This window comes from Homalodisca vitripennis, chromosome 1 (assembly GCF_021130785.1).
Source record: "Homalodisca vitripennis isolate AUS2020 chromosome 1, UT_GWSS_2.1, whole genome shotgun sequence".
NCBI lineage: Eukaryota > Metazoa > Arthropoda > Insecta > Hemiptera > Cicadellidae > Homalodisca > Homalodisca vitripennis.
This window is the reverse complement of record NC_060207.1, coordinates 103,220,348-103,349,865: the sequence shown is the minus strand read 5'-3', so window position 1 is coordinate 103,349,865 and position 129,518 is coordinate 103,220,348. Positions and strand designations below refer to the sequence as shown.

Genomic DNA, 129,518 nt, shown 5'->3' with positions numbered 1-129,518 from the left:
ATTGTAAATATGTATATAAACTGTATTGTGTTTTTTTTTTCTAACAAGACATTATTTTATTACAAATAGTTACATATGGAAAAATTATTTACAAAGTTATGAAGAAATTTCACTGAACTTCTTTATTCATTTATCTTGGCAACAGCTTGTAAGTAACAATTGAACTTATATAAATATTGTATAGTATATAAAACAATTATAACATGGGCAATAAATTGATTTGATTTGCTTTGATATAAACCTGTTTCAGATACTTTGTTGCTACCAAACATATTGTCAAACGCATGACTAATAAGGTCATGAGCGGAAATAGACATCATTGGCCTATTTACAAAAAATCATTGATATTCCAAAAGATTTGTTTAATTATCTGTAAATATTTTGGATTGAAATTTGGTGTGCTTACTAACAACTTATTACTACACACAAAACAAAAATTTTCCCTCACAAAAAATGAAATAAAAGTTAAGTTTTTAAATTTCAAACTAAAAAAATGTGAAAATTTTTTAAAACATTTTTGTTAAATAATTATTTTTATGTAAAACAAATGTGTTATTATTTGATATCATATTATTACCCATAATGTTACCTAAAAAACAAACAAAAAAGTGTTAGTCTATGATGTGCCATAAGAGAGTTATGCATGTTTTCTCTAATGTATGTCGAAAAGCTGTTTTATGGCTTGGCACTACTGAGTAGCACATAGCGAAATGGCTCTGGCACTTTACAGATGATATTGCGAAAAACGGCCTGGCATAAAAAGGGTTAAGTCAGTACAAATCATCGGATGGTTACATTTCTGATAACTAATTAGATAATTTATTGGCGAACAGTTAAGTCAAGAAACACTAAAAGAAATATACATTCTTCAACATATCATGGACTTAAGCTCCATTGCTTAAGTAAAGCTACTGGACAAAGAAATGATGACATTATTTGACTCAGTAATAGGTATGAATTGCTATCCTCTAACAAAGAAAATTCGATGGATGAAGATATCGTCACTAACAACCTAATAAAAGATCCTAAGCCACCTCCCATATTTTTGCCAGGAGTGAAAAATGTTTCACCAATGATCAAAGCCCTAGAGTCAATGGTAAGTAAAACTCAATACTCCTATAAATGTCTGAATCAAGACAGAATTAAACTCTTTCCGTCTTCTCCTGACGCTTACCGGAAAATAGTCAAAGCACTAACAGACTTGAACAAGTTTCCATACTTACCAGTTAAAGCAAGAAGGAGAGTTATGCTGAAGAATATGCATTACTCTGTTTCTATTGAAGACCTAAAAATAGTGATTGAAGAAAACTGCCACAAAGTAAGAAATCTGATCAATGTTAGAAATAGAATCAAAAAGAAACAATGTCTGTGTTTTTTATTGATTTGGAGCCTTGTTAGGGTTCCCTCCACTTAGAAAGAAGACTTTTGAAATCAACCAGGATCATTCTAGACGAAACAACCCAACTAATGTTAAAGAAAACCAGTCCTCCTAAAATATTTTGGTTACTGAAGGGGTAACTTTCGCTTAAGCTGTACAGAATAATCACATAAATGACAGTTTTCCTTCTAGGGAACAAGAATCTAACGGACACATAGATCAATCTGAAAGTTTGTCTAACATAATTCAAAAATCTTTTGAACGATTTGAAAATATTTAATTAACAGAACAGATTACTACGTTACTTAATCTCCTGACTACATTGTTTCTCGTCTAAAATGAATATTCTTCTCAAAATCACTTAATATGGAATGCCAACAGTTTGATTCAGCATACTCAACAAGTTCAGTTATTCATCACCCAACATAAGTTAGACGTCTTACTTATTTCAGAAACTCATTTCACAGACAGAAGTTATTTTGAAATTCCTAACTACACATTGTACTATACCTACCATCCTGACAATACGGTCCATGAGGGTAGTGCCATTTTAGTAAAAGACACAATAAAACATTATGAACTACCTAGCTTTAGAGAGAATCACCTTCAAACTTCCAATATTGTTCTTGAAGATTAGTTGGGCCTTATTAAATTTTCAGTAATTTATTCCCCCCCCCCCAGACATGTTATAACCAAATAACAATTTGAACAGTTTTATGAAAAAAAACTCCAGATTTTTTTGTTACAAAAGGTATTAATCAAACTACACAGATATCAAATCCTGCCTTGATCTATCTTCTGATCATTCACCAATTATATTTAATTTAAGCACAGAAGTATTTAAAAAAAGTCAAGTTAAATGTTACATAACAAATTTACTAACTGGGTTCAATTTCGTGATTCATTAAATGAAAATTTGAATTTGAACTTTTCGTTGAACAGTTTTGAGGATTTAGAAAATGCAACAGACCACTTTATTGATTGTTCGCAATGATCTGCCAAAGTGGCTACACCCTTACAACGTTCTTCAAAAGTTTACAAGACAGGGTTATATTACCCTAAGTACATCTAGAAAAAAATCGCTGAGAAAAGAAGATTAAGAAGAATATGACAAAACAGTAGCAATCCAAATGATAAGGCAAACTTCAACAGGGCAGCTCAACATCTGAAAATATTATTGTTTAATATTAAAAACCAGTGGTTTGCAGATTATACCCAGTCTCTCAGCAGCCGAAGCTACAGACTATTCGTTATGGAAAGTAACTAAAAGAATTAAGCAGCCTAAGATATCAATTTCCCCTATTTTAAAACCTGATGGAAATTGGACGAAAAGTAATATTGAAAAATCTGAGGCATTTGAAGAATATTTTCACCAATGTTTTCAAACCAAATAACGCTTTTGTAAACAACGAAGAGGAAATACACAAGTATTTAAATTCTCCACTTCAACTCGATTTCCTGTTATGAAAATTCAAACCATCTGAAGTTTGCTCAGTTATAACTCACAATCTCAATGCTTATAAGTCTCCTGGCTACAACTTTATTACTGGAAATTACTGAAAGAACTTCCAAGAAAAGCTATTATATTCTTAACATTCTTATTTAACGCCATACTGAGACTAGAACACATACCCATTCAATTTAAAAGAGCCCAGCTAATTGTCATCCCAAAGCCAGGGAAGCCCCTCATACAGACCAAAAAGCCTCTTACCTATTATTTCAAAACTGTTTGAAAAGCTTCTTCTTAGAAGACTACAATCATTAATCGATGATGATTCTATAGTACCTGCTCATCAATTTGGGTTTAGGCGAAAACATGGCACAATACAAGTCCATAGAATAGTTCGAATAATACGGGAGTGCTTAGAAAATAAAAGTTATTGTTCGGCTACCTTTTTAGATGTCAGTCAAGCGTTTGATAATGATTAGTTCAAGGATAATTTCAAAGTTCGATTTATATAAATTAATGTTTCAAAATAGATCCATGCCCTGTGGTGCATTAGCCTTACCACCTGCACATCAGAGAAACACGTTTTTAGAGTTCAACTATCTTTGTAGTGAAATAAAGTCTGGTGACGTGACGTCAAGTTAAATAATAATAAAACTATATTAATCCTAGTTAAGAACAAAAATAATATGAAAACAGTAGTTCCGGCTCAGTTGGAAGAAATACATAAATCTTGTGAAGAGTGAAATTATTGTTCTAATTTATTCTTATGAGATTTTACATGTCAATAATCAGCATCTCAAACACTGTTCGAGGTACAAACATTAGTTTATAGCAAAAAGTTAAAAAAAATGTTAGCATTTCAGAACACTTATTTTTCTCTATGTTTATAAATAACAGCGTTATGATTTTTGTTTCAATTTTCAACAGCTGCCATAATGAAAGATAATAGCATATCAAGGGAGCGATGGGACTTAGTCCACATATTAATAAGAACAAATTTTGTTGTAAGTTAGAACTTGTTTCAGCATTCCAATCGCCAATCATTGGTAATTTGAAACATTCTTAAGGATACATTTAAATTCGGTTAGATCAAAAACTGTTAGATTTCAAATTTGCATATTACAAAATTTTTTGGAAATGTTATATACATTTAAAATTCATAAATAACGTAGTTGGGATCTAAAAAAATTCTAACTACCGCTATCTTGGAACGAAATGGCGCACCAAGTACATCAACAAACTTAGCTGAGATATTTACAGGATCAATTTATGTACCTGGTTTTAACTCGATAGGAATTTATTGGGCAATTATCTTTTTCAAATCCAAGTTATGGCATATAAAAAGGAAGGCAACACTATCTTCTAGTTGTGGTGGTTCACTTCTCCATTTCTCCATCACACCATAAAACCTTAAGAAAAATATTCATCTTCATGTATCTTATCACCCAAAAAAATTAATTCTTAGAAGGTGTCATTTTAATGCAGTTCTTGATGTAGTAAAATCTGGTACGAGTGCATTTTATTGTTCTTAAGGATCCTGAGTACTGATTATTGTCTAATTTCTGCATCGGCAGCCACTCTTCTACATAAGACACATTTATTGAGCCAAAAGTCTTGTGCCTTATCATTCTTTACAGGCCTAATGCACTATTTCCCTTTGTTGTGATCTGGTTGAAGATTTCCAATTTGCCTGGACACATCTGACAAGTCTTTGTAAAACCTTTTGCGAATGATGATGTTCACGGTCTGGGTAATGTTGAGAATACAGAGTAGCATCAGCTGTGTAGTTTTGTTAAAATTCACCTAACACCATCAACATCGAGAAAACTTCCTCATTGATAAATGGCATATTTGACAGACAACAATACAAGTCTTCATAGACATGGCACAAAATTGACTAACTAAAAAAATAAAATTTCATAAGATATGGTTATCGTGTCTCATCATTCTCCCAAACTTGTTCAAACTTATCTTTAAGTTCTTGTTGTTAAAAAGGCTTGCCCATACCGGTCGAAAGTAATTGAACCTACAAACACGTTTAGATTCATTAAAAACATAGCTGGCAATGCTATTTGATTTATTATCAAACAAATCCCTCACAGGCCACTAATAAATTGTAATCAACGTTCAAATTTTATAGGTATTCGCACTTTTGGTAAACAGTACCTCTAATTATACAGAAAGTGTTTTAAAGACAAGTGGTAAACACTTTTGAATACCCTAAGGCAAAGGTAGGAGAACACAACAGTGACTACAACAAAAGCCCCTTCTATTTCTTCATCTATATTGTTTGTATTTTTTAAAATGAAAACATGTTTAATGTGTTGCAAATTTTGTTCACTTGTTGAAAACAGCACTAATAATGGTCATGATGTAATCCCTTGGAATGAAAGAGCTGATACCCTGATAAACAGGGCTCAGCTCTAATATGATGGGTTCTCAACCGTCCTGTGGCATTTCTAGGTATGAATCCTTTGGGGCTGTCTCGAAATGGGTCTACACTGAACATGAGGTGGAGGCTGCATCCGGTTATGAGAATGAGCAGAATGGTACTACATCTGCCTTCCTCCAGGGTGGCATCTGACCTTCACTCACTAAGTAGATCAATGTCTTCTCGGGTTATAGGTTTGATTATGGGACATGGTCACCTGAAGAAGCATCTTCACAGAGTCGACATCCTTCGGGAGGATCCGCTCTGTAGAATGTGTGATGAACAGGAGAAAACTGCTGAACACATGTTCTTTGATTAGACAATAGACAAATATTTATTGTACAATACGTTTTCTGTTATTGCAATGTAATAAAAAACTGGTAAACAAGTCAATAATTAAAACTACATAACTAAGCTTATTCTAAAACTATCCTGTGCACATCGTGACTGGGAGACCTGAGTCGACTCTATTCATGACTCCCACAACAACCTCGGCTGAGGAGACTGACTCCGAGACACACATACCTACCACGGCTGAGACACCTGTGATTACCGCAGCAGAAAAGACTATGAACATTAAAACTAATAGTTCTGAAAAAACCTCAGTAAAGACTGCTTGGAATACCCTGACTGAGACAAACATGGCTACTGCGGCTGAGAAAATTACGACTGCAGGATCCAAGACATTGCCTACTACCGCAGCTGAAAAGCGCATGGCTAAAATGAACCTAAACTCTAGCTCTCTATTTCAATCCTCTCAAGTTTCTCCCTCAGGAGAAAAAAAACCACCCCATACATCCACAAAACTAAAGGATGGTGAAACATACCAAGATTTCTCCAAAAGAAATATTGACAAGGCCAGGAAACTGCGGAATGAAATACTTACTGCCTCAACACAAACCATAACTCTGGTAACAAAACCTGTTCATCAAACTCCAAATAGAACTACTACAAAAATAACTAAGAAACTTTTTTTAGCCCTTCGCCAGTGGAAAAATACAGATACAAAACAAGAAAATTTCACAATTCAGACCACCACAGAAAATACAAGAGAGAAATAGTAAAAGGGATATAGAAGTACTGAGAGTATTCCATTAAAATGTAGATAGAATATCTAACAAGGCAGATATACTAAACAACACTCTACAACAAATTATGAATCCCGATGTGCTGGTACTTACTAAACATGGCCTAAACAAAAATAAATTGAAGGAAACAAGACTAGACGGTTATGTCCTTATGGAGAGCTTCAGTAGAGAGAATCACCTCAAAGGAGGGACAGCCATCTATGTTAGGGAAGATCTAGCCGGTAGCACATCCAACTTGAATATAGCAGACTGGAGCACTGAGCTTATATGTGAAGTGGCAGGAATTAAAATCACCATAGACAAGACAGACTACCACATCATTGGGGTGTACGGACCTGAAGGAGACTTTACCACAAGAGTCAAGAAGCTTTATTGTCATTAAATACAAAATTGTATAATATACATAGTCATAAACATAGTAAGCATGTACTATAATCTATATATATAAAAATGAATGTTTGTATGTTTGTCCTTTATGGAATCGTGAACTATTGGACCGATCATGATGAAAATTTGTACGTATATGTATTTTTTCCACGGAGAAGGTTTATAAGCTATGCCCATCCCTTTCCCGATTCAGGATTCCGCCCCACTGGTTACAGAAATACCCATAAGAAATGCATTGCAGCAAACATATGTTAACGTCTTTTCAAATTTTTAATCAGCTGTTCTTTGTAAACATATATTACACTTATAGTTTTAAAGCATAGAGTAAGCTTAAGAGAAACGACAAATTTTGTTTAAACTGTTTTTGCAATCACTGTTAAACATAGACTTTACTATCCAGATAATACAATTCAAATTTGACGTAAAAATTCACCTTTAACTGCAATATTTATTTAATATAAACCATGCTCATGCTTGATCAGAAGAGTAATGCAGATATCATAATTACTATCTTACGTTGGCTACAAATATAAAGAATGTTATAAAATCAACCTTAGTTGTTTTTTTTTGACAGAAGTATGGTTCTCAAAACTCCGTGTGTACATATTCTCTCGATCGAGACAACAAAGCAAGCTCAATCGTGGCATCGGAGATATAACTAATTTAATCTAAAATTTATTATAGTAAAAAAAATTTACTAAGTAATATAAGGACTTCGGTTCTTAAGATTTGCGTGCGAAGCCGTGGGTAACAGCTAGATAGAGGCAGGAATATGGTACATACCTTCATAATACGCCCAAGAGGCTCACGATGGAACGACTATCAATTATCTCAGCAATGTTTAGAATGTGATAGAAAAAGAATAAGTGAATATAGTGTACTGTTTTCAACGGGAAATTGCGTGCGAAGCCGCGGGCAACTTTTGCAAAAAATTATTGAAATGCGCAGCAAAGCACGCCGGGCCCGCTAGTACTAATATAAACTAGATTACACTAAAATGTTTTCCTTTAAATTATTAACAGATTTGTGGTCTGAAGAAAAACATTAATCTAGTGGTAGAAATTAAAATTTTATCAAATAAAATACATAATTTATTAAATAAAAATGCACAAAAGAGGAAGATAAAACAATTTAGTACTATCAGTATGACTAGAAAGCTTCAACGTTAACACTTAAAATGATCACTTAAACAATACTAATAAATAACAAAACAAAGTTACAGACAGATAATAAAAGAAATTTAAAAACAACAAAGTTTATAGTTGAAATATTAAGGTACTTGTATCACAGGCAAAGAATTCATCAACAGTGTATAAGGGAGTTATCTTAAACCAAATCTTAAGAACAATTTTAAATTTATTGATAGTTGTTGTCCATGCACTATCAGGTAACTTATTGAAAAGCTGAACCTCCATAAAGCAGTGACTTTTTTAAAATTGCTCAAGTCTTATAGGAATTAAATTCAATATATGTTTGGCCCTTGTGTTGTAGTTATGAATGTCATGGCGCATATCATACTCATTCAGATTTTCTTTCACTTTAACTAAACAATAATATATATACATAGATGGTACAGTCATTATTAAAAACTATTTAAAAATTGGTCTACAAGATTCTCTACCCTTCACATTCTTGATCAACCGTAAAGCTTGCTTCTGCCACAGGAAAACTCTTTGGGGCTTCACTACTGTTGCCCCACAGAATTATTCCATATGACAGAAGTGAGTGAAAAAAGGCAAAATATGATGTTGATAACATATGTCTATTTATACATAAACTTAGCCTACGCAATAAATAAGTAACACTAGATAACTTTGTACATAAACTACTTGTGTGAGTATCCCAACTAAGCCTGTCATCCAAATGAATCCCCAACAACTTAACTGAGCTATTTATATTTGCTACAGCAGAGCTTAAACTAAAATAAATATTTTCAGTTTTATTAGTGTTTATATTTAGATAATTTGCCCTAAACCACTCAAAAGCAACCCTCATAGCATTACTCTGTACAATGTCTAGGTTAGTTAAATCTTTTCCAAAATTGAGTAACGTTGTATCATCTGCATATAAGACAGACATACAGGGTACATTAAATGCAAAATCATTTACGGCTACAATAAACAAAAAAGCCCAAGGACAGAGCCTTGAGGGACACCTATTTTAACAGTTTTAAACTCAAATACATGAGATTCTTGAGCTACCATTTGCCTTATATTATTTAGATAGGACGTCATTAATTGTAACTCTCTACCTTGTATACCATAACATTGGAGTTTTCTTAAAAGCAAATCATGAGATATACTGTCAAATGCTTTAGACTGGTCAATTAAAGTAGCAGATAATGTTTCCTTATTTTCGAAGCTTCTTAAGATTTTTTCAACAACCAATTCAACCGCTTTTATAGTGTTTTTACCAGGCAAAAAAACCAAACTGCTCTTTACAAAGAAGTTTGCTCTCCAAAAAGTAATTATACAATTGCTCTTTCATACAATATTCAAGAATCTTACTAAATATAGGTATTAGTGAAATCGGGCGATAACTAGAGGGACATGATTTATCTCCTTTTTTGTAGATCGGTATAACTTTGACCACTTTAAGAATATCTGGAAAAATACTCTTCTCAAGTATCAAATTAAAAAGAAAAGTTAAGGGCTCAAGTATAATATTTATTATTTCTTTAACTATTTTGTTGGAGAAACCATAAACATCTTCACTTTGTGATGAGCTCAATCTAGAGACACACTCAAGCACATCATTTGAATATATCTGTCTCCAGTGGAAAACATTATTTCTAATATTTAAATTAGAAGTGTATGTACTCAAAAATTGTATAGCAGAGTTATTACAATTACTCACATTAGTTACTCCTTGAGTAATTGCAGAATTAATAACATATTCATTAAAAATATCAGAAAATGTGGTTCTTATTTCTTTATTTACTGAATTTAAATTACCTTCTACCTTAATTACATTCCAAGCAGCTTTACACTTGTTTTTTGAACTAAGAATGTAATTTTCATGAGATTTTATCTTTGCCTGTTTTATTTTTGCCCTATAATGTCTTTTAGCTTTTAAATATACGTCCTTGTGTACTTTTTCTTCTACAAGACCTTTATTGTTCTTGAAACGGACATATGAGTACATAGTAAAATCTCTATATGACCTCAACTCTGATGTAAACCACTTATTCTTAAACCTATTTTTTCCTAAATATATTTTTATTCTCTTTAAAACACAGCATTCTTCAAAAGAAGTTGTCAAGAAATTGATAAACTCATTAAAAATAAAATCAACACTATTATATGTTTTTAAGTATGTCCAGTCAACCTCACTTAACACATCTCTGAAACGTTTAATTGCTTTGGGAGTTAAGCCCCTGACTATCAATATTGAAATCCCCTGAAATAATAAAATGGCTGGAAGGATACTTTTTATGCAAGAAATTAACAAAAGTGTCTAGTGATAATAGAAAACAATCAATGTTTGAAGAAAAAAAAACAACTTGTTGACATCAATTCCATATTTTACAAAAATACTACATCCTCCTCTGGTTAAAGGTCGTTTTCTACAGTAAATATTTGCTAGACTATATCCTTGAGGAACGTAGAGCTGACCTTCCTCAAAAACTAACCAATGTTCATTTATTGTTAAAATACTACAACTAATTGAATCTAAAAAAAGCTCTAACACTTCAATTTTTTCCCTAATTGATTGAAAATTCGGTACTTTGGGATTATACCGACCACACCAGTATGAAGAACACAAAAATATAAATTTATAGAAATAGACATGATAGAACGAAAAAACAACTCTTTAATTGCAAAATTACAAACTTACAAGCATTTCCAGGTATTGTGATCGGTATTTTTGTTGCTGTTATCTTATCTTTCTCGAGAATCCCGATTACGGCAGGCCGCGCGGCATCACATGATTTGCACTGTACATAATTGCCTTTCCATTACAATTCAATTTATATTTCTGATCAGCCCCTCTAGAATTTGATATTTTACTGATAGGTACTATCTCGAGGGATGTTTTTCTTTCGTTGACATCAGCGCTGATGGCCGGTGGCACTCGCATTTTGGGTGGCGGAATGTGATCAAGAATAAAAACAAGTTTTGAGTGTTTTTTCAATAAAGAGTTTAGTTTTAGTTTGGTAAAGTTTGTTTTTGTTGAATTTTTGTGTTTGGACAAATGTAGAGGTAAAACACGGAAGTACAACAAAGCGACGAACCAGCTGAACGGACGGCGAGACTCTGCAATCACGTTATCTACTAGACCGCTCGACTTTGACCTCTGTCTGAGGATGGGGAGGGGTTTGCGATAAGACAATTCGTGTTTTATATTGACGAAATATTGTTCTACGCTAATCTAGTAATCAGTAGAAGCAAAATGTCAAATAACGATTCATGTCTGGGTTTGGTCGGTATAATCCCAAAGTACCGAAAATTCAAATGAAAAACATTGAAAGACTTAAATTGATCATCATTATATGCTACTTTAGCGGATCTAGAAGTATTAGTGACGAGTTTCCCGACGCCGTGGCTACTTCTCCTTTACTTGATGCTGTCTCCTCTTCCTGTTGCTCATTCCCCGGGTTCTGTGTACCATCCAGGTTTAGCATGTAATCTGGTGTTGGACTCTGATTTTGGGAATAGTCAATGGTGTTGGAGAAGGTGTTCACTGCCTCACTAATTTTATCCGCAAGCCACAGTTTTCCCTTGTAATTGAGATGCAGGCCATGCCGGGTATGGAGCTTTCTTTCAGCATCATATACATTCACTAACTTGACATTAGCATATTGCTCACTAAAGTCATTCAAAACACCATTAGTCTTTTTGATTTCCTCATTGACACATGACCACTGTGCTAGATCATATCGATGTGGAATATTTACAAAAATTATATTTTGGTTTGAATGTTCTTCAAGCGTACTTCTGATCATACTTATTGCTTCTTCTGATTCATTTCTTGAGACATCATTAGTACCACAGATCAACAGCAAAATGTCATTACCCTCCAGTTTCTCACCATGTATATTTACTGGGTTTAGAATTTGTTTAGCTCTACCTCCAGGGGTCACAAAATCTACTGTCTGATGAGTCCTAATCAAATTATTTAGATTCCAAGTCAAACCATGTCCATGACTATCAGCACACAACAAAATCTTATTATGAGTTTTATCAGGCTTATTTACTGTTGCATTGGAGGACTGTTTAAGAATTGAGCACTCAGAAAATTTTGATTCAGTCTCTGAAGTTTTTCTTGCGTTCTTAGGTCTATTTTTATTACTATTTTCATTGAGGCTAGATTTAGTAGTATTTTCATCAGCAGTAGATACCCTGTCAAATATATTGGAGGAAATCCCAACATGGAAGAGCCCAGTAATAGTAATGGGAGACATTAACGTTGACTGTCTATGCACTGGCCCAAAACAATCAATCTTAATTGATACACTTACCAGTTACAACATCATCAGGCTAATCCTACCACCAACCAGGATTACAGACCACAGCTCCACTCCAAAATAAGAGCTACAGTAATACAAGCTTATGTCTCAGATCACACAGGCCAGCTATGCAGCATCTATGATAAAGATAAGTCTTAACCACCCACAACAGTAATAGAGGGAAGACAATTCAGTAACAGGAATGTACTACTGCTGAAACACCTCCTACAAAAGGAAACCTGGGAAGATGTAAACGGACAAGAGTCGGTTGAATCCTCATACGACTGTTTCATAGAAACCCTCACATATAACTTAAATATAGAATGCCCCAATATCAGAAAACAAATCTCACAAAAACGAAAGCCTCAGATACATGACTATGAACTAAAGCTGAAGAGAGACAGCTTCCTCAAAGCCAAAGAAACCTATATTCTTACGTGGAGCGAGCAAAATAAGAACGACGCTAATATAAGGAAAAAAGAATACGATCTGCACCTAAAAAATCTAAGAAAACAAAGAGCAGCAGATTTTATTAAAGACAGACAACAAATCTAAAGCTATGTGGAAATTAATCAATAAAGAAAGGTCAAATAACAGCTTTGGAAATGAACTGTACAAACTACATGTCAATGGGAGAACAATAGAAAACCCAGCTAAGATCACTGACCATTTGAACTCATTCTTTGTGAATATAGCCAACGATACCTTAGCAAATATTAAAAGACCTGATGTGGAAGTACCACACACACTAGATGACTCGATACTTGGTAGCCTCTTCTTCTGGCCAACTGACAACAAGGAAGTGAGCAAGATAATTAAGACAATGAAAACAAAACACTCCGCTGGTCCAGACGAGTTATCTCCAGCAATAGTGAAAACATGTGAGGAAGAATTGGTACAGCCACTAGTTAACATAGTGAACAAATCGCTAGAGCAAGGAATTTTCCCCGCAAAACTCAAGGTAGCCAGGGTGTACCCGAAACTCAAAAATGGAGATCCTACTGATCAGGGGAACTACAGACCGATATCTTTACTATCTACTTTTTCTAAGATCTTAGAAAAAATTGTATTGACCAGACTTTACATCACTTCACCATAAACAACATTCACATGAAGGGACAACATGGTTTTACAGCGGGGCACTCCACAACCTCTGCGATTGCCAGCCTCGTCGAATTCATTATCCAAGCTACAGAAGAAGGAAACTCAACATCAGCAATTTTCCTAGACTACAGTAAGGCTTTCGATTGTATCAACCATGAGATGTTACTAAGTAAACTGGATAAACTGGGAGTCAGAGGCCTAACTGCCAAATGGTTCAAAAGCTACCTACAAGGAAGGAACCAAACAGTTGAAATAACTAGAACTGCAGATGGTGTAAAGAAGAAAATCAAATCAAAACCATTGCCCATACAGAGAGGAGTCCCACAGGGATCAGTCCTGGGACCTGTTCTCTACATCATCTTTGTCAATGACCTCCCAGACTACCTAATCTCTGCTCAACACTAATGTATGCGGATGGTACAGTGCTTTTAATGAAAAACAGAACACCTGCACACATTGAGGTTGGGTCATACATTGCTGTCAATATGGCACAATACTGCGAGAGAAATGACCTAATATTAAATGAAAAAATAGCCAGCAGCTAATCATTGGAAGAGCAAAAGAAGAGGTATGCGTGCCACCAGACCTAAAACAAATTGGAAAAGTTAAGTACCTTGGGGTCACAATTGACAACAAATTAACATGGACTGACCATATAAAAAACCTATGCAGCAAACTTAGCTCTGCCCTATATGTACTGAGGAGACTCACTCACATCTGCAATCAAGACATGGCGAAGACTGCTTATTATGCCATTTTCGAATTGCACCTCAGGTATGGGCTTGTGGTTTGGGGAGGAACCTCCAAGGCAAACCTCCAGAGTCCTAGTGCTCCAGAAAAGAGCTGTTCGCATCCTCACTGGACTGGGACCCAGAGATTCCTACCGAGAGGCCTTCAAGGAACAGAAAATCCTCACCGTAATACACCTAAATATACTGGAAACAATACTCTTTGCTGTGCGGCAAAACCAACAAGAGGTAATGAAACTCACAATCACAACACAAAAACAGCAAATAAGTTTACCTTGCCAATACATCGACTGGCAATGTTTGAAAAGCAACCTACATATGTAGGCTCTAATTTCTGGAACATTCTACCTGAAGAAGTGAAGAAAGGAAAGATGCTAAAAATGATCTCATGCTAGCTCCTTGACCGTCCCTACTACACAGTGGAAGAATTCAAAAACTGGAGGAGGGACCCTCAACTGTGGACTGACTAAAAATCATGCCAGAAACTAAGTATCACAAACACAACACTTACACCATTATAACACAAACACTACTTTTTTACTTTTAATCTGTTCTCTAGGAATATGACTAATAAATGATTTCTGATTCTGAAAACTGTTGATACAAATTTTGTTGATATAAAAACATTATAAAACATTTTTTTTTAAATTGATTAGATCAAAGGCTTAAACCCATTTAAAAATTTAATTAAAAATATATATTTTTATTATTCGTTTTCATCATGAACTGTCTTCAAAGAATTCATTTAAGTTATGTTTTTTGACAAAGTACTTCTTTGATTTTTTTTTTGTAAATTTAGATAAGGGAAGTTTTTTACATGACTGGAATATTACTATACAATTTCAAAACTAGATAAAAAGAACTAGTTTCAAATTTTTTTTGTTTATGTGCTGCATATTGAAACAAATTAAAATTTCACAGATGATATCTATGATTAAATTTGTATTTTCAAATTGATCAGTATTCTTATGTACTAATTTAAGCATTTCAAAAATACATATACATATACATGGCAAAGTAAGGATGTTAATTTTTTCAAATAATGGTTTAAATGTTGTTCTTGAATTGCAATGGCCTATTTGTTCTAATTGACTTTGACTAGGCCTAATAGAGTTTTTGCACATCTGAGAAATTACGCCACAAAGTAATTCCATAACAACATCGAGTATACATGGGCATAATACACAGCTATAACAACTTCCAAAGATGTTATTCTAACTCAAACCATACCTAGTTGAATTGTTTCTTATTGATATGGTCAGAAAAATTTAATTTAGTGTTGAAATATATGCCTAAAAATTTTACTATTTGTATATTATTACTAAACCCTTTACATAAATGATCGTTTCTTAATTTAAAGCGTAATTTATTAGTTTTGTCTCTATTTAACAACAGACCATGAGTAAGGAAAATTTTGTCAATAACATCTTTGGTGTCAAGTTCTAAGTCACTTAACATTTCCCTGCAATAGCAAGGGAGTAGTATGCCATCTTTGGTAGTTTGGACAAGGGTGGTGAATTTCCTCAGGAGGACCTGATGTTGTTTTCGGCGGTTTGTGGAACTGCTGAAACCGTAGACTTGTAGGCCTCATGATGTGCTTCCAGAGTGCGCAAAAGGTCCTTGAGGCTTAAATGCTTGGAAATAGGCCGCCCCATAGAAGAAGAAGGATGGTATACTGTTCTATGAATTCTGTGATGATAGGATTAATGACAAGGAATAATAATTAATAATGATGAGGGCTTACCCCAATCTTAATTGTCTTAAGTAGAATTTGCTGAGTGTATTGCTTTTTGGGAAACACATTTTTCCTATCCCTTGTAACAAAATCTGTAAGTACTTCTAAAGCAGTCATGTCTTTGGCACTTTCTTAAAATATATAGACCTACATCTCTTATGAGTTGTTTCCTCATTTAAATCTCGGATGTTACCTTTTTTTATTTCAAGTATAATATCCTGAGATTTCAGAATTAAATTTTAAAAATTAACTTCACCTGCAAATCTGATCAAATAAATGTTATCAAAATGAAAGCCAAAATAAAGTTGTCAAATGTAGAAAAATTATATGCGAGGCCTTCTGTATCAGCATTTGCATCCTTTGTTAAAATACTGTTTCTTTTAACTGTTTGTAAAGCTGAAATAATTTGGGCCAAGTTTTGTGCAATGGGAGCTACTGTGACAACCCTAAACACGTTTTTACTTTCAATCTCCATCTGGTGCCAGAAGCTATGTGAAGTGATCCTTTTGTTTTAATTAAAAGTATACTCCATCTCTGGGCTGCTAAAACAAATTTTAAAGGTTGTTGGTTGACACAGCTGATCAAAGCCGCAACTTATAAACAAGAAATGCCAACTGCCTAAGTAATGCCCAAGTACAAGCACCAAGTGTAAGCATCATACCATATGGTATATACTGCCCTCAATAGCAAAAACGCAGTAACTGACAAAATGTAGCATATTGAGTTATATACATCACTGGAATCGTCTGCTTGAGATCTATTTAGTTTGCTTAGCTAAAATGCAGTATAAATTACCCAAATAATAATTTTATGTCATAATATAAAATGCAGTATCTGCATTAGTCTAACCTACAAAACTAAGCAAAAACGCAGTATCTGGTCTTCACTAAGCAGAAATGCAGTATCTACTTGTAGTTACTGCACTTTTCTTAAGCAGAGGCTAGATACTGCATTTCTCCTAAGTATCACTTACCAAACAGCTGTTTTTCTCTTGCAGTATCTGCAAAACTGTTTTGAGTCAGTAGGTTGATCGTGTTTAGTTGACAAACAGATAGTTTGCAGTGAAATTAATTATTTAATTTTAATTGTTTTAAAAAGTGAAGTCATGTTTCGAAAAAGAACTAAAGAAATGGTTGAAAAAGGTTTAAATGCTTAAGTGATTACGTGTAATGACAGATTAAGTGTAAGTTCTAGCAATGTTGTTTTGAATATAGAAAAAGAGGTTAAGTTAAGTGATGTTTGTAAAAACACTGATGTAAGTAATGAAATCTGTGTACCATTTAGTGATGTTAAGTACAATGATGTAGATAACTCTACAACTAGTGAATTATTTAATGTAGGCCTAGATGAAATACCGATTTGGACTGAAGACAACAATATTATAATTGAAAACCTTACTAATGATGACGCTATGGAGATCAACTTTGACCTACGGCCTACTATAATGACTGTGGTATTAGATTCAACAGATAAGGTTCTACAGACAACAAACCTAGACATAGGCCAAACAGTTGAAACAGTCACAAGTTGCAATCCAGGCTTAAGTGCTCAAGAGTGTGACAACTTAGAAAATGACAGCACTAGGCCTACTGCAACAAGCAACAGTACCATTGTAGGTTTAGACCTAGAACATCCCTCTGCATATAAAACACAGGTTAATGATGAGGTTGTTTTAAACCAAAGGAAACCAGATTTATTGCAAATCAATGATAAATCAATCAGAAACAATGATGATGCTTTACCTATAACTACCAATACTACAAGTGCAGAACCTGGGCTTCAGCTGACAAAGAAAGGTCAAATAAGGAAAAGAGTTGAAGAAAATAAAGAAGACAAATCTAACAAAAGAAAAGAATGTTTAAAGAAAAAGCATTGTGTCCTGCCTCCTTGCAATGAAACTTGTTTTTTAAGATGTTGTAAAAAGATATGTGAAGAACAAAGAACTAACATAAATCAACAATTTTGGGAGAAGTCATGGATAGATAGAAGGACTTATGTATTATCAACTTGTGAGAGACTTGAAACAAAAAAGCATACAACAGGGGCAGAGATAGCTAGCATAAAAAAAGACATTCAAGTACATCTTTTTTGGTGAAGATTGGCAGAAAGTCCAAGTTTGCAAAACATTTTTCTTAACCACTCTGGGCTATAACAGTAAAAACGACAGGTTCATTTTTGAAGTGCTATCTAAACCTCCAAAACAACAGATATCTCCTAATCCTGACAAAAGAGGTAAGAAAAAACCTGCAAATTGTATTGCTAAGGAAGATATTATAAATCATATTTTATCTTTTATCCACAGATAGCCCATTACAGGCGGGAACATGCACCGCAAACGCTTTATCTTCCGAGTGATATTAATATTACTTTAATGCACAAGGACTTTTTAGAGACACACCCTCATATGTCATCTGTGTCGTATGATGTGTACAGATGCCAAGTTAAAAATTGAAAATCTCTTTTGCTAAACTTGGACAAGAAGAGTGCGAAACATGTGAGCAGTTCAAGTTACATGGTCACACACAAGCTACTATTGAGCCAAACTGTACGGAGTGCCAATCTTGGGAGAATCATACAAGTAAAGCTAAAGAATCCAGGGCTCTTTATCAAGATCAGAAACAAAATGTAGACCCAGACACACTTGTTGTGTCTGCAGATATGCAGAAAATAATTATGCTGCCCCGAGTGGAATCTTTCAAAAAGGTTTTGTTTACCAAAAGGCTAATTGCATATCATGAGAGTTTTGTACATATTGGTAATCAATCGTCAGAAAAAGCATTTGCATTGGAAATAAAGAAGATCTAGTTAGCAGTTTCTACGCTTTTCTCAAGCACTACCGTGCTTTTAAAAATATTGTCATCTGGTTGGATAATTGCTCTAGCCAAAATAAAAACTGGTGTTTTTATACTTTTTTAGTTCAAATTATAAACTCTAATGAAATTTCATGTGAGTCCATAGTCATAAACTATTCTGAGGCTGGCCACACAACATGAGTGCTGATAGCTTTCATCATAACGTGGAGCAAGCATTGAAAAAAATGGGGAAAGTTTATGATTTTGTCTCAGCCATAAAATCAGCAAGAAAAAATGTTGAAGTCAAGGTAATGGGAGCAATGGATTTTTACAAATGGAAAGATTTTACATCCAAACACAAGCTGAACAATGATCCAGAACGCACATACATGTGTGATATTGTACAGGTGGGCTCTACTATTGCTTATAATTTAGCTTAAACTATAATTTTGTAACTCAATTTAGGTTTATTTAAGCATTAAAAAATTCACTCCTTAGTTATGTTTAAAACTCCTCAGTTGTTCCTCGAGAATTTTATTAGAAAAATAAACTTGTTTTAAAAAGAACATATTTTTTTATATTTATCTCTCTCCGAAGTAAATTGAAAACAAATTTTAAATAGCAAATTTGCCTAAGCAGAACAAACTGTAATGAATAATTATAGCCTAACATAATATTTTTCATATATACAGGGTGTCTAGCGTGCAGGCGATTTAAAATTCCCGACTTTTCCCGGTAGAAATTCTGATTTTTCCCGACGGCATTTTTTTTTTTTTCAGGTGCCCTGCGCCTCTAGCGTGACTCAGGAACGCCGTCCTCCCCATCGAGTCGATCCGGAACGGCTTCTTACGGCAAATCTTACATGTTGCCGAAGATCGGTCGTTGGGCACCGGCATCGCCCACGGGAATTCGACCTCGTAGGACGGGTTGTAGTAAACCGGCATGATGGAAAAATCAGAAAAATGAGAGGCGGAGAAATCTGAATGTAGCCCTGTCTGAATCCGTGCAGTCAGTGCACGAAACAGACAACAAGTACAAGTCGCTGTGACTGTGGGGGATGGACCCCAACTTCTATCAAGGCCTCTGCCGGTTAGGCTTTTGCCTTGTGTCTCAAGGGTCAAAGCCCGAGTAGCTTTCGCTACCTGTCAGTGTTGTAGTGTAATGTGGAGTGTAGTCTTGCAGTCTAGTCGTCCATTGGAAGACGGAGTTGGGGGACCTCCTGGTCACGTAGATGACGGATGTGTTCCCACGGCGAGGATTCTGCTGCTTCTTCAAGAGTCGAAGTAAGTCCTTCCACGAAGCTTCTGATCGTAGGGACGTTGGCCGATGCTCTGATCACGGTGTTTCTTACAAACCAGGGCGACCCAGTGGCCCGCCGGAGGCACTTACTCTGGACTGCGAGTAGTTTTCTCCGGGCGGACTTGCAGGTGAGGTGATACCATGCTGGAGCCACGTAGGTTATCACTGGTCGGGTCAGAGCCGTGTAGAGCAGGACCTTCGTCCTGGCTGGCAGCTTCGTGGAGCGGAGGAGTGGGCCAATGCTAGCAAAGCCCTTCCTTGCCAGTCCACAGATCCTCGTGACGTGGGGAGTGAAGGTCAGTCTGCTGTCCAGATGTACCCCCAGGTACTTGACCGTCGTCTTCCAAGGAATGTTGTTCCCGTTGAGAGTCAGTTGTCGGCCGTCCGCTTGCCTCCTTGACCTTGTGAAGTTGATCGCTTCACACTTGTCTACGTTGACCTTGATCCGCCATTTTTCACACCAGGGCTCCAGTAGATCCAGCTGCCGCTGCATGTAGACTCTGGCCATCCACAGGTTTGCAGATGTGGCCGTGAAGAGTGCATCATCGGCGTACAGCGACAGCAGCACTCTTGGAGCAACAGGGATGTCGTTTGTGTACCACAGGTACAGGATCGGGCCGAGCACTGACCCCTGTGGTACACCGGAGGAGACTGGTCGAGTCATGGAGGTGGATCGGGCAACGCAGACGGAGAAGGTCCGATGGTGAAGGTAGCTGCGGATTAGCCGGAACATCCTGCCAGGCAGCGGGGACTCTGTGAGTTTGTACAGTAGGCCGTCGTGCCACACCTTGTCGAAGGCCTTGCTCACGTCTATCAGGACCGAAGTTGAATGGTGTTTCCTCTCCACCGCTCCAGAGATGTAGTTTAGAACTCTGCGGAGTTGGAGGGTGGTCGAGTGTCCACTTCGGAAACCGAACTGTTCAGTCCTGATAGACGTGAAAAACTCCTCAGGGAACCTAGCCAGCATGATCCTCTCGAAGATCTTGGAGAGTAAAGGCAGCAGGGAGATGGGCCTGTGGTTCTCCGGGAAAAGAGGGTCCTTGCCGGGCTTGGGAATCATAATTACCTTGGCATCCTTCCAGGTGGTCGGGAAATGGGCCAGGCGTATGCAGGAGTTCATGATGCATGTGTTAGTGACGATCACCCAAGCCGGCAAGTTCTTCAAAGCTGGCGTTCCCAGGGAGTCTGGGCCAGGAGCCTTCTTTGGGCGGAGGCGACGGATGTGGTCGTGTATTTCTTGTGTAGTCACCAAGGGCAGCGGGTCATCCTCTTCAGGTTCGTAGTCCTCCAGGAAGTCTTCGATTCTTTCGCAAGTGACCTCGTCGTAGATGTCAGCGTGTGGGGAGAATTGATCTTCCATGGTGTCGGCGAAGGCCTCAGCTCTGTCTCTGGGGGAGTAAACGATACCACGTTGGCCGTGGAGAGGGCGGTTTACCTTCTTGTCCCCTCGGAGAGCTTTGGAGACCTTCCAGATGCCGCCGACACCATCGTCAGCTTGGTGCTCCACGAAGTTGTCCCACGCAGCTGATCTGTGTTCCGCCAAGAGACGTGAGTATCTCCTGGCTTGACGGTTGAAGGCGTGCTTAGCGTGGGGACATCGTGTCAGCTGGTACTCCCTTCGCAGTCTACGACGTAGGCGTATCTCCTCTCTCAGGTTCTCAGGAAGAGGTGGAGTGAGATTCTTCTGTGAGAGAGGGGACGAGGAAATTTCTACAGCCTCCTGGAGGGTGATGGTCAGGTCCAGAACCTGTTGGTCTAGCTGGTCTGGCGATTCGGCGGGGGTTGGTGGGGGCCGAGGTCTGTCGGCGAGGTGGTTTGCGTATTTGTGCCAGTTGACCTTGGTGGGGCGCGTCGGAGGGTAGGCTGGCGCTCCATCGTCCGGTAGGTCAAAGACAACTGGCACGTGGTCTGACGAGAGGTCAGACACAGCAAACACCTCGACATTTCCATCCAGTGACCCGGCTAGACCAATGTCAAGGATGTCCGGTGGGTGTCCTTGGTGGTGATAGTGTGTAGGCTCCTCAGGGGCCAGTACATGGACGTGGTGGCGGGTTTCCAGGAGACGCTTGAGATCCCTGCCGGTGGAGTTTGTCTTCCGGCATCCCCAATCCAGGTGTTTCGCATTGAGGTCCCCAGCGATGAGTGCAGGAAAGCCGAGTCGCAGCAGGCTGTCGAGGCAGTGCGGTTGGAGCAACCTCTTTGGCGGGTTGTAGACGGTAGCTATCTCTAGTTCCGTCCCTTTGTAGCTGACGGCAACCCGGGTGATTTCAGTCCCCGGGGTAGTAACTGCAGCCAGTAGGCGATGAGTCACCCTCCGGTGGACTAAGACCGCCGTGCCTCCGCTGGGTCGGATGTCCTGCAGCTGTCTATCAGTGCGATACACCTGGAAATTTAGGATGGTGAAGGAGTCCGTCTGCCTGAAGTGGGTCTCCTGGAGGAGAGCGATGTCCACGTCCATGTCCTGGAGGAGCTGGCTGAGTTCCAGCCTCTTGTCAGCAAGCCCGTTGGCATTCCAGCTGATGAGTCGCAGCTTACCCATGGTTGGAGGAGCACAACAAGTCCATGAGCCGCGACATCATAGACACCATGTTGGTAAGCTGGGCTAGAATTTCTGACATCCCTGCCTTGAGGTCTTGAGGCAGGAGGGCAGCTGGGTGATTTCTCGTGGTTTGTTCACGGGAGGGCGGCGGGGTAGAGTCCTCTGTGTTGGGAGTCGGCTTTGGCGCTTCAGGGCGCGTGGTCCTGGGTTTAGCGGCAGCGGCTGGGACGGCTTCATTCTTGGGCCTCTCATGGTGCTGTCTGGTGGATGGAAGGCGAGGCTCTGAGCTGGGGGCTTTCTCCAGGGGACGGTCTCTGCGATTTGCCGGGTTTCGTGTAGGGCGGTGGCGGCGCCTTTTCACCATCTGGAATTCCTCTTCCTGATTTGGTGTGGAGGACTCGCTGGCATCTTCCTGAGCGACTGCTTGGGCAGGGTTTTCCCGCTGTCTCGGCAGCTCAATCTTGGCAGGTGCGGATCTCTGCGAAGTCTTGGCTACGTTCGCATAGGAGAGCTGGCGCTCACTCTTGTAGCTCGCGCAGCCCCTATAGTTGGCCGAGTGGGCCTCGCCGCAATTGCAGCATCTTGCCGAGGTAGTTGACTCCTTCGAGCAAAGGCTGGCAGAGTGGCCCTCACCGCATCGGACGCAGTGCATGTCCCGTGGCAGTGGCTGGAACCGTGTCCGTAGCCTTGGCATCGGTGGCACTGGATCGGTCCTCCTGGTCGGGTGTACTTCCTAATCTCCAGCTTGCAGTAAAATACACTCTGGAGATTGTAGATATCCGTGGGGAGTTTTAGACCATCGCCACCCCGCAGTGTGATCAGCCACAGGCTGGTCGGCTGGCCACTCCTGGTCTTAAGTAGTTTAGCCTCTACTATACCATAGCCGATGTCCCGGAACTCGGCCACGACCTCCTCAGGAGCCAGAGTGGAGGGCAATCCTCTGACCACCACCTTCAGAAGGCGCTCGGTTGCCATAGCGAAGGTGTAGAATTTGATTTTTTGGTCCTGCAGATATCTCTGTAAGGACCTGAAGTGGGCTACTGTGGTGGTTTTGAGCCGCAATGTCCTGGCCGTGCACACAGCTTCGAGATCGCCTCCCAGGAGCTGCTTCAGGGTAACTGCGTGGCTGCTCCAACCTTTTGGAACGTCTAGTATGACGGGAGGAATGCGAGGGCCACGCTCCACCTCCATTTCCGAGTCGACCGTGTCATCCTTTCTTCGGCTCTTCTGGGGAATTGCCGACGCAGAGGCCAGCTGTCGCTTCCGCAGGGACGCGGTGGGTCGCAGGGACGGCTCGGCGGGAGTCCCGGGCGAGGCTGAGTCCGTAGGCTGGGCCACTGGGTGGAAGAGCCCCGGTGAGTTGGGGTGGCCTTTAGAAAGGCCTTTTTGGGCCTCAGCTAGAAAGGGCTCGTTCACTCTTTTGATGTTTGGCAGATACCGACGCGCCAGGGAGTGGAGGGGTCGATGGCCGCGTGACGTCAACTGGTTGCCACCCTCCCACGCTTTCACCACATGTTTCTTTGCAATCGTTGCGCTAAGCAGTTCAGTTCGAGAGTTAGCTGTGGTGACAAGTGTTTTAAGTCAAGTAACATGTGCCGGATTATACAGTGCGTTTATGATTTTCACGTTTTTCCTGCGGAAACTATCGCTCGTATAATGAAATGTGATTTAGGACTATATGTTAGTATTATTATTTATTATCTATATTAAACATGAGTTGTGCTGTTGCTGGGTGTAATAACAGACACCGAAATACGAAGGACTGTGAGGTAGGTGTTCTCTACCATCGTTTTCCAAATGACAGTGACATTTTAAAACAATGGATCGCCAAATGTTACAGAAAAGACGAAATTAACTCAAAAAATGCTCGTATTTGTAGTGAGCATTTCTTGGCCCCATGATTATGAGGATGACATGAAAAATAGGCTTTTGGGTCTTCCGTTAAAAAAAATACTAAGAAAAATCTGCGGTTCCTTCCCAAAAGCTGCCAAATAATGCACATGTAGTTTCTCAAAGACTCTGAATTTAGAGCAGACAGGAACAAAGCCAGATCAGTTAGAGCATCAGCGTTAGAAAGGTTTTGAAACAATTAAGTCCAAGGAAAAGCAAGCTAGGCCTGGGACAAGATCCGGGAGAATGTGGCACTGGTACAGAGATGAATCGCGATGGAACACCCGACATGATCAATTGCAAAAACTGTGAAAGTAAAACGAAAATAACTGGAAAAACTACAAACTGAAGTAGTAATCTTAAAATCGCACCTGAAAACAACAAGGCGTAAAAGTAAAATTTTAGCTAGGAGAAATTTAAGACTATCTTGTAGCAATAAAAAGCTAAAGAGCACAATAAAATCTTTACAAAGTGAACTATGTGTTTTGAAGAAAAAATTGTAAAAAACAAGAAGCTCTAACTAAGTGGGCTGAGAAAAATATGACTCCTATGCAAATAAAAAGTATACAGGGTGAAAAGCAAGTGCGATGGACAAGCGATGATATATCTCGTTGTGTAATAATAAGGGCTCTTCTGTCTCCAAAATCCTACGATTTTTGGAGGGAAAAATTGACATTCCCTCTCCCCATCAGCTTCAACCCTTAAAAGATGGTGCGCTAAGTTTACTTGCTTCCCAGGTATTCTGCGGAATGTACTTTGCCTACTTAAAAAAAGGTTTGAGGAGCTATCAGATTTTGACAGATTATGTGTTATTAATTTTGACGAAATGCACATTGATAGTAGCGTGGTTTATGACTCAGGGATGGACAGAATACTCGGTCCTTCGTCTAAAGTACAGGTATTAATCGTGAGAGGGCTAATATCTAACTGGAAACAACCTGTCTACTTCGAGTTTGACACTATAATGGGACAAATCGTTGCTGATGACAATAATAGAAGCTGTAGAGTCATCTGGATTGTTGGTGACCTCCATTGTGTCGGATATGGGAGGGAGCAATTTTCTTTCTTTGTGGACTTCCTTGAATATTTCTGTTGAAAAAACTTCTTTTGCCAATCCAAACGACTCGCAGAGGCAGGTTTTTGTTTTTGCTGACATGCCACATTATTTCAAACTGCTCCGAAACCATTTTATAGACAGCGGCATAGTTTTGGGAAATGCACTGAATTAGATTTCCTCCATTTTAAGGGAAGTGCTAGAGAAGGACAGTGGCGAGATTAAGTTGTGCCATAGATTGAATCCAGCTTATCTTTCTTTGAAAGGCAATGATAGACAGAAAGTTGGACCTGCAAAAGCAGTGTTTTCAAGAACGACAGCTAAAGCAATCGCCTTATTGACAAAAAAAACCACCAAGCTGCAAATTTTTTTGAGCTAATGGATGATTTTTATGACATAATGAATTCAAGCAGCCCACAGTTAGATTCAGCGCACCCGCTTAAGATTGCTTTTGGTGTGACTGAACACGCAGAGGGAGCAGAATCTTATACTTTAATCAAGTTGAGTATGTAGTGAAAAGTATGGAGAGTTAAAGGCAAACCTAACTTGCTTCCCTTTCAGAAAGGGCATTTTAGTGTCGATTACATCTTTGAGGGACATGTTTTACGCAGCTCCAAGCGCAGTATGGAATTAAATACATACTTACTACCCGTCTCACTCAAGACGCTCTGAAAGTTTGTTTGGTCAGCTTCGTGGGTTGGGGCGTTTCCACGATCATCCTAGCCTTCAGATGTAATATCACGCCTTAAGAACACTGATGATTTCAAAACAAAAATGCCTATTCCATCAAGGAAGACTAAACATAGTATCGTCTGAGGAGAAATGTCCTGAAATTCCAGCTTACCTAACATCGGACTTGTTGCAAATGGCATTTACAACAGAAGAAATAGGATCCATGGAGTCAAGTTCAGACGTTGACATGTTTCAGGAGAACAATTACATTGTCAGGTAATCTTCATAAAATATACTTCTAACATAGTATACATAAATAAAATAGTATAACTAGTAAATAAATAACAAACTAAATTTTTTGTCGACAATTACATGAGTGGAAATGTACTTGTGTGAGTAACTCAAAGGGAAATATTATAATCATGAAATGAGACAGGTATAGAAGGGCTGTGTTTTCATTTTAATTTAAAAAACCAGATAAGTCTAAAGACAAGTTAGGCTTAAAAAATATAAATTTCAAGAATTGTTGTGTTTTAAAAGTGTAGAAAGTTTTCTTCCTTTTTTAAATTACTGTTCCTTAAAATTGTAACTTTTATTTGTATTACAATGATTTTTTGTCATTGACGATTATGTAGAAACAAGATGACTAGTATATTTTTATCTTAAAAAAAACAGCTCGAAAACATACGGGTATTTTTCAAAACTCGACTCGATTCGACTTCAAAAACCAATACTCGCACACCCCTAATAACTTTGAAAAACTAATATACTATAGCCAAGGTGTTTAATGATAAAAGAATAATACAGGTAATTTTTATCAGGTTTGAATGGTTTAACGTTATATCGTATGCATTTTTTCATTGATTTAGCATTGAAAAAAAAATGAACTTCAATCTTTTTCCAAAGGCGTATTTTTTTAGGGTCAACTACATAAATGGTGTTTTAAAAATTAATAGACTACAAATTATCAAAAGTAGATTATAAATACGTTTTTTATAGATCTTACATCCCCAACAAGTCAGTCAATACTCTTTTTCAATATTTTGTTTTTATTTCAGACGACCTCAACGATGAAAAGTGAAACTACGTGGGCTGAGGAAGAGGCAGTAAAGTACATAGCTGGCTACGTCGCTTTCCGAGTGCGCAATATAGACCCTAGTCTTGGAAAAATTGTGGAAAACGTTTCTGTTCCTGAGGAGGGGCAGCCCTCATGGATTAGAACTCTATCTCACGGCTCCCTTACAGAACCTAGTGAACAGTGGCTTTCTTTGTTAAAGAATTTGAAAAGGTATTTATAGAGTTGCATGGTCCCCCTGTTTAAGTTTAGTACTGAATTCGGAGTGGTTTAAAGTTTTAAAAGAGAGACTGAGTGCACAATTCCCTAATGTGTGTAAGGAAGCTGTTCACGTTTATTCAAGAATCAGGACATTTATTAGAGTTAGAGAGGTAAACAGGCAGCACAGCAACAGTAAGAGGAAACAAACGAAAAAAAAGCTACAAAATGGACAAAGTCCAACAAGTAAGAAAATACGCTGTCCATTATATTAATAGCATTATGACAATGTATTTATGTTTTACATACTGATAATACACATTTTATATAAACTAATGTATTTTGCGTAGTTTTTTTTATCCTTGTCCACAACATTGGAGTTAATATATAGCATAGGGTTTTGTGGAATAATATGTAAGGGCCGTAAAAGGGTCGATGCGCGCTGCCGAGGATTGCTTTGTCATACTACGGAACAGGCGCGGCTGGCAACCACGTGACGTCACAGGGCCAAGCGGCGGGTGAAGTTACACCGGCTGAGTGGTCTAGCCCTTACTAGCTAGCTCTCCCCGGCCCTGCTCAGACCGGCGCAGGTTCCCCTGGCACTTGGTCGCTGCATCCTGGCAGCTTTCCGGGGTAGTCCGGACTTCACCCGGGCCCTGACAAGTCTCGGGTGGAATATTTGTGCTGGCCTGAGCAGCAGTGCGGTGCTGGGATCCCGCGGCCCGGTCGGCTGACCGGTGCGGGCTCACCTGGCACATCGCATGACAGGACTTCGGTATATTCCGGACTTCACCCGGGCCCTGATCTCCCGTCCGGGTGGAAAGGTGTTGCTGGGTAGACCAGCGGTAGGTTGGCCTTTTAAGAGGCCTTTTGGGCAGACAGCGCTGGGGCCCGCTTGGCAAGCCGCGCGGGACCCCAGTAGTGTCGCCAGCGGCTCCGGTAAACCGGTTCCGCCAACTGGGACCGCCGAGGCAGATCCCTCTTCCATCATCTTTATCCGTGGTCGATGTCGCTCTGGTAGAGATGTTCACTCGTCCACGTCTCGGAGCAGAATGACGAAACAGACGCGTTCAGGCCAAAGACAACTGGGTTGAGATTGTCGAACTGGCGCTCGAAGAGAAAATACGAAAGCTCACCTTGCAAGTATCACGGAGAACGCGTGAGATTGAGGGAGGAGCTGGTAGCGCAGAGACGACCGCAGCGCAGCAGCGTGGCACTCACCAACAATGCCTCGCCGAGCCAGAGGCGAGCCACTTCCCCCCACCCTGCCTGCCCGCACCCGAGTGCCCGAGCCCGTGCCTCGTGTGCGCATTGCCCCCCCTCTCGACCCGCTCCTGGCTGGCGGCGGGCGGCAGAGACAGAGCGGGGGGTATCGCCGGGGGAGCGCGGAGTATTGTCAGAATCTTCAGGCACCGCCAGTCGCGACAGAAGCCCGATTTCCCGACTCCATCAGCAATTTCCCGGGTATTTCCCGATTTTTTAAGACGGAATTTTTTTCCCGGATAATTCCCGACTTTCCCGAAATTCCTAATCGCTAGACACCCTGATATATCTTTTGTTCTCAAATCTTAGATAGGCTTGCCCAAATTAATTAAAAAGATTTATTTCAGGTCAAAGCAAGACGTGGGAAGTTCACATTGGAATTTAAAACCAAATACAATGGCCAAGAGAAGGAACTAGATTCTTTGATGACTAATTTTTTTAAAAAGAAGACAGTACAGATCCCAGAAGCCTTGGAAAAACCTCAAGGTTTTCCAAAAGCCAAGCGAGACAACATAGAACTAGGTTGTGTTCTACCCTACCAAACAACAGAAAACAGTTCTGGAAAAATTTGCCAGTGTGTGATTAAATACTAGTTTTATTGAACCTTTAATTAACTGAAAATTAATTTTATTTGTCAAACTGATTGTTTTATAATAATATTCTTACGTCATTAAAACATGTTGTTTTTTTCATCCTGATTAGAGTGATTTTATTTACACATACTGGACTTTTGCTAAGCAAAGCATATTTTGTACTGCAAGTAATTACTTAGCCAAAACACAGTATCTGACTTATTTAATACAAATAAAACATATTACTATCCTCATTAAAAATTAGAAAAAAAATTATTTAAAAAGTCACTAAAATAAATTATACTGAAACACCTATTTTTAAAGTGGCAAGCTCTTAACTTTGAAGCAGTTTTTCTCAGTTGTGGATATGGAGCAGATACTGCGTTTTTGCTTCTGAGGGCAGTATACATGTGTGTAGCTGGATTGATTTCTTTAATTCTTGCTTGCATACGTCTACATTCACCAGAAATATTTAAGTAGTTGTTAAATCTCTGTTTACAACAATCCTTGATGGATATTTAACTCTTAAACTATGGCTTGTCATTTTATTTAATTTTAACTCAAAGGAATACAAAAATTTTATTATCCCATAGATGTTTTTTTATCAATAGTACACATACCACAATTATAATACCTTAACTCAAGGCATTATATTTTTTAATATTAACTTATCCCCAGGCACTTTCGAATGCCAGACCCAATGACAAGTGTCGGCAATTCGTTTCTTTGGGCAGCCTTGGATATACCTATGAAAACAGTGCAAATGTCTCTTGGGGCCCCATAGCCCATCACATGCTAACCACGACCCTGCTTTGTGTAACTCCGGGCTCCATCTCCTTATATTACTTAGCTAATTAATTAAACAACCGTTGATCATTTAAATTTATTCACTGACACAAAACCTGATTATGCAAATTGTCACAAATTATTCAGTAGATAAATTCAAACATTATATTTACAATAGCTTTAGTTTTACTTAAAAGAACTATCAAATTTGATAGTATGTACTTAACCAATCTTTTAGGTTTAGTTAAAAACAGCAAAAACGAAAAGTCCCAGGAATGTGGGCCTAGCCAGTAAAGGTTATACCAATGATGACTTAATCAAATAATGTAAAACACAGGAGAATTTAAGTGAACGTGCAGTATAAATATTTCATGAAATGAGTTTATAGAATGTACAAGATAGAGCAAATTCCATTTATTAAAATCTGATTTTTTATGTCCCATAAGAAATGTAGTATAAATATCACACCAAAATCAAGAAACATTATACAGTAACTACTGATATTGTAGGGTTATGTCTCTTTAGCTCGGATTGGTTGGATTTAAGATTTAAGTTTTGGATTTGCAATAGTTTTGTCAAATTTTATGAAAATCAAACAGAATATGCGAATTTATGTGAATTTAAATACGCTGTTACAAAAGAATAAAAAATGAAGACAAAAAAATGTACTTATTATATATTAAAACAGTGATTCATCAAAGTATTACCTACAAAATGTAAGTTCAATAAAATAACAGCAGGTCATACTAATCTAGTGTATTTTGTGCAATGTAGTTTTAATGATTTTTACTGATTTAGTTGGAGGTTGAAATGGCAAGGAGTACGTAAAAGTTATAGATGGTATGCCGAGCATGACTTATTTTGCTAATATAGGTATTTCTCGTGACTCAGACATGCCTGGTTGTTTCCCTTGTTCACATCAATTTCAGCTGCTGCTACATTACTACATCAGCAACCTCCATGATACAGGGTAGATCTTAATATTTGTCATTTTCTGAAACGTTATTCAATAATTCGATATTGGGCAGTTCACAGAATATTAAAGATGGTTCAACCTTTAATAGATATTTTTAAATTTGGTGGAATAAAATGTGATGGTTTTAAATTACTAAAAGTTTCTAAAACAGATTGTATATTTTGTTTATATTGTATAATTTCTGAGATAACAATTCTGCACAAATGCAAATGCCGATATTTGAAACGGTTTATTATTAAATGATACTGGTGATATCTCTCCTGTTGCAGCTGCAGTTGTCCTATTTTCTGTTATATTGTACTTTTATATCAAATTAAACACCAGAGCAAACTATAGGTGATGCATTGGTTTCCTTATGAGGTGTATAACAAGTAAAGTAAATAATTTTTATATTATAGCAGGAATAATATTTTTTTTAACGTTTAACAATCTTTGTGAATATAAATAGGATAACTATCTATACATTTAAACATAACCTTAATTTACTAATCCACATTAAATTAGGAGACATGTTACTATAATATGACTATTTTACTATCAAATATATTAAATAACTGTACAACTAGAAGTTTACATTAAGTTATAAGAAAATAGAAATTTATCACTTGATGCATCAATACTTACTTGTAAAGCAAGAGTACTCGAGAACACTCCACCGAAATTTTAAGTCAATATTCTTCTTCATTATTTGTGATGCTGCTACACTTTGTTCTAAATTCATAATCGGTATGAATAATTAGTTATATTTGAAATAGTGTAGAACCACCACATAATTATGGCAGGTGCAGCACATTTTTAACAATATATTATCGTACAATAGGTATATTTTATATATAGTATTGAATTAAAAATTTAAAACAAATAGTATAAATGTTTATTCACAAAATTTACAACAAATTACAAAATGTCAGTTTAAAAGTAATGAGACTAATATGTTAACAAATTAATCACAATAAATGTTCCATAGTTTTAAATAATAACATATAAGCTGTTTAAAAAAATATATAAAAAGAATAAAAAATATAAATTAAAACATTATTAAAATTGTCTTGTTAAGTTAATAATCTACAAAAATGAAAATATGATGGTGAGTCAAATATTAACCACCCAATACATTTGGGATTTTGGACAACTCTCTTACAAGTTATTAAGCAGGCTTGAGTTAATAAATTGTCATCACTGAGAAGTTAAGTATCAAAGCCATCAGGTAAAAAATTATAAGAGCGGATTATCAAATTCCAAAATTAGAATAAAACAAAGAACACACCCTTTACACACTAAATGACAAGATATAGGTAATCTAGGAATTTTACTACAGCCACATTGTCACTTTTAAAGAAAATTAATTGTTTAAAAGAAATATATATCAGATATCAGCAACAGGCCTGGAAATTTATTGGTGGGAGGGGGTATTACTTTATGCAATTTATTAAGAGCATATGTATATTATTGAGAATAAAATAATCAATGATAGTATGTATGTAAACATTATCCTTAAAATTAAGAATGTTTTTTTTTGTAAAATACTTGTAAGGAAAACTGGAATTGGGGGAGGGAGGTTAGACTATCATATACCCCTTGGTACACCTCCCTGTCTGTTAGCTCATAAAATCAAATGTTTTTATAGTTCTTGACCCGTTTCATGATGAAAAGTCATGATTTCTTAAGTGTAGTGTTGCCCAACAAGTATGGTATCTGGATTACATAAATTGTAATATGATACACTATACACAGCTTAATGCAATCTTCAATAAAATATCTCTTTTAAATCTTGTAGTGCAACTTCGCTAACCACAATCACAGAATGGTGCTGCGCTGCCAATACTGGTAGGCTGTGAATTTGCCTATTTTCTTGCCGTTTTTATAGTGCAGCAATTTGAAGCAGGTCTTACATTGATAGGTCGGGTCATGCGCCAAGCGATCACTGCCTCGCACAATCCACCTGAACACAAACCAACAATATTAAAAGTGAGGATTGTTCAACCATTGAGATAGGAACTTAAATCAGATAGAATAGGGGCACAGAATATGATGCCTTAAATAATTCAATAGTAGCTATTAAAACCTTATAAGCTATTTAACCAAATTCTTAGGAAATATGCATAGAATTTTCAGTTTTTTATTAGTACTCATACAAGTCAAGTCAAGTCAAGTCAAAAATCTTTATTAACAATTTCTTCAAGAAATGTAATAGAGTCACAGAATTTACAATCTTGTTTACAAATAAAGTTAAAGGATTTAACAATAAGTCAAAAATTGGTTTATTTATTAATTGTGTGCAGTTCTTCCTAGGTGGTCCTGTAGTTCCTGCAGCGGCCAATAAAACCGTTCGTTCTCCAGTTTCACAACTCTAAATCATGTTCCTTTATTACGTGAATGTAAAGATGGAGATCTGATAAATATAATATCATTTAATATATATATATATATATATATATATATATATATATATATAGTTATTGAAATTAAATTTGTAAATTTGTCATAAAATCTGTTACAATAAACAGATGCAGAACTCTAGTTTGCATTATTGGATTTCTTTTTTATTCCCTGTAAAATGAGGGGTCACATGATAGGGGTTTGTATTTGAAAATTTTTAGTTGCCCCCCTTTACCCCCCTTTAGAAAAGGGGGGGAAATTTTTCAACAACTTGAAAAATTAAAAAAATATGTTATAATAGGTAGGGTCAAGGTTTCACATAGATATCTTGGCCCGTTTAAATTATATCCAGGTGTGCCAGGACATAAAACTCACTCTGTATTTATACAATTTAACATGTGTATATATATATATATTAAATGGTATACCACCATTTAATATATATATTAATGGTGGTATACCATTTAATAAAGAGGTGCCTTTGATGCCTTTATTATTCTGCAGAGAATTTAGAACATAAATATTTTAAACCTCAACAGGGATCAATGAAAATGGTTTATTAATAACAAATTTAAATTATACAATTTTCGTATAAGAAGCTGAGTCTTACAGAGTTATCTTACAATAAAGTCCATATAATTAACAAAACAGTAATGTTAGCAGCATGGTCAAGAGTGGTTAAATATACTTTATATCGTGTATTTAATATACTGCACTGACATACAGTAATAAATAATAAAGAAAATGTAAAGACTTACAGTGTACAAAAAACACAAAGATCGTACACATTCCCTTTGACAGATGTGTCACAAAGTAAAGACAAGAAACAAAGATATGGTGAGGAGGGATGGGAGACTAATCTTCACAGCTGTGAGACATAAATTCATTTAGAGCCCTCATAGTACTTAATTCTACAAATCAAGCAGGCACGGCAAGTGTGACATGCTAGGGAGGGGGTCTTATATTCATTATTTGACTCGCCCTACTAAATCAGTACAGCTATGGTCTATGCAGCCGTGAGTCAACTACAGTATAAACAATATATTTTCATGTTAAATCAACTACTTTCAGCAATTCTAGATCATAAATAATGTAAAAAAGACATAGAAATCCCGAACTATCCAAAATAAATGTTGAAATAACCACCTTATTTTAATAGAATCAAGAAAGTTTATTGTCCCACATTAAGCATTAACGTCACAGGATTGGCATGAGTTAGGCTACATCATTTGTCACTTTTCATTATAACTAGTTTCTTATAACTAGATTAAAATGTCCTTATAACAAGTTTAAAATTCAATATCATTAAAACTATTAAGGTAGTAAGTCTCTTCAATTAAATATAAGGCTTTCATTTTCAGCCACTTAGCCAAAACATTCTTAAAGGTCTTAGTGCACATTCTTTTGACATTATGAGGTAACTTATTGAAAAGATTTGTATCAATGTAGACAAAGCTATGTTGGGAGTTTCTTAACCTAGTGTATTTCATATTAATTACATTTGCAGATCTGATATTATTAAAATGTACAGAAGTTCCTAAACTAAACAAGGTCAAATTTTCTTTTATATGAACTAGGCTATGTTAAATGTAGATACTAGGCAATGTTAGTATGCCTAATTCTATAAAGAAAGGTCTACAAGAATCTCTCTCATTCATGTTCATGAGGCAGCTGATAGCTTTTTTTACATTTAAAAACTTCCTTTCCACCAGCAGAGTTGCCCCAAAGAATGGTGCCATACAAAAGGTAACTGTATAAAAGTGAAAAATAGGCGTTGACAATTAAACTAGAACTCGTATATAACTTAAGAGTTTCTTAGATATAACAAGTTTCTTTAGACAAAAAATTACTCTGGAAAGGCGGAAGCAGAGAGAGTTAGGATGAGCACCCCTGGTAAGTGTAAAATCCAGATTAAGTTCTACAAGTTTAACTGATTTATTTTCAGAGTCTGTTGGCCTACTACTTAAACCAAAAACAATTAGTTCTGTTTTTTTCTTGGTTGACTTTTAGTTTATTTGCATGTAACCACATGTGTGATCTTTCCCTCATGTAATTCAATATTATTCAGGTCATAATCATGACCTCTGTTAAAGTGGTGCAATTGATTTTGGGTTGAGTAAAACGTTTTAAATATAAAAGTCACAATACTTTAAGACACCCTTCCTAAAGACATAAAAAGAACAAAAAACATTTTTAGCACTTCACAAGAAATTATAGGCATTTGAAGTAGTCATTTTGGGTCTTTTTATAATCAGGCCCAATGGAAAAAGTCTCATGATAATGATTTCAAATTTTAAAGTAAGTATGTGAAATATGACCAGAGGGAGTGACATATTTTTTATTTTGAAAAACATAACGTATTTATATGGTATCTGTGTTGATTCTTAAAAAGACACTGCGTCTTCGGATTTTCTGTCTACTTCGTGCCGCGCTGCTCGTGTATAATAAGTTACCTCGCGAGCAGGAGCGCACTCGCCCTTGCCCCACCATCAGCAGTCCCCTTAACCGGCCTTACCCCTCTAGCCCCTCAATTAGTTCCTCTCTTACTTTGCTCTGCACTTGATATCTCGGTTCTCGGCTCTATCATAAAATAAATAGTTTTACAAGGTTAATTTCACTGTCTCGCTTGTGTTGAGCTGAGTACACTTATTTAATTACATTCCGAATGAATATATACGTATATAATGTTATACTAATACATTCCAAATAACTAAACAATTGAAAACATCGTTAGATGTGAAAATTACAGTGGATTGATTGAACTTCAGCGCTTGAGAACAAAGGTGCTTTACGCGACCTGGACTACATGCTTTATAATTTTGCATTCTTTTTTCGATACCGTAAACGAATAATGAAAATTATCGCTTTGTCTGATAACATAAAAGAAAAAGAAATAAACACTGATCCAATTAGAATCAGTCAGGTTAGAATAAATAGTCTAACCACTTAACCTTACTCGTGCTGAATATCCTGTCACTCCAGAAGCAGCACCAAGGTCCTTTTAGGACTAAGTGCAATTTATAAGCTTCTTGTTCTTAGAGAAAAAAAACATCTAATTAAGAAATTGTATATTTATAAAAGTAGAGGCAGGAAAAAAACTATATAAATTGATCATTTGACGAGGCTATGTATTTGACACAGAAAGAAGGATTCTAACCTCAATAAACTCAACTTTGTCCAGCAGTGGTTTACCAAAGTCTAGATTCTAAATTGCATGGAGAAGTTGGTTCCAAAACTTGCATAGAAAAACAAAATTCTCAGAACGAGATGTCTTTCCCTTCTTGGGGAGCGAGCCACTCTTCCTGAAGGGATTTGCCTTGTCTTCAGAACTTTTGCTTGAAATTTCAGAGTGTTCATGAAATTTTACCAGCACTTCGTACGAAAAGGGGCAGACCAGAGTAACCATGAACGGGTGTACCCTCAGGCATAATATGTCCTACTCCAGTTCTCTGATGCCCGGTCTCTGTTTTCCCTGTCCCAGAATACATGGACGGACAGGGGTTTTTGGTGACAACACAGAGTCTGACCTCTGCATCCATGTTGTACTACCTGATAAAGGACCAAAGTGGCTGGCTCCTGACTTCTGCCGAAGCAACCCATCAGCAGAACAAATTCACCCATTCGACCACAAGGAGAGGTCCGAGGTTTCCCCCCAGGTGTTAGGTACTCACAAGGCCATCCTTAATATTAAGTATTACTTTCATTGTTTATGTATGTATATAAGTGTCACTTTTGAATATATGTACTATAATTTTAGCTGTACTAGGGACCTGACAAGTCTTTCTAAAAACCATGTTGTTGTCTAACAGTATGACAATCTGTGCGATAACCTTTGATATAAAGATCCTACATACTTGAAACTTTGTACATTACTTCCTCTTGGTCCAAGGAAGAAGTCAGTTCAGTAAAATTTTTGTTATATTCTGTCAGATCCTTAATACACCATTGCACCAGTACGTTCATGCATGTACTTATGTACCATTAAATAAAGGTTTTGACTTCAAGTACTCTAACAAAAATTTAGTATGATGCATTTTATAAAGCACACACACATATACTAGCACATTCCGCGGCTTCATCATCCTGCAATTACTATGCAACTTTCCGTGTATTTGTTTGAATAGCTCCCACAATTTCAATAGTAATTGAACTATTTTAGATCAATATAGAGGAGATCCAAAGTCAAAGTTCATAGATTTCTTAGTGAAAGCACTTATGATGTAATATGCTAGGGTCCTCTGATATTTTTAAAGTGGAATTAGTCATATGTCGTGCACCAGGTACCCCTTTTACAGTGTTCATTATTAAGAGACCCAGAAGTTAAGCAAAAGTGTGAGTAATTATCTCAGGTTTGCACTTCTAACTCAAATTAATTATACTTCCAATGCAAAATTGGAGTTTGCTATTTTACCCCAAGAAACAATATAAATAGATCTATATATCCTATATCTATACAGAGTGTTCATTTGAAAACTTCAAACTTGTATTAAAAGACTTATAGCCCAAGTAACAAAATTCTGTAAACGGGAGTGTATAATACTAATTGGGGGAACAAAATAAAAATTATTTTCAAAATAGGGGTGCTTACAATAATTTAAAAAATGGGGCACCCCCAATATTAAAATTTTTTTTTTTTGTTCTCCCAATTAGTACTATACACTCCCGTTTACAGAATTTTGATACTTAGGCTATAAGTCTTTTAATACGAGTTTGAAGTTTTCTAATGAAGACCCTGTATATCACATATCTATATATCTAAAAGCATATGTGCACTATTTTTCAGTCTACCCTCGTACATTTCATTCAGTCTTTGAATTCACATTATACAACTTTAGATACCAAAATGGGATATTCTGCTGCTTTAAAGACCAGTGGGGCGTAGCCTAGAAGGATTTATGAAATAAGAATAGGCCTATGTTCATTCACAGTGACCCTAGGAATGTCCATGTAAAATTTCAGTACAATCGGATAAATAATTTATATGTAAAAGCAAAACAAACACACAAAGGCACTTTTGCATTTATAATATTAATAGGATTAGGATTTTTAGATACAGTTTTAAGTAATTGTAACAAAAATAAAATCACCTGTTGTGACAGTTCTAATATGTAAGGTATGGCAAAAAATCAAGTTAATTTTACAAAAGCACAATAATTTAATTAACGTTTAATAAATAATGAAAATTACTTCAAGATGGTCATTACTGCTTATATTTATAAATTGAATTATGGACAATTTAACAATTTTTGTGGGCTGAGGTGTCTTTCGAACCACAACAAAATTATAAAAAGAGGCATACTACATGTACATGTGCTTTATTATAAAGTGGTCCAACACTCAAGCTTTAAATTCAACCAGAAATTTATTTTAAAGACAAATATACATCATAACTTAGCGCTTTCAAATAGTATTTGGCTATTTAATATATTTAACTGTCTCATAATTGCAGTTTATAATGTGCAGTTGCTTTGTAAACTGGCTGTTATCTTATAAATTTAATTTGTAAATCCAAACCATTCTCAATTCCACCTAAAGACACAACAAAATTTCATTAAAATCATTCCAGCCGTTTAGTAGAAGTTCAGTCATGCACACAAAAAAAAAAAAATATATATATATATATATATGACAAATAAAGATATTATTAAACTATACAAAGTTAAGTAACACCTTTGAGTTAACTTACTTGGCAGGGAAACGTGAACAAGTCATGCAGTGAATTAAGTTTTTGTGCGACACTTTGGTCATTAGGGGATAGTCAAATCCAAACAGAGAATCTTTGGGTGTCAGCAATCTAAAACGTAAGCAAAAACAATAGCATGAAATCACAAGTTTGGAAGAAAAACAGTAAATCATCACCCACTGTCATAGAAAAAAATTAAAATAACACCAAAGAGATATGACACTAAAACAAGCCTGAAGTATGGAAACACAATGACTTGGAAAATGAAACAAAAAACTGAACACTTTATTTACTTTATTTAATAATAAAACAACGATATATACTTATTACATGTTTAAGAATAAAGTTTGAACATTTCTATAGAAGTAATAAACTACCAGAATTCTCTTTATTGAATAGACTGACTACTTACCTGGCATCGTTGATAATGACGACATGCTCACAGCAACCCTGGTGTAAGTAGAGATACGGGTAGCCGAATCTGATCTCCAGGTCCTCCACTAGTGTACGCTCCATTTGCTTGGTGCCTCCAAACAAAATGCCTCTCTTAGTTCCCCACTCCTTAATAGTTTTGCTGTAGTCGACATTCTCATTGTTGCGGGTGTCAATGTAAAAAGTGTTGTCAAAGTAGAACATACTAGACTCGTACAATTCCTACACATACGGTTTAGTTTATCACTCTGAATATACATATGTTCAAACATTCTCATTGTGTCAATGTACAAAGTGTTGTCAAAATAGAACATACTCCACTGGTACATTTCCTACACACACGGCTAAGTTAATTATCCTGAATATCCTTTTATATGTGTTACTCAAACATAATATTATAGAGGTGAAAGTGCCTTTGTTTTTTTTTCTTTCACGCATAAACTTCTACTGCAATTTTACATGGACATTCTTAGTAGGTTCCCTGGGAGAATATAGGCCTATTCTTATTTCAAAAATTCCTTAGTTCCTTACATTGTGAAATATTAATTGAAAGAACTTGTTCAATGTAATCAACTGTTCTGTGTAAACATTGTTTATTATTTTTAATTTGTTTACATTTACAATGAGTAAATTCTCTAAGGAGAAACCATTATATTTCATGCCTTTTTATATTTCAGCAATTGGGTAAGTTATCAGATAGTCCGAATTTGACTCCGAAGAGTACTTTTAAAGCAGTCGGCAAGGACTATGCTGGATGAAAGTTTGCTGGACTGTGCTTTTGAACTAATGTACCAATTCCAGCTCTAAATGTTCTAAAATTTTAAAATATTTTTCAGTTTATAAAGAAACAAATGCATAGTATTATTGTTAATGTACGGTTAAAAGTACATTAACAATAATACTATATATATACAATAATATATATATAAGAAAAAGTTACAATCTAACTTTTACAATAAATTTAAAGACTGACATAAAACACATCGTAATTCTCTTTTGACAGAAGTAGGCCTCTCTGATCTGTGACATATATTTTCTTGGTCGGAAAACAAGGCAAAATCAACTATGGTACATAACATACTAAGAACGAAGTAAATTACAACGGCCATAAATATAAACTTTTTACGCTTTTCTATCAAGGCAAACTCAACATTGGTGTTAAAAATATAATTTACTTGAACCAGCAGTGGGCATACACCTGCAACGCCTACGAAATTGCATACAAAGCAGAGAGAATGTAATCTAACTTTCACTACTTATTTAAAGACTGTTATGAAACCTATCTTAGTTGTCTTTTGACAAAAGTAAGCTTCTCAGAATTGTGTCTGTATTTATATTTTCTGAAGAGGCAAAATCAGCTATGGAACAAAAAAATACTAAGACCAGAGTAAATTGTAATTACCATAAATATACAATTTCTAACATATTTTCTAGATTTCTAGAAGAAGGCACACTCAACATTGACGTCAGAAATATAATTCATTTGAACTAGAAGTTTCATACAGATGCAAAACCTACAAAATTGCATGTGAAGCCCAGGATAACTGCAAGTTTTATTATATTCTCTTTCAACATTAAGAACAAAAATATCATATATCCAAATCTCATATGATTGAACTTTGAGTCTATTTACAAATTTATTTATTCTACTATTTTCACATTACCTTTTCAAATAATTGCCCATAAGACCAATGTAAAAATATTCACTAATGCTCAGCCAAATTCCAGGAGGTGACTTGCACCATCATCGAGCTCAGTGTTGTCTATATAGAAATGAAGCATGCTTTCAAGTCTATAGACCAGTTTTCAAGATATTGTGCGGACAGATAGAAATGAAATTTTTCAGATCACTTGAGTGACAACCTTCACTAACACATAACTAATAAGATAATGCTATTAGTTTTGGACCGCTAAAAATGATTTTTTCCTTAAACAAATGAAAATACCAGAGAACAATAAGAAGCATTAATCATTACAAAAAGGGTAACATTTAATTTAAACTATTTTTTACAACTCATAAAATATGCTACATGAAAATAACAAAATTATTTGTATTCTTTATTTTATTTATTTATATTTATAAGCAGTAAAAATCCAATATTTCTGTAGGAACCATTAATATTTTTTACTAAATATTTTAAAACAACCTTGAAAAAAGATTTTTGGTATTAACAAAATACAACCATACTTTTGTTAGTTTTATCTCATTAGTGTACTACATAGAATAACATAAAATATAAAATTTAAAAAGTAGTATGAAAGATAAAAAAAATACATATATAAGTGCAATTGTCTAAAATTTGTCTATTTAGTTGTGTAATTTCTAATTACAAAATAAATAATAATACTATTTTTGTATTTTTAAGGTACTGTATATTAGTAACACAACTTATAAAGAAAAATAACAGTTTTTTTTTTTTTTAACAGAAGCATGTATTAAAGTTTTTCTTGAAAAAAATACAGATAGTAACATCTACGATTCAGTGAAAAAACAAATGTATTATAAATAGGAAATCATCACAAGTACCAGTCACTAGTCAACCAATATTTGGTTATTCATGAGTGGTAAAAATAAACTGAACATTTTTACAAGGCCTGGAACAATTAGGCCTTGTAAAAACTGTAGTTCCAAAATAATGTAGGCCTAATAAGAATCACAATTTAGAAAAATAAAAATGTCAAATATGCCAAATGAATAACAGAAAGTTTAACTATAGTTTCCTGCAAAAACAGAAAATATTTACTTAATATGCCTTAATTTATCACTTCAGGAACTATAAAACATATATGGAATGGAAGAATGAGCTGAACGCTGTACTAATGTGTACTCCCCGTGTAAATTTTGGTGGAAGAATCATCTGGACATTGTAAAATTTTAAGCTGTGAGTATAAATGAGAGTTTGAGGATGCACTGTATACCATACAATTTTACGATTTTGCTGCCTATAAGGTGCACAGAGCCTCCTTGAAGTTTATCAGACAGGAAAGTTTGACATTATTCACCGCATCTGTGAGGTCTCTGACAGAATACGTTATGAGGAAAGGCCATTTCCACTATGTATTCATGTACATCTATTTTAACCAAGTAAAGTAACTATTACAATGTAGCATTATTTTTTACTCACCCTTGCACGTAGGGTGACTGGAGCATCAGGCTGTTCACTGACATCCCCCCGCGTGTCTTGGAAGTCCGACTCACATACGATCTTGTCCTTGAGTGCTGTGAGAAACTGTTGACCCAGTACATTGATCTGCTGGGAGCAGCTGCCTGGTCTTGAGTTATCCCCGACTGTGTGACTGAAGGGATCGTGGATGCGGAAAGAAACCATGAAATCCCTGTTAGGCAATAGGTTTTTTGGTCCTACTTTCTCAGTAGCATCCTGTAGAAATAGTAACAATTTAACAATAGTAAAGTTGTAATATATAACTAAAATATATTTTCCGATCCTTGATTCTTTTTACTAATTCTTCTTATCACATGAAAAGATAACTCAAATTTGTTTTTTTAATATATAATACTGAGTCAAAAATGTATAAATTAATAACAGTTTGCAACTCAAGCTTAATAAAAAAAAAGGTTTACATTGTTCTAGTGGTTGTGATTTTCATTATTACTCTGATAGCTTTCTTATGCAGGATAAGGATGTCATTAATTTTGGCGCTATTATCCCATAATACTAGCCCATATCTAATTATTGATTGAAGAGCATAGTACGCAGATTTTACATAGTTTTCAGTTACACAATTTATAATACGTCTAAATAAAAAAAATAATCTAAACAATCTTTATAAAATATATTCTATATGAGGATTCCATGTTAAATTATTGTCAATAAATATTCCTAGAAATTAATCACAGGAAAAGAAATCATTTGATGTCTCAAGAGAAGGGGTTTGTCTTAGAGTAAACAAAATTTTTTGAGTTTTGACTTCATTCAGTAAAAATCCATTTGATCTAAACCACACTGAGGCTTCCTCAAATGTTTCATTAACAAGAACTTGTAGTTTGTCAAAGTTTATATGGATATTTAAAAGAGTTGTGACTTCAGCATATAACAGATTTGGCCTTAACAGCTCTAGGAAAATCATTTATATATAATAAAAACAGAATAGGGCCCAGGACTGACCCTTGAGGTACACAATTCCTGATTACCATTTCGTTAGACCAGTTTCCCATTAATACAAACTTTTTGCCTGCAATTAAATAAATAGTCATTAAAGAACTTAGCCAGACTCCCAGTAATACTTGTAATAGTTAAGTTTTAAGATCAGTCAATCATTGTCAACACAGTTGAAGGCCCTGCTCAGGTCAAAAAATGTTGTCTGAGCAAAGGCTTTACTCTCAAAAGTATTTAGGACCTCCTTAATTAGTGAATCAACTGCATCAATGGTGCATTTACCTCTTCTAAAACCCAATTGTTATAAATTTAGATAGTTGTTATATTCCAAATATGCAACAAGTTGATCATGTACTACAATTTCCATTATTTTAGATAGGACAGGTTATAATTGATACTGGGCGATAGCTCTCAGGAAGATTTCTAGAATCTTTCTTAAAAATCAGACAGATTCGTGATGACTTCAATTCATCAGGAAAATTACTTTCTCTCATACATTTATTAATACATGTTAGGTAAGGCATTATACAGTATTGAGAAGTATTTATCTGTGACATACAAATTTTAATTGTCAAATACTGCTCCTGGTATATATATACATAATAATATATTCTGTAATTAATAAATTTTGTAATATAATTACCGTACTTTATTAATTGTTCATTCCTTTGACGCTATTTGATGTATACAATCTTGTATATTGTATAAATAAAGAGATTTTCAATTTAATACAGTTCAATTAAATGAAGGATTGTATGATTTCAGACATTTGCCATCGTTATAAGTTACAAAAAGTATAACACTACTTTTCAAGCATTGAAATCTAATACCCTCTTCTTCAGATGTCAAAATATCTACCTAATACATAAAAATCTTTAAAACTAAAAAGTACATTAATAGACTGCCCCTTTTTTAACATTAAATGATGGCCAAAATTCTACTATCCTTTCAAATTATCTATCATCAATAACAAACATCACTACAAAATTACTGTTAATTTCCAAAATTAAAAAATACACACAAATAAATCAATTAATACCATTGTTTTAGAAGAAAAAACTGTTCGTAACTCAGTAAAAAACTGTTTTTTATACAAAGCAAAGTAGGCCATTTAAAAATTGTATAGCAAATAAAGTGTATACAAAATCATTGGAATATCCAAATTAATTCAAGAGAAAAGTACCAGGGATCAAGTTTTCATGATGCTTAAAATAAAGAACAACATTTTTATTGACAAATATATGTCACCTACTTTGTCAGCAGTTTAAAAATTATTTTATGTAGATTGTGCAGTTTTAGGTAGGAAAATGAAGAAAATTTTAATTTTTAATTATACTGGTAATTTACATAAATACTCAATTTTCATATCTATTTAAACCCTGGAGTTGAAATTCCTATAATGGCAGGCACTATTTTGCTAGTTGTGTACACCTTCATTCAAACCTATGTAGAATGTTTAATATTGAAGTAAAGTATACACTTTATATATTTTAATTTTCAGTACAAAACCGTGAACATTTATATGCAGTTGGATTAATTTTTTTAAATTGAAATTTAGGTTTTTGTTTTTCATCATAAGTGAAAAAACTAAAAGTTACAAAAAATATTCAAAAGTAAAGCCTTATAAAAACAGAAATATATAAAATATTGATTTTATTGATTTTTATTGATAGAACTTAATACAAGATCATCAAGATCTGAATTGGTGTCAAACAGTATAAGCATTTTACAATTTGTCAATAATAGTTTCCAGGTTAGGCAGTTGTGGTTAATGTTCTCTCCAATTCAGGAACTCCTCCAGGCTGTAGAATGATTGGTCCAGCAACCAGGTTGTCAGTCTCTTCTTAAGTAGATTGCGGCTGATACTCTTCAGTGCTTCTGGGAGGTTGTTAAAAAATTTTGCTCCAGCGTATGTAGGCTTTGATTCATAGAGTGCTGACCTGTGTAGAGGTAATGTATAGTTTGTGGCATTTCTAGTTTGGTAAGCATGCCTATCATAGTGTCTTGGAAGGTTTCGAGAAGAGGCATGAAGTATTGTCTCTAGGATATAAAGGGAGGGTGCTGTGAGGATCCCTAAGTCCTTAAAAGCCTGTCTACAGCTGTCTCTTGTGCCTAGCCCAGATATTGTTCTTATGGCTTTCTTTTGTAGGATCAGTACACGCTGTATATTTCTTGCTGTTGAGCCTCCCCAGACCACAATGCCGTACCTTAGGTGTGACTCAAACAGTGCATAGTATGCGATTTTGCTGGCTGCTTGAGTGCTGATGGTCTTAATCCTCCTTATTACAAAGATGGCTGAGCTCAGTCTTTGACAAAGCCTATCCAGGTGTCCATTCCAGGATAGCTTTTCATCTATGATGATCCCCAGATGCTTCACTTCGCTGGTCACTGTGATGTTGGGGAGTTCCGAGACTTTCTCTCTGTTTCTTCCCAGAACAATCTGCTTTGTCTTAGACTCATTAAGTACAAGGTGATTTTTTAAGCAGTATTCAGCAGCCACATTCAGTGCAATATATGAGTCAATTTCCAGGTCTTCTGTGTTTTTCTTTCTTGTTAGCAGCACTGTGTCGTCAGCATACATTACACTGTACGCATAGTCTTGGAGGTACTGTGGTAAGTCATTTGTGAATAGGACAAACAATACGGGGCCAAGCACTGAGCCCTGTGGGACTCCTCTTTGGATTGGAAGCAGGTCTGATCTGACTGAGGTGATAGTGTTCTTCAGGGTGTGTTCTACTTCTACCAGCTGACTTCTTCCATTGAGGTAGTTTTTAAACCATTTAGCGTCCACTCCATGTATTCCAAGGGCATTCAGTTTTTTTATTATCAAGTCATGGTCCAGGCAGTCGAAGGCTTTGCTAAAGTCCAGTAATAGGCTTATAACAGTGTCCCCAGCTTCCAGGTGGTCTACAGTGCGCTCAATTAAATCAATGAGGGCTGTCGCTGTTGATCTGCCACTGATAAAGCCATGCTGCCTGTCTGTTAATAGTCCATTCCACTTTAGATGTTCCAGTAGTCTGGTGAGGGCAACCTTCTCAATTACTTTAGAGAAGGTTGAGAGCAGTGAGATTGGCCTGTAGTTTGAAAGTTCTAGCTTGTCACCTTGCTTGTGTTTGGCATATACTCTGGAATTTTTTAAGCCAGAAGGGAAGATTCCTTGGGCGAAAGATTTGTTGACTATATGAACAAGAATGGGAGATAGTTCATTTTTGCAGTATTTTAATAGTTTCGCTGACACTTCATCATTTCCAGCTGAGGTTTTGGGTTTTAGTGAGTCAATGATCTTCTGGACCTCCTTGAGCGTAGTTGAATGTAATGACATGGTTTGTAAGCTTGGGACGTTATTCATGTCTAGGGGCATTTGAGTTACACTGTCATTAGCAACATTAACAAAGTAGGTGTTAATGTGGTCAGCTATTTTTTTAGGGTCGTCTACTAATCTCCCTCTGATTCGCAATTGCAGGTTTGATGTCTGTTCACCTTTTGGTTTTCTCTCGCCATTAACAATGTCCCACAGAGCTTTACTCTTGTTATTGGCTTGATGTATATGTTCTTCGCTAGCCAGGTGTCGGAGGGTTCTGAGCTTCAAGTCATATTTTTTTTTAATTTTTACAGCATCCCTTTTGTCCTCATCTCTGCTGGTTTGAATGTACTTTTGCCAAGCAGTTTGGAAGTTCTTTTTTAAGGTCTGGGCCTCTGTGTCATTTACTATTCCTCGTTGGGTACTGTGCCTTGCCAGAGATCTTTTATATGGACATATTATATCTAGGGCAGAAGTCATAATGTTGGAGAAGTTGGTATAGGTTTCCTCCATACCGCTCGCTGAGGTCACACTTGTCCAGTCCTGAGCCGATAGAAGCTGCCTAAGGTTCTCAAGATTTCTGTTGTTGAAGTGTCTGCGATTTGAGATTAGTGTCTTTTTTGCCTGTGTTGGTATTGCCATGCTGCAGTATTGCCCAGTGTGGTCTGAGAGGCCTGTGTGGACAACCTCAACATCAATGTCGTGCTGTGCCATGTTTGTGCAGACACAGTCAATTGAGGTTGCAGTGTTGTGGGTAATCCTTGTCGCTGGGAGTGTCAGTCTGTGCAGATTGTAAGTGGCGAGGAGTTCATTAAATTTGGTTTTCTGGGTATGTTCTTTGATGGAGTCAATATTGATGTCACCCATGATCAGTATTGGGTTGTTCTGCGTTAGGAGGTCATCCAGCAGGTCTGTTAGGATTTCCAGAGTGGTGTCTAGATGGCTACTTGTCCTATAGATTCCAAGAATATAGAGGTAATTAGATTTTGTTACTCTAAGACTTATGCATGTGATCTCGCATGTGAGTTCAATACTGCGGTGTTCAATAAGGCTGCGGTTAAGGCTTGTTATATCATTTCCCAGTTCGTTACTTTTGTAAATGGCAACTCCTCCTTTTTGGTGGCTGACTCTGCTAAAGTTGCTGACGAGGGAGTACCCCGGTAGTCGAGTATTTTCTAGACAGTCCTTATTCATCCCGTGCTCAGTGAGGATGACAATGTCCAGTTTCCTGGTGCTTAGTTCGTGGTTTATTCTTTCTACTTTATTTATATTGTATTTTATTTAAAGGGTGAAAAAAGTAATGCTATTGTCATTATGATCAAAGAAGAATATCATAAAAGAGTTAAACAAATTTTAAACACTGGACAATACAATATCCTTCAGAAAAATCCAATCCAAAAGTATACTAAATCAGTATCAGAAACTTTAAAAAACTGTAAAAATTTAATTAACAAACCAATTATATAAAAAACTTATAGTTCCTAATCCTACCATTCCAAAGTTGTACTGTCTACCAAAAATACACAAACCTGGAAATGGAATGCGACCAATTGTGTTATGTATAAACTCCCCAACATATTTTTTGTCTCAGTGGTTGTCGAAAAATCATCAAACTTTAGAAAGTTTTCCTTTGTTTTCCATCAAGAACAGATACGATTTTATAGAATCAGTTAAAGATGTTGTTCTAGATGTAGATGAATATCTCGTTTCATTTGATGTAACATCTCTTTTTCCTAATGTTCCAATTGAGGATACGATGAAAATAATTACAGATTAGTTAACTTCTAAAAATGTACAAAAGGAAATCAGTTCAGTCTGGTCCGCCGACCGATTAGGAGCTCGCTTATCACCGCTCAGACGTTCAAGGTCGCTAACGTGTCTGCCGGAATTGGCGTGCTTCTGCTTATTGGATAGTATAAAATAAACGTGTTATTTTAATAATCTATTAAAATGCCTGCTATCTGCAACATCTGTAGCAATGAGTGTAACAGTGACAGTGTTGAAGTAAAGTGTTGTGCTAATTGCAAGCAGTTATTTCACTGGGACTGCATTAAGGATAATGTGGAATATTAAAAAAAATGCGTTCCGCAAGTAAAGAGTGGCTATGTAATGTGTGCAGAAATTCAACATCTCAAGCTGGCAGTGTCAACTCAGCCGCAACTACGACATCGCTGACTAAGGAATTCCTCATTAATGTAATGGAACAGTTTAAGAAGGACATGTTTGATGAGATGAGGAATTTCAATAAAGAAATCTCAGAAGTAAAAGCATCTCTAGAGTTCCTATCCAATGATGTAGATACTTCTAATACAACAATGAAGTTTATTCAATCTGAGATGATTATTATGATGAAGGAGAACAGCGAGTTAAAAAAGAAATGTAACAAACTACAGAGTGATGTCGATGGACTTAAGGAGAAAATCAGGATCTTTGAACAATATTCTAGAAGAACAAATATTGAAGTAAGCGGGATACCCGAAACACCAAGAGAGGATGTCTCAAAGATTATTAAGGACCTGGGAGCAGCGATTGGAATGGCGGTGGAAGACAACCAGGTGGCGACGGCTCATAGAATTCCGTCATTTAAGCGAGACCGCATCCCATCACTGATGGTCCAGTTCCAGACCAAGATGTTGAGAGATATTTGGATCGCCAAGTACAGGGACAATAAGAACCTCACTGCAAGAAGTATCAACCCAGCCTATCCTGCCAATAAGGTGTATGTTAATGAGCATTTGTCATCTGACAACAAGTTTTTATTATCTAGTCTGAAAAAAAAGTGCAAAGAAATAGGTTATAAGTATGTTTGGTGCCGGGACAGGAAGTTTTTTATAAGAAAAGCAGATGGAGAGAGCTGTCGGAAAATAAACTTATCAATGTCATTCATTGATAAGTTAAAGTGAGTACTCCACCATCTCTCACGTTAGAAGTTATTGTTATGTTTCGTTTTATGTAAATATTTTTATCTTACATTCTTGAAGCTCTTGTGTTATTGGAAATGATATATTAATTCAAACAAACTCTCCAATAACATAAAGTTTTTTTATTTTTGTGAGGCCTTTCGTACTCAATGAGTACATCTTCGGACTCACACAACTGAATGAAAGTAATAATAACAATAGTAACATAAACAATTTTGTACTAAATAAAAACATATGTCATTAAAAATACAAAGAGGTAATATTCTATGACAGCACAGTATGTTATATGTATATATAAAAATAAAGTTTATATTTAGTTAAATCAAATAAAGTAACGGTGAATTTTGAAAAGGTCCAGGTTCGTTGTTTACCAGATTATTTTGGTTCTTTTTTATAAAAATTGTTTCATATGCATCAAGGAATTTTTTATTTTGTACTTCTTTTAATAATTTTGCATTTGAAAAAGAGTGTCCAGTTTGAAGTGCATGTTTTGCCATGGCTGATCTTTCTTCCTGTTGGTATTTTAAACATGCCCTATGTTCCTTAGCTCTCTGTTTTAACTTTCTTTTTGTTTGGCCAATGTATTTTAAATCGCAATTGTCACAATTAATTTGATAAATTCCAGATTTTTCTTCTTCATTAATTTTGTTCTTGGGATTTCCTAATATATTCTTTAATTTAATTTTAGAATTTGTAGATACATTAATATTGGCATGTTTCTTAAAACTTTTAGTAATATCTGTAGATAGATTGTTGTAGGAAACCGATATCCATTTTTCAGGTTCTTTACTTTTGATTTGATATAAGGTTGTTGTAGAATTTCTTTCAATAATTTTCTTTTTCTTTTTTATCATATTGTCAATCATGTTAGTTTTGTAGCACATCAAACTGGACACTCTTTTTCAAATGCAAAATTATTAAAAGAAGTACAAAATAAAAAATTCCTTGATGCATATGAAACAATTTTTATAAAAAAGAACCAAAATAATCTGGTAAACAACGAACCTGGACCTTTTCAAAATTCACCGTTACTTTATTTGATTTAACTAAATATAAACTTTATTTTTATATATACATATAACATACTGTGCTGTCATAGAATATTACCTCTTTGTATTTTTAATGACATATGTTTTTATTTAGTACAAAATTGTTTATGTTACTATTGTTATTATTACTTTCATTCAGTTGTGTGAGTCCGAAGATGTACTCATTGAGTACGAAAGGCCTCACAAAAATAAAAAACTTTGTTATTGGAGAGTTTGTTTGAATTAATATATTTTTATCTTACTTTAAATGTTTATTAAAAATCAAATAACAGAGTAATATAGTTTAAATCATGGATACTAGCATTCAAAGTTTTGATTCATTAAATAGTAATTTTTTTTCGTCCCAGCAAAACAATCATAATATAAAATTCTTATATGCTAACATTAGAAGCATGAGGAAAAAATTTTAATAGCTTACTAGCTGAATTTGATCAGATTAAAGATACATAGCATTGATTTCTTAATTTTAAGTGAAGTATGGATTGGAAGTGACGAATGTAACCTGTACAATATAAAGGGTTATACAATGTATGCTCAATGAAACGATAGATACAGAGCGGGAGGAGTTGTTTGTTTTGTAAAAAATAGTATAACTGTAACACAAATTGCTAATGTAAAAATGTACACTGCTGATGTGTTGTTGTTAGAAGTTAAGACAAAAAAATCATATTTCAACTTACTTTGTATATACAGATTCCATGAATTTACAGAAAATAACTATAATATTGAAATAGGAGAGTTACTAAAAGATATAAAAAATAATACTATTATAATAGAAGATATTAATTTAAACTTATTGGACATAACAGCTACATGTTGCCAAAACTATATTAGTACAATGCTAAATAATGTATTTGTATCAATGGTTAACGTTCCGACAAGGATTACACCAGTGTCTAAATCATGTATTGATCATGTATTTCTTAGATATAAAAATATAAATATTTTTGATATTGCAACTTTTGATATAAATATTTCTGACCATTTAATGCTAGGTTTGATATTGAAGGGAGTGGAATTTAATCCACTAAATGAATTACATGCCCCTAATAAAAATAAAATTGACTATGACAGTGTAATAAATAAACTAAGGCATGTTGATTGGGATAAATTGTATACATTGAATAATGTCAATATTATGTTATAGTGAGTTTCATGAAACTCTCAATGAAATTGTAAATAGCAGCACAAGTAATGTACGATTGGTTAAGAAAGTAGATGTAGCTAGATTAAGAACACCTTGGATAACAGAAAGTATACTAAAAAAAATTGATAAAAGAAAGAAATTATATAAAATGTCGAAAAAAAGGCCATATGATACGCACTTTTTACAATATCTACAAAGATATTGCTTTAATCTCAAGAATTTATTGACTCGACCAAGAACCAATATTACTCTGACAAACTTAGAAGTTGTCAAGGAGATATTTCTCAACAGTGGAGAATTGTAAATAATTTAACTGATGGCAAAGCAGATAAGACAGTACACAAACTAGAATTGGATGATGGTTCTATTGTTGTTGAGCAAAGTGTAATAGCAGACATAGCAAATAAATACTTTGTTAGTGTACAATCAGATGTAGATAGTGGCAGTGATACCCAGCTATCGCACTTAACAAGCAGTTATAATGCTAGAAATTCCTTTTATTTAATCCCTACTACGGTTATGGAGGTGTATAATATTATTAATAACTTAAAAAATAAGAAATCCTCGGAATATGACAATTTTAGCGTAGATCTAATTAAAAACATAGCATTAGAAATAGCCCCAATCCTCTCGCATATTATTAATTTAAGCTTCTCTACGGGAATATTTCGCGATAAATTAAAGCTAAGCAAAATTGTACCATTGTTAAAAAAAGAAAATATTTATACTAAAAATAATCTAATAAGAAAATAGTCAATTATCTGTATTCTCTAAGATAATAGAAAAAGCTATGAAAACCAGATTAGTAAATTACCTAAATAGTTACTCATTAATTAGCAATAATCAATTTGGTTTTACAAAAGGCAGATCTACAGAGGACGCCTTAATCAAAGTAACCGAAAATATATTCACTAATTTAAATTACAACAACAAAATAACTGGGCTCTTTATTGATTTCAAGAAAGCTTTCGACTTAGTCAATCATAATATTCTTTTTGAAAAGCTGGCAGCTATGGGAGTAAGAGGGTGTGGCCTTGGACTGGTTCCGCAACTATCTAAGTGGCCGTTATCAGTGTGTAAAAGTCGGAGACAGTTTGAGCTCACCTCTTCCGATCGCTATAGGTGTTCCCCAGGGGGCAGTCCTCTCTGCCAATCTGTTCCTTGTGTTGTATTAATTTAAGCTTCTCTACGGGAATATTTCCCGATAAATTAAAGCTAAGCAAAATTGTACCATTGTTAAAAAAAGAAAATATTTATACTAAAAATAATCTAATAAGAAAATAGTCAATTATCTGTATTCTCTAAGATAATAGAAAAAACTATGAAAACCAGATTAGTAAATTACCTAAATAGTTACTCATTAATTAGCAATAATCAATTTGGTTTTACAAAAGGCAGATCTACAGAGGACGCCTTAATCAAAGTAACCGAAAATATTTTCACTAATTTAAATTACAACAACAAAATAACTGGGCTCTTTATTGATTTCAAGAAAGCTTTCGACTTAGTCAATCATAATATCCTTTTTGAAAAGCTGGCAGCTATGGGAGTAAGGGGTGTGGCCTTGGACTGGTTCCGCAACTATCTAAGTGGCCGTTATCAGTGTGTAAAAGTCAGAGACAGTTTGAGCTCACCTCTTCCGATCGCTATAGGTGTTCCCCAGGGGGCAGTCCTCTCTGCCAATCTGTTCCTTGTGTGTATTAACGATCTCCTTTCTCAAAATTTTCGCGGCCAAATCAACGCATTTGCTGATGACATCGCCTTATTTTATTCAAATCAAAATGTTAATACTATTTGGGAAAATATTGATAGAGACTTGATTAAGTTAAGACATTGGTGTAGTATAAATAAAATGGAGATAAACGTAAGTAAAACCAAGTTTGTTAATTTTGATTTAAGAGGTTTTGACTTCCACAGACAGCTACAATATCATACTGTTAAATGTACCGATACTTCAACTAATTGTAACTGTCAAATAATTGAAAAAGTGAATAGTTATAAATATGTGGGAGTTACATTAGATGAAAATTTGACATGGGAAAAACATATTGTAAACTTACATAAGTCAATTGCCTTTAATATAAGAAAATTCTATTTCTTAAGAAATATATGTGACCAGTCTTTGATGTGTTCACTTTATTTTGCATTAATTCATTCTCGAATTCAATATGGAATAATTTGTTGGGGCAAAGCTTTCAAATATTTAATAGACAAACTAAGAGACACAAAACCATTTTATACGAATCATTAAGGCAAAACGAAAATGGGAAAGTTCTTTTCCTATTTATTCTGAATTTAAAATATTACCGATCCAACATTTATATATTTAAAGTTCTGAGATTGTTCTATATCAGAAGTGAAAATCAAGGCACTAATACTCTTTTTTATAAAACTCGAAATTTACATAAAAAATTTTTTAGAATCCCAAAAGTTAACAAAATTATTTTTAGACAGGCTTATGGGTAAAATGGCCCTAAGTATTCCAACCAGTTATCAAATAATATAAAAATGTGTACTAATTTAAAAGGTTTCTGCAATCAATTGCAATCTTGGCTATTGCAAATCGCTGAAATTGATTTTTTGAATTCAGTCTTAAGTTATATAAAAATTGTATACCTCTTAATGTCATAAGCTATCATTGTTGTTTCTTAATTTGTTCTGTTTGTTCTTCTGTTTGTCACACACAGTGAAGGACATATTAACTTGTATGAAACTGAATATATATAAAAAGTAAGTAGTTGATCCTTGCAAGTAAATTCCATGTATATCTGCAAAATTATTTCAAAATGATTTACGTTTATTTAAGGCCTATCTCAATCTAAATGGTAAATCTTTCATTTAATGTAAAAGTGTAAACAATGAATTGTTTAATTTAGCACAGTTGTTTGCAACAGATGTTGCGGATTTTTATTTTTATTTGTAATAAATTGTATTTATAGTAATGCAGGCATGCTCTAGCTTTATAATGTTTTGTAAAAAATACTGAACTCATGTTGGCCATATACTAGTAACAGGCCAACATTATTTCCATTTATTACATGTATTTTATATTTACCTTATTTATATGGAAATAAATCATTTATTCATAATTGATGAATACTCCCTTATGCTAAATTTATGTATGAATCAGAGCACATTCCAATTTGGAGAATTTTACTACACCCAAATTGATGGAACAGCTATAGAAAATCCTCTTTCATGTTTTATTGCAAATATTTTTATGAGCAATTTTGAAACTACAGCCAAATCTAAAATGACATATTTCCCAAGAACATGGAAAATACGTCGATGATGTATTTATAATATTTAATAAAAATGAAAACCTAAACGATTTTATCACAACTCTAAATTTCTTTTACCCTACTATTAAATTTACTTATGAAATTGAACAAAACAATAGTATCCCAGTTTTAGACATATTGGTGAATAGAAATGAAACAAAATTTGAATTCGATATCTACAGGAAACCAACTCATACAGATAGATTTATCATCAATGAATCTAATCATCCACCTGCACAAAAAAAGAACAACATTTAATTCTATGATTTACAGACTTTTAAATACACCACTTTCAACAGAAAAGTACAATAAAGAACTAAATTACATAAGAAATATCGCTATGTTTAATGGTTACATTGACAATATGGTAAAAAAAGCATTGAAAAGAAGAACTAGAAAACATAAGACAACATTAAGGCTACCTCAAGACACAAAACAAGAATTTATTTGCACAACATACAGCACTTTCTCGAACCAAATATGCAAAATTTTTAAAAAACATACAAATAAAACTGTCACTCACAGAACAAGCAACAAACTATCCCAAATTTTTGGAAACCCTAAAGACAAAATTTCAAATGACAATAAATCAGGAATTTATAAAATTGGATGCGATGACTGTGATACAATTTATATTGTACAAACAAAAAGAACAATAAAAACACGATTTAAAGAGCATTTATCGCACACAAAATATGGAAGAGTTGAAAAATCTGCTGTAGCCAAGCACTGCATCGAATCAGGACACAGAACATCAATTCAAAATCTAAAATTAATAAAAGAAGTAACAAAATCAATGAACTTAAATGCTTGGGAAACTTTACACATAAACATAAATAGAGAAAAATTCATAAACAATGAAGAGGGCCCTATTGAAAATTCCAGTCTTCTTTCTTCTCAATTTATTAAAAAATTACACTGTAGCCATATCTAATTTTCATACTGGCTAAAATACTTCCAAAATCTTTGTATTTACATATTTACACCATATGGTATTTTAATTGTAATAAATATAAAGTAAATATTTGTTTGTGGAGAATTGTCTCACCGGACTTGTATACTAGGTCACTCATAGTGTTCAATAAATCAAAAATAATAAAACAAACAATATTTTGTAATCGAGGGGTAGACCTAAGTATAACGATTTTTATAACACAATTTAGCCTACAGACCTGTGAATGTCACTAAATTAATGTACAATAAACGAATTAGAAATAAACCATTTTTCACTTTATAGTTTATACATATAAGCCCAGAACCCGCAAAGAAAAGTTTAAAATATACAATGAGTGCATCAATATGACGGCCATAAGCTAGTCCTCTCAAAATTATAAAGTTTGATCACAAAATAAACAATTATAAGTTACTTATTCCTTGAAGATATCTATATCACTTGATGGCAAATTTTACAAGGAAAAGTTTGATGTCGTTTAATACTAACACAACTCTAATAATATTACGAGAAACAACAAAGTAATAGTCCTCTAACATTACAGAAATATTGCTTACAATGTTTGTATCAAAGGTCTTTCTTCGCAACATATATCAACGAACAGATTTTTGAAGCAGATGATGTTGTTGAGAAAGAAATTCTGAACGCAGTGATGTGGCCAACTCATCCCTAATAAGAATTCTCACTGCAAAAGTATAGGGGGAAAGTCCTGTTTTTTCGTGTTTTCTCGACGTGCGCGTCCAAATACAGCAAACAAACATTTGTATTGCAACTTTATAATTCTGGTGCATACTTATTATGCATTATTATTAAATAAACTATATATCAAATTAATCTCTGGAACATTCTGATTAATTTGGTATAATATTTACCCTACTTAAATTTTATTTCAAACTCAAAAGTTTAATTAAATGGATGACTACATCGACTAGTGACTAGTGGTTCAACATTGGAGAAACATTCTTTAGCGACTAGTCACTAGTTGTCTAACAAATGGAGGGTTAAACATTTTACTGAAACATTGCTAAACCACATGTTATGTATCTTGACAACAATGTAGGTTATAATATGATAAAAAACTGTCATCCAGTGTTTTAAAGATGAGATCTAAATAACACAAACTACAAATTCACATGTTATCTTACAATCAACAGTATGCTGAATTTCGACACTTAACATTAGTTTAAATTTGCAATATGTAGGAAAAACTCACTCAGCAAATTACACCAATCAACGAAAACATGGGATTTAACATTGTATAGAAGATATTTAACTTCAACACCCACCTGTATCTTAAGATCATTTTCCTATCCCACTGTCCCCTACACGGGGACATTTCAATGGCACAATTTATATTTTATTCTAATCAGATCCCTTATACACAGATTTGTCCTTCTATAGGACGAAGATACATTTTTTTTATACACCATTAAGACTTCAGTCCATTTCTTAATGGACAGACTTTTGTGTGTGAAAAATCTGAAAATAACACGTGGCCCTAAACAGGTAAAAAATGTCAAAAATCCACAATTTTACAAATGACTAACTTTAACTATTAACTACTTAAGCTATAATGATTTCAGAGAACACTTTTCCCTCTGTGTTTCCCATCATTTAGTGGGAGTATGAAGTACTGAGAAAAGTACTGATCAATTATGAGGTAAACTAAACTTACCAATACAACCTCCCGCCTGACAACTTGAAACTTGTCACTTCTGAGTCTGTCTTGCCTTTGCCATTGATAGCTTCCCTTAGAAAAAGATGAGCTAGGATTAGCTTCATCTGCTACAGAACTTGTTGATGGCTTAGTATTCTTTTTTGAGCTTATTATTTTCTTTTTTAGTACATCTTCATCAAGCAGAGTAGTTAGTTGTTCGCCTCTGAAAGAATTATACAACTAGGAATTAAATACTCAAAATCTTGAGCAAACGTTTGATTTTATGTAAAAAACTTTAGTTACCATAACTAGTTACTTTAACCTTTCAACATGGTTTCACATGGATATTGGCTGATAAAATGTTGGATTTTTTAAACCAAGCCATACATACTGTGTTGCTTTTTCAATACAGACCAGGTTTATACCTATGCACTCTACTACCTTCAGTTAGAACTCTTTCAAATTGTTTATGTTCTCACAACTCAGAACATTTCATTATGTATTTTACAACTTTCCTCAATGGTTTTTTGTTTCATTCACCTATTTATCAAATTGAAACAGAAGACATAAATCAACTGAGGGATCCAATAGTGTCTGCTGTTGATCATTACTGACAAGCTCATGTTTACATTTTGATTCATGATTTTATTTGTTAATATATCAGTTGTTAAACAACAGGTTATTATATTAATCTAAATATTATTTTGTTGTACAATATGCTCAAATCGTTTTCCACAAATAACTTAGATGAGTGTGTATTACTGCTGACCTAAGACCAGTTGTAAGAATTTTATTGTTATTTTCAACACCAGAAATTGTCATCTATTTTAATTGTGATGACAGGCCCATTTTAGCTGATTTGCAAAGGTTTTTTAAACTGCAACATATAATGTTTTTGCTCTAAAATATACTTGTTATATAAGGAGGATGAAATCAGGGATTTGGTTATGCTATAAACGGAAAGAAAACGTAATATCTCACACAGAGAAAACTAACAACTAGGTATATTTACAAAACTTGAAAAATGCTTACTTGAAAAGGCATTTTTTTTAAATTGTAAATTGATAATAACACAAAACTTTTGGCCAATAAAAATAGCATTTTATATAGCATTTTAATCCAGCATGTGATACAATAAAAGTATTACATATGTTTGTTATACAGGATGAGGAATATTTCTAATTATATCTTACTAAAATATTTGGGTAGGGTACGATAAGCGGACCCGGTTTTTTATATTGAAATTGGCAAACGATATTACTTAATCATAACCATCGATATAATCAATCGATACTGATTAATTATTTTGAACTATTAACTTAAATAGTCTATATCAACAGCTGTAAACACTTTAAAATGATACACGTAGGGCAATATTTCAATTTTACATAAGTAATTTTGATTATTAAAAATGGCAGTCAATTTTAGAAAACTACACGACATTGCTTTGAAAGATGATAAGACATAAATAAAATATATTGTTTTTGTGGCTTCAACATGTTGGACTTGTACAGAAAACCCCATTATGTGAAATTTGTGGGAAAGAAACAACTGTAACTGTGAGAGAAGCAAATATGGTCGTCTTCAGTTTTCCTAATTTTTGTTGTAATAATTTGTTTGATCACTGTAAATATTACAATCATATTTTAATTTAAAACATATGATTGTTATTGAGGACTATAGATACTTTTATATCGATTGATAGCCTAGGATTTGAGATGCGAGTGTAAGGTATCAATGACTACATTCTTCGATATAAAAAAACCGGGTCCGCTTATCGTATCCTACCCAAATATTTAAATAAAATTTGAAAACCTAATCTTTTACTTCTAAATAAATTATTCTTTGTAAAAAAGATATTGTCAATATAAATAAATAGCTGAACATTTAAGCTTTTGATTGATACAAAACACTTCTTGAACACTCATTATTTACATTTTTGTAGTTCACTCCACATATATCACCAGTGATTCCAAGGAATTATTGTTGACAGACCAAGGATGTCACTTGACCTAAGGAATCATTGCTGACAGCCCAGGCGGTACCCTTTGTTATTGTAAAATCATCCATATAAAATCACTTGTAAAATCCTTATAAAAGACAGACAAATGTTTCCCAATGTAGAAAATGTATGATCTGGCAGCATGTTTCTATGTTGTATACAAGTAGATTCCACTTTTGACGATTTATACTAACAGTAAAATAAGAGTGCAAAATGCAAGAGATAGGTTAGGACTCACACTATTTACCTGGTATTCCCACTCATTTGTAACACCTGGAGGACATACAACATGAGTTTTAAGCGTAAATCAGCTGTAGATATGGGAAATCAGCTGTAGAATATCACCAATGATATATAATTTTGTTTTTCTTCATAACATTATACAATCAAACCTAAATCAAACGCACTGACATAGAGGTACAAATATAACTTAACACGAGTATAAGCTGTGTAAATCTGGGCTGGGTAGAAGCCATGGGACTCAACGTATTAACCAGCAACAACATTTCTTTGAATGATGATAGGTATCTGTTTTTGATAGTTTAATTTATTAGATACGCACACAGGTAACATGTTTGATGGGGTTTATTCCTACCATCAGCATCATGGTGGTAACACTGTCGTATTGCATCATTCAGTACTCTAGTATATTTTAACTTTGAAGTGAAGTATTATGTATCAATCCAAAGTTTTGACTTTCATTTATAACATAACATTATCGCCCAGAGAATTTGTCCAATTAGCAATTACATGTTCTATGAGGTTTTTATATGCAATTTTGCAAATTATCATATTTTACTATTACATATTTTTTTATAGGACACAACAAAAACCTTCTCTTCCAGTAAAATGTACATTTTAAATAATTGTATTATAATAAACTTTAATAATTTACTGCTTTAAGTAAAAATACAAAAAAAAGTCTTTATCAGATAATTTTACTTCCATCCTGTACATATATGTGTCTAGGTAGTCTCCCAAATTATATTATATCCTTTTTTAATTAATTAACTATTTTTTGTTTTATTTTGTCTAAATAACATCTTGTTTTTATCTTTGACTCCCAACTCTTTACACTGTAACTCACCATCAAGTTATTGATACCAACATCCATTTTTTTATATTTGTATTATATTTTTAAGTATAACATAAACAAACACTTGTTTAAAATCAGCTGTTTTGATATCCAACTACTACGTAAAATAACATTGATGTTATATTGTTTTCAAGTTTATATGGTAGATATAAATAATTTGTTTTGGCTCAATTTTCTCCTACATTGTATTGATGCAGCTCAATACATACAGAACTGCATCCCAATGATTGCAATGGTTTCTTCCAGGAAACCACACTTCTATAAAATGGAGGTTTCAGCATCAGTCCAACATAGTGAACCCAGAAAAACACAATGTTGTTATCTTTTAAAGCTATTTAATTTAGTTTTCTAAAGCTAACCGTCATCCTTTTACCAGATAATTAAACGTGATCGTAAGTGCCTTTGGCATCAACCCCCATTTCTGGCAGGAAATGAAAAACATCCCTTGATATAGTACCTAAGTTCAAGCTCAAATCACATAAGCTAAAGATGAACTTTAACCTATTCTATCTATAAAACGTACTTATGTACGAATCTATATAATGTAATAACAAATAGTAATCAGAGTACACTACAATAGGTGGACATGGTTTTTATATTGTTTAATGGAATCATTGATAGTATATATTAAATAACATAACTATCAATCAATATAAACTTATCTAAAATACAAAATAAAAGTCTCATGTTTGAGATTAAAGAAATTAATATAATACACACAGTAAAGTAATCTTGTGAATAACTAAGAGATCATAGTAAAAAAATAAACATTAAGAAAACATATTGAGAAAATTATTATTAAATAACAACAAAACAAACTAATTGAATCCAAAAACAAACATAGGCTTCGACGTTCCATGTAATATCATTTAGTTTCCTACACTTAACGACAATTTAGATAAGGTTAGTTTTAAAGTAGATAATGTAATGTTTACAATTTGAAAATGTGTTTACACTTGGTATAGATGATGTTGATTTCTATTTTTATTTTAGTTCTATAATTTTATTGATCAAATCAATTAGGATTTAGTATATTAAGCGGCTACCAACACAATTGAATCTTGATTATCAATACTATTGAATACAACATTTGACCTATAGATATTTATAATTTATCACTGCCAGCTATTTATATTTCATTTACGTATTGAGTAGGCCAGTGACATCAGCAAGAAAAATGGCGATGAACGTGCAATTATTGCCCCAAAATGTACTTTTATTGAACAATGTTTTAAATAGTTATCCAGCTTATTATTATTTTACAAAGTATCCAGCTTGGGTAGCTATAAGATAAAAGGCCTGAGCGGCAAATCACGAATTTGACGTTATCAACGTATTCTGCTCACCCTCCTGAACAAAAAATATATAGTACTAGGGGGTGCAAATGACAAATAACATGATTTTAGGGGGTATATTTATAAGTGGTTAAGTTTCTAATGTTTTAATGTTCAGTTTGTGTGCTTTGTCTGGATAATCTGTTTACTTGAATATTATCTGCGGCTGGGACTAGCAGCCTGATAACGTATCTGTTATCTAAGTTCTCTGGGGTAGAGTCAGTTCTTCACAAGATATCGTGTTCAGTAGATTGGATTGAGTGAGTGCATTACAATCATGAATCAACCATCCACTAGTTCGACCAACCCTAGTGAATTGTGTGTGTCGGAGTGTTTAGTAGGGCACGTAAAGAGTTTACGTTTTAACCGAAACGAAATTATTTCCTTTTTAATTGAACATGGAATTTTTAATAATGAGTGTATTTGTTCGTCGTACGGTCGCGTGTTGTTTATAAACCGGGAGACTTTGTTGTTTCGTTGCGATAGGAAAATTAGAAAAATTAGTAAGAAAAGAAGTTTTAAATGTTGCAATTTTAAAAAATCCACTTTTTTGTTGCTGCTGCTCAGCAATATCCTCCAACATAATAACTGGTACCTAAGTGTTCTCTGTTAATATCCATCTATACATGTTGTTAATATCCATCTATGTATATTTATATTTGAGTTTTTCATGATTTATTAAGTTTTTTAACTTTACATAATTGCCTTTGCATTACATTTCAATTTATATTTCTGATCAGCCCCTCTAGAATATTATATTTTAGGCTAATAGGTACTATCTCGAGGGATGTTTTTCTTTAATTGACATCAGCGCGGTTCGGCAGCACCGATGGCCGGAGGCACTCGTCTCATTTCGATAACAAGTAATTAGTTTGTTGCTCGAAATTAAGAAAAACATTGTTCATTTTGATTAAAATTCTGCTCATTTCAGTATTAATTTTCATTTACGTTTGCAAAGATGGCGACCCATCCGATGACGTCATCACAAGGTTGAATCATGGTCACAAAAGGTCACGTGACGCTCGACGTCGATGTACAACATGGAAATATTACTCCGTGCGTGAACAGTTGTTCCATTTTTTATGTTCTAGAACTTTGTTATTTCTCATTTCCACCCCATCAAACCTTATTTTTTTTTTTGTTCTATAGAACGATTCCAATAAGTTCATAACGCAAAACTCGTATTTTGCCGCTCCGGCCGTTTATATGATAATTACCCCAGCTTGTAGTGAGGAGATGAAAACTAGAATTAAAGGTGGAAATGAAATACCTAGTGCAAGAAAAGTCACAACAACACGACGTATAAAACACACCTGAGAAGACTTTTTTTGAACATTTTTAATTTGGTATTATGAATATATTGAAAATCGTGTACTATTTTAGTTGGAATCAAACTATGACTTTTGTTTAAGTAATGAATGTAGTTTTGACAGCAAAAGTACCTGCAAAAATACTATTAAGATTGGCTAAAGTAATTGTAAGTACTAAGCAACACTCAAACATAGTTTAAATAAGTTTAGCTATTTTATATAGCCTAATCTGAAACAAATACATTTATTTTACATATAACAGTATAACTTCACTATAATACGATTTTAAAAGCCTGAAACAACTCAGATCAAAATTATCGCTCAAAATTAATTCAAAGTAAAATCGTGTTTAGAAATTAATTCAAAGTGAAATCATGTGTTTGGTTATTGACTAAGTTAATGGCGGCAAGAGCAATGATGTTGTATTGTGTTCTTTGTTTCAGACTGTCAGCCATATTTATCCTTGAAAATGGTAAAAGGTATGTAAATGTTATTGTTTTATTTATAACATTTTACAAATAGGGCCTATACTGTTTTTATTTATAGTTAATATAATTATATCAAAGATTTAAAACCAGTAGAAGTATATTGTTCTTTGAATTACCTACTGTGCTCATTAACCGTAATAAGCATGGTTTTGTGTTGATAGTCTAGGCATTTCTAACTGATAATATGATATCCTAATATGATTATGGAGGTGGCCGCTTATTATACTGTTGCCTTTAGAGACTATTATAACTTACGTCATGATATCAATTAATTTGAATAATTCTTCTTGTGATAGTTGATTCGATTGCGGGACAAATTGTTGCAAAATATCGATTTCTGATATTCTTTTGTTAGCTACTTCACATAAAGTGTCAGAATATTTTTCAAAATAAGATTTCAAATGAACTTTTTCACTGCACCAGGCTCGTCGCCCTACAAATCCTTTCATGTATATTTCTTCCATTTCAAATTGTTATAGTTTTCAAACAAAAACTCAACATAAGTAATACCTGAGCAACAAGTTAAACACAATCAAAAAACTGAAATAAGAAAACGTTAAATACGAGAATTAACCAAACTTCTAATACTCCGACGAACTTTCTGTAAATATATGATTTCGGTATATCACTATTACACGGAATAAATTATTAAAATAAATTTTTAGCAAAACACAAAACAAAACATAACCCAACAACACTTGCACAGCCCTAGTGCAAACGAACACCAAACCCAAACAAAAGCATTAAAATCAAAACCAATGTATACGGAAAATTGCAGTTAATTGGCTATAATAATATCAGTAGTCTTTGACGGTCAAAGATACAGTCTTTGCAGTACAGTCAAAGGTGCTAAACATACAGAAAATGCGGAAATAAGAAAATACTACGAAATAATTTAATATACTACCAATATCTCTGAGGCCAAATTTTATTTTTAGCGGAAGTTAAATTTTTAAATCGATTTTTAAACTATGCATATGCAGAGTTTGATGTATACACTCATAAAATTTATGTTATTCATAATAACTAAATTATTGTTCAGAATTCCTATGTCAAACAAAAAAAAATTGTAGGTAGTTTCCCTTTTTTGCTTGTCGTACTTTGCATATCCTTTTCAGAGAATAGAGCTACATCCATATGGGGATTGTGTGGCGGAAATTTTGTTCGGTAAAACTGCATTTACACTGGCAAGAAATATTTACTATCCATTAATCAAAAATTGCTAACATAAACGGGAAAAAAGAGTTTAGCAAGCAGCAATGTCGCAACTAGTGACGCACTTTTATTCCCGAGATTTAGAGAGTATTGTTAGGTCCGGATATTAAAATTTCAGTTTTAAAAGTTCCCTAAAATTACTGCTGTGTATCATAGACTCCAGCAACAGCCAACGATGTATCTGTCACAAGAATTACCAAAAATACTCTCTATTAAAATTGATAGAAGTTAGTTCTGTTCTTTAAAGCTTAGATACATTTGTTGGTTAGAGTAATAAAATCATTTAAGTTCCGTAATAATTTTCCTGAATTGGATTTTAAATGTGGCTTATTTTTTATTATTACCACAGTTTACTCAATATAATTTGTGTTCAATAGTTTTATATAATATACTTATAATGACTGTTTATATAGTTTGCCGCTAAATAGCGGACAACAAAACAATGTTTAAAATGACAAAAGAATAATGAATAATGAATTGAGTTAGCCAGTTCCAAAATGAGTATTGTCCACAACAAATCGAAAATGAGATTTTAATGGCTTTGTGGCTTTGGATTCAGAATTTTAAGCTTCTTTGATTGGTTAACAGATTTTGTTCCAAAAAAATCCTGTCCCAGTAATAATAAGTGTATAATTTTGTGGTTATTTCCAAGATGAGTCTTGTCCATGAACAACTTTTTCAAAGTAAGTCATGTCCATTTTATCCACATAGACGTTTCAAACGAAGTATTGTCCCATGAATACAGTTGTGATTTTAATATGTTTCCTGATTGCACTGAATAAGACCGGCTGTTTGACTTTATTACAGTACATAACGTGTTTAATTCTTAGTAAGAATTATTTTTTACGCGTTGGCTAGCTTTCTGCTTGAGTATTAAACCATCTGATGCTGAAAACCTCCCATTTTTGGCTCTTCTTGTATACTTTGCGAATAAATATACGCTGATTAACATCATCTACTTATAAGATGGAACAAGTGGCAATAATTAGTGATTCATTTATTATATAAATGAATATAAACCGTGAACCACACGTAGAAGAAGATGATGTACCAATGCTGGACATTTCTAAAATTATTTGATTTTTAATATTGTTGCAGCTTTAATATTTTTAAGTATCACGTACTGTTTGCTCATTAATGAAGGCTACCATTTAGTACACCAAACATTTTAAAGCTAAAACTAATTAAATGTTGATGACATCATTTTACATTGTAGAATAAAAGAATATTCCTTATGTTGACTATTTTTATTTTCTTGTATTTAATAAGATTTGTTTCCATAGTAAGTCTTGTCCACAGCCAGCTGTTTCAAAACGAGTCTTGTCCAAAGTGACGTTCTAAAACGAATCTTGTCCAACATACAATTCGCTATAACTGCTTTATCTATTTATGTAGGCCACTGAAAATTTATATAAAATGTTCAGATCATGCATACAAATATTTTAGTAAATAATTCAAGAAAACTTTTATTGTAGAATTAATTTTAAACGTTTTTTTTTCGTTTACCGAAAGTTTTGGAAAGTGGAGAAGACTCATTTAGGAACTCACCAACTCAATTTATTCCGACATCAAATGTACAACATTACACAATTATAATAACTCAGAATTGACTGACCACTTTTGCAAGTAGTATGGTCAGTGGACAACAGAATAAAACAGGTTTATTATCAGAGTTCAGTCTATAGATTCTAAAAGATATCATCTGGGCTGCTCCCCGTACAAAAATTTTACATTGGATTTAATGTACTTTACAATTTAAATATTAAGAGTAAGGAACACGAATCGTTCAAACCATATAAAAAAACAGACAGCAATGTATACAAATTCGAAATAGTTTTAGTTATTTAAACAGCAAAATTTTATTCAAACTATAAAACATAGAGTCTTACAGGGATTTAAAAGGGTTGCCAGGTGTGATACAGGTGGATGGTTCAGTGTGCCTCTACGCTGACGATACCAACATCACAATTTCTGATAAAAGTCAAGAGGAAATTGAGCTTGAATCATTTCTAAGTCCTACAACTGTAAAGAATTTTCAGACACTAAAAATATCCTACTAAATCCAAATAAATCAAATTTTATTTTATTCTGTACAAAACAAACTAGATCAAAATTAAAGTCAAACATTTATATAGACAATTCACAACTGAATCAAGTAGAAAACTCAAAATTTCTTGAACTAATAAGATAAAAAAACATTTCGTAGACCAACACTTAAGTTGGCGTGTTGACCATGCAGTAAATAAAATGTCCTCTAGACTTTAAACTCTACGACAAATGCAGAGAGTATGTAATATTGAAACGTTAAAAATCATTTATTTTGCCTTAATCAATTCACATGTCTTATGATATAAGCATGTATAGAGCTACAACTCGTTAGACAAATTATCCATCAATCCCAAAACATAACTAAGAACCTTTTAATAAAAAGCCCATAACTGCAGGATCCAAATTCTTGTTATTTCTTCCAAAAGAATTTCTAAAAATGTCACAACTTTGCATATTTAAAACAAAGTTAAAATAATTTTTAATAAAAAAAGTATACTTATTTAAAGAATATTTTGAGGTAACTTAGTTCATATTACAATTTAGTAGTTAATAAATAGTTGCCAAATATTGTAAAATCAATGTTGTCATTTAAATAATATTTTGAGGTAAACTTCTTTATTTAATTATTTATATAGTCACTAAATAGACATATTGTAATATAATAGTTGACGATATGCTGTATTATATGTATTTATATGTATGTATGTGTATATTGTGTAAATCTTTAATAAAGTGAATTTGAATTGAATTGAATGGAAATATCGTATCATACAATTTTCATATTGTGCCACATATACGAACCGGAACCTACAACTTTCCGTATCTGGTGAGCTTGAGAGGGTACGACAACGAAAGCATTGCCTTTTCACTGTTTTATTTTTGACGTGACAACGTCTTAAATTAGGTTGCGGCTCGGAGTCACTCATGAAAAAGTGTAACGCCCGGTAACGTTACGATGCCCGTCCAGTGGGTCCGCCGCACGGGATCCGCACGGGATAAAGCAGATAACTGTGGGTCCGCCGCACGGGATAAAGCAGATAACTATGTTTATTCGTGAAAATGTGGAGTGCTTAGATTCGTCATTTACATCAACTACAACAATAAAGGTAAATAATTGTACACTGATATTTCATTATCGTAAACTATGATTGATTGATTAATTGTTAGATTGACACAAAAGTTGAGAAACTGAGTTTATAGGTTATGTCATACTATTGACAAATGTTGATAGTGTTAAGTAAATTATTAGTTTAAATCACTCTGCAATCAATCGTAATTCAGTCGATTGAGAAGAAACAGCGCGTATTGCTAGTCAAACATTTAAAATAACAAATTATAACCTCTAACCTGTCATAACAGTGCGACCAAACAAACGAACTAAACCGACCAATCACCACGCGCGGAGTTAGAATTTAACTGTGTTTAGCAAGAATTTCAAATTCCAATTTTAGTAAATGTTTTATTCAACTTTACCATTTACAATAAAAATTTTTAATTAATTTCAAATTATGTACAATGTTTTAGTAAACAAAATATATTTCTATAGTTAAAATTTGTGCAATTCTTATTTTCATTCAATTCCTTGTTCCTATTGTGCAATTTAATAATATTCATATCAATAAATATTCTACCGAGAAAAAGACGTTGTCACGTAAAATCTTCGCCCGTAAAACCGACTTTACAGGCAACCATATTTTTATTTTTGACGTGACAACGTCTTAAATTAGGTTGCGGCTCGGAGTCACTCATGAAAAAGTGTAACGCCCGGTAACGTTACGATGCCCGTCCAGTGGGTCCGCCGCACGGGATCCGCACGGGATAAAGCAGATAACTGTGGGTCCGCCGCACGGGATAAAGCAGATAACTATGTTTATTCGTGAAAATGTGGAGTGCTTAGATTCGTCATTTACAACAACTACAACAATAAAGGTAAATAATTGTACACTGATATTTCATTATCGTAAACTATGATTGATTGATTAATTGTTAGATTGACACAAAAGTTGAGAAACTGAGTTTATAGGTTATGTCATACTATTGACAAATGTTGATAGTGTTAAGTAAATTATTAGTTTAAATCACTCTGCAATCAATCGTAATTCAGTCGATTAAGAAGAAACAGCGCGTATTGCTAGTCAAACATTTAAAATAACAAATTATAACCTCTAACCTGTCATAACAGTGCGACCAAACAAACGAACTAAACCGACCAATCACCACGCGCGGAGTTAGAATTTAACTGTGTTTAGCAAGAATTTCGAATTCCAATTTTAGTAAATGTTTTATTCAACTTTACCATTTACAATAAAAAATTTTAATTAATTTCAAATTATGTACAATGTTTTAGTAAACAAAATATATTTCTATAGTTAAAATTTGTGCAATTCTTATTTTCATTCAATTCCTTGTTCCTATTGTGCAGTTTAATAATATTCATATCAATAAATATTCTACCGAGAAAAAGACGTTGTCACATAAAATCTTCGCCCGTAAAACCGACTTTACAGGCAACCATAATGTTTTTTTAATTCTATGGCTACTATAGAGTACCACCACCGTGAAGTCAACGTCACTTTATCGTCCAGACCGTGAAGTTGTCGTCCATTTGTATTCCGTGCATCAATGTTGCAGTTATCAATCTGAAGGTGCTCACAAAAATCAAAAACTGACATATATTTTATAAAGCTAATTATTAAAAAGCGATCTTACACAAAATCTATACAGTTTTTTGTATTTATTATTTTCCACACAGGTTTCCCGTTAAATGTACAATAAATAAAATTCCCAAATATAATAACTCAGCCGTAGAAAACGTATTATTAAATAGCCGTTCTCTACTAAAAGTCACTCCTGAGACTAAACCAAACAAGTGCCTGCAATGAAACTTTGTACACAAATGCTCTGTATGCTGCATTTTAATATACCAACGTCAAAAAGGTGGTGTCGGCCGTCAGAGGTCCTATCGTCTAAATTAAATGCGCCGTTAAAGTGACGTTAACTTCACGGTGGTTAGAGTACCTTAGTATATTTACATTATAGTCTACTACATCTCACGAGCTCCTCATGCAGCAGAGAAATGGGGTGATCAAAACAGGCGGAGAGAAAGAGTGGTGATGGAGGGGCCCCTCCTGCCAACTACAGATAGCCCGTGTATTGGAATAGTGGAATGAGCAGTCCGCGCGTTCTCGCTCCGTACTCCTCTGATTTTAATTTAGTTCAGTACTTGGCAAACCTATTAAAATGTATAACTGTATTTTCAAACCCCTTTCCGTAGTTTAGTACAGCATACATATATTTAAATTACATTTTCAAAGCTGCATGTTGCAGGATGCAACACAATTAAATTGCAGACAATCAATGTGTCAAACCTCTTAAAATGTACCACTGTGTTTTTAGCTCCTACTCTGAATTAAACACCTTTCAGTAATTTGGTATAACATACATATATATTACATTTTCAAAGCTGGATACTGCAGGATGCAGCGCAGTTAAATTTATTTCATTAAACCTTGATTTTACAACGTAATTAATGACAGACAATTAATCTTGTCTACATACAAATAAACCAATACAACGGAGTATCCAAAGACCCAAAAAGACGTAAGGAAGTCTAAAGCCGTGTCCACACTATGCCGCGGCTGGCTTTTGGCAATGGCTACACGTGAGTTGGCATTCAGTCGCAAAATGTCTGACGAGGAGGATGTACTAGTTGCTTTAGGCGCGTTTGTAATTATCAATCACGAAAAAATTGCGTAAACGACGGTTTTGGGTGCGTCCAAAGCCTTCAAAGTAGAAGAAAATACGGAACTAGTGAGTTGATGAAGGATTTGGTATTGGATGATGAAGACGAATTAAATCTCGAGTACAGATATGGATGTGGTTTTCAAAAACTTTTTTTCGAATGAAAAGTAGTGACTTTGAAGATCTTCTAAATAAGATAGCTCGTATCATCCAGAAAACGAGACACGTCCTTCAGAAGTGCTATTCCTCCACATGAAACGCCTTGCAGTTACTCTGCGGTTTTTGGCAACGGGAGACTCTTACCACTCGTTAAGTTACACATTCAAGATTTCAAAGCAAATAATATCAACCATCATCCCGACTGTTTGTGAAGCAATTGTCAGTGTATTACAGGATTACATCAAGGTAAGAAAAAATTGTATATTAGAAAAAACCTTTATTTGGTTAGACATGCGTCTCAAGTTCCGAACAAAACACTCTCCATTACAAATGGAAACCCTTATTTACTTAGTTTAAAATGAGTATTAAGTTAATTACAATAACAAAAATGAACAAAAGTCTTAACTCAAATTTGAATTTTGAAGAGATGAGGTGTAAAATTCTCATTTATTTAAATTTGTAAAATTATTATTACAGGTGCATCAATATATTGTCCGATAGAGTCATTGTCCGTATGGGTTGATAGCGAGGAGCTTATGACTGAATCTGGAGAGTTTTGCCTGTGTGATTCCGTGAAAAGACAGCTGCTCAACTACATGGGTTTGGATTGGGACAAGCTGGTGGCATCGGGACAGAAATCGGTTGTTGTACGTAGTTCGGTGTTGGGTAGAATGGCTGTGAGTAAACTTCCGCCGATTGGGTTGCCATAGTCGTACTTGCCCATTTCTGCTTCAAACAGAATATTACTAATAAGGTGTTTTGCAATTTTTCTGAGCATTTGATGATGGGAGGTCTTTAATACGCAGTCCTACTTGCTCTCCAAAAGATTTGAACTGATCCATACCTTTATGCCGACCTTGGATACTTCTCATAATTGACAGAGCTTCTTCTGTAGCTGTAGTCTTTTTTTTCTTTTGTGGGCCTCCGCCGCCTGGCCGATCAGACTGTTCCTTTGGCAAACTTACACGTTTTCGAGGCGTTTCTCCACTTGGTCCAGCAACTTGGTCCTGGTTGACAGTTTTGCGATTGGTTTGCAGTATCTCCATCTTTATTTGTATGCTCGTCCTAAAAAAAAGGAAAAGATTAATGATTGGATAATGAATATTGCTATATTGTTGTCATTTTGTTTCAAGATGCCCAAAAACAGAAGCAGAGTGGAAAGTTATTTCAAAAAATTCAATGATAAGTGGAATTTCCCAAACTGTGTGGGGGCCTTTGATGGGAAGCATATTGTAGTTGCAAGCACCTATCCATAGTGGCACAGAATATTTTAACTACAAGGGGTTTTTCAGTATAGTTCTATTTGCGGGTGGTAGATGCGCACTACAACTTTATCTACGCAAGTGTTGGTTGTCAAGGAAGAATATCAGACGGAGGTGTGTTTAGTCACACAACATTCAGAGATTGTCTGAGGAACAAACACAATGCATCTTCCTCCTCCTACTCCTCTTCCTGGAAAAGAACAGATAAAACACCGTATGTTTTTGTGGCCGATGATGCTTTTCCTTTATCGAAGCACATCATGAAAACCATATCCAGGTATTCAAAAAAAAGGACTCTAAAGAAAGAGTGTTCAACTATCGGTTAAGTAGAGCACGTAGAGTTTCTGAGAATGCATTCGGCATAATATCCTCTGTGTACCGCATACTACAAAAGACCTATGCTATTAAAACCAGAATGGGCTACGCTGGTGGTGTTGGCAGTACTTTATCTGCACAACTACTTGAGGAAAAGTAATTCCAAAATCAGTGTACAACCCCGTGGGAACATTCGACTCTGAGTGCTCAACTACAGGTGAGATCAATCCAGGACATTGGAGACAATCCCCTTCAAATCAAGCTTTGGTCAACATTCCTCGAACTTCAAGAAGAAGCACTGATGAGGCACAAGCCACTAGAAAAGAATTTGCAGACTTCTTCGCTTCCCCGGCTGGAAAATTATCCTTTCAACAAGATGACAAATAATTTAGCCCTAACTATGTAATATGTGTTTGATATGAACGTAAAAATATAATTACTAATACTTACTGTGTCAATATATATTTACCTGCGTGATTGTGTCCGTCGTTTTCGTTAGGTGTATTTCGATCCTGGAGAAATAGCATGTTGTTATAGCAAAATACCATTTACTCTTGTACACATCAGAATTTCCCGCACCAGACTTACTTGAGTCTCTCTCCTTTTTTATTTCACGTAAAAAATGGCACACTAGGTTTTTAATTTTCTTTTCCACTACTGCTTTGTCAACACCAAAAACATCTGCTATTTCTTGAAGAGCATCTTGTTTCTTGTTTCTGTCTTTTGTACCCTTTCAAGCGACAGTCCCACAGAAACAGGTTTTATCACGGTAGAGCTCAATAAGTTGACACACTTTATCGTTTCGTCCACTCCATGACTGTACTCGGCACTGTCTCAGCCACAACTGAACCACGTGCATGCCGCGTGAAGCCAACGGTTGGCTCGTCCCCACTACCGGCTCTCACCGGCTTCCTTTGATGGAGACCGACACTAGAGCGATTTTCGTTGGCAAAACCATTGGCTCAGCGGCATATGCCAACGGCCACGTCTACATTGCATTGGCTTTGCCAACGCGGCATTGCCAAAAGCCAACCGCGGCATAGTGTGGACACGGCTTTATGTAACAAAGTAACCTCGTTACATTCAGTGGCGTAACTAGAAAACATTCGAGGGTGGATTAAACATCCAGGAGGATTAAAAAGAGCCCTACTCGCAAAATGTAGAAAGTTGTTTGTTTACAAGTGAATTCTCAATTTAATTGTACTTTTTTTAATTTTCTTAGTTACTCAAAATGTGATTGTAAGCATTCATGCTTGCAAACATTTAAACTTTACAAAAGATTCGAGACTTGTGTTCTTATCATAGTAATTAAATAATGATCTTCAGGGTCTCCAAAATACAAAATCAACAATTAAGTTGAGTCCTTTAATTGCATCTTTTGTATTAAAATGTAAACCAATAAAATTGTTTTGTAACATTATATTTGGTTCATTGCATTTTCCAACTGCCTTAATCAAATAAATATAATTTGTAGGTTACATTACTATTAGTTAGAAATTATTCGATAATTGCCATGTACTATAGATCAGGTCAGCATTATAATTGCATACGCCAGACGACACAAGTCAAATATCAGGCTTGGTCGAAGTTGCATGCACAATTTCAAGTCTATAGCTTATTTTTCATTCTCGATATATCCAACAAACAGACAGAGAGCTATTGCTATAAGTTAAAACTTGATCGTAATAATTTGAGGTTATTAAGATTTTGTATTTATAAATGATGTCACGTGCTATGTTAGGTATTTAAGTCAGGTAGTTGTCATTGATTGTGTCATATTTCTATAATTATGTTTTTGGTTGAATGTTTACTCGCAATGTTTACTTCAATAAATTATATAAATTAGTGTAATTTTAATTGTATCGTAAATCTGTATATTCGTAGCTTTAGAGATCAGTAGGACTAAATTATTTTCATCATTTTAAATCATTTTAAAATCATTTAAAATCATTTGTGTATTACATAAATATTTCTGTAATATAAGTGTAATATTTCTTACAAAAATATAAGTGTTTAAAATTGTAAACCAAACATATACTCATATAATATGATCTTTTTTTTGACAATTTTATTTACAATCTGTTCAGTCATTCTTAGAACAATAATTAAATTAGATAAAATAATAAATTAACACGAGTTAGTCTCTATCCAGCGATAGAGCTAACACAAATAAATAAGAAAGTTTGAAATTAGAACCTAAGAGGTAAGTCCAGGATTGAGTGTCTCTTCAGACGTGTAACTGACGCACTATTATCCAACAGGTTCATCGCAAGATAGTTCGGATGAGAATACAGCTTGTCTTGGTACTTCTTGCTGTAGCGAGTTATTTCCTCTTTTACTGTGGGAATTTTGGTGTCTTGATGTATTAATTGATTAGTTATATACCACGGAGCTTCCAGAATGTTCCGAAGGACTTTAGACTGAAAACGTTGGAGAATTTCGATGTTGGAGTTACTGGCTGTACCCCAAAGCTGTATACCATAAGTCCAAACAGGTTTCAAAATCACCTTGTATACTAACAACTTATTTCTTAATGATAATTTCGACCTCTTGTTTAAAAGCCAGGATATTTTTTGAATTTTGAGTTGAAAAATAATTTTTTGTGCCAGATATGAGAACGGCAAGTTAGTCTTCGGTCTAGATGCATACCTAGATATTTCACTTTTTCAGATTGGGGGAAGAGGACATTATTAAGAGAGACAGGTGGGCAGTTAGCAGGCCTTGTTGTGAAAGTTACATGAGTGGACTTGGTTTCATTAACCTTCACCCTCCATCTCTCAAGCCACTCCGACAAGTCATCCAGCTCAGATTGTAGTCGTTGGGATGCAGTTCCTGGGACTTCATGAGAGGCTAGTATAGCGGTATCATAAGCAAAGGTGGCCATGGTGACATCGGCTCGTACAGGTATGTCAGATGTGAAGAGGGTGTACAAGATGGGACTTGTGAATACACTGCCTTGTGGAACGCCCGCCTCAATTTTGTGGAGGTCGGAGTATTTGTCTTGAAATTTGACTCGAAAAAACCTGTTTGACAAATAGGACTTGATGACATTAAAGAAAGAATGAGGAACTAGTAGTTTTAATTTATAGAGAAGACCCTCATGCCAAACTTTATCAAAAGCCTGACTGATATCAAGAAAAACAGCCGAGCAGTATCTTTTTGCTTCCAGATATTCCTTCACTACATTGACCACACGATGAATCTGCTCAATGGTAGAGTGCTTCTGGCGGAAACCAAACTGATGGTTGGGGATAATGTTGCCGCTATCAATAACTTGCTGAAATCGTTTTAGAAAAGCTTCTCAAAAACTTTTGAAGTCACAGGCAATAGACTTATGGGCCTATAAGAACTAACCTGATGTGGAGGCTTCCCAGGTTTAGCTACCATGACAATTTCCGATAATTTCCACTGTGCTGGAAAATGCCCAATTCTCAATATTGCGTTGAAGATAAAAGTCAAAAACATAATAGCTTTCCTCGGCAGTTCTTTTAAAATCCTTCCTGTAATGAGGTCATACCCAGGAGCTTTGTACGGCTTCAATTGTTTCACAATTATTTCAGTTACTTCAGAGGGAGTAAAGGGCTGAACAGGAAGTGATAGTTGGGTAGGTGATTCTAATAAGTATTCAATTTCTGGGTCAGGAGCTTGAGCTGAGTCACTAGGCTTGAACACATCGCGTAAGTGCGTAGCGAATACTTCAGCTTTCTCCTTGTTCTTGGCCCAGCCACCACCTGGCAAGATAATCGGAGGAATCGGCACTCTTGGACTAGTCATGTGTTTAGTAGTTTTCCACATTGAATATTTCGTGTCTTCTGTAGGAGTTAGACTTGCAGTAAAAACCTGAAACCTTTCACTATTGAAGTTAGATAACAAACGTTTCAAATCCCGCGCCGCTCTATTAAAGTTGTTTTTATCACGACTATTCCTGGAATTTTGCCAAATCCTACGAAGTCTTCTTTTTTGAGCAATCTTTTTCTTGATGCTAAGAGAGTAGTTCAGGCCATTAGTGGTTCCATTTCGTTGATACGGCGTTGATTGCCAAGCACACTTCTGGACTGTCCTGTTAAACAATTCAACAGCTTCAACTATTTCACCATTTGTCTTCAAGGAAACGTGTAAATGCAAGTTTTCATCAAGAAGAGATCGAAATTGGTCCCAGTCAGTATATTTAGAACTTAACCGCAGTGGATCCTCTGTAGTAATGGCAGATGAACTTAAAGTGAAGATCAATGGAGAATGGTCTGAGGATAAATCAAGACAAGATTCTACACGTGTGTACGTTTGGGAAATACCTTTAGTCACGAAGAAATCAAGCAAATCAGGAATTTTTAAGGGATCAGTAGGCCAATAAGTCGGTTCTCCTGTAGAAAAATATTGATAGTTATTGTCGTTGATAGTCTTAAGGAGATTACGGCCTCTGGGATTGCACAGCCGAGAGCCCCACATGGTATGTTTCGCATTAAAGTCACCCCCCGCAATAAATCTACAACCCAAGGTATTGAAGAAGTCGCTGTATTTCTGGTATGAAACGTTATGACGAGGAGGGGTATACACAGAAGATACTGTGAGTGGACCCGACCAGTCTTCAATCACAACACTGGAAGCTTGAATATAATTATACTTATAAGCAGGTATGGCATGGTGTTTTATACTATTTTTAACTAATACCGCACTACCACCATGAGCAGTATTACCTGGATGATTACAGTGATACAGAGAGTAAAAAGGAATTTTGAAATGTGTCATATCTGTGAAGTGAGTTTCGGAGATAAGCATAATATCAACTTTATGAAGACCAAGAAATATTTTAACCTCTTGAGTATGGTTACTCAAGCCATTGGCGTTCCAAAGTGATATTCTATAAAAATTATTCATTTTAGCTTCGAAATGACGGAAGACAATAGGTTCATTAAAGTACATATCTGTTCAGCCTGCTGTATCATTATTTTTTCAAATTTGCTGAAAAAGTCGTTAAGTGTTTTACTTAAAGCGTTTTGAGTACTGTTATCTTCAGACATCGAGTTGGATGCCACCTGTGCATATGATCGTCCCGGCAGGATTCGAACAGTGGATGGACTGGGAGGTCTTACCACTTTCTTGGGCTCCCCGAGGTGATTGATCATGAGTTTTACTTTCAGGTACTTTGGGTCTGATCGGGGAAACGATTTTTGTTTAAGTTCGCGGTACACAGAACAACCTTTGTAGTTCGCCGGGTGGTTCCCCTCACATAGAGCGCAGGTGGGTGGGGTATCACTGGATTTCAAACATGCCCGTGTGTCATGGTTCTGGCCACATTTAACGCACCTGTAAGGGTGCCAGCAATACGTTTTGGTGTGTCCATAATTTTGACATCGCTTACACTGAACGATCTCGGATTTCCTGAGCGGTGGTTCAAAGGTAATTTTTGCATTAAGGAGGTACTCGATATTAAATATATCTTTGTTACACGGATTTGGTTCCAGATCAACAAAGAACATTGAAAGATGTGCTTTGGTTTTATGCTGTCTCATATTCATTACGTTGCGAACCTGGAACCCACAGGATTCAATAGCAATCTTAATGTCCGCAACATCAGTGGAAAAGTGCATATTTTTTAAAACCACGCGATATGCTTTCTCTTGTTTGATTTGGTAGGTATGAAAGGTGACCTGCAACTCTTTTAGTTTGTGCACCAGCTTCCGATAACCGCCAATAGTTGTTGTATTAACTTTGAATTTGTTTTGGCTGAGGCATTTAAATGTGTAGTTGTCATTTGGGATAACAGTTTCAATAGCGGTTATCATGCATGCTCTTAACGTTTACAACGTTGGGTACGAATATCGGAGGTGGTTTATCCTCGCCAACATGAGACGGCGGCGTCGATGTGGTGCTCTCATCCATCGTATTTGACCCTCCAATAGCATCGAAACGATTATTTGTAGTTAATGAGAAGCTACTTGGGTTTGAACACAATTTCTTCGATATGTCGGGACCGTTCGTAACCAATTTCCTAGGTCTTTTGAATGAACCAGTTACTGTTTGCCAGTGGATGCCGTTATTACTTTCTTTCTCCTCAGAGTTTCGGGAGTTTGGAATACCTGTAGATATTACTGCTGTCTGATTATAACCGTGATTATGTAGAACACGAGCACTATCATCAGTGAAAGCATTTTCACAAGTGGAACCTGTTTGCATCATAAGAATCTACAAAAACGTAAACAGTCAAAACATAAACACAAACAAGACAAGGTTATGTAACAGGAAGAAGAAAAAACATTACATTACGAACAATAAACTACATCAAAACTATTATCAAAATAAACGAGATCAATTAATAACAGTCCTTATTATCAGTTTGTGAACTATTTCACGAGAAAAAAGCAAGTTTATAACAAATTTCACAGAACCAAATACAATACATGTTCACCAAATAACAAAGTCAGCTGATCATAATATTATCTTAAACTGAATTTGTCAGTTACAGTAATATAATATAATTAGGAAAATTTTGTATTTATTAATGATGTCACGTGCTATGTTAGGTATTTAAGTTAGGTAGTTGTCATTGATTTTGTCATATTTCTATAATTATGTTTTTTGTTGAATATTTACTCGCAAGTTCTTTTTTTAATCCCCTTAGTTTATTACAGCTGTTACATAACTCTTATTACAGATTTTGTAGCGTAATTATTAATTTATTTACTACCAATTAAGGACTCCACATTATAATATGCTGCTTTTGCCCTAATAATTTGAATATATTCCAATAGCACAAAAAATATATTTACCGTCGTTTTAAGCTTATATGCAAAATATGATGAAATTATGACATTTTATTCCTTGTGCACCATCTCACATTTTGTAAAGTGTCTTTTCAGTTATAAAGAAAGTTCAATATTAATACAATTAATTCGATACAATTTCTATGCTTTGCAGATATGTTCGGATATACAACGACTCATTAATTCGTAAGATAATAGAAATCAGAACCGTTCCGAACTGAGGTCGCTATCAGCCGCATGTTCAGGGTTTGTCGGCAGTCGGCACTGCTTGGCTCTGACCAGTCGACGAATTTTCTGGATTTATCGGTACTGCTCGGCTCTGCCCCCACTCTTTCTCTCCGCCTGTCTTGATCACCCCATTTTTCTGCTGCATGAGGAGCTCGTATTACATCTCTTTGATTGTTTGGTTATTTTATTGGTTAGGTACAGGGACCCATTCACTTTATCGTTTTAAATAAATATTGGGAAGTTTAAAATAAATTATTAATGAAGTGAAGGGTAGTGGAACCGGGAGTAAGGATTTTTTTGTTGTACTTGAATTTCTCGTCCAGTAATAGGTGATATTTTAGTTCATTGTCGGTTGTTGACTTTACATAGAAATGGCTGAAGATAATGAACAGGTATTTTTTTCCATTACAGTTAACCATAAAATACTTTTTTGTTATCTCTAGGGATAGTAGTCTGAATAGTATTAGTTCTCTCTGAGTGACAGAGAATTAAAAATGCAGATAAGAATCAGGTACTTTAGCCACTTTAACTTAGTCTTACCTAAAGTAAATTAAAACCACTTTTAACAATTTCGTCAAATATTATTGGTGGAGGCTTCTTTCATTTCCTGGAAGAATTATTAGGTACTATCAACCATTACAAAAATTATTAGCATGTTTTAAATTTGGCCTTGATTGGGGGAGACTTAATCCTTTTAGGGCCAGAGATAAAAACAATTCTATGTCGAAAAGTGCAGAGTTATCTATTGTGTGACTATGTGAAGAGTTTTGGGCTGCAGTATAATAAGAGGCCACCACCACAATAGAAAATCATATTTATGAATATCTAAACCATAAAAAATAATGTTGACACGAATTAAGTTATTTAACCCTGGAACTGGCGAACGCCAGATATCGGGCGTTTTAGTCGCATCCTAGATGGCAGCGCCCGATATCGGGCGTTTTAATACGTCTTTTATTTCCTAATATTAGCCTACGTACTTAAAACACGATCAAAGAGTATCGGTATTGATACCAATCGAAAGACGAAGGTTCAATTTATGTAAATAATAAACTAATAAATAATTTTATCGTTTTGTTACACGTCCATACGTTTTATAATCTCGGAACTGTTTGTTTACATTCTCCTGCGTACCGCGCTAGTTGCGCGCGCAGCGATGAGACAACTGGTTCATTCGGCTATTGTTATTTCGTCAGCTGGATGGTGTTCTGTCTGGTTTATTGTTTGTTTGAGTTTTTTGTAATGATGGTTGTGTATATAACACAATAATAGTAAGTTTTTTGGGTACTTTGGGATTATACCGACCACACCCAGACATGAATCGTTATTTCACATTTCGTTTCTACTGATTACTAGATTAGCGTAGAACAATATTTCGTCAATATAAAAACAGGAATTGTCTTATCGCAAACACCTCCCCATCCTCAGACAGAGGTCAAAGTCGAGCGTCTAGTAGATAACGTGATTGCAGAGTCTCGCCGCCCGTTCAGCTGGTGCATCGCTTTGTTGTACTTCCGTGTTTTACCTCTACATTTCTCCAAACACAAAAATTCAACAAAAACAAACATTTACCAAACTAAACTTTTTATTAAAAAAACACTCAAAACTTGTTTTTATTCTTGATCACATTCCGCCACCCAAAATGCGAGTGCCTCCGGCCATCAGCGCGGGCTTCGGCAGCACCTTCGGTGCTGCCCCGCGCTGATGTCGACGAAAGAAAAACATCCCTCGAGATAGTACCTATCAGTAAAATATCAAATTCTAGAGGGGCTAATCAGAAATATAAATTGAATTGTAATGGAAAGGCAATGATGTACCGTGCAAATCACGTGATGCCGCGCGGCCTGCCGTAATCAGGATTCTCGAGAAAGATAAGATAACAGCGACAACAATACCGATCACAATACCTGGAAATGCTTGTAAGTTTGTAATTTTGTAATTGAAGAGTTGTTTTTTTCGTTCTATCATGTTTGTTTCTATAAATTTCTATTTTTGTGTTCTTCATACTGGTGTGGTCGGTATAATCCCAAAGTACCGTTTTTTGTGAGTGTTTACGTAATGGATCGTAATTTCCGCGGTTGTTCAAGTGACATTTGAGAACCAGTTGAACATGAAATAAGCAACGATGAGGATTCCGATTTAGACATTTAATCAGAACATAATTAAAAAAATATATAATAAAAAATAAAAAAAATAGAAAATTAATATAAACTAATAGTAACAAGATTGTACAAATCCAAGTGGGCTTTGAAGTTCTTACTTTTGTTGGTAAGTAGCACTTTCGAATGTCAGTGTATGATTTTTGTATAGTTTACCACATGTAAAAATAAATACCTTTTAAACTATGTGTTGTTTTATTTTTACTCAGAATCAAATGCTCTTCCTTTTCTATATTTTGGATTTTGCATATCACTAACAACAACAATTTTACAAATCAAAAACTTTGAACTAACTTTTCTTTTTTCTAAAAAATTCTTTTTTCATGAAGAGTTAGAGTAAGGGTATTTTTTTTGTTTTAATTATATTATGTGAAAAATGTTCATTGAACAATGCTGAATAAAGAAATATATAATATGACATAGGTACCTTATAGTAACCATGTAATAATAAAATAAATATGAGGCAATGTATGAAGTACTAAAACATTCTGCCACTGAGAGAAATATGACCGCCAGTTCCAGGGTTAATAAACCTATTGCAATCATTCTTCTGAATAAAACAATATAAGATTTTAAGTGATGAAAAGGCTGCTTTATAAGCAGCCACTACACAAATTGAATCACTAATATCTATAAAACGTAGCAAACAAAACAGTTTGAAAAAGTAACGGTAAATCTTAAGACCAGCGACTACCGCTCCGATCGCCGTAATATTTTGCACACTAACATAGGTTAACGTAATTTCACCGAAAAAAATAGTCCCGATTATCGCCGTAGCCGTTTACTCCCCCCCCCACCAGAACAAAATTTTTGGAAAAAATAAAATAAAAAAAACCTGACTGACATTGCATTTATTCGTTTTTTAGGTCTTATTAGTTCGTAGGGCAGTAGTCCAGGTACTACTTCTAGTATAAACTCGTCTTATCTTATCAGTGATAAACGCGCGCCGCTTACCTTTTGCTTGTAATGAAACCTGCGTTAGTTCTGTCTGAGTTTTGTGTGTGTAAGCAGTCATGGCGTGATCTGGGCTTGGACTTTGCAAGCTCAAGTTAATTTTTGTCTAAAAGAGCAAGCAGCGCGAAGCGCTGCGCAGCGGGCAAGCATCGCGTGATCTGAGTTTTGAATAGGCAAGCTAGGGTCTTTTTAGCGTGTGACAAGAACCATCGCACGCCATATCAATAACTTCACTAATTATTCCTTGTCCATGTGGGTTTGTTTGTTTACGTCTGGCGGTCAATCGAAGCCGTCCTATAGGTTACGTGACCCGCACGGCCAATCGGAAACTTTCCTGTTTGTCACGTGACTACTGTCAACTCATCGAAACGACCATGGTCGGCCATTGTTTTTAGTTTGATAGTCGAAAATCTTGTTATTTATGTGTTTTGTATTACCAACATTTTACTGCAGAAAAACTGGTTTTTATATGTTAGCGATAATCTGGACTATTTTTTTCTGTGAAATTACGTTAACCTGTGTTAGTATGCAAAACATTACGGCGATTGGAGTGGTAGTCGCTGATCTTAAGATTTACCAAAGTAACAAAACAATTACCTACTTTTTATTGTTTTTAAGGATATACTATGATTATATTGTGGTGATGGTCTCTTATTATACTGCAGCCGAGTGTTGGAAGAAATGCAGGGGTTTAGATAAAAATGTATATGAAAATTACATGTAAGAAAGATTATCACTTATGTATCAGACACTACTTAACATTCAAATTTTTATAGAGGAGACTTTAATGCCTACACTCGTTATTTGATTGCTATTATCCAACTTCGATGTATGTAAATATCGTACACAATAAGAGTTATAATAAATTACCGTAACAAGAAGAATCTCGTACATTACAATTTTAAATACACAAATTTTACAACAACATTACAAAATAATTAAGCCTAGACTTAAATATCAAAGTAACCTTACAATAACTTACTTATAACTTGCCCAACATGATATCAATAAGTAACCGCTTTTGTGAAATGGAGGAAAGAATATCCCCATGTATTATCAGGAGCCAAACCCACATGTTGAAGCTTCTTAAACAAATCTCGTCATATGTGGGAAATATCTTGCATATTTTCCTCATATTCATCGCCATTTTCAAAGTCTCAAAATATTAGTTACTTCTTGTTGTTTATTGTTTACATTAAAATTACTATAACTAAAAAGTTGAAATCATATGATAATTTAAATAGCCTAAATTGTAATATCGAATTATCATTCGGATACAAACAATTGAACCATTCGATAATAGCGATAGAATAACGAGTGTAGGCCGCTTATTAAAGTCTACCCTTTTTATATAACTTTTATAATTATTAAAAAAATTACATTAGATATCAACATTTTTACAGAAACAAAAGAAAAAAAGTGTGAGGTGAAATAACTATTATAATAAAACTTTATTTGACATTTTAATGCTCTCATAATAAAGAGCATTTTAAAACAACCCAAAATCATGTGTAATAACCTAATATTGTACCATAAACAAAATTGTAAAAAATAGTATTGCTAGAGATTATTTTTACTAAAACACAAGGTTTCAGAAAAAATTCACATAACATTTATTTTTGATCATCAAAAGCTCCTTTTTAATTTGTTTAAAAGGTTACTCAATTGTAAATCATAAAATATATAACAATAAGATGTTTATATTATTACAAATCACTCTAGACAGTGACTTTTGTACAGGAACAAAATAAAAATCCAGTTTAAGGTAAAATAACTACTATAAGAAAAAGTTATTTTAATATTTTTATAATAAAGAGCATTTATAAACACCCTAAAATCATGTGTAATAACTAACATTATACAATAAACATAATTATAAAAATTATTCAAGCGCTAGAGGTTTGTTTTGCTAAAAAAAGAACAGGGTTTTGGAAAACATTCAGTTAAAGTTTATTTTTCACCATAAAAATTTCTTTTGTATTTCTTTTCGAAATTTCAACACTTTAATGATAAAAATAATTTAAAAACAATGAAAAATCATTTGTAATATAACATTACTTACTAAAACGAAACTCTAAACATACTCAGGCAATTTTCAAACAAACTCTACAACACTGTCTTCATGGGTACAGTTCGAGGACTTTAGCTGTGCGCGTGACCTTGAGTGTGTGGTGATAGGCGGGAGGGGTGGCGGTGTAGCATTATGCGCTGCGTCCCGAAAACATTTCCTGTGATTCATGGGTAAAACCCTCCTGTCAGGAATCATATTGGCCCAAATAACTCATCACACTTGCTACAATCAGTCTGTTTTGTGACAGTGCTGATTGTGGTGGAATTAAATAATAAGAGAATACCAAATAATAGCAATAATAGGACTTATCCTTGTGTTTCAGTTGTTATAGTGTTGTTTGACGTGTTTTTGAAAATAACATATTTGTCAATTCTAATCTGCAAATCGCAATCGTGAGTTTAAAGTTGTTAAAGAGATTGTTGCGCCTTCATCTCAGCGGCTAGCACGTAAACGCAACCGGCCACAAAGATAACATTTATTTGTTGAAGGGGTAGTAGTTGGGCCCTACGAGCACAGCTAAATTCCTCCAACTGTACCTGAACGTATAACCAGCACAAACATCTTCTAAAAGTTTTGTTATGTGACTGTCATAACTTTTTTTATTACTTTTAACATCTATTACAACTTTTTAAATTAGTAAAAAAAAACAATTATATAACATAAAAAACCGTTCCGCTACTCGTCACGACATTGCGATCACGATTGTAATCCAACTGAGAAAGTGTTGTATTTTAGTTAGTTGTTTGTGTCATCTAACAGCAGTTTAAAGTAGAAATAATAGTTAGAAAGGTTTAGTTTAGTTCATGTATTGGCCTTTGGTATGATATCAGTCAGTATGGGATAATTTATAGGTACTAAAAATGAAATAGTCGTAAGTTTCAGAGACTCCGGCACTTTTCGCGTAGGAACGTCTCGTCTTGGAGAGAGACTCTCGGCACTCAAGCATGTTTTTTACATCGTCTCGTAACGAGATCCCCGGCACTAAAAGGGTTAATAAACATCCTATATTCGTTGTTCAATTGTTATTATCGAACTAGTCGATATATTATCAAAATTCGATATTATATATTAATCGTACAAAACAAGAATTGTAATACATTAACAACAAGAATAATAAATTACAATTTTTAACTACATAAATTTAAAAATAACATTACAATATAAAAAATCTAACTATGACTTAGACCCAAACATCAGAAATATGGTGCTTGATTTTTATTATTCAACTAGTCGATATACTATGCATACTTGGTATTATATATTAATCGTACAATACAAGAATTATAATAAATTAACAATAAGAATAATACATCACAATTTTTAACTAGATAAATTTAAAATTAACTTTACAAAATAACAAATCCAACTATGGCCCAGACCTATATATCAGAAATACGTTAGAATATATATATATATATATATATATATATATATATATATATATATATATAGATTGAGCAGATAGCAGTGAGCAACTGTTTTTGTAAAGGCAGTAGCCAAACCCACATGTATATCTATCACATAATTTCCTAGTATTCATTGTCATTTTCAAATTGTCAACAAATTAGTTACTTCTTGCTGTTTATTGTTTACATGGCAAATGACTGTAACTAATAAGTACTGTAGGTATTATATGTTTTTTAAATAAATTTTAATGTTGAAATATTCATTAGGATAAAAACAAACAAACCATTCGATATAAACAACCAAATAAAGAGTGTTGGCTGCTTATTAAAGTCTACCTGATGAACGATTTAGGGGACCAGCCTACCTATTGTACTCGTATTATCAAGAAATGTAAAATTTAATAGTGGCATGATAAATATAAATTGTTGTAGCCTATTTATTATTGGGTATATGCAAAATATGAGTTTCGTGTAATAAACAGATTCCTATCGTCCTCCTGAACAAAGGAATATTATATACATATTTAATAGGGGAGGGGAATGACAAAAAATAAAGTTGTAGAACTACTCTTTTAGTCCAATAAGTTATTTCCTTGTTGTACATTTGCACAGGGTGTTACGTCATCTAGTAACTGTGAGTCAACCTTGTACTGGTTCCTGATAATACCAGCTGTTGCGCCATATTTTGTTACGTAAAAAGACAATATTGAAATTGGGAAAATTATGGCGGAAATAAATGCTTGTTTTGTTAATTTAGACATTCTGAGAATAATATTTTAAATTGAGCAGTGACAAGTGCCTCCGGTCATTACTACGAATTATGAAACGCAACTTGATAAAACAAATAAATATTGTAAATTCACCAAACCATAACTTCCTACTATCTTTCAAGAAAAATAGTTCCATTTTTAATGTTTTACAAATTTGTTATTTGTCATTCTCATCTCTTTGAACCTTATGCGTATTCTTAAAGAGGACCATTGCAATAGCAATAACATGAATCTCATTACTAGTGTGGATATAAACAAGTTGAAAATAATGCAAACAAATTTTACCAAACTTTCTAAAAACATAATAAATTATATAAACAAAATTTTGTAACTCTGAAAGTGGCAATAATTTTTTTCTCCCTGTTGGGAGGACTTTTTTGATAGTTTTACACCTATACCTTAAAAATGTTGTAAAAAATACATTTATGTTGTAAACTTATATAAGTATACATTATTTTTTTCTGGTGAATGTGGAGATAATCATAGTATAGAAAAATGATGCATAAATAATTAATTTAATAAATTGCAAAACTAATCCAAACATAACAATATTAATTTTTTGTACTTTGGTATTATCTGGAGACCACTATTTCTTAAACAGTTTTTCTCACCAGAGACCTAAAAAAACTACATTACTAGAAAGAACAGACTTTCTTAGACTTACTGTGAAAATTACTTGTCATATGACAACTGGCCTTTTTTCCTGCCTTCCAAAAGGTAGCAATATCAGCGAGAAGTAGGCCACTATGTTCCTATCTACTATTTTTAAAATGTTATACATACATACATTAAATATAAAGAGTTAAGGTCAACATTTATGTGCACATTAAAAAAAATACATTATTAGAAAGAAAATTATATCATATGTTACTATTAGTACCAAAGTTAAAGATAACCTTTACGATCACTCGTGGGATCTGAGCTTGAATTTGGGGACTATCTCGAAGGATGTTTCTTTTCTGCCAGAATGCAGGTAGGCACAAAGGCACTGCAAAGCCAGCTCTGATTGCCAGGGGCATTTCCAGTTGGTACTTTCCCGATCGGGACAGTTAGACTTCCTCATAGTTCTGGTTAAAAAGATAAACACCGCTCTATATAATACCCAAATTCAAGTTCAGATTACATGAGTGCTGACATCTAAGACACAATCTACTATACTACAATATAACTTTCATTCTTAGGCCGTGCTTATTTTCAGAGGTACCTCTATCGATTTTACAGGTCAATTACTGGAGAAACCTATGAATCGGTCAATGAACTGGAAAACCAGCACATAGGCCAAACTTTAAAAACACAAGACAATTTTGATAACACTGTTTAGATATAAATAAATAAATATATATATATATATATATATATATATATTCAAGACACAGTATACTGTACTACAATGCAACCCTCATTCTTATGCCGCACTTATTTTCAGAGCTATATTGTTTTTACAAGTCAAATACGGCCATCCATTGGTTTTGCCAGTATTTGACCTGTAAAATCGATATACCTCTAAAAATAAGCACAGCCTAAGAATGAGGGTTGTATTTAGTACAGTATATTATGTCTTCAATATATATAGAAAGTTTTATCAAATTGGCGTGTACGATTTTGATCCATACATAGATTTGTTTTTTCAGCACATAGACTGTAAAATCGATGTGGCTTCGAAATTAGGTCTGGCCTAATATTTTGTTTGGGTTAAGTTGAACTAGATTTGGATTCAGTCAGGAACTAGGTCCAGGTATTCGTTATTTCTATGGATGGAATCTATGGCCAGTTTTTCGTCGATCTAAGGCCACCATATCGTGATATTTACCCTCACTTTACACTGGTATTTTAACATTAAATTATTCTCCCATGTATTTTATATCTCTTTTTAGTTTATTGTAATCCTTGCAAGACAGCATAATTTAAAGTAAAATTTGTAATGTCTTAATAATTCGTTATCTAAAACTTCTTAAATCTCTATTTATTACCAAATACTACATTGAGTTATGAAGTATTAATAACAATTTATGTTCTATACCAAATTTAAACCATTTATCAATAAATAAAATAATTTGCAAAGTATAATATTTTTAGTCTTGGTGTCACTGTGCCTATTCAAATACAAAAAAATAGTCATTGGCCAAAAACTACAATAAATAATCAATTTTACATAATTTTCAGGTTCCAGCTATCAGCGTTAAAGAGCCATTGGACTTGATCCGATTGAGCTTGGATGAACGTATTTACGTGAAAATGAGGAATGAGCGTGAACTTAGAGGAAGACTTCATGTAAGTTTAAATATATTTTTATTTATTGACAGTTACTACAGTATTAAATGAAAATACAAATAAAAACAAGTGAATTCTCTTTAGGATTGACTTTGTATAAAAATGTTTCAGATCAAGGTTCTATATCAGTAATTCTGTTTCAGTATTAGTGGAAGATGGCCGGATAGTATGAGGCATGACATCTTATGCCGTACATTTATTACTAAGTTTAATAAGACCATAAAAGTGAAATTTTTTTAATATTAAACGTGGCTAAGAGTGTAGAATTATTTAAAACATCCATCATTATCAATTGGCAAAAAATTAGAGAAACTACTAACATCACAAAAGTGGCACTGTGCATGTTTTATACCACTACAATGTATACGTATATATCAAAAAAACGTCATTGGTTGGTAGTTTTTAATATCTACTCATAATATTCAATACTTCATTCTGCTTTAAAATACTGCATTATCCAAATTGCAAAGCAATGTTTTTGAGATCTAGTCAAACTTTAGAGACGTTATCCAGAAATAACATGCCATTTTTTACAATTTGCAGGCAGTTGTTAAAAATGATAACTGCTATTTATTGACCAATTTTTATAGTATTCTCTGCGCAATATATATAACATTTAAAACATTATTCGGCTAGTCACATGGACTTTCTTACTTTATTCTTGTTCTTACAACATCTGGTTGCCCGGAATGTTGGCACTGAAAGGGTTAAGTATTTAATTGCAATATTTGTTTGAAATATTGGGTGTTCATTAGAGATAAGTATTACAACTAATCTTTGATCTTAGCATATTAACAACATTGGAATATTGATTTTCAAAATGTATAAAATTATACAAATGTTGTGCGATTTTCTTTCCAATATAATGTACGTTCAAATGACATGTCAATAATAATTCTTATTAGAAATTCTTATGTGTGTGTGTGTGTACAACATTGTGCAGTTGAACAAATTTGTGCAAAATTGCAATTAATAATACACATTTCGGTCATTTAAATAATTGGTGTGGTAGAACATTAAGTACTGTGCACTTTTTTACTAACTAGGGATAAGTTTGAGTTTGTTGGTACATCAATAATATGATTATCCAGAAATGCAGTTATCCAAAGTTCTAAGAAATAACTGGTTTTATTACCAAGAAGGTCATTAAAAATTTGCAAATTGGTTTTTCCAGTTTCTCTTAAAATTGTTACATAGTTAAAAATTCCATTGGCGTTAAAAGAACCCTTGAAAAAATGTATTACTACAAGAATCTAGACTATATTGTTGGCCATAACAATTTTTCCTTGCATTCGCAATGGCTTTGACTAACACACGCAACTTTCCACTCCCTTGATTATTCTTCACATTGCATTTATGTCAATTTTATTAAACATATATACATAAATGTTATTGACATTTTTATGTTTTAACTGTAGAACTGTGGGAATGTAGTCTGAGACCTCTTTAGAGTTTTGTTGCTGTACTGCAGCAAAAGTGTCCGAGTCGTCTTTAGAGTAAATATTTTATTGCAGTGTAGTTTACATACATATCACAATGTTATTGATACCAATCAATTCAGGAGATTCTAAATCTTATATTTTGAGTCTGCAGATGCGATGTAATGACTACGGTAAATAGTTTTCCAAGCTTATTTTGAATGCCGCGTGCAGTTAAAGATGATGGAACTCACAATATACGTAATTTTCAACCAATTACAGATATTCACCTTTTTGACAAAAAAATATGTTGGTAAACCGTCTATTATACAGTAGGAGATAACCTTTCTTCAAGTGTGTCTGCCATTTTAATTGGAGATCCATGTTGTTTACCATAAATGTTTCGTAACTCCTTACTAGCAGTAATTTATAAAACATTTATTTTAAAGTTATTAATTGAAAAATAGAAAGAAAAAATTATTGTGAAAAAATTAATTATATTGTAGCGTGCTTACTATTTTTGTTCTCAAAATATTTTTTAGGCAATTGTACCCAAGTTTAGGTATTTACTTTTCTCACCAATATCAATAAATTTATAAGTAATTCTTCATAACATTATGTTATACCATACTAATAAATGTAAAAATCCTAAAAAAGTTTTTATAGTAACTCAAATCCTAACAGTAAGGTTATTTGCTGCAAGAATTTGATTGTGTAATTTTGGCACAAACTCTTTGTTCATGTCTACTTATCCCCCAATATCAATAAATATTATATTTACTTCTTCATAACCATACGGTCGAACATAATATTAGATGTAAAAATTAATATACAGTCGTTTAAATACTCATAGTTAGGGTTTTTAATTTTCTGCAAAAACTTATTCATGTAATCCTTAAACATTTTGTTTAATGTTATCAATAAATGAAATTAATTTTGTTTAAACCAACATTTATTTAATGTTGGGGATTTTCATATTTTTGTATCACTTGTTTATTTTTTGAAAAATTAAAATTTTCATTGCATTTTCTATTATCCTAAGTATCTTTTATCTAGATAGGAAAGAGTATTCAAAAGTTCTATAAAAATAAAGTACAAGCACAAATTTTACCTTGATTAATTTTTCAATTTTTATGGTAAAAACTGTGTGTGTTTATAGATTATGTGTTAAAAAAATATTTCCTTATTGTGTACTCTTGTGAGTGTACAAAATAATCATCTGTATTTTAGAACTACTTTTAGAAACACATGCAAATTTATATACAAAAATAGCCATTTAGTTTTTACTGTATATAAATTTACTACGTACAATAGTATTTATAATAAATTTCTACACATTTTTGATATCTTGGATTTGTTATATATTTTTGTGATCCCTTGTGAGCATACAAAATTAGAATTTTTATTCAAAAATGTATGCCGCAAACATTTTAAAATTAAAATATTAATGTAGGAGAAAATAACTCAGTGAAAAATATCGCACGTAATAGGGAATTTAATACAATATAAAATTATATTTAATTTTAGTATTTTTTTATGATTTTTAATGTGAAGGCCTGCAAACTGCCTGAAATTGGCACACCAACTAAGGAAGTTTGCATGGCTACAGATCTACGGTCAACAAATAAATGTATCATTATGTAAACTTTTCCTATATAACAAAGTTAGACTTCAAGCTACATATACTATTATGGTATAAGCTTATTTACATTCTAAGGTTATTTATCTAGTGACCGCTGACCGTCACTGTAGGGTGTGACATCACTGGTCAGATCAGATCAACCAGATGCAAGTTTTTAATGGCAGTTCAGCTTATCCAAATTTTTGAATGTGTAAAATAGGATTGTTTCCATAAACTTTGGATAATTGTATCGATAGTGTAATTATTTTGGTACTTGTTTTCTTATCTATAAAATATTTCATTTCCATTTTGTTGTAATTTTTTTGTTGGTTTTTAGGCATATGACCAACATCTTAACATGGTGTTAGGTGAAGCTGAAGAAACAGTAACAACTGTTGAAATTGATGAAGAGACATATGAAGAGATTTATAAAAGTACAAAACGTAACATTCCAATGTTGTTTGTGCGTGGAGACGGAGTAATTCTTGTGTCTCCACCAATAAGAGCAGGAGTTTAATTTTGTAAATCTTAATTACAGTGTAAGAAGTGCATAAACTTTTATTTCTCTATGTATTATATATAGTTGTGGTTATTTCAAGATTTAATATGCACTGAAAAAGTTTTTTGTATTACAGTAAACTTAAGTTGATGTTTCGTTTTCTTTTATTGTGGTACTTTTCATCCCATACACTGAATTTTTGTCTGAAGGAGTCATCTAAAATCCTAATTTAGCCTGAACAAAGAATTCAGGTAATAGTCTGGACTAAATTAAATAAAACCCATCAATATTAATAATGTGTTTATTGAACTTGTCACAATACTTCAGCATGAAATATATACAGCAAAAATCATCATGATATTTAAACTAAAACTACATACAACCTGCCATTTTAAATCAATTATACAGTACTTAACAATTTACTACTGAATATCACATACAAAATATTGTTACACAAATACATTAAAATTAAAAAGGGAATACCCCAAGCTACCTGACCTAACAAACAATAAAGATCAAGGTTTCATGACCATACTATATTAATCACAGTTAGCTCTTACTGACTAGTCAAATCTAAGTTGGAATGAGATTCTAATATGTCTTTGAATTATGAAACAGCACAGTTTTTCTACACAGAAGGGGAATAATATTAGGAAATAGGAGAAGAAGGATTTATTGGTTCCAAAAAGTGCTGCCAAAATATTTTGATAGTCTGCTCTTTATAGTCACTGGGTTATTGTGATTGAATTGCATAGTCTCTTTTGGAATTATTTTTCTGAAAAAGCAGTTTTCCTTGTCCTAAGTGTATCTCACACATTTAAAGCAAACGAAACAAAAACACAGCACTTGCAGGACATGTGATGCCATACACTGAACACAAATAAATGTATGTTGATGTTTATGTCCTTAAATTAGCGATTTTACTATAATACACTGTATACAAAAATTAATGACATTCCAACAAATATATGATAGTGAGAGTAATAATGTATGTATTTTTTTAGTTAAAGGCATTTTTTATCATTATTCTGCCTATAAACAGAACAAGGGGGAGTTTGAATCACATAAGGGACAGTAATGATAAGATAATAAATTGCTTTGATCATAGACAGATTAACCTGCATACCCATTATAATCAATGCTGTTAAGCAAAGACCTCCTCTCTTTAATATTTTGCTCTGTATTGGTAGATATTTGTAGCCAGTGCCACATAACAAATTGATCATTCCGTAGGTTCACCTATAGAAACCTTATTACGATTTTGTGATAATAAAATTTAACTAACAACAATTGGTATTTTAAAACCATTGTAATTCAAGTCTTTGAGATTGTTTTTGAAAAATTATAACTTTGTACTAGCATGTGTTTTCCATGCTAAATTTCTAAAAGATTTATACTATAAAAAAACAGACTGGTGTACAAACCAAATGATTACCATTCAAATAAATGATAAAAAGTAAAAAATAATAAATTTTAAATAATTGTGGTAAATCATATATAGTTTATATTAATTTCCTGGATGGTTCAATAAATGTACAAACTAATAAAAATCCATTGAAACATTAGTTGTTTACAATTAACAAAATCAGTCACAGGTATTCACATTAAGTCGTAAAACTACTGTAAAAATAAGTGAACAAGATAACCTAATTGACCTTTTCCTTATCGAGTTAACATGTTCTTTTGGCTGAATTGATTCTGCAACAAGACAACATTTTTTCTAATTTTAATGAGGTTTCACATACTCCAAAAATAGAACAATAATATAGTTTTAGTGTTTCTCCCATTTCTGATTGTATTTATGAACCATGGAGATGGGAATAAAGTGTTTGTAATGATAAAATGAGAATGTTTTTGATTTATCACATAGAAGTAGGAAATAAAATTGATAATTGCTTTAAAAGAGTACTGTGTAAATATGTAGGGAAAAAATTAAAATTCATCATTTAGACAAACTTTTTAGGTTAATTTTCAATTTTTGAGGTTGTAGCACAATAATTTTGAATGTATAAAATCATTTACAATTTTATCATGTTTTTATCTTAAAATTAGTGACCAAAACGGAAGAAAATTATATACATGTTTTGAGAAAATGTTGCATTGTGATCAGGCGGCAAAAACGGCCAACTACTTAGCGTAGACAACATTCACAATAGTGCGTGAATTCAAAGATATTCTCTTCGGCTTTTGTCCTGAATGTTTCTGTTCAGTTATTCATGCAATGGAAAAAACAATGAAAGAACTGCATTGGTGGTGTTTATACTGAAAAAAGGTGGACACTTGTCTTAGCCTGTCATACCTGCCTATCAGTATAACCTCCTTCATGGTAAATATAATGTAAAAAATAATAGATACATAAGGAATGAAACATTGTTGGTATGCCCACTTATTCTATATCAACATGCATATCTTGAAGGTAAGTCAGCCACTGCTCTCCACAGTTTAGTGCAAGTGACAAAGACACCTTCAAGGAAAATGAAGCCCTAATCAGTGTCTTTATGGGATATTGAAGGAGTTTTTGACAGAGAAGCGTACGAATCTATGGAGGCAGTATTGGAAAGATTTGGTGTTCCCTTAGATGCTGTCAAGTGGATTGTAGCAGGGGTACCGTCTCCCCTTTGATGGCAATGGTGGTGAAAGATCTCTTGACTAAAGTAGAAGAAAGGGGTATAAAACTACAATGTTATGCTGACGACCTACTGCTTATGGTAAGGGGAAGAAATAAAGGGAGGTTAGAACACCTCACTTAAGATGCCGTCAAATTTATAAGCAACTGGTGTCGTGGGGAGTGTTTGGGGATTAACCCATGAAAAATATGTATAACCTTCACCAGAAAAAGAAACTATGGAAGGTAGAATAAAGTATTAAAAACCGGTAAAGAATATAGGAGCAGTTCTAGACAAAAGCCATACGAGTGCATGGTAAATAAATACCACTTTGAAAAACCATATCTCATCTCCAGAAGAAATAGAGATAAATGAAAGACAAAGGAGGCCTAAGTTTTACACTGATGGTTGAAACTGTGAATTAAAATTAACAAAGTGTGTGTAATGATGATGTTGCTGTGAGAGTCCTTGGACATAGTTTGTGATCGATGTGTTGTCGAGCCCCACCTGACACTGGTTAATCTATGGATGCTTCCACCAGTGTAGTAGAGTTTATCTTAGTTAGTTCTACACATCTGCTAAACACAAACACAGAAGAAATTCAAAACATAACCAAGAGTTTCAAGCTTAAAACCTCAGCAGGCGTAGATGGTGTATCATTCAAGCTATTAAAACATTGTAGTCATATACTTGCAACACCTGTGGTCTTTATAACCAATGTTCTTAAAACCAGGGACATTCCTATCAGTCTTAAAAAAGATTGATAGACTATTACAAACATTATAAGCTACTAATAGAAAGTCAACATGACTTCTGAAAAGGGCGATCTATTACTACTGCAATCATTGTGCTTGATTTCAATAAGACGTTTGATTGCTTTGTCCACTCTCTCATTTTAAACAAACTTAACCATCTGGGCATTAGAGATACTGCTCCTATCTGGTTTAAGAGCTATCTAGAACAACACAGCCAACTGGTTGAAGTTAAACACACAGAAAGAGGCAAGATCCATACTTGTAAGATCAAAACTACACCCTGTGAATATAGGTATACCACAAGGATCTGTCCTCGGCCCTGTATTGTTTATCTTTATTTACAAACAATATGCCCTGATACCTGGATGGAATCTAATGTACACAGATGATACAGCCCTTCTCTCTTCAGAAAACTCCAATGAACAGCTGGCGGTAAGTAAGCTCATAAACCTCATTGAACAGACATATCAGTACTGCAACTACAAGGACTTGGTGGTTAATATGTCTTTGGTAGAAGGTGAGATAAGATACCAGCCCCCTACCATATGTCGATATGAAGCCACACACAAAATTTCTGGGAGTGTTTATTGGTGAACAATACCATGGACACGGCATATCGACAAACTGTGTAAAAAATGAAATACCAGTCTTTATTATTTCGAATTAAATAAAAACCATCATTAACACACCAACTGCAAAAACTACTTGCTTTAGTAATCACACATTCGATGTGAGGGAGCCGCCTGGGGAGGAATAACTTAAGAGAACTTACGACAACTACTACGTCTCCAGAAAAAAAATCACATGACTTCTTTTATACAATTTGAATTGTATCGATTGCAAACTGATGCTATACATTTCTTTAAGAAATTTTGTATTAGTTTTTAATTTTAATGCGTAAGCTTCCTTTTTACAAGCAACGATCCATTGGAAGAGAAGTATGCCAACCAATCGTCTTAGTTTGGTCTGTAAACATTTGCTCCTCACTATGGTCCGATTGGTTGTCAGAATACATAGGTTGAAACAAGTTAGGTTATGTTTCATATCACGGCCACATCCAAACCTGTCTGAATGAAAATTGTCATCAGTCTGTAGACGATCAGTTGACCGAATTCCCCACAAATATGTCAGTTTCTCTTAACAAAGAGGCATTAGTAGTATGACAACTAGTGGAAACTCCACAATGTCTCCTATGATATTATTTGTCGGAAAGACTTCTCCTGACAATTCAAACCAATTATTCAACTAAACGTTACGTGAAGAGCCTTACGTTGTCAGTTTATTTTGTAGTTGTATTTTCATTATGGTGTGATTTATTCTTGTATTATCTTAAGGCAAACACAAAATATTTAAGAGCCAGTAATTAATTATGTTCATATTCTAGGGGCCACTGTGCAAGGTACTGTTTGGTACCAGTATCTAATTATTCAACAGATAGCGAATTAATCGCACTTTAATTTCTGTACTACATAACTTTCTCATGCACTCTTCATATATTGGTCGGCAGTTTGATATATTCGGAGCCACAACACTTTCGCAGGACGTTAACCAGCACTGCCACCGAAAAATCTGGAAAAGCATGGATTATGTATGAATTAGTATAATGTGCATGGAACTTTTACTAAGGATGGATGGAAGTCATGATTTCACTATAATGACTAATGTCAAAACTGAATCTCAAATCCAAATAAGTTTATTTGCAGAACACAGCTTCATGTTAGTACGCAAATTTCCGATTGCTAATATATGCTGTTGTACTTTTTGTATGAAAAAATTAGATATATAAACAAATTACTGTAGTTAACAAATAATATTTTGGCTATAATTTGTATTTTCAGTTATGCGAAGATAGATAGATGTTTATTTGCAGAACACAGCTTCATGTTAGTACGCAAATTTCCTATTACTAATATATGCTGTTGTACTTTTTGTATGAAAAAATTAGATATATAAACAAATTACCGTAGTTAACAAATAATATTTTGGCTATAATTTGTATTTTCATTTATGCGAAGATAGATAGATATACATAAAAGTTTATAGTATTATTCAAGGTATAACTCAAATACACTGAATTATGTATTCTTCTTATATTTGTAAATATGAGTAAAATATTTTATATAATATATATTTCTATTTTATATACTATTTTATGATGAAAAAGCACTTATAATGTTTATGGAAAAAATTATTGACTATAACTATGACTATATCACAAAATTATCTTTTGAATAAATAAGATCTCTATTGATTATTTTAAATTTAAGATCAAGGTAGACAATATACTCTGGAGGGTTCACTTCTGGGTGGCTTACACCTTCCAGTTGAACATACACTCGGTACAGCAAAAACTGATATCCCTTTCACCAGGCGCAGCACATAACTAACCGCAAATGATGAGATATTGGGATAAAAATTGTTAATCAACAGGTCTAGTCTACTGTAGAAGGATAACTTTTGGAGTTGTTGGAGCTACCTCAGTGTTATGGGCTAACCTAAATATGAGGTGGGTACTTTTCTCTAACCACTTTGACTGGAGGAGGCTGGAATAGAGCTAACCTTCTTCCAAGGTGACATGACTGAGATATAAAGCCCGCTAATTATCCTCATGGGATCTCGATAGGAGGCGGATTTGGATTGCAAATTCTCCAGTCAGATTTTGCACAAAGTTTCTTGGTGTGGTTGTAATTTGGGATAGTACAGTTAAAGGCATTAATGAGTTGTCTGGTAAATTTCCTAAAATTTAAAGATAAGTCCTCTACAGTATTATAATAGTACATCTAGGGTAGAAGAAGATTTGTGCTCTGTAGGTTACAAGGTGTCCAATGATCATAAAGCGACGAATAGCAGGAGCACTATCACTTCTTAATCGTTATGAAGGTGATAGAGAACACTTTGTTTATTTATTGAAAAAATGTTTTGCTTGTGGGCTCTTACAGCCAGCAACCACAATAAATGCAGAAGGTTATTGTGAAAAACTATGAAGGTTGCAGAAAACAATTCAGCACAAAAAAGAATGCTCATTTCTGAAATAGTTCTTTTTCATGACAATGCCTGTCCTGAAATTTCACCCTGAGTGCTGTTCTGACAAAACAGCTTCTTAACGAGTTTTAATGGGATATTTTTGACCATATGGCCTAAACCTTGGCATAGCACTGACATTCCTCTATAAAATGAACTTTGAAACACCGTGGAAGCCCATCATCTTAAGTCACTGAACTGGCCACAATGTTTTATGAGGAGGATATTAGAAAGCTTGTACTACATTTGAAAAATGCCTCAATTGAAGTGGTGATTATGTTGAAAAGAAACCATGTATGTATGTAACTTTCAATAATAAAGCTCATAATACTCATTAGTTTTATTTTTATACACACCAGAGGTTGAACAAAATATCCCTCATAATATACTTTGTTACTCTGATTTTAAACATAGCAATTTAAATTAAATATAACACATTTACTATTAGTGATATATATATTTTTAATAATATTACTCCCATGCTGAAAATGTTTGTAAACATTTCTATATGCACCGATAGATTAAGCTTTTTAACTGTTTTATGCAGTACTATGAATGAGCAAATTATATAATCAGAGTATAGTCCAAATACAAGTTTTTAAATATACAGTCAAAACTACTAATTTCCTACAAAAATAACTACCACGTCTGGCATTTTTGCCATTTTTACATTTGTGGTAAAAGTTCCATAACAGAATAATTAGTTGTAGCACTCAAAAGGTTGTGTTAAAAAAATTAAAGCGACTAAATCATCTTTACACGAAAGGATAGGGAATGATATTCTAATTAGAATTAAAATCTATTTTAAGTCAAAATTTTAGTTTTCCTGGAGTTTTAAGAATTGTTACACTAACTGGGTGGAACCATGACTTGGATATGTTTTTACATTTCAAAATTCAAAGTAAAAAAATAAATTAAACTGGATGTTAAATATTATGTAGTTTAGAAAATGTCTATGTTGTTTCATAGGAAGCTAAAAATGAAATTGTTATGCATACAAATTCATAAACATTACAACATTTTTAAGAAAACAGGCAATTTGGGTACTTTATGATTTTTAATATAAAATGTATTACAACTCAACAAAAACACTTTTAAAGCAATATACAAAAGAATAAACCACTTACATCAATAAACTACAAATATTCTCATACTATAAAAAGCAACCATAACAACTGAATTGCACAGTAATAGCTGAGTTAAAAATACATTGCAATTTATAAAGGGCTGATAGAGTCACCAGTCATTTTTTGCACTTTGTAAAATCAATGTTTGAAGGCAGGATAGAAACACGTGTTTAAAATGGAGCTTGAATCACTGTTTCAATGACTTTTTATTTGGGCTATAAAAAATGAAATAGTGGCAACATGACAAGACACAAAAGAGCCTCAAGAAAAGAAAAATATTTGTTACCTCATTTGGAATAGAATGACATTGATTAAGCAATTATGTTTTCATCTGCAAAAATTAATTTTCTTTGTTTATTTTTAATTACATCCTACAAAATGAACTATCCAGATTTTCCTCCTATTTTAGACTATCTTTAACATGCAAAAATTGGTCTCAAACATTTTTACCTCTAGATTTTATGGTAGTTTCTGCACAACTGTACAAAATAAGCCAATAAATTTCAATCAGCCGTAAAATATACAACTTTTAAATAAAATATTAAATTTTATATGAGAAAACACCTTAAGAATGTTTCAACAAAATATAAATTATATAAAATCGTTTAATTTTTAAACAAATAACTTGATATTAAACTGATAAAAATATGGAAGCACACGCAAGTGACAATATAAACTAAAATAAGCTGTAAATACTTATGTCCATTCACCAACTTTCCACCTTCTACACTTTAATTTGAAACACATATCTTATACAAGAAAAAATTTTCAAAAATGTATAACAGTGTAAACTGCTTCTTCCTAATTTGCACACCCATACTGTAAAACATAAATTACTGTAGGCCGTAATATAGGCCTACATATAAAGTACTTGAATAATTTTACATTTATTATTATTTGTGAGTTTATATGACTGAGTAAGAATTGTTTTAAAACGTGTAAAAACTACTGACAGCTGGATAACAATAAATTAATGTAAAATAAGTCTTTATAAATCAATACTTAGTATTTTGGTTAGTAAATATTTAGAAGCCTGTACGAATAAATAATGAATAACTAATATTATTTACTCAAAAATAATATGCTGTATTCATATTTTCAGGTCTGAGTAATGGCAGATAGGATAGGAGTAATCTACAGTGTTATATTTATGAAAATCTATTTGTTCTAGAAACTCGGGTCTCAAAATCAGTGGTAAGCTAATGAATGACCACTTTGCTTTACAGTATATTGAGACAAAATTGAATATAGTTCAACCACTTTTAAACCGACATCTATGGCCTAAATACTGTCTGCATCACTAGCTCTCCTCGATGCCGTGGGCAAATATCATTACGAGGCCAGGTTCTGCCATCATGTCCTCATTGATGTGAAGGTTGTCACACTGCAGCACCACCACTGCCTGTTTGCCTGGGATCCGCTTACATACGTAACTCTCGTACTGGCGTCGGTTATTCTGTCGTGTCTCTAGAGAATTGAGTCCCGTTGGCCAGCTGCGTTCATGGCAGTTGTCCATTAGATCATCTATGATGTGTGTCGGACACCCTGACTCGTTCAGTGATCGCCTGATCATTGCCTAAAAATAAAATGGTTTAACCAAACATTTTTATTAAGTACTGGTAGTTACAGACTAGCTGTGTAATTTATATGTGTCATTTTGGTACTACTCTGTCACATTATTTATTTATACAAAGAGTGAAATTGTATTTAGTTTATTGACCACTGCAAACTAATATTTCATGTGACATTGCGTTATGGTAACAATCATTACACAACAACATAAACCCTAAAGATTGGCATTTTAAATGTTAAAGAATTAGGAATATATTACTACTGTTAATAATTTCTACTGGTAGCAATTTTTACACCTCTAAATTACAACAAATCAAAATAGACTACATCAGGTATTAAGAATAAAACTTTAATCTGAAAAGCGTTGACACTAAGCAAAAATTTGACAAGTAGTATGTTTGCATTATTAATTTCTCGTTCAATCACAGTACATCAATGTAAAAGTCTTTACTGACCTATAGCCATAGCCCAGGATCTAGTGATGAGTAATGAAAGAGACATACATCACAAGTCGGAAAGGTCACCATCACCCGGTCAAAATTTTTCCTCACTTGTTTTTATAATACATTATTTCCTTATCGGTATATTCACACAGACTGCAGCACTACAACAGTCAAGTTTTGCAGTATATACCAAGATTGCGTTTTACTTTTTAACCATGCAAAAGTAATTTCCTACAATTCATTATTCTTGTAATAAAGACAGACATGAGAAACAGCCACCCACTAGCAAGTGAAAGACTCTAGAGACCTGCTCACAACTGGAAATTCAAGTGTGAGAATATAGTAAAAACATATGTGTAGTGGGAGAAGTGAGTACATTAGGCATAACCTTGTAATCCACCTGAAAGTTCACACATATTTCGTGTATTGACAGATTTGTTGCGGAGTACAGACATCAAAACCCATTGAAAAATTATGTGTATTGTGGCTGTGTGAAAGAACAGCCACAATAATGGTTCCAGTGAGATGTGGTTAAATTAATGTATTAATTTTTCAAGTGGGTTTCGAGATCTAGCTCAAAACCTATATGAACCGCTAACTGCAGAAAGGCATCAAGTCCAAAATTAACCAACTTTTTAGGAGCGACAAAAAACCTTATAAATCCATATGTACTATACATATATTTAATATATTTTATTTTTTTTCTATATGACTGACCTTTTAAAGATTCATATTTTTGAAATTGAGTCAATCAAATATTTTTAAAGAGCTGATTATTAATTTTTTTTACATAGGACATGTTTCCTTTCTGCGGTAATACTATTTTACAATTTTACAATTCATGGGGAGAAAATCATTATACAAATCATTTTGTTTGATACATTTTTTTTTAATGATAAAAAATATCTTATATCTAGGAACACGTTGTATATAACAAAAGCAAAATATTTTTATACACTACAATATTTAACCTTTTAGGACGACAAAAATTTTGGTTATTTTTTTAGGTACGCATTTTTATTTTTTGACGTGACCATATTTCATAGCGAACATACCAAAGAAGACGACGGTGAGTGAAATTGGGCAAAATGTAGTAGTTTGATAAATATATTTATTAAGTCCATTATTTTAAAAATTGTCCCTTATACACCATTTTTTATCCACATGTACATAATTAAATTGTCTACAATATGGTAGATGCATTAAATTACTATTTTACAATAACAGAAAAATTATAAAATTAAATAAAAAATTTTATAATTTTTATTTTATTTTTTTATTTTATTAGTTTGGCTTCAGGTTTACTATGATATAAAAAAATTTTTTTTACTGTGGGAACTAATATTACTATGTTTCTTACATAGTTTTTCAGTTTAAATACAAAATTTTATTAACATTTGGTTGAGAAATAAATTGTTTTTACAACAAAAAAACTTACATTACTTTACAAATGTTCAGATGCACTTTTCTGGGGGAGTTTTGTTTTTGTAACTCACGGTCCAGTTTCACTGCTGTGATCAGCTAAGTTTAAATTGATCCATATTCACAAAAGAAGTTGTAACAAAATACACATTTCACTATAAATCTATAAACACTAAGTTTATAACTGATCTGAAACAATCAACTATAGTCAACGCGACCGCACTGTGACTGACTGAATGTAAAACCAAACTAGACGGAATTGGCGCGCTGCCGCGACTGGCACTACAATAGAGCGCTCTCGTGCAGCTGTTCTAAAAATAGCACATATGTTGTATTGGTTTGGCCAAGATAAGTTCCGAAATAATCTCCATTTCCTGTCTCAGGATGTGCCTCTACAAGGAAAACTAATTTTGTTCATCGTAATTTCGATAATATTACGTGAGTATTTATGCAACACGTAAACCGGCGCGGCACATAAAAAAGTCACGCTCGTCTTTCTTCGGTAAAAAATAACTAGTGCGGGACTATTGAAAGCCCCGGCATCGTTCTTCTTCGGCACAAACTAGTGCGGACTATTAATAGTCCGCTCGTCCTAAAAGGGTTGTAAGTCATCGTCAGCGGTTTGATGTGGTAGGCCATGACCGGATTTGGTCCCAAAAGTCAACATTTTTCTTCTGGAAATGTATTTTTTTGTTTTTTTTTTTTTTTTTTTTTTTTTTTCACCAGATCTTCCATTTTTTTAATGTTGATCGGACAGTACCGTAGCATAGGCTTTTTTTTGTTGGAGCCCTGATCGGCATCTCTGCATTCCTCAATCTGAAGGAGGGAATCCGTTGCCAAGCCGGTAATGTTCATGTCACACTGCACGTGTTTTTTTTGAGGCGTCTCAGATTGAAAAAGACATTACCCTGTATTTTGATATTGAAAATGTTATTTTTTTGTCTTTTCGGTACATTCTCTACCATAGGAATCGTCACTTAAGGCTGGTCTTTTTGTAAAACTCCTGGCCACATGCAGTGAAGTCAATAAAATCGTTCAAAGTTCATTTTTGATGATCAGAGAATTTACCAGCGATTTTCGATGAACCACAGAATAAGAGCTTCGACTTCAGCTAAATCATAGTATCTTTCTTTCTTCTCTCCCAATTTTCTTCTTACTATCCAAAATCTCTATCATTCGGCTATAAACGAGTGGCCTCGGACTGGAACACACTAGTTTTACTTCATCATAACCGTTTTATTTCATACTTAAATACATCATCATATCCTTACCAGGGTGTGGTTTTTGTTGTTCTGTCCTGAACAGTTGTCCCCAAACAAATAAAGTTTTTTTACATCATTATCAATTTTGTGTTTGATGTACCAGTCCAATATTGTACAAAACTTCGTTAGCTCCCTTACCATCCATTACCATCGTGATAGATAACAGTTGTACATTCACCTGTTGAAAGACTTATGCACACCAAAGACGTTAAACAGTGAGCTGCCGGAAGTAATAGGGTGATCTGTGTACAGGAATGCAAGGTAGAGATACGTTAGCCATAAAATCAATACAGATCCCAACACTTGTCCAACTCATTTTTGCACTTTTCCGTTGTTTCTTGCAACGAGGCATAAAATTTTTTAGCTCTACGTTTGTGTACCATTAACTCGGCGACAGCCTACTCGCTTGGCATTCTCGTTTTAAAAAAGGACTTTTTATTTTCAAGGTTAGTTCCTCGCAAGTTACATACACAAGCATCTTTAACTGGTCCGGTCAAAACCAATGTCAGGGTTGTTTTTCATTAAAATAAGTCCAAAAAGAACTTGTATGAGAGCCTTTTTTCACTTCCCAAAGTTGTTGTAAGAAAGATTTTGGTTTTTTTTTATGAACACTATCATACATAATTTTCAAATTCAAGTTTGCTGAGAAGTACTGTTTATCTTTGCCTGTATAGTGATGGGTTTTTGTTGGGAATGATTCAACATGGGGCCCTTAATCGAGTCAGGGACAGACCCGGGGTATTGCATTTCCTGAAACGTTCTTTCCTCTGTTGTCAGTTGGGATTTCATTTTACTTGCAACAAATGAGATAAACCGGTAACACTGTTTAGGAGTGTATCCATAAGTTGTCATAAATCCATTTTTTACATACCTTGGTGCGTTTGCCATTGTGTAGAATGAATAGCTTACACATAAAAGCTTTCGGCTTTTTCAGATGATGACCCAGGCACTGGATCTTTCTCTTTCAACAGGACTAACTTTCCCATTTAGAGATTGGATGAAAATGTCCTGTTCTATCTTGGTTGTCATATTATGTCAGTTTTGAAAAATATTTCTATCATATTCCCTCGAAAAGCTTTGAAGGCAGTTGGACTTGCAGCTGAAACAATAACAGGCTTAATAAACAAGAGTAATAATATTATGATGAATGTGTCAAAAATATAATAGGCCTAGGCCTACCATATTTTTGGAGGTTTATGTTACCGTCGGGCCAATTTGATGTAATGATTAGTTTATCGTTTCAAGACCACTTAGGCTAATTTTTAAAATAAAACTAGAAGTGAAGAGATGTACTCAACCAAACTCATTTGTATGCAAAAATAATCTATTGAACAAAACTATATTTACCTGCAAACTTTGGAGCCTGGATTTTTTGCAGGTACAGTTTTGCCTTTCCAGTTTACATGCTCTTTGCCCTCTACCTTTAGACTTTTTAATCACATTTCTTCTGTACTTTTCTTCATTCTTTAACCCTTCCTTCTTTTATTCGACTGTCCTTCTTCTTCTGAACTACTCATTTATTTCAATGATGAGGCAATTAAGTAATCAGTGAGACGCACTAAATAATGTTATGAATAAACAAAGCACTATGATACGTTGTTTGACGCGACTCAGCGACTGAACGTTAGTTATCGCGGCTGCCACGCGAGCGCTGACCAGCCAGCTGGTTACTGCGAAGGGGAACAAGTCCAGGACTAGTTCCCTTTCTGCAGTAAATAGCGTTATTCGAGACGTCGCCATTGCAATAGCAATGCGCGGACATGTTTCCTTTCTGCTGTAAACGACGAGTCTTCTTAAAAAAAAAAAAATAAAAAAAAAAAACTAACAAAAACACTTTGAAGGAAAAACGGAAACGGAAAACCCGTTAATTTGGACTTGATGCCTTTCTGCAGTTAGCGGTTCATATGTTGTTTGTATTTTATTAACTGGAAATAAGTTGAAATTAACTTATGGAATATAGTTATGATCAGTTGATTCCGAGATCCTGCTTCAGGACCTCAAGTATACACTTAAAAATCATATGGATCGCCTTGGATATGGCCTTGTGTGCTTGTAGATACATATGCACGCAGTTGGAAGTTTTGTGACATAGTTTGAAAACACCCTGTATTTATACTAGATCAGTGTCATCACAATTTTTATACTAAAACACCTTTTCTTTATTCAAATAATTGTTTTAAAGGTGAATTTATTCACACTCATGTATTTCCACAATGAAACAGATGCCTTACTAACCTGTAGCATGTCGTCAGGTGTGGAGATCATACCACCCCAGCGAGTTACGCGAGCACGAGTTAGCGAGTTACTCCATCGCACTACCTCATCCCGCTCCATTTCCTCCGCCAGAGCTCGCATGGTGGGGTTCGATACCCGCATGGCTCTCATGAAGTCCTTCAACACACACCACATACAATGAATTTGTTGCGTATGATAAAACTAGCCACCCATGGAGCCGAAAGCTTATTTAGATGGTAAATCCTTAAAATTCAAACCAAAATTCCATATCTTACAAGACTTTCAAAAAACCTAGTATCTGATTTAACAGCCTCTTAAGTGGAAATTGTTATAGTTCTTCAAATTGCATACAAAGCTCAACCCAGTTTGGTACATAAGAACACCACGTGGGTAGTCCAAGACAAGCATTCATCTATAATTACAACCAGATGTTTTGTTGTATAAACTTGCTATAAGTTTGGCAGTGGTGATAGCTCATCTTTCTTTCTTCCCAAAGTTATTAAAAGTATTTACCATATATTTTCTTCATACTAACCTTCTTATACTTATATAAGTATCTGACCTAACGTATTACACAAGTAATTTCCCTAATTTTTAAAATTCTTCTTTAGCTAATAATTTAGTGGTGATATATAATTGCAATAGTTATTTTCAGTATTCATATTTAATTAAAAAAACAATGTAGTTTTAATTTTTTGTGGCATGTAGGAGAAGTAATTTCCATGCCAAACCGATTACAATGATTCTGTAGAAAGAGCACAGCCACTGTTGGGTGGCAAGAATATCCCCGTGTCTCCATAAAATACTGGATAATCTGTTTACCTAGTTTCTCGGTTGCCTTAAGTTATTCTGATAGCTTTTTTTCAAGGGAAAGAGACTGTTATCACTGCTCCTAGTCCTAAAAGTACCTTTACGCCTCTCTTACTTATGTTTGTGCCAATCAAATTTGAAGGCTCATGTTTTCTGATATACCTGGGGCTGAGAAGATATACTCCTAGGAATTTTTTTCCTAATTTTAGATATGGCTGGACAACTTAGCCATATGTGTTCCACTGATTCTTCTCCTTCTTCCTAGAGTCTGCACTCATCAGTCTGACTAAGACCCGCCTTCATAAGGTGTTTCTAGGGAGCCATGTCCTGTCAGTATTCCTACTATCATTCTTATCTCCTCCTTACTTTGATCAGGGACAGGTTCTAGCTGGAACTTTCTTTTCTTGGTAAAGGTTCATACCCATCATACTTGTTTTTGATGGGTTAATCTGTAGACCTTCCCCATGACACCAGTTGCTTATAAAATTTATGACTTCTTGAGTAAGATGTTCCTGTGTGCCTTCGTGACCATAAGCATCAGGTCGTCAGCATATCATTGTAGACTTATTCCCCTCTTTTCTGCTTTGTTAGGAGTTTGTCAATCACCACTGCCCACAGAAGGGGAGACAGAACCCTTCCCTTGGGACAGCCTTTCCAAGCTATGATAGTGACCGATTAATCTCCGGTCTTCTGATAGATACTTACTATGGAACAGCCTGATAATATACATCTTGGATTAAGGTTTCAGGTGGTGATTGGTGACTTTATGTCAAAAGAAAATTTACATTCCAAACAATTAAATTAAATTAACTCCACGTGTTTATCAAAATTGGTTACAATAACATGTTACTAATACTTATTGTATTGCTTCTTTATAGAAAATTATGGGATCTTTAATTTTTTTGTGAATGTATATTTTACACTTTATATATCCTTAAATAGCAAAATATCCACATTTGTTTATCTAAAATCTCTGTTGCAACCAATATTATAAAAAGTTTTAAACCATACCCTGATATATTTAAAACATTGGTTTTTGTACTAATTTGTATTATTTTATTATTAATGTATATTGACCACTTGTAAGTCAAACTTGGCAGAGAACCCCACTTCATTTCACCACTGTCATGCTACAGGTCACTAACTTCAAAGTTTTATATCAAATACTGCCTACTACTTTTTTAATAATGTTATTTTCTTCCTAAAAGTATTAAGCCCAGCCAACTAAAAAAAAGTTTTAAAATTATTACAGGAATTCTTAGTTTAATTAATTTTTATTGTAAATATGTAGTACGTTAAAATGATTTTAAAAACTGAATAATAATATTTATTCTATTTAAAACTGAGATTTTGACAAATAAATTAATTAGCATATTTTTTTAATTATACTTTGCTGACATTTTGTGTTTTATATATTTATGACAGCACATCACCACGATTCTGCTGAATTTATTTGAACACAATTGATTCACAGTAGGTAAATTACTGATTGCTAAAACATGTTATTGTCATATTTTCTGTATTAAAAATGTATAAAAATAACCAAATTAGTGTAGTTTTATAAATAACATTTTGTCTACAGCTCATATTATTTATATTTATTTTCATGTATTGTCACAAACTGCAGCGTCTATGTGCAAAGGACCACTTGCCTATGACTTACAGACGTTCATTAATTTTTATTTATCTTGTAATGTGGGGGTAACTGTATATATATATATATATATATATATATATATATATATATATATATATATATATATATATATATATATACATATATATATATATATATATATATATATATATATCCTCTATAAGAAAATATATGTATATTTGTATCTATAAACGTTTATATAGGTAAGAGTAGATTAACATTTTTGGTATTGGATTTTTTTTAGTATTGGTCCATTTTTAATAAAAATTCATATATCTTTTTTTAGAAATGGGTTATTGTTATTTCTTGCACCAAATAACACACAAATCAGAATCAAGACCAAAATTTTGGAATCGACCCATCACTATCTATACGTTTAATAAAATGAAATATATAACACCAACAGTACCTTTAAAAGGTGGATTTCTCGCTTCTGCTGATTCAATTGGAACTTGTGGTCTGCTATTTCTTTCTGGAAATCTGCCATTTTCTGCTGTTGAGAATGAATTAAAGAGCGTAGTTCTTTCACACAGTTATGGTCCTGAAAGTGTGAATAACAATATTCTTTTACCTAACTGAGAGTATACAAACAAAACAATTACAAAATTAAATTAATACAAATATGAAAGACTGCTACCACTAAATACATTTTAAGTACAGTATTGTGATAGTGCCAAAATCTGATTATTAAAAAAATCCAGAATTTATTGTCATTAAAATACAAAGTGCCAAATACGCACAGGCATATTATTATATGAGAACATATGAATAGCTGGTGGAATACAAGGGATACGTCCACTTTTAAAAAGTTTTCAGGAGAGCAAACACAATGCTCTGGATCCAAATAACGTTTGTCACTGATAATTTATTTTTAATATTTCTCAGTTAGTTAGTAGTTTTAAGTATATAAATTTACAATTTGTAGTAAAAAGTACAGTACAAAACATTCATGCTATTAGGTTGTTTTTGTTTCAAAAAGAGTCTAAACTACAAGCTTTTGTGGGAAAAAGATGATTAGTCTGTAGGACTTATCCCCTTTAATCCAATAAGAGAAACTTTAAAAAATATTGTTTCAAACAATGTTTATTTTTTGTTTTTACATATTGTTACAGTTAAATCAGCTTCAGCTATATGTTACAAGTTCAGTAGTTATGCAAACTACAGTCAAAGAGTGTTCCTCCTTAATTGTGTGGAAGGTTTTCAAAAAAGATCCTAGCTCTAGGTTTGCAGAATTTGGCCAAAATTTGTAGGTTTTGATATTCTGATGCACTTATCAGAATGGGTCCTACAATAACAAAGACAGTGATTAGAAACTTATTATTTTCTGTAAGGGAATTTAGAAAGGGTCCAATGAAAATTAACTTACTAGCATAGGAGAGGCCTGGTAAAGTGAATTCTCCATTTTGGTGGTCGATTGTTCCTTTTCCCAATGAGTGTTTTTTCCAGGATCCATTGTAATTGGTCAGGTAAAGAATGTCATCAGTGTTGTTGTTTGTTACTAGTCAAATTGGAAACTTCCTCTTTGCGTAGAGTTGAGTTAGGTGTTCTGTCAATTTTCGAAATGTGTTTTGCCCAGCAATCTGATATCGGTTTTGTTCATTTTCTGTTATAAGTTGAATTTCAAAGGGTGAAGGTTTTCGCCGAGCTGAATCAAAGTGTTCCTTCCAAGCTTCTGGTGTCTCAAGCCAAGCTTTTGGATTTAATAAAGCCATTTTTCTGTCACAGTCTAAGTAGCTGTGGCCAAGGACTGGAAAAGTGAGAGTAATTTTGGTAAAGCACGTCCATGATGGACCATATAATGTATAAAACATAATATGGTAAAATTCTTATTTTGATCACCACATGCGTCACAAAAGAAGTGTACTTCCTTGACTTCTAGTGGAAGGTGGTTATAAAAGAAGAGAGCACATATCATCGCTTCCTTGTTTTCCCACAGTCTCTGTGTATAAGTAGAAACAACTTTGACCTGAGGATAATACTGTTGATATTGAACAGTATCAACTATTCAAATTATGTACTCGTACATCATTTGTCAACAAATTTGGGATTGGCAAGTCTCTGCCATAATCAAAGCAAATGGCTTCTTTTGCTACAGAAGTCCAAATATCATGAACTGATGCACTTTTTCTATTGTAAAAAGTTTTAGCCTTTCTTTTGTAAAGTGTGTTTAAAGTCATTAGCTGACGGATTTCGTTTTCTATTTCTTTTGTTCTGTCCATGTTTGTGCAGTGTTTTTTTTTCAGTCTCCAAACCTTTAACTTTTGAATTAAATTTGTCACAAGTAGAACAAGTGTCTACTTGTGGATGACCAAAGCTGATGTTAAATTATGTTTCTGTAGTAGTGGTAGAACACCTTTACTCCTTGATTTTGTCCCTTAAACAATTAAAACATTTTGTACATTCAAATCTTGTTGCAGGTAAGTTCGTTTTGAATCTTTTAAACCATAATGATTGTTCCTGGAAATAAATGATTTAATATTGTTTCTAATTCAATTTAAAACATAATCCTTAATCTTGTGAGGCCTAACATCGTGCTTTCCTTGTTTGCTTGTTGCACAAAATCCAGTAGCTGCAAGTCCAGTGCAAACATGTTCTAATAGTTTTTTTTTCCCTATCCCATGAACAGAACACAAAATCCTATATGCAAACATCATACCCTACTTTCTGACCCTCATCATTTTTACCACGGACTCTGCATTTAAAAGTGGCTGAATTAGTTCTAGCCTCTTCTGGTTTTCGATTACGTTGACGATGGACAGAAAGAACACATATCATGCCGCTTATGTAAGTGTCTTGTTCATCTTTCTTTCCATGAGATTAAACTGTTGAAATTAAACCGGATTATTTGTAATGTTAGTTGTAGAACTCATTGTAAACCTTTATTTAAAAGTCTTGGTATTCTGACTGTTCCTTCATTGTACTTAATGCAGCTGCTATTGTATATAAGAGCAAGTTTAGATTGTATTCCCACAAATAGCTCAGTTCATGACTATTTTACCAGACAGAGGAACTTTCTTAGAATTAGGCAATGTAATTTTCAAACAACCATTAAATCAACTCTTGAATTGGGCAACAAAATATATAACTCGTTACCCGAAGAAACAAAATGTCTAGATGATAACAAATTTAAACGGAAGTTAAAATCAGTGCTGATAGAACTAAGTATATACGATACTAAGGAATTTATAATATATTGCGACCGCAATCAAATTCAGTATTATAGCCTAGTTACATAGCCTATGTCAGATGATGTGTTTTGTTTTTAACATGTGAACTTGACAATGCCATGCATGTAAATATGTATTACAGCAATAAAACAAATTGACTGATTGAACGTCAAAGTCAACATTCACAGTCTTGGACAAGAACATTAGTCATTAGATAAATTTTTTTGCTGTACACCTGACATTCTACCACTTACTTTTCTTCTTCTGTTCCTCCATTTCTTGCAAAATTCTCGGCATAATTCTCCATTGTTTGTGAATCCTGCAGACCTTTTAACGGTTTTAACCCTGAACTTTGATGCACTATAGACAAGCTAAGTATAAACTTCCACAAACTAACTAAATGTAATGCACTAACTCCACTTACCCAAGTTTTGCAGCAGGAACTGCAATAAACACTCACACTACCACACCTTCTTATTCACTCGCATCTTGTTGAGAAAAATTGAGGAAAATTTGTGGTTAAATCTAGAAACAAGTCTAGACATGCCTATGAGTCATGGTGCAACAAGTGCTTGGACTGATCCCTTTTATTGCTCAAACGAAACAGACTGGTCTCCATTATCCCTGAATAGAGTATTCTTTTTCTTTTTTTAGAAGGACTGGCACCATTTATCGCACAACCAACAACACCATTCGAAAGGCATTGGTTCAATGTATAGTTAAACATCAAAAAATTTGAGAATTGATGGACATCCCTTTTATCCCGCCAGCCTTTCATATAGTATTGGAATATGATAGCCTATTGTAATCTTATGGTTAAGTATTATTTACTTAAAAATAAAATAGTTTTTGAGTTTTGAAATTTTTTACTGGTAAATAGTGAGCACTACGATTTATTGTATACTGACAATGATTTTGGAAAAAAGAATGTTTTTCGTACGTTATTTCATAATAAAATTTATGAGCCTTAGAAGACCTAAGTTAGAATAATAGTATTTACTATAGGTACCAAAGAGTCACAAAATGAGACAATGTAGGTAGGTCAATACATAATTATAAAAACTGCACAGAAGAGCCTTACTTTTGCTTAAATTGCTTTAACAAAATGCTTTTTCTGTACTTTTTAAGGTACTTCGTTTTTTTAACTTTCACACTACAACTAGCTTTTTAGAGTAGTTTTTAAGTTATTTTATTTAGTTAATTTTTGCCAATCCCAATTTCCTTTGGGATATTCGAGATGACTGTTTAATTCATTTAAAACATTTACCAAATAGCTGCTATGGCTACAATCATCTATTTAAACAAATGCAATGACTGTGAATGTCTAGAGAACCAGGACAGGCTAAACTAACAATAAGGTATGGGTCTACAGAAACCCAAAACTGAGTGAAGTGTTAACAGAACACTAACACTAGTGTTCAACCAAATAAGTCACAACTTTAGCAATTTATTTATATGGGCCTTTTTGTATTGTTCTCTGTGTAAATAGGAACAAATATAAATAAGTTTCAAAAATGCAAATTACATTTATATAACTGAGTTTTGATTTTTATATATTATTGCAAAATGTTGAAAATCTACATCCGCATATAAGTTGACTCTCATATTTTGGCAAATAGCTTTTACTAGCTGTAATAATTCCAATCAAGATAAATAATCTAGTTTTATTTGATTTATTATGTATAAAACGAGACTAAGTACATTGCCATTTGTCAACATTTAGTTCACAGAAAAATAAATATTCAAAACACCAATTTAGTTGGCCCTTGGCACTTTTCAACATTTCTTCGGGAACCAATTAAAACAACTTGGCACTGAAAGGGTTGAAGATAACAAAACATTTTATACAATCCAATAATTATCAAAAATAACGTTATCAAAAGTAAAATTCTTTACTTAAAGTTTAAGTTATAAAAATACAATATTTTGAAAAACTATTGTTTAATGGAATTACTGTTTCAAAGAAAATAATTCTAATTTAGTACACTTTCAATTTCTGTACCACAAATTATTTCTCACCAACTGTTGTGCTCCCTACCAACCATTTTAAAGAATAGAAGATAACTTCTAATGGTATGATAAGGTATACCTTGAGTTCATCCATTGGTATGACGAGGCCGCAGCCTTGTTCACAAGGGACCGGCCGCTTGGGATTATGTTCACACTCCTCCAGATGCGAGGTCAGAGAATCCAGTTTGAGTACAGCACTGCAGCCGTACTGGGAGTTCTCACATGTGATACACAATCTGAAACAATGTATCTTGTTAAACAAAATGTGTTAGGGAAGGAGGACTCTGTTCGCAAGGCACCAGGCCACTTGGAATTATCTTCACACTCATCTAAATACGAGGCCAGATAATCCAGTTTCAGTAAGCATTACAACTGCACTGGGAGTTCTCACGTGTTAAACAAAATGAGTTGAGGAAAGAGGACTAACCAAAAATAACATTTTTGATGTACCATTAGTAATAGTTAAGCTGCAAATTTCACTTTCTATCTGTACATGGAATAGAAGAAAGCAATGTGATGGTAGAAAATAAAGTTTTGGTATACTATGCAAATATCAGTTTGAAAACTTGGTTTATAAAAACTGATGGTTTTATCATGATAAATACCCACTAAACATGAATTTGGCATGTAAATGTAGTTGGTAACTACCAGATACAGTTTTTTATTTTTTTAAACCACAAAAATTATTTAGATTAAAGTTTTATTGCCTGTTTAGATGCTTGACAAAATAGCACAAAATACATCTCTCTAAAAATGTTTTTCAACACTTGTAAAAGATCAAAATTTAAATTTTGGATTAAGCCAATTGATGTTATCAAATCATATAATTTTTGTTGTTTATGTTTGGATTTCACCAACAATAAATCATTATCTAGGTAAGTTTAGCACATTATGTTAATTATGAACCAGGTCGCTAACATCCACAGCTTTTCCGTTTTTGATTAAATCTTCTAAAATAACTGCACATCACAAAGTTATTACTGCTGTTTTCACCTCAAATTTTATTTCTCGCTAAGACATCTCAGACTACACCAATAATATTACAGATGGCTAAATATATCAGATCACTGACGATCTCACTATATTGGAACTTACAGATTGCTAATGTTAGTGACCTAACTTAATGTGCTCACATCACAAAGATAAGCAATTGTTTACATATTGGAATAAGCAATTTTTTCTATCACAAGATACGTGTACATTTAAGTTTTATTGCAATTTTTTTTTTAACTAAATAATTAAATAATAATCATTTTAATTTTCATTGAAATTTATGATCGGATACCATTGAGTTCCTTTACTCAACTCGTGGTGAAGTCATTGCGATAAAATAATAAATCGTGATGATTTTAAAATACCATAATAAAAATAACATTTGATGTCAAAGTTTACTTTAACAAGCAATATGCCTGTTTACACATATGTATTTAAGATAAATATTTATTTTATTAAACAGTATTTTAGCACAGACAGTTGATGTACAAGATGGCAAATTTACTGTATTTTTTTGTATGTGACTTCAATATTAGTTCAGTTAAATGTAGGCTACTGGATTTTTGTTGTTTCAGATAATCGTGAAGTTTGCTAAAATGGTAAAGAAAACAGGAAAACAGTATGCAGAAAACTCAATAAAATATGAATGGTATAAACAATGTGTAGGTGAAAGACAATGTAGATTTAATGTCAGAATGACAGAAGAGCAACTTGAAAGAAAAAGACAAAGAGATAGAGAAAATAGAAATGTTTGAAAGATGAGAAAAAAATTATTGCAGAGATGAAGGCAGCTGAGCAAAAAAAGGAAACAATGGACAAAGTATTTTGTAACATATCGGAAGAAAAGTTTCAAACCCAAGAGAAAGAGGCCAGAATAAATAAGCCACAATAGGGGCAAAACAACAATAAGTAAACAGACAGACAAGATAAGGAAATTGCAACGGAAATTAGAAAATATATAAAATGTTGCAGTGGGAAAAGAATAAACATATAAAGAAGTGCTCTCCCTCTCCAAATAAGAAAGTTAATGTGGTTGCCAATGAGCATATTTCAAGAGCGTACTGAGTCAAAAACAATGTCGGCTTCTTCGGGTCGCTCTTTTGTCAGATCGCTCATGTTTTTAAAGCCTGATTTATCTCAATACAAATTAAGAATATTGTGAAAAAACATCATACATAGTACAAACAGAAATTGTATATTGTCTCTAAAATGTGATTTTATCTAATTTGTGAATTTAACACTGTAGTAGCCTATAACAAGCTCGATGACCGAAGACATCTGTTTGCTCACGGCCATGTCAGAACGTTACAGCTTGTGAATGTGCTTGCAATATTTGCAACATTAACCCTTTAGTGCCAGAGATAAAATCAAATCCATGTTGAAAAGTGCTGAGTTATTTTTTGTGTGACTGTGAAAATTTCCAGAGGGTTTTGGACAAAAACACAAGGTTTTAGAAAAAATTTACATAAAATTTATTTTTTATCATAAAAAGCTCCTTTTTACTTCTTTTTAAAGATAAATGAATTACGTATCAGAAACTATTTAACATTCAAATTTTTATATAAAATTTAAATTAAAAAATCACTTTAAACAGCAACATTTCCATGGAAACAAAATAATGAAGCTTGAGGTGAAATAACTATTATTAAAAATATTTATTTTGAAATTTCAATACTTTCATGATAAAGAAAATTTAAAAACAACCCAAAATCATATATAATAACCTAATACTGTACCATAAACAAAATTTTAAAAAAATAGTTAGTTGCTAATCATTATTTTTACTAAAACGCAAGGCTTCAGAAAAAAATTCACCTAAAATTTATTTTTGATAATTAAAAGCTCTTTTTTAATTTGTTTCAAAGGTAAATGAATTTTCCATCAGAAAATATTAACAATAAGATGTTCATAAAATAAAAAAAATTAAAAATCACTTTAGACAGTGACTTTTCTATGGAAACAAAATAAACTGTGAAGACAGTTCAGTATTGTCCATGAAGATGGACACTCGGACGTATAACCGGCACAAACATCTTCTAACACTTTTTTTAAGTGACTGTCATCACTTAGTTAATTTTAATATCTAATATAACTAACGCTCTGCTACTCGTCACGACACCGTGATCGCGATCCAACTGAGAAAGTGACCGTGATCCAACTGAGAAAGTGACCGTGATCCAACTGAGAAAGTGTTGTATTTAGTTAGTTGTTTGCATCACGTAACAGCATTAAAAGTAGAAATAATAGTTGGAAAGGTTAGTTTAGTTCATGTATTGGTCTTTCGTATGATATCAGCCAGTAAGGGATAAGTTATAGTTATAGATGTGAAAAAAATGAAATAGAAATCGTTCCAAGACTCTGGCACTCTTCGCGTAGGAATGTTTTGTCTCGGAGCGAGATTCAGCACTCAAGCGTGTTTTATTAAATCGTCTCGTTGCAAGATCCCTGGCACAAAGGGTTAATTACAATTACAAATAAAACCCATTTTATATATATATATATATATATATATATATACATTGATTATTATATACACACACATACATACATATATATATATATATATATATATATATATATATATATATATATATATATATAAGCCAAATATAAAAAAAGTTAGTAGCCAAATATACAACTCTTTAGTAGTGAGGAAATAATAATTTATCCTACAACAACCAGTATGTAAATGACAAATATTTTTGTGAAATTTTGGCACTATTTACTGTACTCACGTTTTATATTCCTTTACTCTATCCAGCTGTGATAATAATGGAAAGACTATTCAGTCTACACTATGTTTGTAACATTCATTTAAGATGAATAATGCAATAATAAAATTTACTATCAATTAAGCACTGTTCCATAATGCTTGCTTTGTTGGTAACTTGTTCTAGTGGACAATATTATAGACAAATTTGTGTTGTTCATGGCTTGACTTCAATAAATCCTGTCTACTATAAAAATAAAGTATTTAAAAGATGTTACACTAATCTGAGGAATTACCTTGACAAGAGGTTTCGAAGGATACGTGGCACAGGTCTCAATTGTGCAGAAGTGATGGCTTGTCTGTCCACCGGACAAGTAGGTTGCCGGGAGATCCACTCCTGGATACAGCTCCGACAGAACGCATGTTCACACAGTGGGGCCTGTCGAAAAAGTACAAACTTTAATAACTTCTTTTTCAATACATTTATAATTGCTAGTATATGTCATTAGTTGCAAATAATCTGTAATTAGAATTATGTAAACATAACTGTTTTGGTATATAGTTATATTCTAAAACTATATACCATTTTGTGTATTCTATATATATATATAATTTCAATAAACATTGAATCGCAAAAAGTACTTTCTCCGCCGGGACTCGAACCTGGAGCCCCTCGTAGTCTTCGCACTAACACATGCTCCCATGAGGGTTGTAACAACAACCCTGTCCGTGAGCAAGGCCCCTATCCAGTCACACACCTGACCATCAACACCACGTCTTGAGACTGCATTGATAATCGCCTGAGTGGCTGTATTGTCAAAGGCTCCTTCAATGTCTAGAAAGACTCCTATGGCTACCTCGTTTGCCACCAGCGTCTTCTCAATCCTGCATACCAATTGATGCAGGGCCGAGTCGCATGACCTTCCAGGAGTGTAGGCATGCTGGTTAGGATGTAGAGGTCGCTCCAAAAGAGCTCCCTCCCAAACAAACCTGGCAACCATTTTCTCCATGGTTTTGAGAAGGAAGGAGGACAGGCATATCGGCCTGAAAGACTTCGGCCGATCCATGCCCACCCTCCCCTGCTTCGGTATGACCACGACTCTGGACACTCTCCAGGATAGTGGGATGTACCTGAGAGCCACGGAGGCTCTGAACAGTCTGCACAGCTGGGGAAGGAGAATATCCAACCCCCGCTGCAAGCAAACCGGTCTCACCCCGTCACCCCCAGGAGTTTTGTAAGGACTGAAGGAGTTGATAGCCCATTCAATCCTTCTGAAGGTCACAATACGGTGTACCAGACTCCACTGCAAATGGGTGGCGTGGCCCGCATGTCTCCCCTCACTGTCGGGTGGTTGATTACCCTCATGAACAACACAGTCCGGGAAGTGTGTTCCCTTCATAACTTTTAGAACTCCTTACGGTTCAGTAATGTAAACACCTTGATCGTCCTTGAGACTACCAAGCGGCGAGATGGGATTCTTTGCTAATAGCTTTTGTAGCCTTGCACAGCCCTGCACACTGTCAATATCGGTGCAGAGCTTCTTCCAGGCTAACCTCTTAGCCGTACGAACCTTGCGGTTGTACAGTGCAAGAGCCTTGTGGTAGGTGCCCCAAGTTTTGGCTCTCCTGAATAGAGCCCTGACCCTCTTCCTCAAAGAGGCCAGTTCAGAGCTACACCAGACTACCTTTGATCTATTTCTATTGATAACCAGGCAGCTGAGATCAAAGGAGCCCACAATCGCAGAGGTAAGACTGTCGGCAGATTTGTCAAGCTGCGCCGCGCTGTGAATCCATTTCCCATTAGTGGAATCAGAATCTAGCTGTGCCCTGAGGTTTTCCTTGTATGATACCCAGTTTGTGTTTCTCGGATTCCTATACTGAACTTTTTCCAGCATCTGTTCACCGATCTTAAACATGTCTTTCATTTTTAGATACATAATTAACCCCACAAATGATATTTAAAGTATCTCCATTGGCTAAAGTAATCATAAGTACTATGCTGCTCAAACTTAAAGTTTAGTTATTTTATGTAATTTGAAACAAATACATTTCTTTTATAAAAAGTATAGCTTCAATATAATACAATTTTTTTAAAGCCTAAAACGTAATTCAGTACAATATTAGTGCTCCAAATTAATTCAAAGTAAAATCATGTTTTTAGTATTTGACTAGTGGCAGCAAATACAATGACGATGTACATACGTTCTTTGTATCACAAGGGGTCAGACACATTTTCCTTGAAAATAGTTACACTGTTTAGTTAGAAAAATTTTATAAATATTGAGTTTTATTTTTATTAATTTTTAAGATTTAAAACTAGCTGTAGGCTACTATATTATTATTTTAAATACCTGTTAAGTAAGTTGGTTCCGACATTTTGTTTTTTTTTTTTACTTTTAGTTAGGTATTTTTACAATGTATTTTTTGAAAAACAATTTGGCTTCAGAAAGGGTTTCTCAACACTTGATGCCGTGTTTGACTTCATTAATCGTGTTTCCGTGGCTTTGGATAAGCGTCAGCATACCTTTGGCATTTTCTTTGACCTTCACAAAGCGTTCGATGTTGTTAATCATAAGCTCTTATTGTGTAAACTTTACAACCTTGGAATAAGGGGAAGCTCATTTGACTGGGTCTCTTCATTTTTGTTGGGCCGAAGCCAGGTGGTTGAAATTCCATTTGTTAACGACTCTGGTTGCTTGAGTTATCGATTATCCTCTGTAGAAACAGTAAAATCGGGCGTGCCCCAGGGCTCTGTCCTTGGCCCCATCCTATTTCTGTTATTTGTCAATGACATCTCGTCTAGTGTAGGTATAGGTAATTTGTGTCTCTTTGCGGACGATACGTCTGTCAATATGTCACACGAAGTTAGAGAAAACCTGGAGTGTGATATGTTCATACAGGGTAGTTGTCTGCTTCAATGGCTGGAGGATAATCATCTTACTGTGAACACTGCAAAAACAACTTTTCTCGATTTTCATATTAGAGCTCCTACGAGCTGTGATAGTGGTTCGTCCATTATTATTGGGAATTCTGGGTACTTTGGGATTATACCGACCACACTAGTATGAAGAACACAAAAATAGAAATTTATAGAAACAAACATGATAGAACGAAAAAACAACTCTTCAATTACAAAATTACAAACTTACAAGCATTTCCAGGTATTGTGATCGGTATTGTTGTCGTTGTTATCTTATCTTTCTCGAGAATCCTGATTACGGCAGGCCGCGCGGCATCACGTGATTTGCACGGTACATAATTGCCTTTCCATTACAATTCAATTTATATTTCTGATTAGCCCCTCTAGAATTTGATATTTTACTGATAGGTACTATCTCGAGGGATGTTTTTCTTTCGTCGACATCAGCGCGGGGCAGCACCGAAGGTGCTGCCAAAGCCCGCGCTGATGGCCGGAGGCACTCGCATTTTGGGTGGCGGAATGTGATCAAGAATAAAAACAAGTTTTTAGTGTTTTTTTAATAAAGAGTTTAGTTTGGTAAATGTTTGTTTTTGTTGAATTTTTGTGTTTGGAGAAATGTAGAGGTAAAACACGGAAGTACAACAAAGCGATGCACCAGCTGAACGGGCGGCGAAACTCTGCAATCACGTTATCTACTAGACGCTCGACTTTGACCTCTGTCTGAGGATGGGGAGGGGTTTGCGATAAGACAATTCCTGTTTTATATTGACGAAATATTGTTCTACGCTAATCTAGTAATCAGTAGAAACGAAATGTGAAATAACGATTCATGTCTGGGTGTGGTCGGTATAATCCCAAAGTACCGAATTCTGTTATTGAATCGTCAGAGTACACAAATTTTCTGCGCTTGACTTTAGATTCTAGCCTGAAATTTTGTCTTCATATTGACAGTGTATGTAGCAAATTGGGCAGCGGAATCTTTGTATTGCGTCGACTGTCCCATTTTGCTAATAGAGATATTCTTTTGGCTGGATATTATGGATGTATTTACCCACACCTTACCTACGGACTGCCTATTTGGGGGTCTGAAAATACCAGGACACAATACATTTTTCGGCTTCAAAAGAAAACTCTCAGGATTGTGTTGGGATTAGCTAGAAACCAATCATGTAGGGGGTACTTCCGAACCAACAAAGTACTTACATTCCCGTGCCTATACATCCTTGAGACCTTAACCTTCCTAAGGAAAAACATGCATATTTTTACCTCTGATCTATCTAAATATTACAACTTAAGAAAATCTTTCCGTTTGCCAACTCCAAAGCACCGTACATCATTTTTTGAAAGACAGTTGTATTACTCTTCGGTTAAATTATTTAACCATCTCCCATTAGAATTGAGATCCGAAGAAGTGGTACCTAAATTCAGATCTAAACTTAAGTGTTTTTTAATTGATAGAGAGTATTACTCTGTTAGAGATTATTTGATATCTAATATTAAGTAATTAAGATACATTGTTGTTCTTTTTATTAAATGTATATTGACCTTTGTCATGCAATGTATTTTATTGTTGATTGACAAATAAACACTTTGACTTTGACTAGGCCTAGTCATGAATAGGCTATGAGGATTCGTTACTCATGAATACCGATGACGATAATGATTCGATTGTGGTCGTGGCCGCTTATTATACTGCAGTCAAATTATTACTTTTTTTAAGACACAAACAACTGAACTATACTGTAAGCCTAATGTGTAATAATAATGTTATTCGGTCCGACACCTTGGTTTTGATAGTTTAGATAATCATAAAAATCTTATGATTTGATTATTGTGGCCACCACACCTATTATAGTATAGTCACCAGGTCTCATTTTCATACTTTGCCCAATATCAAAGCAACATCTATGCCATATTTCATTAACACTGTCATTAGTCAGGAAAAATTATTGTAGGCCTAGGCCTACAATGACACTGTAGTTCAACCATTTTTTTTATGATGAAGCACATAAAAATATTAAAACCAAGAGGACAATACTTAGTTCTAACAAATTTAATAGTAAAACTTTAGTTTAATGAGAGAAATTTAATTAATAAACAATACCTGAAGAGGATCTTCCAAAACACCAGAACATATTGGACACACTAATTCTTCATCTACTTCACCAGAGAATCTATGGACATCAAAACCCATGACGAAGGACACACTGCAACGTATATACCTAAATCTCTTTAACACAAAATAATTTTATTTCCACAAAACTATGTAAAGCCATAATCATATTTTTCATCGAACTCCACGAAAATCAACTGTTAGGTTTGTGGTCAGTAAACTAATTTCTACTGCTCACTAAAACGTAACAAACTGTACTAATATATTAAGCATATTTCTCCAATAAACATAATTTATTACACGTTACACATTGTGTTTATTCCAGTGTTGTGATTCTCATCATGTTATATTTGCTATTATTACCAAAACCTACCCCAAATCCCCATTCCCTAATGTTCTTCACTTAATTCTGCCAGTCCACTCCACTCCAGCCAGTCCTTTCTTTCGGGATCAGTCAATCGCGAATAGCAGCAAAGCTTAGACAGATGCAGACTCTAGACCGTAGAAACAGTCGAATGCAATAGAGACTGGGATCTGACAAGTTTTGTTTTTGTATTGTTTTCTGAGAAAAATACTAAATGTATAATTTTTAGTAACTTTATTTCTGATTCAATATACGTAGCCTAATTCAAATTATTCACAGAATTTGAAAAATTATTTAGATAAAAATCAAATATTCGCTCTCTTAAAGGTACCCAGCAACGTTAAGAATTACTAAGGAATTTTCGTAAGTAAAAAGGAACATTATAAATTATGGCAAGAACAAACTAAGGTAGTACTAAAAATGTTTACAAAATTGCTTTATTAACATTAATTATTATATATAATGTCTTATAATAATTCTTCTAACCTACTAAAAGTATTTATTACTGATCGTGAGATACGTGTTTCGAATGTCTGTCGTAAAGACTTTTTATTCGTTTTCGTAAAATAAACATAAGAAAAACATTCAATCAAACATTCTTTTTATCTTTTACTTCTAAATGACAATGGACAATGCATTTAACCCTTCAAGATCAGAAGTCCTAACATTTTTATTAATTGTCTAATACTTAATATCTAGACGGTTGATTTAGGTCCTGTAAGTCCAATGGAATCAATAAAGAAAGTCTTCGTTCATTTGATGGATATGAGTTGGTTTTTGGTAACAAATTTTCCATAGTCTTAAGGGTTAATGTTTACTATTTTTCCGTAATTTACTTATTTATTTACTATGTTGCTAGGCCTACATTTTACTATCATTTTTTACTTTACTTCATCCATCTATCCATCGCTGTAGCTAGAATGACTGAACAAGCACTTCTTGTCCTTGGGTAGTTTCTATGTGGCTTCTATTATGAGTCCAGTCTTGTGAGACAGTAGCCTCTCCTTGGCTCATGCCGGCGTGTGGTAAGCGCGGTAAGAACATCTCCGATCAGCCAGACGAGAGTGTTAGATACTTAATGATGTCACTCAATAAGGCTGACATTATATGATACATGATCAAATACTGTTTCAGCCGCACAAGTTCTTAATTTATAAAATCAGTAGATTATTTTTCTTCTATACTCAATGTTTAATTTGATAGTCAGCTATGGCAAGGCGCCGCGTATTGTATAAGAATCATAACTAAAAATGACATCAGATTATCCATCGTCATTCACAAGCTCCTCAGGGGATACCTGAAAGGACTGATCTGCATAATCGAAGCGAGGTGAGGATAGAGGAGACCCTCCTGAAAACTATAAATAGCCCGTGTATTGGAATAGTGAAATGAGCAGTCCCACGCGTTCTCGCTACATACTTCTCTGAATTTCATTTAGTTCAGTGCCTGGCAAACCTATTAAAATGTACCACTGCGTTTTCAAACCCCTTTCCGTAGTTTAGTACAGCATACATGTATTTAAATTACATTTTCAAAGCTGCATGTTGCAGGATGCAGCACAATTAAATTGATTTCATCGAATCTTAATTTTACCACGTAATTAATAACAGGAAATTAATCTGACAAACGTCTTAAAATATACCGATGTGTTAGAACTATATCGAATTAATTATATTAATATTGAACTTTCTTTATAACTCCAAAGACACTTGACAAAATGTGAGATGGTGCACAACGAATAAAGTGTCATCATTGCATCATATTTTGCATATAGGCTTAAACCGACGGTAAATATTTTTTTGTTTTATTGGAAAGCTATTAAAATTAATAGGGCGAAAGCAACATATTATAATATAGTCCTTGATTGGTAGTAAATAAATTAATAATTACACTACAAAAGCTGGTATAAAGATACAGCATACATATATTAAAATTACATTTTCAAAGCTGGATGTTGCAGGATGCAGCACAATTGAATTTATTTCATTAAACCTTGATTTTACATTTTAATTAGTGACAGGCAATTAATCTTGTCTACATACTAATTGGTAATTATCGAATCCACCCTCGAATGTTTTCTAGCTACGCCACTGAATGTAACGAGGTTACTTTGTTACATTAGACTTCCTTTCCTTACGTCTTTTAGGGCCTTTCGATACTCCGTTGTATTGGTTTATTTGTATGTAGACAAGATTAATTGCCTGTCATTAATTACATTGTAAAAGCAAGGTTTAATGAAATAAATTTATTTGCGATGCATCCTGCAGCATCCAGCTTTGAAAATGTAATATATACGTACGTTGTACCAAATTACTGAAAGGTGTTTAATTCAGAGTAGAAGCTAAAAACAGTGGGTACATTTTAAGAGTTTTGTCAGATTAATTGTCTGCAATTTAATTGTACTGCATCCAGCAACATCCAGCTTTGAAAATGTAATTTAAATGTATGCATGCTGTACTAAACTACGGAAAGAGGTTTGAAAATACAGTGATACATTTTAATAGGTTTGTCAGGTAAGGTAGGTTGGGGTAACAGGACCCAGGGGGTAACTGTGGCCATAACCATCTCTTTGTTATAATATACGAGTATTTTGGTTTTTTAGCTGTTGGAAGCACTGCGAACATCTGTTTACTGTCTTAAACAACAATCATAACCTCTCCTGTACTATTTTTAAAGGATAGAAGAAGATTGAAAAAGTTACAACCTGTTTTTCTTAAAACAACACGGCGTCATGATTATTTCAGTGATTTTTTGAATGACTAAGGTAAGTGTTTTTTACTATGTTTATTGCTGGAGAACTACTAAACCATATGTAAACGACATACTTTCATTTAATTTAGCACATGTGTTCAGTAAGGTTTGAGGTTAGGATAGGTGGCCCATTTACCCCAGGAACTGGCTGTTTTTCATGGGGTAACTGGACCACATGTAGGGGGTAACTGGACCATGTAGTGGCCCAGATGCCCCACAGGACCCCAGTTGCCCCAGTGTATCTGTAGTTTCAATTGCAGATTTAAATTAAATTTCTTCTAAATATGCATATATGCATACTTTTTTAAAAATGCTTCTTAGATGATAAATTAGTAATTTAACACTATTATCGTCCCTTTATTGATGCTTTTTACATATTTGTAAGCTAATTGGAAATTTATCTCAGTCTTCCTTATACTGTGATTATTTATAATTTTCTATTTTTATCTAACGATGGGTATTTTTTTTCCAGAATACAGTATGGTGAGAACATAATATATAAGAAAGACTCAAAAGGGAGCAGGAACCGCGTACTCCACGGAGGGATCTCAATAAAGGCTCTCGAAGACATAAAAAATGGGATCAAGACAACGCGGGGTGCAGCTATGTTTTATAAAATCCACCGCGTTCTTCATTGAAAACACCGCATTAGAGGGACACGTGGAACTGGTATGACTTCGAGAGAAGGTAAGGGTGGTGGTGGAGTACAAATCATATTTAAGTCCTCAAGAAGAAAAGGAAATAGCAGACTGTTTAAAAATAATGGATAAAAACGGATTTGGTTTGTCTAAAGAAGAAGTATTAGACATGGTTCAGTTATACATAAGACAGAACAACATTGAAAGTAGGTTTAAAGACCAACGCCCTGGCACTGACTGGTTTTTTATCATTTAAGGCAAGGCATGGACTGTCCATTAGAAACCACAGAGTATTGAGCATGTAAGATGCGATCAAACAAACCCTTGGGTAATATATAACTTTTTTGATGTTTTAGAACAAGTTGTTGAGAATCTTAAACTAGAGGGAAAACCAGCACAAATATTTAATTGTGACGAGACGTCTTTTTGTCATGACCCGAGTAGAACAAAGGTGGTTGGAGCAATAGGTACAAAAAGTAAACGCAAAACTAGTTCAAAGTGGGCGAGAAAATACATCAGTATTAATGTGTTGTTCTGCCGATGGCAAAACGATCCCTCTGCTTCTTTGCGTTTTCAAAGGCAAAATATGTAATGGAAAATTGGATTTCTGACAATTTTGCCGACCCAAACGGCAATATCCACCACCACATCACGAGGTTGGATGGAAACCACCCCTATTTTTTAACTGGTTTCGTGATGTTTTCCTACCCAACATAAACTGAAGAAAGACCAATATTATTGATATATGATGGCCACACCACTCATGTGTCTACAGACTTGATTAGGCTAGCCCAAAAAAACAATGTAACCATAATGAAGTTACCTCCTCACACTACCCAATGTACTACAGCCTTTAGATGTAGGCGTTTTTAAAAGTCTAAAAAAGTAACTGGGACAAGGTTCTGAAAAACTAAGTGGCAGAGAGAAAATCCTCGAAAGAAGATCCCGAAACAGATTTTTGTTGAACTCATTACTAATCTTTCACATGAAATGCCTGAACAAAACATAGTAAGTGGGTTTCAAGCCACAGGAATCTATGATGAAAGTAAAGGAGGTCCTAACAGGTTGATGATTCCTGAGACATTATTTAAAAAAGATGACTTGGTTAGATATAAGAAAAATCTTGCAACTTCAAGCCAATTTATACAAGTAAAAGCCTCATCAGGTTCAGAGATCAGTGCTTTCCCCAAGCCATTTCTGTAGAAGCAGAAGCCTCCTCTGTTTTAATCACAGAACAGCCGAAGAACTAGTACCTCCTCAGCCAAAACGCAACCAGACACATGCCTTACTTCTACCACTGAAGTTATGCATTCAGCTGCAGCACCAACAGATGCTTGTCCTCTTTCAGACACAATGCTGCTGGAGACCAGCGCCACCTCAGTACAATGGAACCCGATACTTGCCCTGCTCTTCTGTTGAAGTAGAGCTGAAAGCTAGTAAACTTGTGGAATCAGCTGTAATGCAACAAACCACCTTGTCTGGTACAAGCATAAACCAGCCAGAAGCTAGCTCAGCCATGGGTGCAAGCAGAAGTAGGTTGTATTCGCACAACATCCGGGCGTAAATCCTTTGAAGAGTTGCTGTTGGATATGGTAAAAAAAAGAGAAAAGACCAGAAAATACTGAGAAAAAGCGTAAAAGAATTGTAAAAAATTGGTGAAATCATAACAACGAATGAGTATTTAATAAAGAAAGAAATAGAAGAGAAAGAGAAAGAAGATAAAGAGAAAGATAAAAATGAAAAGGAAAACTCTTGGAATAACAAATAAAGTTAAAATACCTAAAGTGGCAACCAAACGGAAAAAATTGGATATCTTTATAAATAAGAAAAAAAGAAATTTAGATTGAGACAGACAGCAGTGATGATATGGATTTAATAGATATAGTAGAAGAAAACGAAAAGAATGTTGAAGACGAAGTCCAATTTCAAATGCTTTGCACCCAGTGATCAGCCCTTAGACCATTTCTCTCATTTGAAAGAAAATCAAAAAGAACATTGGAGAATAT

General features: G+C 34.1%; 3 protein-coding genes across 5 annotated transcripts; 1 reads left to right on the top strand and 2 right to left on the bottom strand.

Annotated features, from left to right (window-relative positions):
• Positions 1-31,738: 31,738 nt before the first annotated feature.
• LOC124368241 (snRNA-activating protein complex subunit 3-like) lies at positions 31,739-64,781 on the bottom strand. 3 transcript variants are annotated; one of them, XM_046825518.1, is made up of 6 exons: positions 64,293-64,781; positions 57,826-58,030; positions 42,507-42,761; positions 39,362-39,603; positions 38,953-39,060; positions 31,739-32,829 (listed from the first exon to the last, which is right to left on the bottom strand). In XM_046825518.1, the coding sequence occupies exons 1-6, from the start codon at positions 64,499-64,501 to the stop codon at positions 32,685-32,687; spliced, it is 1,164 nt and encodes a 387-aa protein (XP_046681474.1). In that variant the 5' UTR covers positions 64,502-64,781; the 3' UTR covers positions 31,739-32,684. The 3 variants fall into 3 exon arrangements, with proteins under 3 accessions (XP_046681474.1, XP_046681478.1, XP_046681485.1); XM_046825522.1 differs by lacking the exon at positions 64,293-64,781 and adding an exon at positions 60,057-60,161; XM_046825529.1 differs by lacking the exon at positions 64,293-64,781 and adding an exon at positions 59,743-59,982.
• Positions 64,782-79,892: 15,111 nt separating this feature from the next.
• On the top strand, positions 79,893-93,091 carry LOC124368238 (U6 snRNA-associated Sm-like protein LSm3). The gene is made up of 3 exons (XM_046825515.1): positions 79,893-80,159; positions 89,291-89,398; positions 92,775-93,091. Exons 1-3 carry the CDS (start codon positions 80,139-80,141, stop codon positions 92,952-92,954), a joined length of 309 nt encoding a protein of 102 aa, XP_046681471.1. The 5' UTR covers positions 79,893-80,138; the 3' UTR covers positions 92,955-93,091.
• A 128-nt stretch (positions 93,092-93,219) lies between these two features.
• LOC124368228 (E3 ubiquitin-protein ligase NRDP1) lies at positions 93,220-124,234 on the bottom strand. Its single transcript, XM_046825507.1, has 6 exons — positions 123,751-124,234; positions 119,023-119,165; positions 115,103-115,259; positions 110,256-110,387; positions 107,380-107,535; positions 93,220-102,021 (listed from the first exon to the last, which is right to left on the bottom strand). Exons 1-6 carry the CDS (start codon positions 123,838-123,840, stop codon positions 101,746-101,748), a joined length of 954 nt encoding a protein of 317 aa, XP_046681463.1. The 5' UTR covers positions 123,841-124,234; the 3' UTR covers positions 93,220-101,745.
• Positions 124,235-129,518: the final 5,284 nt, after the last annotated feature.

Coding starts and splice junctions, on each gene's coding strand:
- LOC124368241 (XM_046825518.1), bottom strand. CDS start 64,501: ATGGAAGAAATATACATGAAAGGATTTGTAGGGCGACGAGCCTGGTGC. Junction 39,061..39,361: donor GTCATTATCAACGATGCCAG/GTAAGTAGTCAG, acceptor CTTACGTTTTAG/ATTGCTGACACCCAAAGATT. Junction 32,830..38,952: donor TGTTCACGTTTCCCTGCCAA/GTAAGTTAACTC, acceptor GTTTGTGTTCAG/GTGGATTGTGCGAGGCAGTG.
- LOC124368238 (XM_046825515.1), top strand. CDS start 80,139: ATGGCTGAAGATAATGAACAG. Junction 80,160..89,290: donor TGGCTGAAGATAATGAACAG/GTATTTTTTTCC, acceptor CATAATTTTCAG/GTTCCAGCTATCAGCGTTAA. Junction 89,399..92,774: donor AACTTAGAGGAAGACTTCAT/GTAAGTTTAAAT, acceptor GTTGGTTTTTAG/GCATATGACCAACATCTTAA.
- LOC124368228 (XM_046825507.1), bottom strand. CDS start 123,840: ATGGGTTTTGATGTCCATAGATTCTCTGGTGAAGTAGATGAAGAATTA. Junction 119,166..123,750: donor TTTTGGAAGATCCTCTTCAG/GTATTGTTTATT, acceptor CTTTTTCGACAG/GCCCCACTGTGTGAACATGC. Junction 107,536..110,255: donor GAGAAATCCACCTTTTAAAG/GTACTGTTGGTG, acceptor TGTGTGTTGAAG/GACTTCATGAGAGCCATGCG.